At 37.0% G+C, this 144,179-nt stretch overlaps 1 protein-coding gene across 1 annotated transcript; it reads right to left on the reverse strand.

Moving 5' to 3' along the window:
• Positions 1-50,232: 50,232 nt before the first annotated feature.
• Positions 50,233-52,853, reverse strand: Tram1l1 (translocation associated membrane protein 1 like 1). The gene has a single exon (XM_041652025.1). It carries the CDS (start codon positions 52,439-52,441, stop codon positions 51,329-51,331), a length of 1,113 nt encoding a protein of 370 aa, XP_041507959.1. The 5' UTR covers positions 52,442-52,853; the 3' UTR covers positions 50,233-51,328.
• Positions 52,854-144,179: the final 91,326 nt, after the last annotated feature.

Raw genomic sequence — 144,179 nt, forward strand, 5'->3', positions numbered from 1 at the left:
TCTCTTCTATCAGGTTCAGTGTGTTCGGACTGATATTGAGGTCTTTAATCCATTTGGACTTGAGTTTTGTACATGGTGATAGATATGGATCTATTTTCATTCTTCTACAGATTGACATCCAGTTTTGCCAGCACAATTTATTGAAGATGCTCTCTTTTTTCCATTGTATACTTTTAGCTCCTTTATCGAAAATCAGGTGTTCATAGGTTTGTGGGTTAAAGTCAGGGTCTTCTATTCGATTCCATTGGTCGACTTCTCTGTTTTTATGCCAATACCAAGCTGTTTTCAATACTGTAGCTCTGTAATAGAGTTTGAAGTCAGGGATGCTAATGCCTCCAGAAGATCCTTTATTGTATAGGATTGTTTTGGTTATCCTGGGTTTTTTGTTTTTCCATATAAAGTTGATTATTGTCTTCTCAGATCTGTGAAGAATTTTGATGGGATTTTAATGGGGATTGCATTAAATCGATAGATTGCTTTTGGTAGAATTGCCATTTTTACTATGTTGATACTCCCAATCCAAGAGCAAGGGAGGTCCTTCCATTTTCTGGTGTCCTCTTCAATTTCTTTCTTCAAAGACTTAAAGTTCTTGTCAAATAGATCTTTCACTTCCTTGGTCGGAGTTACCCCAAGATATTTTATGCTATTTGTGGCTATCGTGAAAGGTGATGCTTCTCTGATTTCCCTCTCTGCTTCCTTATCCTTAGTGTATAGGAAGGCAACTGATTTTTTGGAGTTGATCTTGTATCCTGCCACATTACTAAAGGTGTTTATCAGCTGTAGGAGTTCTTTGGTAGAGTTTTTGGGGTCGCTTATGTATACTATCATATCATCTGCAAATAACGAAAGCGTAACTTCTTCCTTTCCAATACGAGTCCCCTTGATCCCATTATGTTGTCTTATTGCTATTGCTAGAACTTCAAGCACTATATTGAAGAGGTATGGAGAGAGTGGACATCCTTGTCGTGTTCCTGATTTTCGTGGGATGGCTTTGAGTTTTTCTCCATTTAATTTAATGTTAGCTGTTGGCTTGCTGTAAATAGCTTTTATTATATTTAGGTAGGACCCTTGTATCCCTAATCTCTCCAAGACCTTTATCATAAAGGGGTGTTGAATTTTGTTGAATGCTTTTTCAGCATCTAATGAAATGATCATATGTTTTTTTCTTTCAGTTTATTTATATGGTTGATTGCATAGATAGATTTGCGTATGTTGAACCAGCCCTGCATCTCTGGGATGAAGCCTACTTGATTATAATGGATAATTTTTCTAATGTGTTCTTGGATTCGGTTTGCCAGTATTTTATTGAGAATTGTTGCGTCGATATTCATGAGTGAGATAAGCCTGTAATTCTCTTTCTTGGTTGAGTCTTTGTGTGGTTTTGGTATCAGGTTAACTGTAGCTTCATAAAAGGAGTTTGGCAATGACTCTTCTGTTTCTATATTGTGAAATACATTAAGGAGTATAGGTATTAGTTCATGGAGCTCCAGTGGCGCAATCGGTTAGCGCGTGGTACTTATATACATATTACAAAATGAATGAAATAAGCTTTAGGAGATTTCCTTATTTGTGACTTACATAATAGTTCAATCCTTTCTAACTGAAAACTTTTGCAGAATAAGAACTCTTACCCTTTCATGAAAATTCAGTTTAAACTTAGTTTTATACTGGAAATTATCTGTATTTAGAAAGAATAAGTAGGTAGCTCAAATAAACCATTGAACTTTTCACAATTAGTGAGATTTTAATATGCTTCAGGGGTTTTGTTGTGTTGTATTTTCCCTTTACATGTAGTTTGACAAATTTGTTTATTTCTCTTTTTTTCGCATTTTAAATAGCGTGCTTATATCATGGACATTTTTTTTTTCTTTCTGCTTCAACTTTGGCGGGATAGTTAAATGTGTACAGTAGTCTAGGTTAGCATCGATGGTCATTTAGAAGTGGAAGTATATGTGTCCAAACTTCTTTCAAAATTTCCAACGAGAAATCAGCTGTTATTCTAATGGGTTTTCTTTATATATGACTTGACGCTTTTCCTCTGTTGCTTTTGGTACCCTCTCTCTGTTCTGTGGATAAACTATTTTAACTATAATATGCTGTCCATCAGGGCCTCCACTGTCTACACTGCTCTTTTGTCTTCCAAGAGCCTATGAGTTTATATCATCAAGTCCTGCTTAGTGTTCAACTGCTTTCTGAATGCAAAGACCAATGTCTCCTGCCTTCCTCTAAAGCAGCATAGTAAGGTCTGCCCGGCAATAACCCACTTTCTGCTATCAACTTTGTCTTAGTTACTTTTCAGTTGCTGTGCAGGCACCATTGCAGTTAGCACTCTGTGCCTCGTGCTTATGGATCAGAATATAAGCTCTCACCTACTGTTCCAGTGCCATGACTGCTTCATGATTGTACTGCAAGTCCCACCGAATCTTCCTTCCATAGATTATCTTGGACATTGTATCTGGATATCAATAGAAAAATAACTAAGCAACATTCCAATGCCAAATATTTGTCACCTTTTTTTAAAAAAAATGTTGTTTCTTTTTAAACCCAACCAACCACCCAAAAGAAAAAAAAAAAGACAAAGGAATAGACAAGAACACACTGATACACAAAGAGTCAGGCACAAGCACTTTCTTGTCCTTTGATGAGATAAAGCTCTCTGTGTATGCTCTGAAGCTTGTGGACTCCTATCAGAACCCTGATCCGGAGAGAATGAATGGACTTTGAATCATTCATCAAGCAATCTTAGAAGAACTTAAACAGTAAATTAGAATCAGTGCTATGTAAACATCGTGATAAGAAAGGAGCAAACCTAAACCTTTTCAACCAGCATTTACAGATAGTCAGTTTGAACTGTGATGGTGAATTTCCACATCTTCCCTATCATTGTGCTTGCATGCTTCATTCCTTCTTGTCTCTTGGAGCATGAAGATCCAGGTAGATAGACTGTACAAGAATGATGGAAAGTTTTCGTTTTCAACAGTTTTCTCCTGAGTTGGCTTTTATTTGTAACACAACTTTTCATGGGTCTCTGAGCTAGCCCAATCATTGTCAAAATGATTGATGGGGAAGATTGTTATTTGTGTTTGTGAGCTTGAGTTCTGGGGTAATGGACAAAGGTCAATGAAAAATTTTGAAAAAATTAAGTTGCCAACATTGCTATATTCACATGATCGACATTCCTTGGTAAGACTTCTGATATTTCTCTTAATTTAAACAAAATAGATAATTTTCTTTTGCTCTACAAACAGGGTTTGCTAAGATGTATTTATTTTTTTTTAATAATTTTTTTTTATTAAGAAAAGAAGAAAAAAAACATAAACAAAAAACAAGTTTCCACCTCCTCCCAGCCTCCCATTTCCCTCCCCCTCCTCCCACCCTTCTCCCCCTCCTCCCACCCTTCTACCCCTCCCCCCACTCCTCTCCCCCTCCCTCTCCAGTCCACAGAGCAGTCCAGGTGGTCTGCCCTGTGGTAAGTCCTAGGTATTTATAAAGAAGTAAAAAAAACTTCACTTTCTCTTAGAAATAATGTACCAGATAGGACTTTAGTGAAGAATAACAAATTCTTAACAAGAATATAGATATGATTAACAACATAACTTGAAACTAAATGATAAGATTTATAACTTGAGATAATAAAATCATAATCCATACCGTAAAATATTATGCAGGAAAAAAATAGACAATCCTCATTCAGATTGCATTTTTATTGCTATTGGATGACTTGAAATTATTTTTACATTAAAATAGCTTTAATAGCTAACAACTCATTTAAACATATGCTTTGGAAAATTACTAAAAATTTATATACAAGTCTGTATAGTTTCCTTTTCCTTTTTTCTTATTTATTCTTCTATCATACAATGCATCATGACAGCAGGCTCCCCTCTCTCCACAGCTTCCAGTTCCCATTGAAACTTCCTTCTCCTCCAGATTGTCAGTTTCCCGTTAGAAAAGAGCAGGCCTTCAGGGATATCAACCAAGCACCACATTACAAGATGAAATAAGATTAAGCACAAATCCTCATGTCAAACCTTGATGAGGCAATCTAATAGGAAGAAAAGAGTCCCAGGAGTAAGCAAATGAGTCAAGTCTGCTCCAGTTCCACATTTAGGAGTACCACAAAAAAAAAAAAAAAAAAAAAAAACTGAACAACCACAGGCACAAAGAAGATCTAGCACAGTCCCATGTAGGCTCCAGGATTGCTACTTCAGTTTCTGTGTGCTTCTATGAGCCCTGCTTAGTTGATTCTGTGGCGTGTGTTCTCCTGATTTCCTCAAGCCCTCTGGTCACTGCAATCTTTCTTTCCCTTCTTCTACATTGATCATATGCTAATATTACGGCCTTAATTTTCCCTATGACATAGTTTTTATTTATTTAATTTATATTATATTTGTGAAACTGAGAGTTCCGGATATTAAGTAGACTCAGCATGATAATATAGTTTTTCTAATTTTATACTTCCCCAAACACATAGAGCCAATGTGATTTTTGTTATGTAAGCTCACAAATAAAGATAATAAATTATATAAGGCATGCTTTATTGTATCTCAGTGATATAAATTGGTTTTTCAGGGGCAAAATACTTATTACAGTTGCCAGAAGAAATAGGTTTCATTGAACTATATTAAGTATGACTGTTCCTCATGTATATACGTGCCTTCTTAAGTCATGGATGTCTCTGCAAACATAGATATACCTGTAGCATGATTCAATGTGTGCTTATATATTTGTGTGTATATGTATATATGAGAGACTGTATATGTTGGTGTGTGTTTACATTGATGTCTCTCTCTCTGTGTGAGTATCTGTGTGTCTTCCCTGTGTTTTTATGTGACCGTTTTTTATGTGTCTTTGTCTATATTTGTATGTGTATCTGTTCGTGTGTGTGTGTGTGTGTGTGTGTGTGTGTGTGTGTGTGAAGGTACAGGCACACTTACAAAAGTGTTTGAATTCTAAATTTGTAATTTTTTTAAAAAAAATATGGTCTTCTAAAAGTACCAAATGATAGTTAATTTTTTAAACTTTTAATAAATGTTATTTTGTGCAGAAAAGGCTATTTAATTAATGCTAAGTAAATATTGGAACAATTAAAATACATTGGAGGGCAATAAACTCCAAATAAAGACCAAACTCTATCTGGGAGAAAAAATAATTGAGTTGTATGCACACTTACACATCAGCAAGACCAGAATTTTTTTCACAATTAAAGCTAAACATGTTAATTTTGATGTGACTTAGCAACCATGATTGATTTTCCAAAGTGTCTGTTGGCTATAAATCAAGAAACTATTAAGCAGTTAGTTTTTCAACAAAGTTTATAATCCATGTTTAATGCATTTTTGTTTCTTTGGGCAATGCATAGTGAGGAAATGATTAAAATGTGCCTTGTCTCTTAGAATCGATAAATCCTCTTTCTAAAATGAGTTAAGTTTCAGGCCCCTCAGCAGGCCTGGCAGTGCTGTGCCTGTAGAATTCCAAATGAGTCCTTTATCATTTTTCTCTACACAGTGCTCCTTGGGCGTTTCATCTTCCTCTTATTAGCCTCAAAGTCAGCAAACAAATAGAAAGTCACCTTATTACCTCATGCAGTTAGACCAAAACATAAAATAAGCTTAACAGAAACACAATTTCATAGCAAAATTAGCAGAAGATTAGAAGGCTCAAGCAGATGGAAGATGATAATTCAATGTTCTAAATTGGTAAAATTTTATAAGTTTGTTGGAATAATAACTAAGATTAGTAAATTGTAAATCCCTTTAAATTGTGCTAATAATTATGTTAATTATTTATTATGAAAAACTATGTGTCAAATACATCAAACAATATTTTATATTTTTACAAAATAAAACCATGTTATGACTAGAAGTCAAAATGTAATTGCCTTTAGAATATATACCTTATTTACACTGACTATTCTGAAAAACTAATTCATGTAGAATATTAAAATATTTTATGTTTTCAGAGTTGAAAAATGTGATGACTGCAGATCTCTTTCAGTGATATCCTGCCTAGCTACTGGCCATTTTCCTCTTTATTAAACCAATGAGAACAACACATCTTCATAGTGTACAAAAAGATTATCCCACAACTTGCACTGCTATGAAAGCTAGCCATTAGGGACATACCTTCCAGGTCTTATCTTACTGGGTAAATTATCACCAAATTTGAGGACATACAACATCTGTGTGGTAGCGGCAGGAATAGGGTCTTAGCATCATATTCTTGGGGGCAAGTAAAAGAAAGTACACTGCTCCAAATGCTTGAGGTTCTGTAGGAACTTACTAATCATAACTCCAAAAGAGATAATCCATTCCAGCCATTGTTTTTCTTTTGTTTGTTTTTTTTTTGTTTGTATATTTTTAAATCTGACAATCTGTGGTTTCTTAGATAGTTGTTGTTGAACTGGTACATCTTAATTCATTTAAAATCTTTCAATGGATTTATATAAATATATTTAGGACATTGCTATAGTAGAAGGTTTTCATTTTCAAACAATTTTATCAAAAGATATCTAGTGCTAGTATTCTGTCTCCGCTTTCTATCTTCTAAACCTACACTCCTATCAATAGCACCATTTAACCTTATGATAAATCTTTTGCCTCTTCGTATCACTTTGTATTTCCTCTCCTTTAATAATACCCCATAGGAATTAAAAATTTCCTGACTTTTACAGGTAGTCCAAAGGAGATGCTGATATCTAAAGAATCAAAACTAGAAAAAAAACACTGTGGAAAAAAAGATATTGGGTATTTATTTCTATGTCCAGATTGACCCAATTTCAAGCCTTGAGTACAGTGACCCATATTTAACTGTGGGTTTTGTAGTTTCTTTTTGTATTACCAGATAAATATTAGTTCATTGTGTATCTGTGCTACATTGTCATTGCCATTCATCTGCTCATAGGCATCTGGGCTCTTTCCACTTTCTGATTTTTGTAAATAAGCAGCAATAAAAATATATGAGAATGCATGACAATAGTAGGGCACGTCGTTCTTGGTGTGCATGCATGACAAGCCTGGTACAGCTGTGTTGTTTTGCATGTCCCTTTCCAGGCGTTTTAGGAATAGCTACTCATTTCCACAGTGGTAGGGGCAGGTTTCTGTCCCATCAGCTGTGCTCTGTCTGGTACATTTAACTTTTTTTAAAACCAAAGTATTCCTTCAAGTAATTTCTATAGATCTTAATTTACTGAAATAAATAGCTTAATTTAGTTTTCTCATGAATATTTTTCTTTCTCCCTCGATCAGGCCTGGTAGTCTTGCTTGGTATAATAGTATAGCCTAGTATCTGTGTTCTTTTAGAGCTTGTAGAACATCTATCCAGGAATTTCCATCTTTGAAATTCTCAAGATTTATACTCTTGTTCTTTCTGTCTCACTAGTTGCAGTATCCTTTCTTTTCTGTACATTCAGGGTTGCAAACATTGTTTGACACGGGGAATTTCACGTCTAGCCCCATGGGTTGGTTTTGTTTTTCTCTTTGGTAGACATCTTTTCCTAAGATTTGGGTAAATTTTCTCCTATTTTAAAATTATTTTCTGATCTTGTAACTTGAGGCTCTCTTCCTTCTACATTTCTGATTTATAGTGTTCTTTTTCTGAGTTTTTTCTAGACTATGTTGTTTTTGGTGTTGTTTTTTTTTTTATTTTTTTTGAGACACAATTTCTCTATATAGTCCTGGCAATCCTCGACTTTCTCTGTAGACTGGCCTTGAACTCAGAGATCAGCCTGCTTTTGTCTCTAGCTTACTGAGATTAGATTAAAGGTGTGTGCTACCATCCCCTGACTCAGCATATGTTTAATAAGAATTAAAATACATGATACTAAAGAGAAATCACAAAAAAGTAAAAAAAAAAGATTGCATTTAAATAAAGATGAACATAATACATATGAGCAATTTTTTATGAACACATGAGGATAAATACCTCCTTCCTTTGGATCAAATAAATTTAAGCTACTTTTTAAAGTAAATTTTCTATTGTGTAGTACATATAGTACACAGAATCATTCTGTGCTTACACATTATTCCCTAGCCTAGAAATAGAACTTGAGAAACACAAAAGTATACTTATAGAGGTAGGCTACATACAAGAGCATTCTTCAGCAAGATCTACTGATCAATTATACATATGAAATGTTTTGGGTTGCGATATTTTCTGTGAAAAAAAGAAGTTTTTTAGAATTTAATTATATAGAGACATATAAAATAATAATTATATAAGTATGTGTACATGTGGTGTATGTGCATAAAATGTTTCTCAGCTTCATCCCTAGAAAATTACTTGTTCTAGTATACGAGACAGTCCACCATATCATTATCCTAATGTTCTTAGAAAACATTCAGAATATTTGAATTGTAATCATGCTAGACCTTAGAAAACCAAGTAGTTTTGTTTGGTGTGTGTGTGTGTTTTGTATCTCAATAAAAACATCTACAATATGATCACCACACATAAGGCTCAGGGATCACTGTGAAAGAGAGTACAGGAAGACTGTAAGAGCCAGAGGAGCGAGGGGTTTGCTGTGAGTTTGTCTCCTAGGAATGTGAGAGCTACATCCACAAAGTCTCACCAACATGACCTTCTAAACTAGAGCTGAAAAAGGACAACAGCCATAGATACACTAATGTGAATAGGTCAAATCCCCGTGAGACCTCAACCCCACACAAAGAACTACAGACAAGTAAGAAATGCTGAGACGTGGAAAAATAGTCTTATCCACTAGGTTATTTAATACAAAAGTCATCAGGCTTGAAACCATATCTACAAAAGAAACATTATGCAGACAGAGCTGGTTGTTCTTACGTATTTAGAAGTATGTATGTATAAAAACAAAAAAAGTAAGGGGAAATAAATGAGAGAGTTCAGGTGAAGTAAAGAAAGAGGAAAATTATGTAATTGTAATCTTTAAAAAAGGAGATTTGTCAGTCTTGTCAATATTTTCAAAGAACCAGCTATGTTTTATTTATTCCTTTTTGTTGCTGTTTCGCGTTTTTGTTTCATTTCTTTGACTCTTTACATTGATTATTTCCTCCAATCTTTGGCTTTTGTTGTTGTTTATTGTTCTTGTTTTTCTAAAACTTTGGGGTCATCAAATATACTTCTATTGGTGTATATACCCATAGATCAGTGTCTTGCTCAGCTGTCATCAGAGAAGCTTCCTTCTAGAGTAGAGGAACTCAGATAGAGACCCACAGACAGACCTTACACAGAGAGTGGGAGACCTTAAAACACACAATCCAAAATGATATGGTTTCATCACATTCCTTTTCTCAGGGTTTATAGAACACCAGGGAGGATAGGCAGAAAGTTTGTAAGAGCCGGAGGGTAAACAAGGCCTTCCAAACACAGCTGGACTGGCACAATATGCACTCAGAGACATTGTAGCAGCGTGTACAGAACCTGCACAGATCTGTGTCACATGGAGTCCTAGCTTTGAAAGTGGAAGTATATACACATCTCCCAGTCTTAACCCAGAAGCAATCTCCAATTGATAGCCACTAACAAATGAAAAATTACTTCTCTCCACCAGAGTCTCATGGGGTATACAAATGCCTCTTAAGGACAATCTGATGCCCAGTAGTAGATGAATAACCCAAGAGAAACCCAATGGCATCTTCTGAGATTCTTTGTTTCGTAATGTTTAGCCAGTAAAAATAAACATATTTATATGTATATTCAGTATCGTACATGTAGTGTACACACACACACACAAACACACACACAATATTAACCTTCTACTTTGTTTTGCATAGGTTCTGGTTTTGTGTGTGAATTAGATTCCTGTGTTTAGGAATTAAAGACTGTGTCTCTGCACCCTTATGTGTTTCTAGTGCATTTTTGGCACTAATTTTCATGTTTGTCTATTATGATTTGTTTGTTTTATTTTTTTATTTTTTTTACTTTCTTTTTTTATTGCGAAAAGAAGAAAAAAAAAACATAAACAAAAAACAAGTTTCCACCTCCTCCCAGCCTCCCATTTCCCTTCCCCTCCTCCCACCCTTCTCCCCCTCCTCCCACCCTTCTCCCCCTCCTCCCACCCTTCTCCCCCTCCCCCCACTCCTCTCCCCCTCCCTCTCCAGTCCACAGAGCAGTCCGGGTTCCCTGCCCTGTGTTAAGTCCTAGGTCCTCCCCCTCCGTCCATATCTAGGAAGGTGAACATCCAAACTGGCTAGGCTCCCACAAAGCCAGCACATTAAGTAGGATCAAAACCCCCTGCCATTGTCCTTGGTGTCTCATCAGCCCTCATTGTTCGCCATGTTCAGAGAGTCCGGTTTTATCCCATGCTTTTTCGGTCACAGTCCAGCTGGCCTTGGTGAGCTCCCCGTAGATCAGCTCCACTGTCTCAGTGGGTGGATGCATGCCTCGTGGTCCCGAATTCTTTGCTCATGTTCTCCCTCCTTCTGCTCCTCCTTGGGACCTTGGGAGCTCAGTCCAGTGCTCCTGTGTGGGTCTCTGTCTCTATCTCTATCCATCACCAGATGAAGATTCTATGATGATATGCAAGATATTCGTCAGTATTGCTCTAGGATAGGGTCATTTCAGGTTCCCAATCCTCAGCTGCCCAAGGAACTAACTGGGAACCTCATCTTGGGCACTAGGGAGCCCCTCTAGGGTCAAGTCTCTTGCCCACCCTAAAGTGGCTCCCTTAACTAAGAATTGTGGTTCCGTGCTCCCCTATCCACCTTTCCTTTATCCCAATTCTCATGTTTCCCAGGTCCCCCCTCCTTCCCTTCTACCTTTTCTCTCCCCATGTCCCCTTACCGCCATCCCACCCACCCCCCAAGATCCCATTTTCTCCCCGGAAATTTGGTCTACTTCCCTTAGCCAAGAGGACAACTATATGTATTTCCTTGGGTTCACCTTCTTCCTTAGCTTCTTTAGGTTCACCTATTGTAGACTCCGTGGTCCTTATTTATGGCTAGAAACCAATTATGAGTGAGTACATCCCATATTCATCTTTTTGGGTCTGGGACACCTAACACAGGATAGTGTTTTCTATTTCCATCCATTTGCATACAAAATTCGAGAAGTCATTGTTTTTTACCGCAGCATAGTACTCTAGCGTGTATATATTCCATACTTTCTTCATCCATTCTTCCATTGAAGGGCATCTAGGTTGTTTCCAGGTTCTGGCTATTACAAATAATACTGCTATGAACATAGTTGAACAAATGCTTTTGTCATTTGATAGAGCATCTCTTGGGTATATTCCCAAGAGTGGTATTGCTGGGTCCAGGGGTAAGTTGATCCCGAATTTCCTGAGAAACGGAAACACTGACTTCCACAGTGGTTGCACAAGATTGCATTCCCACCAGCAATGGATGAGGGTACCCATTCTTACACAGCCTCTCCAGCAAAGGTTATCCTTGGTATTTTTGAGTTTAGCCATTCTGACAGGTGTAAGATGATATCTCAAAGTTGTTTTGATTTGCATTTCCCTGATTGCTAAGGAAGTTGAGCACGACCTTAAGTGTCTTTTGGCCATTTGAACTTCTTCTGTTGAGAATTCTCTGTTCAGTTCAGTGCCCCATTTTTAATTGGGTTAATTAGCATTTTAAAGTCTAGTTTCTTGAGTTCTCTATATATTTTGGAGATCAGACCTTTGTCTGTTGCGGGGTTGGTGAAGATCTTCTCCCAGTCAGTAGGCTGCCTTTGTGTCTTAGTGACCATGTCCTTTGCTTTACAGAAGCTTCTCAGTTTAAGTAGGTCCCATTTATTCAATGTTGCCCTTAATGTCTGTGCTTCTGGGGTTATACATAGGAAGCGATCTCCTGTGCCCATCTCCTGTAGGGTACTTCCCACTTTCTCTTCTATCAGGTTCAGTGTGTTCGGACTGATATTGAGGTCTTTAATCCATTTGGACTTGAGTTTTGTGCACGGTGAGATATATGGGTCTATTTTCATTCATCTACAGGTTGACATCCAGTTGTGCCAGCACCATTTGTTGAAGATGCTTTCTTTCTTCCATTGTATACTTTTAGCTCCTTTATCAAAAATGAGGTGTTCATAGGTTTGTGGGATAAAATCCGGGTCTTCTATACGATTCCATTGGTCGACTTCTCTGTTTTTATGCCAGTACCACACTGTTTTCATTACTGTAGCTCTGTAATAGAGTTTGAAGTCAGGGATGGTAATGCCTCCAGAAGATCCTTTATTGTATAGGATTGTTTTGGCTATCCTGGGTTTTTTGTTTTTCCATATAAAGTTGATAATTGTCTTCTCCAGATCTGTGAAGAATTTTGATGGGATCTTGATGGGGATTGCATTGAATCTATAAATAGCCTTTGGTAGAATTGCCATTTTTACTATGTTGATCCTCCCAATCCAAGAGCAAGGGAGGTCCATCCATTTTTTGGTATCCTCTTCAATTTCTTTCTTCAATGCCTTAAAGTTCTTGTCAAAAAGATCTTTCACTTCCTTGGTTAGATTTACCCCAAGATATTTTATGCTGTTTGTGGCTATCGTGAATGGTGAAGCTTCTCTGAATTCCCTCTCTGCTTCCATATCCTTTGTGTATAGGAAGGCAACTGATTTTTTGGAGTTGATCTTGTATCCTGCCACATTACTAAAGCTGTTTATCAGCTGTATAAGTTCTTTGGTGGAGTTTTGGGGGTCGCTTATGTACACTATCATATCACCTGCAAATAACGAAAGTTTAACTTCTTCCTTTCCAATTCGAATCCCCTTGATCCCATTATGTTGTCTTATTGCTATTGCTAGAACTTCAAGCACTATATTGAAGAGGTATGGCAAGAGTGGACAGCCTTGTCGTGTTCCTGAGTTAAGTGGGATGGCTTTGAGTTTCTCTCCGTTTAATTTGATGTTAGCTGTCGGCTTGCTGTATATAGCTTTTATTATATTTAGGTATGACCCTTGTATCCCTAATCTCTCCAAGACTTTTAACATAAATGGATGTTGAATTTTGTCAAATGCTTTTTCAGTATCTAATGAAATGATCATATGGTTTTTTTTCTTTCAGTTTATTTATATGCTGGATTACATTGATAGATTTTCGTATGTTGAACCAGCCCTGCATCTCAGGAATGAAGCCTACTTGATCATAATGGATAATTTTTCGGATGTGTTCTTGGATTCGATTTGCCAGTATTTTGTTGAGGATTTTTGCGTCGATATTCATGAGTGAGATTGGCCTGTAGTTCTCTTTCCTGGTTGAGTCTTTGAGTGGTTTTGGTATCAGAGTAATTGTGGCTTCATAAAAGGAATTTGGTAATGACCCTTCTGTTTCTATATTGTGGAATACATTAAGGAGTATAGGTATTAGGTCTTCTTGGAAGTTCTGGTAGAATTCTGCATTGAAACCATCTGGTCCTGGGCTTTTTTTGGTAGGGAGGTTTTTGATAACAGCTTCTAATTCTTCACGACTTACAGGTCTGTTTAGATTGTTCACCTGGTCCTGGTTTAGTTTTGGTAAATGGTATTTATCTAAAAAAGCGTCCATTTCTTTTACATTTTCCAGTTTTGTGGCATACAGGCTTTTGTAGTAAGATCTAATGACTCTCTGAATTTCCTCTGTGTCTGTGGTTATGTCCCCCTTTTCATTTCTGATCTTATTAATTTGCAAATTCTCTCTCTTTCGTTTGATTAGTTTGGATAGGGGTTTATCAATCTTGTTGATTTTCTCCAGGAACCAGCTTTTTGTTTCATTGATTCTTTGGATTGTTTTCTGTGTTTCTATTTTGTTGATTTCAGCCCTCAATTTGATTATTTCCAGTCTTCTACTCCTCCTAGGTGAGTCTGCTTCTTTTTTTTTTTTTTCTAGAGCTTTCAAGTGGGCTGTTAAGTCTCCAATATGTGCTTTCTCTGTTTTCTTTAGGTGGGCACTTAGTGCTATGAACTTTCCTCTCAGGACTGCTTTCATAGTGTCCCATAAGTTCGAGTATGTTGTTTCTTTATTTTCATTGAATTCAAGGAAGACTTTAATTTCTTTCTTTATTTCTTCCTTAATCCAGGTATGGTTCAGTAGTTGACTGTTCAGTTTCCATGAGTTTGTAGGCTTTCTGGGGGTAGCATTGTTGTTGAATTCTAACTTTAATCCATGGTGATCTGATAAGACACAGGTGGTTACTAATATTTTTTTGTAACTGTGTAAGTTCGCTTTGTTACCAAGTATGTGGTCAATTTTCGAGAAGGTTCCATGAGCTGCAGAGAAGAAGGTATATTCTTTCCTCTTTGGGTGGAATAATCTATAGATGTCTGTTAAGTCCATTTGCTTCATTACCTCCATTAATTCTCTAATTTCTCTGTTAGGTTTCTGTCTGATTGACCTGTCCATTGGTGAGAGAGGAGTGTTGAAGTCTCCTACTATTAGTGTGTGCGGTTTGATGGCTGCCTTGAGTTTTAGTAATGTTTCTTTTACGTACGTGGGTGCTTTTATATTAGGGGCATAGATATTCAGGATTGAGACTTCTTCCTGATGAATTGTTCCTGTTATGAGTATAAAATGTCCCTCTCCATCTCTTCTGATTGATTTAAGTTTGAAGTCAACTTTGTTAGAAATTAGTATGGCCACACCTGCTTGTTTCTTAGGTCCATTTGCTTGATAAGCCTTTTCCCAGCCCTTTACTCTGAGTAGGTGCCTGTCTTTGTGGTTGAGGTGTGTTTCTTGTAGACAGCAGAATGTTGGATCCTGTTTTCTTATCCAATCTCTTAGCCTGTGCCTTTTTATAGGTGAGTTGAGCCCATTGATATTAAGTGATATTAATGACCAGTGGTTGTTAACTCCAGTTACTTTTTAAGTAGTAGGGTTTGTGTGTTTTCCTTCTTTGATTTGCACTGGTGAAGAGTCTCTAGATGTCTGAGTTATTGTGGTCATTGTTGAACTCCTTGGTTAGTGATTTTCCTTCTATTATTTTCTGTAAGGCTGGATTTGTGGCTATGTATTGTTTAAATTTGTTTTTATCCTGGAAAATTTTGTTTTCTCCATTTATAGTGAATGAAAGTTTGGCTGGATATAGTAGTCTGGGCTTGCATCTGTGGTCTCTTAGTTTTTGGAGAACATCTATCCAGGACCTTCTGGCTTTCATGGTTTCCATAGAGAAGTCAGGTGTAAGTCTGATAGGTTTACCTTTATAAGTAACTTGGCCTTTTTCCTTTGAGGCTCTTAATATTCTTTCTTTATTCTGTATATTTTGTGTTTTGATTATTATATGGCGAGGGGATGTTTTCTTTTGATCCAGCCTATTTGGTGTTCTGTATGCTTCTTGAACCTTCATAGGTACATCTGTCTTCAGTTTGGGAAAGTTTTCTTCTATAATTTTATTAAGAATATTTTCTGTACCGTTGAGCTGCTCTTCTTCTCCTTCTTCTACTCCAATTATTCTTAGGTTTGGTCTTTTTATTGTGTCCCATATTTCCTGAATGTTTTGTGATGAGAGTTTGTTGGACTTGCTGTTTTCTTTGATCAGAGTGTTTATTTTCTCTATGTTATCCTCAGAATCTGAGATTCTTTCTTCTATCTCTTGTATTCTGCTGGTTATACTTGATTCTGTAGTCTCTATTCGTTTACCTAGATTTTCCATGTCCAGTCGGCCCTCTGTTTGTGTTTTCTTCTTTGCCTCCATTTCAGTTTTCAAGTCATGAACTGTTTCCTTTATCTGCTTGATTGTTTTTCCTTGGTTTCCTAGGGTATCATTCACTGATTTACTCAATTCCTCGAACTTTCTATTATACTTCTCATCCATTTCTATAAGGGCGTTTTTTATATGCTGTTTAGGGGTGTCAATCACTTTCATGAAGTCAGTTTTTTCTACTTCTTCTTGATTAAGGTGTTCATGTCCTCCTGTTGTGGGGTCACTGGCTTCTGGTGGTTTCGTGTTGTTTTTCAGATTGTTGGGAGAATTCCTGCATTGGCATCTGCCCATCTCTTCCTCCCAATACTCCCCTTTGGATCTTCTTTTATAGGATCAGGTCTTCTTGCCCAATGATGTACCTTCCCAGTGATGTCACTCCCCAGAGATGTTTCTCCACAATGAGGTTTCACTAGGTGCCCAGATCGAAACTCCGCGCTGCTTGGTTAGCTCGCGAACAAAGGGCCCACCCCGCTCGCTGCGGGCAGGCTATGGGAACAAAGGAGCTACTGGCCACCCCTTTGTCCTCCCAGTTCGGATTCGGTCCCAGCACCCTAGCAGGCTGGGCAGGGAGGCGCTATGCCCCAAAGGAGGGAGGGAGGGAGGGAGACAGGGGGTGTGGGGATCTGGATGTAAGCTGAATGGGATAGGAAGAGAGAGGCGGTTTGGGCTGTATAGCCCCTGTAGGATGGCCAGGAAGTGTGGGCGGGCTGAGGTATGATCCCAGCTGCCGCAGCACTCACTCACCAGATCGAAACTCTGTGCTGCTTGGTTAGCTCACGAACAAAGGGCCCACCCCGCTCGCTGCAGGCAGGCTATGGGAACAAAGGAGCTACCGGCCACCCCTTTGTCCTCCTGGTTCGGGTTCTGTCCCAGCACCCTAGCAGGCTCGATTTGTTTGTTTTATATTATTTTATAGTTATTGTTTAGATGCCTGTTTTTTGTTGCTGTTATTGTTTGTTTTTTTTTTTTAATGTTTTTCCCCTAAGGAAAGACAGAAACGTGTGTAGATTCCAATGAGAAGAGAGGAGTGGAGAATTTCAGAGGGTTTGTGGGAGGGTAAAACATAACCACAATATATTATATGGAAAAACCTATTGTCAATAAAAAAAATAGAAAATAAAAGTAAATCCAATTGGTCTTTCCCAGGAAAGCTGTGCAGGTGATAATCACATCTCAAGTTGTCTCTAAGTAAGCAACGTTTTTGCAGTTGTGCCTGCCCGATAAAAGAACAGGAGGTAGCAAGCAAAATGAGGGGAAAGGCCTATTAAAATATGATTGATTGAGCACTAGAAAGTTAATGACTCTAATCAGTAAAATAACATGCATGAGGTTGATTTTAAATGTGATTCAATGAAAAGAATGCAAAATCACACATTTCCCATGGAACTGAAAACTTTAGAAAGGAATTTCTGTCATGATTTGAATAGAACTTCGTCTTTATGGAAAAATCAAATTAATACTTGAGTAAATAAAGCTGACACAGTAATTAAAATTCTGGTTAAGGACAAATAAAGGGAACATTATGGTTTAAATGTCACAATCAACCTGCCACAAACAACTGATTGCAAAAAAGGAAAAGCTGGTCCAGTGCTAGTTATATGCAGTTATAAACTCAGCCTTCACAATTCTCTTCTCTGCCACTCCACTTCATTAAATTCTTCTTGGCCTTTGTCTAGCCAGATCCAAGGAATTTTCTACCCATGTAGGGTGACTGTGTTTTATAAATTAAAGTAATTATCACCCAGTGAAAAAATAGGTATGATTGCCACCTTGCTAGAAAACTACAAGTTGTATATGTTTTATGAAATGTTTTAGGCTTCTAATCATTTTGACTGATGAATTTCTTTCGTGAAGATTTTATATCTTTCTTTTTTTCACAATGAAATTTCTTTTGAGCACACCTACTCAGAAACCATCTCTTGAAACCCTCACCTTCTCACAGGAGCGTCAGAAAGCAGATCAGAACCGCCTGATGTGTGTATCTCTAATAAAAGTCAAGTTATCGAGTGCAATCTGCCAGTTTCTGCACAGCCAATGCCAGAGTTACAGATGTGACACCTTCATCTATTTATATTAGCAGAAACAAATAAGAAAATCAGGAAAAGCAGTCCGTTCCTTGTTGTGTAGCCATTAACTCTCAGCACACTCAACACACATGAAGGTGATCTAGAACTCCTCTCTCTGATTCTCTCATTTCAAATGAGCACATACATAACATAGCTCAGGTCTTCTCTGCAGCATTGGCCACTTCATCATGAATCACTGCTCAATTCTGCAGATACATAGTAGCAACCAGTAGACTAAACAACATTCAGTGATTCTTGGAACCCCAGGACCCCAGACTCACTCACAGCACAGCCCTAAAGTGTAGCATCTTTGACAGAGAAGGCTTTCTTGACTATTTTTCTTCAGAAATATCACACTGGATATGCCTTTGTATTTGTAACTGGAGCAGCTGCATCAAGATTTTCATCAGATGCAGGAGTATCAGCAGTTAGTTCCTCATATCTGTCTTGCTAGAGATTTATTCTTTGAGTCATTTCTCCCACCCTAAAATTTAACTCATTTTTTAAGGTTCTATGGATATTTTCCTTGTTGCTGTCTGAGGCAGAGTTTGTAGGCCAAGTTGACCTGAAACTCACTTAAGGCAATTCTCCTGATTCAGCTACCAGTGTTAAAACTACAGAGAAGGACCCAAATTTTCATATATAGACCAGTACAAAAGCATGTAAATTATTTAAGGCAAAATCAATTATTTGTCAATGATTAATCTCAGAGCTGTATAATACAGGACAACAAAAATACAAATAGTTAGAAGCTCAAAGATCCTCATAAGAATTTTATTCAGGCATACAATACTTGAAACTTCACTATATGTGACATGTAGTTTGAACAATTATAGTTGCATTATTTATATTTTATATAGTCATTTACATATTCTTCTATTTCTGAAATATATAACCATAAGCTCTCATTTATGCAGAGAGTGCCAAGAAAACATCTTCAGCATTTATTGTATAGTCCTAAAAGGACAATTTATAGAGTCAGATTGTTGTTATTATTTGCAATCCTTATAACATGAAGGTTTTCAAATCTCTTCATGAGCCATGGGACAAAGAGGATAAAGGAGAATTCACACAAAATAACTACTTAATGTTAAGTTATGAGACTAAATTTAAGTATACAGCAAAGAATTACCATTAAAGAGTTAATACATATGTAGCACTGATATTATGTTCAAAACTTGCTTTTATAACAATGGTCACCACTGCTCATGCAGGCAGGGAAAAGCACTGAGCAATCAGGAAATCTAAAGGCTATGGTTTACTTCCTTTCAGTACCAATCCAACTTAAAATCTATATGTAGTTTATTTTTTGTCTCCATTTTAACTGCTCAACTGTCATATAGATTAACAGGGAGAGAAACACAAGTCCTTGAACTTTGGAAGTACATCTTCAGGTAACACTAATGCTTTATAATAATTGTGCATTGCCATTCAAGGAAAGTAAGGAGTTTGAGTAATAAACTACAACTAATTCAGAAACTAGCACAATAGGCAGACTTGTAAATAACACAGGAATCACATTCTGTCAGAGGAGCCAAGATCTTCAACATGGGCTTGTACATTCGAGACTAGGAATTCAGATCATGGTGTGATATTTGTGTGAGAATAATTTTATTTGTAAAACCACATTTATTCAGCTAAATGTTACATTTAGCTATGAATTAATAATTTAATGTTCAGAGCCTGATAATAGAATTGTCTTGTTTTATTAATAGATCCTTAGTGTAGTCTCTTGGTGTGGGAGAATGGTCTGTATTCTGTCAATTATATTATAAATAAATGCTGATTGTCCAGTAGCCAGGCAGGAAGTATAATCAGGAGAACCAGATAGGAAGTAGAGGTGGGTCAATGAGAATAGGAGAATTCTGGGAAGGAGGAAGCCCATTCCTCTGCAGTATTGACCCTACCACAGAAGAAGCAAGATGTGACTGCCCCGCTGAATAAAGTACTGAGCCAAATGGCTAACACAGATAAGAATAATGGGCTAATAATGAGCTATATAAGTTATAAGAGTTAATAAGAAGCCTCAGCTAATGGGCCAATTGGTTTATAACTAATGTAGACCTCTGTTTGATTTTGTTGGGCCTTAACGATTGTGGGACTGGGCAGGACAGAAATCTTAGTCAACAGTCTCTGAAACTAATTTGAATCATGACACAAATGTTACCCTGCTGAGGTTAAATAAATTAATTTAATGAGAATTAAACTATCTTGTTTCATTGTCAGGTTTAAGAGAAAGCATTTTAATTTTACAGCAAACAACTATAACTTTAGGTATAAAGGAAACATTTTTGATGTGGGATTCTTCTCTGTATGCTGTGAATACCATTGTTTAATAAAAGACTGCTTTGAGCACATAGTATAGCAGGGCAAAAAGAGCTAGGCAGGAAAAACTAAAGTGAATGCTGGGAAAAAGAAGGGTGCAATCAGAAAGAAGACATGTAGCCCGGCCGGAGCCAAACAGAACTTTAGCTTGTAAGACACAGCCACATGGCCTTACACAGATTAATAGAAATGGGATAAATTAATATATAAGAGTTAGCCAATAAGAAGCTAGAGCTAATGGGCCAAGCAGTGATTTAATTAATACAGCTTCTGTGTGATTATTTCGGGGTTAAATGGCCGGAAACCAACAAGTGACTCTCTTTTCATTTTAACACAGTTTATCTAAAAAAATTTATAGGGAGAGAACAAAACTATCTTATTTTGTTATACCAATATTTCATCATATAAGTATTGCAATTTTAAGTTCAGTTTTGTCCACAGACTATAGAAGTTTCTTTTTTTTCCACAAAGAAAATACAATTTAGACAAAATGCAAAGCATGATTTGTTTGGAATGAGTAATGATATTGATGCTCATTTCATTAGTTTGCTCATGGCCTGCAATTTGATTGTCCATGCACAGGCAAAGATTAGAGTTCTATGAACCAATGTGAGCATTTATTTTCTTTTCCTAGTACACATCCATCAGTATGAAGGACAAGTCGTCCCCAAAGGGAAAACTTCAGAGAAGCCAATTTTCAGTGCACTGTACACCTTCCATGGGAAATGTGCAAAGCATGGATGTGACAGCTGCCACACCAGCCCTCAGACATCTTCCCTATAGAAATGAGACTGCTGCCAGAACAGAGAGACAGAAATGCATGATGGAAAGAGAATTCTCACACTGATGTGTCTTCCACAAAGGAAAGCTTAGTTATCTGCAGTTGTGAGTTAGAGCAGGGAAAATATCACCACAGTACTCATGAAAATAATGTACATTGTCTTCTGAAAATTTCAGTTCTTTGCATATATTATATATTTTCGGTGCTTAAAATATTGCATATTTTCAGTGAATACAACACTTCCAGCTTCCCTGCAGTTTTATCCCTAGGTATGTTCTACCTGTGTAATGTTGTTTTGTTTGTGGCATTTACCTAGAAGTCTCATTTGTGGACCTATATGCATACCCACAAATTCATAGATGATTATCTTCTTGCAATGTCTTTGTTCTTGCCCCAAAAATGCACACAATAAGGACTAACAAAGTAGCTTATTAGAAAAATACTTATTGAACATGTGTGAGAAAAATCCCCTATTCCATTCACACACAAATAGAAATGCTGTAGTCCACTCTTAGTCAATAGGCTGTATGTGGGTGACTTTACCAAGTGTATTCACCAACAGATAAGTGGTAGTACATTGTATAGATAATCAATTATATCTCTCTATGACTTGATGTATTTTAACATTTCTTTCTTCCCTTGAAAATTTCGATACTTAAGTATTAAATTTAATGACTTTGAAATTTCACTTTGAAAATTATTTTTCCCTGGCATTCATTTAAAATGTATAGTTGCACCGAAGAGACTGCTCAGTGCGAAAATCTGGGGACTCAAGTTCAATTCCTGGGCCCCTCAGGCTGGAAGGAGAGAGCTTACACTTTAAGTGGTCCTTGACAACTATGTATATAACAAGTTACACATGCACCCCATCCTCCACATGCGTGCTAATTAAATGAAAATCAAAATGTACAGTTAATTGATGTCGGCTGTGATGACCCTAATGTTCTGTATAAGAACTTACCACCCCTGTGTTTTAGTGTGCTCTGTGTATCCACTCCCTTTCCTCCCCAGTCTGTTGTACTTTCTGATACCATGCCATGCATGACTTCACTTCGACGCCTGAGGAGGTGGATTTTATTTCCTGTGTCTGAATATTCCGCCTAATGTACTTCAGATTCGTTCCTGTCACTATAAACAACAGTTTCATCATTATATTTTCCCATTGCCTACACTCCTAACATTTCAAATTCGTTTTATACTAAGTACATCCTGGTTAATTCATTACTGTGTCTGCTGTGAAGAGTGTTGCAATCGGTGCAGGAAAGCGGGCCTCTTTCAGATTTGTTTACTTAGAGTGTGTACCCAGTAGTGAGACTGGTGGATCACTGTCTCGTTTATAGAGTACATCTATAGTTTTTTCATAATCTCTGTATTTCTTTGTAATTTAAACAAAATATTTTAGTCCCTTCTCTTTCTCTTCACGGACAGTTGATGCATTTTTTTTTCTTTTGTATTTTGGCTAACAGTCTTTCTATCTATGATAAATTGCTACCTTTCTGATATTTATAACAGAAGTAGACACAACCATCAGTTCCTTGTCTGTGCAGGATGAACTCAACTGACACCAAGTTTCCATTACAGATTGGTTTACATGTGAACAGTTTCACTAAAGGTTCTCATTTAAAGTCTTCATCTTAGACAATCCTGAGCTAACTGGATATCTGTGCTGTTCTAACAACTAACCTCTAAGGACTTGTTTATAGCATTTCTGTTCTTGGATGGTTATTTTTTTTTCATCTATTCGGCCCAGTTCTTAGCAAACTTTGAATTATAAACCCTGCCATCAGAATGTTTCTCTATCTCCACAGGTGAAAACAATGGAGCCACCAATGTGGGTTTAAATCTTGGAATCCATGAGCCAAATAAAACCTTGCTGTAAGTTGATTTACTTAGGTCTTTTTCACAGAGATGGTAAGCTGACTAAAACAAAAGACCATCTTTCTTCTGCCTTTGCTTTTGACATGAGAAGAGCTTCAGGCACATAGCCCAGATATTGTGTGTCTGTTTATCCCATGATTCATTACATAGTTTATGTCATCTTTTGAAAACTCATGCTCAGAAAAAAGAGATAATTTTAAAACTACTACTACTCATTGATCACACTCCTAGTCACCCAAGGAAACCAGTGCATGTGTACAGTCAGATTAATATCATTTTCATACCTAGTCACAAGTCATTTATCCTCGCAGCTTGTACACAAGGAGTGATTTTGACTCTCAGGTCTTATTATTTATGGAATACACCTTTTCAAAAAGTCTCTATCATAAACATTCATCTGGTGAATCAGGAGAAGGAAAATTAACACAGATCTACAGTTTAAAAATGGCAGTTATATCAGGAATGTTCCAGATTCACAGGGAGTTCTGGAAATATTACTTTTACCAGAAGGAGTGTAGTTAGTATCAAACTTGATGGCAGATATTAAGGAGTATAGTATTTCAGAGGAGGAAGTCACCAGCTATTTGGTTGAAATATAAAAAGAACTAGAATTAAAATAGAATGTAAAGATATTTGCTGCAAGATTATGAAGGAGCTGGACTATATTATGTGAATGAGGTAACTCATCAACTCTCTCTTACATGAGATAAATCAACCTGTTTTTAAGATATATTTTTAGCCTGTGTTGATATATTCTTTCATTTTTTTCTAGTATTATTTATAGTCTATGTTAATTTATTACATTTGGATCTGAGTATCTTAATATCTCCTAAGTTTTAGAAGTTTGTTTTTATGTCAAAATGGAGAAAATATGCATTCATTATATTAATATTTTTAGAATATTAAAAATTTTAAAATAGATAAAGGAAAGTTGAAGGATTCTTAGATTTTCACAACTTACCCTATGTTGGAGCACAGTAACATGAAATCAGATGTTAATTAATTCTATTTGACCATAAATAATATATTTTGAAGCTTAAAGTTTTTTGAGAGCAGTAAAAGAGCTATACATATTATATAGATTTTGCTTTTGAAAGATATTTTCATCAAATTCACACTATATTAGTTGTCAGTGAAAATGATAAGCCTCCTCCTCACCCATTATAGACTCTGAACTGGAAAAAGTCCAGGTAAGCTGCCTTCCTGTCAAACGCCCTGACTCCCTCACTGTCTGCGATTCCCCCCACTTTTCCCACAGATTCCATGCCCTCCTACTTGTTCTGCCATAGTGTGCAACAGCTGAAGAGACCTCCTACTCGACCAGAGATGAAACAGACTGGGAGAAGTCCAGGTAGGCTTCCATCCCACCAAAAGCCTGCATACTTTCAGCCCCTAAACGTCCTAGTAACACAGACGTTTACAATAATCTCATTGTCAGCTCAGCTACTGCTTCAAGATAGCTCATTTAAGTTCAGCTAACAGAACTGAAGAGGGAGTTTAAGTGACACTTGACTGTTACATACACAGAAGTTTCATAATAACTGGTAGCATTACTCAGACTAGCCGTTCTTCAATATTTAAATATTTTATACAGCTGAAAGGAGCAAATAAACACAGAATTTTAATTTAAAACTATTCATGACAGCATAGGTTTTAGAAGTGTTATCTGTGTTGATATTTTTGCAACTGATAATTTGCAGAAAATATTTTTCCAAGGGACTGATTTAGTTAATTAATTCAATCTGGGACTGCGATGACCTTCAATCAAATTTCAATTCTTTTTCATGGCAGCAAAATAATGAGATTATTCAAATAATTTCCAAAGCAGTGAAAACAGAAAACCAATTAGAAGCTAAGAATGAAATACACCAGTAGAAGTACAAATTACGGAATAGGTAAATCCTAGGTTAGCAAAATTCAGGGGGTTAAACATTCAATTATTATAAATAAAGAAATGTACAAACATGCAGATGTAATGAACGCAAATAGATAAAGCACTTCTGCAAAAATTCATTAGGCAATCATAAACATCCTAATTCCTTTCCTGAGTGATTTCCCTCAAAATCAATTTAGTCTGCTTCTTGCTACATCTGAGGAGTTTTAATTTTGTTTTGCTTGCAGGCAATATGAGTCACATTTAAACCAAATACATACAGCATAATTGTGCTGTGCGCTCCTGCATCCTTTTAGACTGAAAAACACATGTTCAGAATAAATTCATTTCCTAACAGTGTCTTGATTTCTTCCTCTACACGTGTAGTTTTGCTTATTTTCTACAGATATTTTGAAAACTAACTTACTATTATAAGCCTTTAAGACAGCATTTAACAACTCATCACATTATATGGAATAATACTCGTTTTAAATGCGAATATGCTAGGATGATATAATATACCAACATGACATAATATACCAAGCAGCCTGGGCCTGGTAAACATGACTTTCACGAGTTTTGCCCTTCTCTCCCATTCCCTCTGCCTTACTAAAAGCCTTTTATATTACATTCCTAAAAATACCCCAAAGTCTTTTCCCTTGTTTGGCCAATCCCTCTTCCTGAGGCTGCTACCGAGGTCCAACTATCTAAGAATTGAAGTTCAGCAATCAAAAGCTTTCTTTGGCTCACCTAAATAGCATGCCCAATTAAAATTAAACACCTTGACCTAACATGGAGTTTCCCTTGTACCTTTTTAAACTGGCATTTTCTTTCTTTTTTCTTTTTTTTTTTTTTTTTTTTTTTTTTTTTGGTTTTGGTTTTGGTTTTGGTTTTTCGAGACAGGGTTTCTCTGTGCTTTTGGAGCCTGTCCTGGAACTATCTCTTGTAGACCAGGCTGGTCTCGAAGTCACAGAGATCTGAAACTGGCATTTTCTTATGTGTCTTGCCTATCTCCTCTCTATGCAGAGGCATTCTTTTGTCCTGTCATCAGGACAGATAGCCCTCCCTGCTTTTGTCCTCTATCTCCTGTCTTAGTCCCTTATTCCCTGATCTCTGTCCTTTTGGGGCAAATAATGCTCCTTTGTGCTAATAACTTGGTCTTGGGGTGTCCTGAGCCATCGTCAGGATTTCCTTTCACAACCCTGAGTCAGTATTATATAAGAAAAATGAATTCAAAATAATTAGATTAATATTGGAAAAAAATCAGGAGAAATTTCAACAGTTTCACAAATTTTTTTCCTGCTGAAAGATCTCTCTCTATATATATATGTTTATCTACTTACACCTACATATTTTAGGTAAGTAATGCAGATTTTGGTTCTGTAGTTTTGTTTACTTAATCATTTTATTAGTGTTTAGTGTGTAGAAATATACTAAACTTTTGGCAGAAAATGTTGAAATTTGTTTTCATTGGTTACTAGACCTTGGTTCTGTTCATAAACAATAGAACACTGGATTGTTAGGCATAATTCAATGCTGCAATTACAGATTGTTTATACTATAGCTTGTGTTTTATGTTTGTATTAATGAGGATTTATTCCTTATAGATTAAAATAAAACAATTTTAGTTCAGCCACAATTGTCATCATTTTCTCCTCGTTAAAATGTATTGGGGTAAACAGTACACTGCAGACTTATTTGAAATACCCCACAAAACAGATCACTCTACTACACACACTCAAAACATCCCTGGCATCCTGCTCTTGAAGTCAAGCAGGTTTTTCTCCTTCCCTTACTGACAAAACATTTTGAGGGACGGATACGCTTCCAAATATTACATCTCAGGACAATGTGTTACTATCGGGGCCTTGTGTTTGTTTTTATGGAATTATTTGAATATTCCCTAAACTATAATGCATATTGCCAAACCGATACTTTTGCACTTATAAATGATATTGATAAAATGTTAGAAATGATTAACATAAAATAAGTTCCTAGCAAGTTCGTTTAACTATATTGTATGGTTTTTTTTTTGTTTGTTTGTTTGTTTTTCGAGACAGGGTTTCTCTGTGGTTTTGGAGCCTGTCCTGGAACTAGCTCTTGTAGACCAGGCTGGTCTCGAACTCACAGAGATCCGCCTGCCTCTGCCTCCCGAGTGCTGGGATTAAAGGCGTGCGCCACCACCGCCCGGCCTTATATTGTATGTTTTTATTTCAATTGAATAGATACATTATTGAAGTCAAGAAGGGAGACATGAAGCATGTACCACGGCAGATATTTACCGAGGATATCTCATGTTTGACAGTGAATGCGAATATAGAATAAAAATGGGACATTCCAAGATCATGACTAGACCTAGAGAGACAAGCAGTTTGTAGGTTTGCTCTCACATGACAGATAAATCTCATCAAATGCTTAGAAAAACTGAATGACTTGGGATCCACAACAACAGATATGTTTAAGTGTGGTAAAGAGTAAATAAGGACCCTCAGTCTGAAGCTAGCACTTCTAATGCTTGGGTATATTCCTAGCACAAGTTATTTCCTGTTTGAAGCACCAAACAGAGAACACCTCTTTGGGAAAATCTCAGACCCCACCACCACCAGTCACTGGCCATCTCTCATGAGTGTCTGAATAGATAGCAATCTGCCTTCCTCAATCTTGATTATAACTTTTCTCCAGAGTGAAAGCTCAAAATAAGAAGCCAGAAGTAAATAAAAGTCTCTGTCAAGCAAACTATAATGAGGAAAATATGTCTTCAGGAAGCAGTTTTTAAGATTCATAACATAACGCATGGTGAAAAAGGAAATAATACTGTTTGGGTCACTGAAAGGGTAACATTCCAATACTGCCTGAGAATGCCATGCTTGGGAAGGATATTGATATCTGTGGAGGAAGACATAATGGAGGACCTTTATCCAAAGCATTTGAGGCACTGAAGTGAGATCCACAGTACCTTGGGAAATCTGAATCAAATAAATCCCCAGGGTTTCAGATTGGGGGAAATGGATTGAGGAAGCAAATAATATTTGGAAGTTAAAGAAAAGAAAAAGGAGAAACAGCCAGTCGTGAGAACAATTAGAAATCTCCCTCATTCTTCCCAGTTGTATCTCTGCACCAATGTTTACTGTTGCACACACAATGAGGGGCACAGTAGTTTTTCACAAGTGTGGATCTATAACGATAGATGCTTGTCTTCCCCGCAGATGATATGCTCAGTGTCATTGATCAAAGAGGGAAAGACACAGAGGAACTCTTTGGAAAGTCCAATTATTTGCTGGGTCCTAAAGAAAAACTAGCTTCGGGAGAGGAAATGAGCTTGATAGAAAAGTCTGTCATTGTGATGGCACATGTCTTACAGGTAGAGAATATTCTAGAACCATTCATACTCTGCATCAGAGTTCTTTCTTCAAAATACCCAAGGAAATTTACTATGCTCAAATCACTCAGTTGATTCTAGAGCAGTGGACCTAGACAAGGCGAGAGATAGTGAATGCTCTTGAGAGTAAGCAAGCTTAACAACAGAGGCAAAGAGACCACTCAATCCTGCCTGGACACAGAAGCTTGCCAAGGGTAGCTTGATGTCACCTCCAGGAAGCTGGGTCCACAATATGGAGGAAATCAGTGAAGATGAGTGACAAACAAGTTGGTCCCACGCACAAATAACACTTGAAAAGTGCAAGAAGACTTGGGATATTACTGTTTTTTTTTTAATCACTCTATCCTTGAGACTTACAACCATGCCTGATCCTTTAGAGCTTACAAAATATGAGTCAAACTTTACTGTACTATGAGCATGAAACTTGATTGGGGTGTTTCCTAAACTAGTTAGTACTGAATTGTTTTGGGACATTGAGAGAGAAACCTATGCAAAGTAATTTGATTTCTTGGTCTATTTCTTGTTAAAATAGATTCCTCCCATTTTGTGTATTTATTTATAACTCATTAATTCCTTTATTTTGAGGTTTGTCTGTGTTTGAAACCCATTCTAGCCTCTCACCTAAGGCCCTATTTCATCATTCCAATTTCTGAATTTCAGGTTTGTACTACCATGCCTGATTATGCTTGACATATTTCAGTGTGCCCCAGTCTTTGAAAATTGTGGTGCACAGGCTACCAAACATCTGAGGTGGGAGGAATCAAATACAGGGACATAGCTGTCCATCAAATAATTTGTTTTCTCACAATGGAAAGAGATACACTTTTACACAGTTTAGGGAATGGATATAAAATGGTGAAAGCTTCTCACATGGAACATGGGGAGCTCAGATGAGAAAGCTCAGGGCTACTCCATGTGTGCCTGTGAGCATGGGCGTGTATGCAGATTAGACCTTTTTTTAGTGAGAATTCAAAACATGCACAAGAAATGAATGAAAGAGGATGCGTTATTCTCTTGGTCTGTGTGTGTTTGCTAGTTGCTTAAGTCTAGGAAAAGCCCTTTGAATGGAAGAGTAGGTTTATTTTAACTTGACAATTTCCAGAACACTGCTCCTTTTGATGGCAGTTCTTAGTGAGAAAACCCAAGCTTCTGAGTGCCATGAACAACAGAGTTTGAGGTGGGATTCAGGGTTGGTGACATGCTGGGAAGCTCATATGCAAGAAGTACGTGTTGAAATGTCTCAACATAAATGTTTCTCACTACTTTCTCCAGTGTATATCAACCATTGTAAAACCCCCGATTTTTTCTTCTAAGGATTTTCTTAGAAATATCCAAGGAGGTTTACTATGATTGAATCTGTATGAAAAAAAAATGACTTGATATCCCCGAGAAAGGATTTTAAGATCATAAAAAGTTCTGCTATTCAAAGGTAAGATATATTAACCACTTGGAAAACAACAGAAGGGCGTAAGGAATATATTATGAGAGATATATTAGCTTGTATTTCCATGGCTGTTCACTGGAATGACGACTTGTACCAAGAGGTTTCTTTTGTTCACACACATAGAGTCACTTCACGAGCAGGTGCCTTTCCCCATCATGGGTGTAGGCTCCTGCCTGGAAGCCCACCACTTAGGTTGCATCTTTATAATAGCCATTGTTCGCAGACAGCCTCACTACATAGGTAGGTTCAGTGTAGCCTAAAACACAGGTTCAATTGATCCTTGAAGCAAATGTGTGTGTGTATGTGGAGGGAGGTCATTCGCATCAAAATATGATTACCATGGAATACTTATTGATATTTCACATTCTGAATATATGACATAGATTGGTATATAATGTTTCTACTTCATTCAATTTTCTTAGCCCAAACATGTCAGAGAAATTAAGTCAGGTTCAGGTTTGATTTCTAAGATACATTTTTTCTGTATACTACTCCAGAACGTGATTTCTTACATAAAAGAAAAGACTTGCACACCTTTACTAGCCTTTGCTAACCTTGCACTCCCTTTACTAGCCAAGACCTCAGCATCACTTCTTTACCTATAGAAGCAACTTTAATATGTGTAGGGCTATGTTTCATCTGTATGTCATTAGTCCAACTCATTCAAGAATGTCACTAGTGTATTAGACGTGATCACATTAAATTATATATTAAATATTTCTCCACAGTGGATGGAGAGATTCTTTAGTGATGAACAGCTCTGACTGCTCTTCTTGATTACCCTGATTCTAATATTAGCATACTAATATTGCTTTTAGACTGTCTAAATTACAAGCTACAGGGGACATGGTATCCTCCTGTGTGCACCAGGTATATATGGAGTGCATAGACATAGAAACATAGTTCCCGAAATTTTCACAAGATACCATATTCTGATATGATTTGTGGGAAAAGTTTTATGCAGTATTTTACCTATATTCTTGATTTCCTTTGAAGTCTGAGGTGATATGGGATTCCCCTCTGTATGCTGTGAATGTTCATTACCATTATAAAGAAGCTGATTTGGCCTATAACAGGGCAGAATAGAGCTAGGCAGGAAAACTAAGCTGAATTCAGGAAGAAAGAAGGCCAATTCAGAAAAATGCTGTGAAGCTGCTGAAGGAGAACGATGCCAGAACCTTACCTATAGGCCACAGCCTTGTGGTGATACACAGATTAATCAAAATGGGTTAATTTAAGATGTAAGAGCTACTTAGGAATATGCCTAAACTACTGGCCAAACAATGTTGCAATTAATAAAGTTTTTGTGTGATTTTTTTTTGGGACTGGGTGGCCAGGAAACTAAGGTGCAGCCTCCAACTAGACTGGGGATACTCAGAATTGCCACCTTTTCCTTTGTATTTACACATCTTTTGTTAGTTTATAAAACTAACAGACCAACATAAAACCCTCATTTTTGCGTAGTGTTTTACAACAGATGCCCAAACCAAATTTGGGTCTCTTGAGAAACCTCAGCAGTACACTGCACAGGATTGCTCACTGTTCTTATTGTGAACACACAAGTGCTCACCATTCATAGCTTCACATAGCTCCATAGCTTCTCGTGAAGGAGGTATCTTTCTTGTCCGGATTAGAATACAGTTTCTCCAAAAAGGTAATGGGTCTTCTTGTGTTCTGCCTTTGGAAGCAGCCTCTTGAGTGTGATCCAGGAACTGGTGATACCTCCAGCACATCCTGTGGTTTTAAGGACACTCTTGAATTACATTCCTCTGGTGTGGAAGAGGTGTTGACCTAGTTCAGGAAAGGTTGGAAGGGAAATTGTTGAAATCAATTGCAAAGAAGTGAATCATTACTTTCCTGATTGAGTCTGAAATTCTAATTTGCCTGAATCAAAATGATGAAAGAAAGTTGAAGTAAGAGGTGAGTGCTGGGGCTCAACAAACTAATATATCAAACTGTGTCAAAGCATGGAGTCATATTCTAAGGTAGTATTCTTACCTAAGTCTTGGGATGGCAGGAATACTGAGCTTCTGTATTCTTCAGTCACACTTTGTGAACTGAGTGTGTAGTAACCAAGACTCCATATACAATGCATTTGTTTACAGTTTTTGGTTCATTCTACAAAATCTTGACTACCAGTCCTGGGGCTACTCTTCTTTTCATTTCTAAAATGACATAGCTTATAAACCTAATTCACAGTAGAAATATCAGGTCCTTAACCAGAATAACTTCCTGAGAAAAATAAAGTATAACAGGTTTTTCTTAAATTACTTTTTTTTTAAAAAAAAGTAAACAAATTTATTTTGGGAAAGAACCTAGTTATTGGAAGAGTTCTGGGATTGACTTTGATCAAAGCATGCTGTCTGGCTAAATTTCATAAAAGTAACAATTTATTATAAAAATTTAAAACAATAATCTAGTGCTGATGTAAAACAGACTTTTTGTTTTGCCTCAAAATAACTGACAAAAGTTCATTAAGGACTCAAGGTATATTTTAGCGAATAGTTTTCAGGGATAAATTCAAAAGGGAAAGTATTCAGATAAATGTTACCTACAACTGGGGTAGTATAGCACAGGGAAAACTTAGTTACCTAGGATTCTACTATCTTTGAACATCATACATACATACACACACACACACACACACACACACACACACCTCTTCTAAGGATTCAACTATAAGCAACTGGCTCTCATAAATTCCTGCTTGAGTCAAACTTAATGCTCAATCTCATCTGAAAACTGAAATAAGTTTTCTACTTTTAACACCTACGAGTGATTCAACCACTGTTATGTGCCCTTCTATTAAAGGGTATACTTTTATGTTCAAGTGTGGAAACAAAGGTACAAAACTATCCTGAACTATTTCGATGTGAAAGAAGGTAACTACCATCTGTGTGATCTTCCTAAGAATCGTTTATTTCCTATTTTTTTGCAAGGTTTGGCAAACAAAAAATAATGTACATCCTGTCAGGGAACATAAAGGGAGGACAATTTACCTAATTCTAACAGTATTTTCTCCATCATGTTTCCTGGCAGATGTATAGAGAGGTGTAATTTCCCTCTGTCAGCTCTGAGGTTAGCCTTCTCTAGAGCAGTGAAGCAATTCCCTTATGCCTTTTTTCACTGATTCTCTATCATACAGTGGTCAGAAGAAAGTGGTCAAAGGATACTGGAAAAACAGGATTGCCTGCAAAGCAGGATTTGCAAGACACCCTGTTCTATCTAGATTTACATTTGCAATCATTGGTTTGTTCTTCCATGCTTTTAGTTACTTTCTTTACAAAGAATTTTCAAATACCCTATCCTATGTTAAAAATGTCTTTTCCCTTTTCAGAAATTGAGTGAAATCTCTCTGTCTTCATTTCTTGTTAATCACTGGTATAACACGGAGTTCTCTTGTTTATCCTTCCAATATGGCTCAGATGCAATGCAGGATTTGGGACAAAAATTACAACAGCACTTAACATTTAGGATACATGAAGTTTCTATAAGATGTACATAATAACATCTGCAAGGGATTCAATATAGCAGGAATTAATGTACATGTGAGAACTTCAACTGTTTGCATTCAGAAATGACCCCGTGTTGCTTAGTTTGTGTCAACTTGACATAAACTGGAGTAATTTGGGAAGAGGGACACTCATTTGAGAAAATGCCTTCAAAAGACTGTACTGTAGGCAAATCTGTAGTTTATTTTCTTAACTATTAGTTTGCGGAAACCTGCATGGCTGGGGTTCTGGACACCTCACACACAAACACAAATGGAGTAAAGACACGATCCTGTGGGAGGATCTAACCATCCACAACCTGTATTTTTATTTTTGGAATAAAAAGTTGTAAATGAGGCCAGACACTTGCTTCTCATCCTTCCCCTACAGAACCTGAAGACTGATCTCACTTCTGCTATGAGGAGTTTGAGATCCTGACTAACAAACCTAGGATCAGTGTCTTAGGATATATTCTTGTATTATCAATCAATAATTTCATGTAGATAGCTCTCTGGGGTAAACACTAGGCAAGCAAGTGCCAATACCTCAGGTTATAAAGTGGCTCAGAAGTATGTTTCAATCTAGACAAAACTAATTTCAATTCTAAAAGTGTTCTAGGAAGAAGTATTTTCACCTTGATTGTCCACCTGTGCTGGACGATATGGCGTTACTGTTTTCTTCCACAGTCAGTTCATACCTGCATAAGATCGAGCTATGGAATTTCCCAAAACATGAAATTCTTTATGGACCAGCCCATGAGACTGGATTCTCTGGCCTGACTGGGACCTACAAAGTCTGGGACCCCATACTTGCTCATCCACAGGGCAGTCTCTAGGATGACATCTTTTATTTGAAAGGTTATCTTTTGCCTAGAAAGGAAATTAGAAAAGTCAAAAATAGTTCTTAGAAAAATATTTTTACAGTGGAGCCTGCAGCAGAGAGTCTTTCGAGAGACTTGAAGTTAATTTTTCTTTCCTTGGCACTAAACACCAAAGATCATTACAGTGGTTGGCAGACCAACTACCACAATCTCAGGATTCTGAAATAGTCAATTTGGCTAAGCACCTTGATGTCAAGATTCTAAGGCTCATATCATAACTGACAGTGATATTGTGCCTTTTCCTTATTTGTTTGTAGCTTTTGGTTATTCAAGAAATATTTTTGAGATAATTTTATGTTTTGAGAATTAAGAGTGATTCTACTAATATAAATATTTAAAGAATAGAAATATCACTATTGATTCATATCAACAGTCCCTTGTATCCACAAACCATAGTGTGCTGTGATAACTGTATGTGCTGGACTATTTTCTGTTATTCACTGTTTTGAGGACAGAAAGGACAAGAGGAGTTAGTCTCGTCAATTTGTCCTTTGATCAGCATCAACTGGGTTAGGCTGCAACACTTCAAACAGCACCATGGCAGGGACATGACTGAGAAAGCAGGCGATAAGATGGCAAGTCAGACAGAGTAAAGAGGGGTTAAATTATTGACTTTGGACTATCCAAGGCCAGCCGTTCTCTCCGGTTATAGCCGTCATCTTTCTGGCAATTCCTTTGGTCACTAGAGTAGTAAAAACTAAAGAGTGCTTTCTGGGTCTTCTGAATAGATCCCGTCCTCTGCTCTCACTCTTCCCCTCTGCTCTATCTTATGGGACCTGCCAAGAAGCAGGAAAATCAGAGAGGCATTATTGTACCACTTCCCGCACTCAGAATCCAAATCATTCTGTGCACACTGTTCTGGCTCCTTGCTCCTTTCCCAGACATCATTGCCGGTTCTCTCTGCACTCCAGTCCCTAAATATCTGATTTTATAAGGGCCTCCCTTTCCTTCCTACACAAATAAATACCAGTGTTATGAGGAACTGAGTTGTTTAGCCTTGTGGACTCTTTATTCAGACCAAAACACTGATAAGTATAGAGTTTTTGTGTTCAGTACAAACAGAGATTCGAAATTGTTGCCATGAAACCAGTTTATGAATTTATAATTTAGTTCACAGAAATTTTACTTTCAACATAAGGAAATTTTACATTATAACATATGAGTAGCCACTTTTCTATCACTGTACTAAGCAGTCTTTACAGGTAGTAAACCTTTAACTCAAGGGACAACTTTATCAAGGAAAGTTCCATGCGTATGTAATTTCTTTCTGGATGACTTTTCCAGCTGTACTCATTTGTTACTTTAATTTTTGTGTGTCTGCGATAGGTCTATGAATCCAGTTATGTTTTGAAATTTGTATTACTTCTTTTAGAATTTCATGCAATGTATATTGAAAATTGCAAACTCTGAGACTATTTTGAACTTTGTATTCTTGTCATTTTACTTAAACGCCATCATTTTTGTGATTTCACATGGTTCATGTGCATGCATGGATGTTTATGAAAGTGCGGATGTATATTTGTGTGCTGTATGTGTGTGTGTGTGTGTGTGTGTGAGAGAGAGAGAGAGAGAAAGAGAGAGAGAGAAAGAGAGAGAGAGAGAGAGAGAGAGAGAGAGAATACACGTAGAATAGCGGTTAGAGGGAAACCTTGAGTGGTGTTCCTCAGTAGTGGAATTTTAGGAGCGGTCTCTCTCATTGCCTAGTAGCTCAGTGATTAGCCTAGGCTGGCAGGGCAGCGAGTCCTGGGGATCTGTCTTTTACTTCCCAGTGCAGGCAAAGCAAGCACTTATATCCAGGCCAGGCTATTTGTGCTTGGTTTCTAAGGACACAGCTCAGTCCTCCTGCTTATAGAAAAAAACACAGCGACTGAGCCATCTTCCCAATCTTAAACATGTTTTTGTTGTTAGTTTTTCTAAAGTTTCAGTAATACAAGCCTAAAATAGTTTCGGTTCTACAATAAAACTAGAGAGAGTTACAGATATCATACTTAAAACGTTCCTCAAATCTGTCTTTCCAGTATGAAAAAGTGGAAAGAATATAATAGAAATAGTATAAACATTAAGTAGGAGATAAAATAGAAGGGGAAGCCAGTCAGGGGAGAAGCACACCTTTTATCCCAGCACTCGGGAGGCAAAGGCAGTTTGAATCTCTGTGAGTTCAAGGTCAGCCTGGACTATAGGGTGAGTTCAAGAAAGCCAATAGCTGTTACACAGAGAAACCCTGTCTCGAAAAACAAACAAAAAACTAAAAACAATAATAATAAAAAGATCTGGCAACATTTAATAGAAATTTTATTTAAAGAAAATCATTTAGCCGGGCACTTGGGAGGCAGAGGCAGGCGGATCTCTGTGAGTTCGAGACCAGCCTGGTCTACAAGAGCTAGTTCCAGGACAGGCTCCAAAACCACAGGGAAACCCTATCTCGAAAAAGCAAAAAAAAAAAAAAAAAAAAAAAAGGAGTACATACATCTACCTGCATGTGTAGTTATTCCAGTTACAAAGGGACAAATCCTGGACAATTTGAACACATTGATGCCCATTTTTGTACTAAGAATTTCATTAAAGGTGGGACAAAATTTCAAAGACTGAAATTTTCTGAGCAGAATAGTTGACTAAAGGCTCAATAAAAAAATGTCAAACATTAAAATTATATGAATCATTAAAATGCATAAATTCAAACATTTGAACACAATTAGTGACTAAAAATACATTTATCACTTAGCTATAATTCCTCACGTGTCAATAAGTTCATACAAACATCTCAACTGCCAGCAATTAATTCTGTCTGATATTCATACCCGCAGATGTCCAAAAGTAACACAGTCCAGTTCAAATCTTAGAGGTTAAACTTTCCAAATTTTGATGTGTGAATGAATATAAAGAAATACAGAAATAAATCCTTTAATTATATATGATGCCTGTAAGAACAACTCCACAGCCCATGTGACATCAGTCTATAGTCATCCCCTGAATTAGCCCGACATGCACCTTTCACTCTACTTCTAGTTAGAATTAAACTTTCTGATCAATCTGACAGTCCGTTGAAGAGAGCCACTTATCTCAATGACTTCAGAACTAATATGGGTTTAAAATGGCTAAGGACACACCTGACCCTCAGTGACTGCAGTACACAAGAGAGCAGGTTCTGCATCTAGTGTAGTGGGCAGTACATTAGAGCTGACCATGTTTATCAGTGACAGGTGAGCCACCCTTAAGGGCTTTCAATGCAGGTGAGTCAGTTTTGAAGGCTTAAGAACAGCAGAGCTGACTCTGCCCCTCTCCTCTTCTGCCATGTGATGGAATGGGTGGATGAAGGTTGCCTCCCTCCCACCACCCCATGCTATCTGCGGCAGGCAAGAGAGCTGACTGACCTTGGGGTCACTAGAATGAGAGACTAGCTCTGCCTATCCCCAGCTGCAGCACACAGAATAGGCCCTGGGAAGTACACTAGAGTTGTCCCTGCTGTGGATGGAGGTGGTCGGTGAGCCATACTTGAGAGCATGAGAGTAGAAGAGCTGACCCACCCTACCTTTTATCCCACCCCCACAGCAATTAGGAGAGCAGGCCCTGTGCTTCACCTGCCCAAAACTGTGGAGCGATCCCTGCTTGGTAGGAATGTGGGTGAGCCTGATCTGAGGATCCGAGAGCGGGAGAACTAGTCCTGCTCCTTCGTGCAGGTTGCATTGGATGAGCTAGCCAAGGCAATGCTGGAGAGCTTGTCCAGGTAGTGGTAAAGAGGGAAAGCTGGTGGCCCGACCAATGCAGCTACCACCCAGACACAGAAATAGGGCTACTAGTTAACTCACCCCAACATTCAGCTCACCTGTGAAGTGTTGAAACATGTGAAGGGGATGAACCTACAGATCCAAAGTAACAGAATCTCCACAACACAGAACAGAACAGAATATCCTACAGGAGCCCCAGAGAGAACCATATCAGTGGTATAGCAGAGGACTGGTGTCAAACCATGACTTCAGCAGCTTGCACATAAAGATGAAGGGACTAAAGGTAAAGTGTGTGTCTCAGTGGCCACACTACAGTGTCCACGACAAAATTTTTGTTTGCTTTGGTTTGCTTGGTTTGGTTTGGTTTTTGTTTTTTCTTTTAAATTTTATTTTTGTGTGAGGGGGAGGTTGCAATGAAAGAAGGCAGATGTGTTGGGAGAGGGAGATAAAGTGGGATCCGAATGCATGATGTGAATTTCACAAAACATTAACAGAAGTTAAAAGAAATTTTAAAGATGGCTAAGTACCATAAGGTTGATTCACATGTGTTAATTTCACAAACGCCAAATCCTGCTTACTTTTCAGATTAGAATTTCTAAACTGGCCGGGCATTGGTGGCGCAGGCCTTTAATCCCAGCACTCGGGAGGCAGAGACAGGCAGATCTCTGTGAGTTCGAGGCCAGCCTAGTCTACAGGAGCTAGTTCCAGGACCAGGAACCAAAAGCTACGGAGAAACCCTGTCTCGAAAAAATAAAAATAAAAAAAAATTTCTAAACTGTAGCACTATTGATAAGTTTTATAAGCAAATACTTTACTGCAGAAATTATCGTGTTAACTGCACACTCACCTTCCTCACACTGTATACCCCTTACCAACATTTGCCAGTCAAGAAAATCACTAATATCCCCTTCAGTTACCAAATGTTTCATAGGGAAACAGGATGCAATTACTCCTACTTTAACTCATTCTTTGAAGCTCATATGAACTTGCAAAATGGGATGAGATGGTATAGAAAATAATTTATGAGCTAATGATATTTTATAAAAAGCATGAAAAGGGTACAGACTTTAAAACATGTATTTTAAATGACAAATTTTAGCCTATATTTTTTTTTAAAAAACAGTACACAAATTTAGTGGTGATGATGCTACTGAATATTTTTTGGTGATGGAAAAGTTACTACATTGATCAATCATGAGCTACAAGAAAACTACTCTGAACCCAAAGGCTGTAAACAAGAACTTTCTCATAATCACTGACAAATGCAAAACAATCACCTAGAATGAGAGAGATAAGTTAGTTGTCAGAAATACTGTGCGCATTTACCAGCTGGCTTTAAATGATTCTCAGAAGAGGGCTTGCTCCTCCAGTTGGCAGCCTTTGATAAGAAATTTGACTTTATCCCGAAAGGTAGGAAAAAAAATAAAAGAGAATACAATCAATTATTCCCATGGTAGACATTGTGGATCTTTCATGGTCATTTCATTTTCCATCTTGATATATCTTGATGCTTTCAAATAACAAAGAGAATTGAAAATTTTCAGGTTGCTCAGTGAAGATGCAATAGGTTTCTGGGAATGCTGTCAAAGCTAATAGTGTCTTGGATAAAGTGAATGAGCAGGTGGCTGCACTCAGTGTTTTTACAATGTATAAGAAAGGCTGAATTCTATTTTGTGATCAAAGCTGAGACAAGCTAGTGGAAAAGTAGAACAAATTGCTAGGCAAGAGGCTAATAGGGAAGATATGAGCACACTGAGTTATGCCTCGGGTTGATAACAATGGTTTCTTTGTTTTTCTGTGAACTTGCATATATTGAAATTATAGTTCAGCCCTATCACAAAAAGTAGAGAAGATAGACACCTTTAAACTTTATCTTCATTGTCTGTATTTCCAAAACAAGAAGCCCAAGCATGTGAGAAAGATAGTGCAGGATTATATTAAAATGGGGAGAAATTTTGAATGTGTGTGTGTGTGTGTGTGTGTGTGTGTGTGTGTGTGTGTTTGTGAGAGGGTGGAAAAGAGGGAAAGAGAGAAAGAAATATGATTTTAGGTTTTCTTAGATAAATGACTCAAGAAAGGGTCAGAATGGAGCCTATCTACAGTTCAGACAAGAAGAGTGAACATGAAGTTTGATCCAATGGAATTATACAACTATAATTAGTAGTTTCTTTTTCCTTAGAAGTTTCTCACAGAAATACCACATTCTTCAAAGAAGGACTCATAAACAAAGTAAAATACTGTATGCATATTTATCTTTAGAAGTAGTCTCTAGTAAAAAGCTTTGAGGCACAAAAAAAAAAAAAACTACCATTTTGTATTGTAAAAGCCACCCAACAAGAGAAAAGAGTTTTCTTCTAATCTCTAAGGATTCTCAAGATTCTTAAAGTAGGCAAAACGATTGATGTGCCATAACAATTTTCTTTCTTCACATGAAGGAAATAAATTTCTTCTTGCCTCAGAAGATAAAAATTTAATATAAATTTAATAAGATCAAACTAGAAGGAAAATAGTGTTGATAGAGGTTTCTGTCCTTCCCAGTCCCACAGCCGTTCAGTCCCAAAGAAACATACAGAGGTCTACATTAATTATAAACTGGTTGGACTAGTAACTCAGGCTCTTATTACCTCTTACATCTTGAATTAGCCCATAATTTTTATCTGTGTCAGCCACATGGCTTGGTACCTTTTATCAGTGAGGCATTCTCATCTTGCTTCTTCTGTGTCTGGCTTCTTGTGTCTGGATGATGACTGGAGACTGATGGTTTTCTCTTCCCAGAATTTTCTTGTTCTTGTTGCCCTGCCTCTACTTCCTGTCTGGTGATCCCGCCTATACTTCAATCAGCATTTTATTAAAGCAATACAACTGGTAAATCTTTACAGGGTACAAGATCATTGTCCCACAGCATAATAGTATCTGAGTGAATTTCAGCTAGCCACCACTCAAGATGTCACTCACACAAAGGAAATAGAATGGCTTTCAGGAGATTTTGCTTCCTATTTGGATTCCCAAAAAATGACCCAGAGCCAAGATTAAGTGCATGTGAGGCAGTAACAAAGTCATATAATAGTTTGCTTAGGCCTATAGAAGGGACAATAAATTAATTACAATTTTCACAATCTGATCAGTACTATAAAACTAAGATGCTCTTGAATTCCTCAATGGAAACAATAGCACAAGGAGTAGTGGACCTGAAATTATTTGTTTCAGCCAAGACTACAAAACTTTGTGTCTTACATGTGGAACATTTGAACACTTAACAAACAGAGGGAGCTGTTATATTTAGAAAGAAGTTAAAAGAAAATATAAAACTCAAACTGACTTCTAACTTTTCATACATTATAACTTTGCAGTAAACCAATGGAGAAATCAGAAAGATCAGACATACATATGATTGAACATGAGTGATGTTAAATGTTTCTATTTTAACCTAAACTATAGTTTTTTTCAAACAAGTGAAACAAATTTGAGTGATTGTTGATATTTGGGATCTATAGCTTTCTCTAGTATTTATTAAAGGGTATTTATCCAACATAGAATAATCTACCCTTAATTATAATTGAGCAAGGTCTTTTAATGAATGCATTGTACTCACTTAAATAAGAGATATATTAAGAATGATTACAAGGCACAGTGTTGTGGACTGAACTTTGACTACTCATGACCTCCCCAAGTGGTATGATCAAGCATCCTGGTTCTATACACAGGCAACAAAAATGAGTGTTGAAAATTTTGACCATCAGCATCATATGCTGCACAAATGTCAAAATAGAGTAGAAGAGAATCACTTTGGATAAGTAAGGCAGCCAAGACTAGATGCATGGATTTTGGACCAGAACGGGTTCATGGGCCCCACTTTATGAAGAACCCTAGGCCAGCTTTAATGTTCTGTTGTTGCCGTCTAAAAATTTCTAACAATATTGACTCAGAATATCTATTTCCCAAGACCGAGGCAATAAAGTAATCAAGAAAAGGTTTAAATATTTGTGCCAGTCATTGCTTGCAGTTTTGTGTGTGTACTTGCTCTGGAGGCCTACTAAATCCAGAATCTGGTGTGTCCAAAATCCACATATGTTCAGGAGGTTTCAAAATCATTACAAAGTGAGTCTGTGTGTGAGAGACCTGTGACAAAAATCTGAGCAAGAAGCAAAAGACCATAGGAGCACTGAACACATGAAGAAATTACACTGTTTTTGTAGATTTTCTATGAAAAATTCCTCCAAACTCAATTATATCATCATAAAGTTAGTGTCTGTGAACACAATAAGAATTTTTGCAATAAATATGAATTTGCAATTTATTGTTATTTTAATAGCTGTGAGCAGTCAGTCTTAAAAGTGAATCTATAGACAGCCCACAACTTCATATAGGCTATTCACCAGTCATATGCGCCAGTTAGTGAGAAAGTACTTCAGTGTAATTAAAATTTGATGTTATATTTTATGTAACATTTTCACCCTTGTTGATACTTTTAGTTAAATGTATAAGATCATTAATATATAGCAGAACTATATAGATAAAAGATGTTTGGTCTTGTCAAAAGCAAAAAATAATTTTGCAATATCTAAACTAATTGTAGTGTGTGTGTGTGTATGTGTGTGTTTCATTGAAAATATTTTTTGTATTTTTAAACAGTGTTTTCATCGTGTTCTCCTGTAAATGCTCGCACTTGTCAGGCCAAGGTTACCTGTATGACTGGGGGGAGTGAAGCCAGTCTTGGGTTGCAGGGATCACAGCAAGACTGCAGCTGTGACAATTTAATTGAAAGCAGTCAGATTTTTATATCCTTATCAGAAAGAGAATATAGTGCTGATTGCCAAGATCAATACATTTGTCTTTTCCCGGATACAATGATGTTTGCAAGCTATACAGAGCATACAAGATTAAGTCTAAGGCTAATTATCCTGTCAAGCCTTCATGCTTCTTTAGCTTCTAAGGGAACAGACAGAGAAACACAAAATGGCCTGAATGCTTCACCGCCTGAGAGAGTGCCTTTGTTTTTTAGGAGCTCAGATGTACACCGTGCCCTAGAATCCAGGACTCTATCCTGTAAAACCTACCAAGCACAGCTCTCAAGGCAGCTAGTCCAGTCTAACTCCATGGTCCCATGAACTCTACTGTGGAAAAGAATGACTGTATACCAAGAGAAGTAGCTTATCTTTCAGCACACACAAGTAATTGAATTTCCCATATGTTTTTCGGTTTGGGGAGCATTAGTTTCCAGCAAATGGTGAGTAAGAAAACCAAAATTGCACCCGTTCCAATCTGAACCTACTGTTCCAATAGATAGAACTGTCTTGATCTATCTGTTCTCCAGTATAGCCAGGTAGACCAACCTTTCCAAGAGTTCAAGGACATGGGTGGATCCTGGGTGGTTACATTATTTTTTATATTATCAAGGTGTATTAATTTAAGATGCTCTGTGTGTGGAAAAAAATCACTTCAATGAATAAAATTTGAGTATTTTAAGAACAACAATTATTAATCATTAATTGAAGCACTATTTAAATGTTCTATTGCAAATTTACATTTCAAGATGCCTAAAACATACGTTGCTTCTCTCTATTTGTGTGATGTCTGATATATATATATATATATATATATGTCATCTTTGCTGCATTCAGAATTTCTTTGCAATTTAATTCTCATGGGCCTAAGCAAAAAGACTCCTGAGAATCTCATTCGGACTTAGAATCACTTAAATGAACTTCTCACATCAGGCTACCTGGTTTCCTTTCCTACTAAAATCCATCAGTTTTCCATTCCTTGTCAGTTCATCTAACTGAACTTGCTGCTCTGCCTTTTTTTCTTAGCCCTATACGTGCTTTCCAAACTGCTTGTATCTAATCACAGACATTTTCCATCTTCTGGACTGTTGGGTTTTGCTGGAGAAAATTACATAATTCCGACAAGTATGACAGATTTATAGTTTCCAATTTCAGCTGGACCCTTCAAATTGCTTGTCATTCATTGCACTCAGTCTTTGGGTTGGCTAGCCCTGGTATATACAAAGCTAAAAGCAGAGCCATCCATTTCGCAGAATATAAGTTTCTCTGGGTGTCTAGAGAAGCTTTTTGCACAAACAAATTTCTGAAATTATCAGCAGGCTCCCTACATCGTGTTACCCTGGCTTTTCTCTCTTCCCCCCTTGATCTCCCTCAAAGTGATCTATGGAGGTTGCTCCATGATCAATTGCCATTTTCAAATGCACACATCATTGGGGAAGAGGCTGTAAAATTTGGTTGTAAGGTACTTCCTTTTTGCATAGTGTCAGAATAAGGAACTATCTTGAAAGAAATGAAATATAAAGCTTGAGTTTGATTATGTAGTTTTCTACTCTTCTATGTAAGATTACAATCACTAACATTTCTAAAATACATAAAATCACTTTGAACATTAGAAATATATAATAACCTTTAACTTTCTCTAAAAGCAGACTGTTCTTTTATTCCCACCCACCAAGAGTAGTGGTAAAAAAAAAATCTTAACTGAATTTATGAAATCCTTGCATTATTTTTTAAATTAATATGCTAAAGTCTCAAAATATTAAATATGTTTAATATTATTCAAAATGGTCACATGCTACATTACTGTGATTTACAGGGGCTTCCATATATCCTAACATTTCTATGAGGATTTAAGAATTGTAGGTAATGAGTTTTGATGTATTTTGCTTAATTGACTAGATTTTGTTCTTACTTTTGCTACCTTGTGAATGACGACATATTGTTCTTAGGATATATACCCTCCCCTGGTAAAGATGCATTCTTTCATTTGTCAACAGACATCCTTTCTATCCTGCCCAGATATGTGGCTTTTTAATAATAAAACCTAAGAATCCCACTGGAAATCTTTGGTCTAATGTGTTCCTTATAAAAATGGATCCATTTTTTATTTTGCAGAAGTATAAAATAGTGGGTGAAGGGGGAAAGAATGAACTAATACCTCTGCTTAATTTTAACAGTAATAAAGTATAAAACAAAAAATAAAGGTCTAGATATATACATATTTCCAAAATCTGTTTTGTATAGATTTTCTAAAAGCTATGGGCAGATGTCTAAACTCAAGATTTATTCCAAATAATTTTAAAATGTTCTTTTCAGACCTGGCAAGATCAGCCAGTAAACTGCTTCCTTCATAAACATGAAGGCCTGAGCAAAGATCCCCAGCAATCAAGTAAAAAGCCAGGTGTGTCAGGATAGTTCAATAATGCTAATCCTAAAGAGGCAGAGACAGAATGACCATGGGACCTATGAGTCAGATCATCTTGACCAATAAGTAAGTTTCCAGTTCAGTGGAAGTCCATGTCTCAATGCATCATACATACATACATACGTGTGTGTGTTAATACACACAAAAACACACACATGAAAATATATGATGGAAAGAAATAGACACAAATTCATGCATCTACCACAAGAACATACATAAACATACATGCATATTTTCATCAATCATATACACACAATGTTTTTATTGCCAACATTGCATGCTACTTATGAAATATTTCACTGGATTAATGCAATGTTGCCTTTTGCTATTGACATCCTATCCTCATTACAATGTCATTTCAATACATAACTGTACAAATACCATCTACTCTCTTCTACTCTAAAATAATTACAACAAGGAAAACAGTTTGGCTACACATTCTCCTTGTATTACGCCAGGAAAAGGGAATACATATTCTTTTTCTTTTTGACCATTTCTCTTCTCTACTTTATAGGGATTTTAGCTGAGCACATACTTGTACCATCATAGCCCATATCCTAACCTAGTCTCTGCTCAATCTTGCTAACAGGCCTGTCATCCCCATTATTCCAGTGATGCAGACATCACACTACAACCTATAAACATGTCGACCATTCTAAAGCAGCCCATTCTAATGGGCTCTCAATATAATTGGGAAGCAGTTTGCCGGTTTTAAAGCTGTGAAGAGATATTATAACCACAGCAACTCTTTTAAAGGAAATCATTTAACTGGAGCTGGCTTACAGTTCAGATGTTTAGTCCATTGTCATCATGGCAGGGAGCATGCCAGCAAACGTGGTGCTGAAGTGAGCTACTTCTGGAGCCACTAGGCCTAGCTTGAGTTCTGAAACCTCAAAGCCTGCCCCCAGTGACAGACTTCCTCCGAGAAGGTCACATCTACTCCAACAGGGTCACATATCCAAAAGACAACTCCCTGTGAAGCTCTGGGGAGGGGCATTTTTATTCAAACCACCACATCATTAGTCCTTATGCTCTTAATATAGTTGGCTTTGGCTCTGAGATAGTATGGAGTGTTTTTTCTTGTCAAATGCCAATCTTAATCAAGATCACTGAGGCATACATCTTGTGAATCAAAAAATTTTGATTTGTGTCTTATCCTTTCCACATCCCTTTGTGTTTTAGTCAACTGTTTGGTTTCTATTTGCGAGGAGTCTCCAGAGCTAACAGTTGACTTTATTTCTCATTTCTGCATGTGCTCCTTAGATAACTTGGTCAATACTTGACAGAAACATTGGATTTACATTGAATATATTTTCATTAAATTGTATAATAAAATATATTCCATCTTTAGGATGCTGTTGCTAACAAATTCTCACACATTTTAATTGTAGTATTTCATATATATAAATATATATATATTATCTTTAATGTAGGCTATTAAATATATTCTACAAAATTCACATATTTTAATAAAGAATTAATTATAGTTGAAATGTTATTGCCTTTCACCTGGACAGAAGGAAACATTAGTACACTTTTTAATGCTTAAAAACCTACCCAATAGTCATGAGTTGACCATAGGAAATTTTAAGATATAAAAAAACTAACACTGTATAGCAGATTATTTTACAGTATGTCAAATTTCACAAAAAGTACAAAGCTTCAGGTGACTCTTAACATAAGTTATGGAATTTGCATGAAAAAGGGTCTGTGTAGTTTCATTGATTTTTTAAAAAAGGTATATCTTATTGGTGCCACTTACAATAGTTGAGAAGGCTGTATGTATCTTATCAAGGGAAAGCATTTTTTAACTCTCAAACACTTCAGTTTTTAGTGTGATCATGAAATAGCCTTGAAATAAGGCACAATTAGCAAATCAATGTCAGAAATGCAAAAAAGTCTATGAATGTACACAAATATGTTCATTATCCATATATGTAAATATAATCAGAGGCAACCAACATAGCATAAATTAATGAATTATTGAATGGAACAAGATACATCCATACATATAACAAATACCTGAATATATAAACAAGTTTATGTACAGACATAAAGAATTTGATACTGTGTATGTAGCTATGACCCATCCTCATTGACTTATTGTGAGCTTGCTAACTATTATCACTTTAAAGACTTGTGACCATTGCTTAGGATCTTAAATCTTTTCCACAACTTATACAGATTTGAGGGTGGGGGGTCACAGGAAGGGACAAAGCTTGACTTCACTTATTACCATTTTGTACTGATGTGTTAGTTTCCCCTGCTATAATTTTATCAAGGTAGTTAGACACACTGAAAATACAACTCAAAATTTACAAATTAAATTTCAATCTTTGTATTGATAACCTTAAAAACTTGATGCTTTATTGTTTTGCTTAAGGTTGAAATAAGAAGGATACTGATTTGGGATTAATTTAGCAATAAAAATTACAAGAGTATGCCATTTAAAAAATAAAACAAACTTGTGTTTTCCCAGTGACCTCATTCTGACCACTGATATGATTAACCGATGGTAAAATTGAGAGTGTTTCTGAGGTATGGAAATCAAATATATGTGACATGATATTATAGCATAAGACACATTGCTGTCTGCTGACAGCATACAGGACAGCATAAGGAACAACTGCAAATTGCTAATGGCCAGAGTATTGCATACAGCTGAATGTGAAAGGAGTCAAGAACACAGCAGGGGCTAAAGCCTTAAAAAGTTTTAAATGGCAAAATCTGGACTCTCAATTGACTGATTCAAATTGTTTTATTTTAAAAGCATCTTTCTGAATTCTTAGGAGAGATTCATGACTATCTCTGCACATAGTTACAGGAAATCGTCATGTACAATTCTGTTCTACTGTGAAAGGTAGTGCTTTAGAGATGGTAAATTTGATTGCTAAACTAAACTGAAAAAAAAATATGTCGAAGACCAGAGAAATTCAGGAGCTGAAAGTAGGAAATTGCTTGCCATCTGTTCCAATGGAATGAAACCCACCACCTCCATCTATGCATCAAAAGTTGTCTATTCTACCCTGGCAAGCCATATCGTTTCTTCTCCTATAGTGGCATATTATTTGTGTTTTAATAAATAAAGCTTTCCTGAAGATCAGTGCAAAGCAGCCACACTAGTCAGCCATACAGGCCAGGCAATGGTGGCACACACCTTTAGTCCCAACAGCCACGCTAGTTAACCACAGAGGCCAGGCAGTGGTGATGCCTGCCTTTAATCCCAGCACTAGAGAGAAACGGAAGGCGGGATGAGACAGGAACTCTTTATCTTTCAGTCTGGAGATTTCAAAGAGGTAAGAGCTCTCTAGTGGCTTAGCTGCTTTTGCTTTTCTGATTTTCAAGTTGAACCGCAATATCTGGCCCTGGATTTTTATTATTCATGCTACACTCTCCCTCTCACTTTCCCTCCATACTGCTGACAGATGTCTTATCTCCCAACTAGAAGGAAATCTCCAACATAAAGCGAGGACCCAAACCCCATCTTCATTCAGATGCTTCTCAGGCATCCTTCCCCAAAGAATTTCCTCTGAAACTCCTCTAAGGACTGGAGAGATGTTGCCATGGGTAACATTTACAGCACAAGTTTGAGGGGCCGAGTGCAAATCCTCAAGTTCTAAGTAAATCCAGGTGCAACAGCTCATGTCTACAATCCCAATGCTCTTGAGATGAGAGGTGGAGTTGGGCACATCGCTAGCTCAAAGGTCATCAGCAGCAAACAACACAGACACCCTGTCTCAGAAAAGGTAGAAGGTGAGGACCTACAGTGTCCTCTGACCACCAGGCATACTTGAGCACACACATATGGCGAGCATACACACAAGTGATGCACACACACACACACACACACACACACACACATATGCACACATCCCCACCTATGTACAGTACTGGTAAAATTCTCCTTTTACCCAATGTAAATAATTTTTAGTCCAATTGAACAAGGAGTGAAAATTGTACTGTTCTCCAAATTAAAAGGCTATCAGACTATTCCACGCTTAAAATAGATTTTAATTATTAATGTGATAATTGTAATCTTTTTGCATGGAGTCCAAAGATAGATGGCAGTGTCCGTACAGGCTTCTCATACTAGTAAACAAACATGGGAAGACAATGAAGTGGTGTTTCCAAGATTACTGTTCCCTTATTGAATTAAAATGGAATTATACTGACCACCATAGAGAGATGTCACCTAAAGCTTGTTTGTCCTTTAGAACATAATGACACATTACTATCATTTCTTAAGGAAAATGCAACAAACTTTTAATTAAATGCTAACAGATCCTTATTTTAAATATGACGTGTGTTCGGAATCCATTCCAGGACACCTATCTCTTAGACTGTTATTGAGTAACCAAGTTTGAGAAGCAGGAAGCTAATCCCTCTGAGCAGAACCTTTGGGTTCAATGACCAGACACATCTGGAGACTTCTGCAGCCTCTAAAGATAGATCTGAGCTTTCGCATGGTTAACCAAGGCCAATGCTGTCCTTAATAACGCATTGAATCATGACCTTTTGGAGAATATTTTTAAGAGACTTAACAATTCCTACCAAGCTAATAAAATCTGTAATGTTTCTTTTAACATTTATTGGCAGATATTTATATTTCCTGACATTATTTCCTGAATTCACTAAGAGATATATCTAGAATCTTCCCAAGATTTCTCCAAACTTCTTTATTTCTTACGGACTCATAGTACGTAAGAACGTAGTTTTCCTTTTCCAGCACCGACAGAGATGATGTCAATCACCCCTTCTTTGAGCGTCCTTTCAAATGGGTTGCGGTGCTCTGGGATTTTAGGTTTGCTCTTCCTTCTTGCCATGACAGCAAAGAAATCAAGCCAGGAATAGATAGCTAGAGGTCACCATGTTGGAAATTAACTTGAAGGGTAAAGAGCTAAGAGAATCTCAAGGAAGTCTACCTAGATCCTTATCAAATTTATTGCTAACATCAATTTAACTCTTGGCATTACCAGTCATATAAAACAAATGTTGTCCCTTTGATTGTACAATGATTTCATTTAGATTTTCACTGATTGTTTGCAAACCAAGTGCCTAGTAGATACAAAATCAGTTATCATGAATTAAAATACGCGTAACAGTTTAGGCCCTGAGAGGTAAGGAATACGAGAGACGGTTCTGAGTCGTATGGAAAGTTGAAATTTGGCTTTCCAATTGCCCAGCAGTTGGTTAAATGTGAGTGACTTTAGAGCTCAGGCATGGATTACCAACACTACAAGTTAGGCAGATGAGAAGGAGGGAGTAAAGAAAAATCACCTTCATACCCAGAAAGAAAGAAATGGTTGTTACTTACCTTTGAAAGAAGACAGAGTAAAAAAGATTGTTTTTCTGCCTTCTCTCTCTGTGATCTGCTAGGTAAGGATAAAGTTTCAGGAAGCTCACCTTTTGGAAAAGCTGAATGATTAATGCACCTAAGCGGAGACAGTCACAAGGAGAGATGAGAGATGTGAGAAGAAACTGCAGAAGTCAGGAAATGCAGGAAACACACAGCCCAGCCCAGCATGATATCATATCCTTGAAAAGACAAAACTACCAACACTAAGGAAATGAAATCAACACAGGGATTTAGGCCAGCCATAAATATTTACCTCCTCAGCCCACTGTTCGTATTGGTTTTTGTAAAGATATAAACTATATACGTATATACACATACATAATCAACAAAGATTGCCCTATATAGGTGCTTCCAAAATAAAGACAGAAGCAAGTTACAATAACAACACCGCTTTAAAATCTCTTCATAAATCTATTTGGCTATCTGATCTTCAAATGAAGTTTGATTTGGCAAATATTTCTCAGATATAACTACCTGCACATATAAACACACATACATACCTATATACATATATACTGTATGTGTATATACATTTTAAAAATTGTTCACATAATATTTTTCTGATACATTGCTTTCACCATATTTATGAATCTACAAGTACCTCTTTAAATAAATATTAAAAGAATAAGTGTGACCTCTTTCAGTAATATTTAATTTTGCAAATTTTCATTTATAAGTGTTTAAAATAAACAGGAACAACTTTACCTCTTCAGTAATGCATCATATTTATTAAAGATATTTTGACTCAATAGATTTCAGTATCTCCACACATGTCATTTATTTATATTTTGATTCTTTAATGGGGTGTAACACTAGCAACCACTACTCATAAAATTAAACACATGATGATCTTGGCCGTTTAACAAATATCTTCTCTGTTGTAAATTCAAAACAATTAAAAATCCCAACAATTACATAATACTGGTTTGAGTTATACCTTTACCAGGTTTTCCACTTTATGCTGTAAGAAAACGACTTTGCTACCAGTCTCGTTAATGCCATAGAGAACATCTGAAGCAGGAAACTATTATTTATGCACACAATTTTGCAGTCATAACCACAAATCATTTGCAGAATCACTGAGGTAAGACTCTAAACTAAATATGGTGTTGATCTGTTAACCATTCTAACAGGATTTTGAGGATGAGTGGTTTTGTCTTCATTTTTTCCCACTCATAAGGCTCCAAAACCCCTAAAAACACATTAGACAATACAATAGCAATATTCAAAGCGCACAACCCGTTCTGAAGAAGAGAAAATCTATAGCACAGGGACACCACACAGTAAGGAGAGGATTCCCTTGGAGGTAAGAATCAATTAACTGGCACTCCTTAAGGAACTTTCTCTTTCTTCTTTGGTGGAGAATCTATTCTATTTGGATTCTCCACTCCATTTTCTGTGCATTTTCTCGACCTGGATCGTCTCTTCCTCCCCTGGGCGTGAAGACTCATATCTTCTAGCCATCTCTGAAGCGACACAGTAGTCAAGGTCCATGTGATGTACACCTGGATACTGCAACTCGAAGACAGAACAGCGATTTTCGCTGCCAACACATTGACATTTCCAGTGAGGATATTCGGATTCTGTGACCCGGCCAAGTGAAGCCCTACTGTGATCACGGAGACAATCAATGTCACCAGTCTCCCGGATATAAACACCAAAGGCCAAAAAGACAGCCCTTTCTGGTACCGCTCATCACCGAAGTAGAACAGGCTGCACAGGTTGGAGAGCAGCTCGACGGAGTAGTGTAGCAGCAGCAGCAGCAGGCCCAGGTGGTTCAGGTACAAGAGATAGGCCCCTCCGATGTGGAAGAGATGGAGACCAATGAAGATGAGCTGACCCGGGACATCTTGCTTCCTCACTTTTTGGAAGTAGAGCTCTGGAAAGCTATGACACCAGTAAGCCAGCTGGGAGATGTAGAAAAACTTCATCTGAAATGTCATCATGTTGTGGGGAGGAGACTTCCACAATAGAGTGGGGTCTGAAAAGCAGTTCTCAGAGGCCAGAATGCTCATGCCCCAGATACCAGACACTATATAGAACACACTTAGCTGCCCCGCCTCGTTCAATTTGTTTTGTTTGCCTTTGGTGAGCTGCAGTCTCTTGCTGAGCTTATCCAGAATATACTCCTGAACGGAGGCATGGGTGATGATGGCCACTAGCATGTAGAAGAACACTGTGGCCAGATCTTTGACCCCATAATGGTAAAGGGTCCTGGACCCTGAAGGCAGCTCTTCCGCGGGGACAACGACTCCGTGCTGCAGCGTGAGGAACACAATCGACATCTCGGCCGTGCTCTCGAACAAAAGCCCCATCACGAAGAACATGCCCAAGCAGGAGACCATGTCCGCGTGGTTCTGCACCATGAATTCGTGGCTCAACACCGGGGGGTTCCTGGCGCTCTTCTTGCGGACCCCCATGCCGAGGTACTCACCGGTACTCATTGGCCGCCGCCGCTGCTCACTGCGCTGCTCCAAGCGCCGGCCTCCCCATCCCCGACAGTCCGCAGCGCAGGGTCGCAGCCGCTCCCAACAGATCAATCAAAGGCTGGGGCCCGCGTAGGCCGAGCATGCGCACAGGGCCTGCGGAGGCAGGGAAGGAAATCGAGCGCCGCGCCCCTGCCCCGCAGGCCCGGGTGCGAGCGCGGATATGCCTTGGCGATCGCAGCTGCCGCCCACCAGCCAGGACCGGAGGTGCTTCCCTGGAACTGGTCCGGACCAGATAGGGAAGTCCGGTGCCACTGTCATCTCCATCACCAGCATCACTTCAGCATCACAGCAGCGAGCTCCCTAGTGCTCTCTACTGATCCCTTATGGATCTCACAGTCACTTAGGAGCTGGATGCTGTGAGAATCCTCTCTCTCTCTCTCTCTCTCTCTCTCTCTCTTTTCTCTCTCTCTCCCTCCTCCCCTCCCCTGTCTCTCATTCCCTCCCTCCTTCCTCACCTCCCCCCCTCCTTTCCCCTCCCATTCTACAGTTCTTTGACACAAAAACTGACTCCAGAGCTCCTCACTATCTTGCGATCCTTATCATCACACATCTGGAAAATGCCAGTACCCAAGATTTAAATCTGGGTGGCTCCAGAGCGTGTGCTGTCTGTCTCCTTGTTAAATCAGTCTTACCTGGAAACACAAGATTCACAACAAAGCAGTTTCGAAAATAATTTTCCGATTGGAATGATTGCTAGTTAATTATTTTCAAAGTTTGCAGGCAGTGGGACACAGAAAACTAGCAGGTCTTGGGTAGGTCCTTCGGCCACTGAACAAGCACCCACCCACGGAGGCAGTGGGGCTGATCTATTGGGAGCTCACCAAGGCCAGCTGGACTGTGACTGAAAAAGCATGGGATAAAACCGGACTCTCTGAATATGGCAGACAATGAGGGCTGCTGAGAAGCCAAGGACAATGGCACTGGGTTTTGATCCTACTTCATGTTCTGGCTTTGTGGGAGCCTAGCCAGTTTGGATGTTCACCTTCCTAGACCAGGATGGAGTGGGGAGGACTTTGGACTTTCCACAGGGCAGGGAACCCAGACTGCTCTTCAGACTGGAGAGGGAGGGGGAGAGGAGTGGGAGGAGGGGGAGGGAAATGGGAGGCTGGAAGGAGGCGGAAATTTTTTTTCAATGAAAAAATAAATAAATAAAAAAGAAAGAAAAAGAATCTAAAAAAAAAAAGACTTCCCTCAAGCATGTGAATCTGCAAGTTTATTTCTCTGAGTATTGTGTTTTTAGTATATATTAAATGCACATAAAAAAGCAAAGCTTGACGCTTTCTCAACTGAAGTTTCGTGTCAATTTTCAAATATCTCTTCCGATGGGTAGTGAATTTCTTGTCCCTTAACTGCCGTATGAGTACAAAATCTTTACTGATATGAATGACAGTTGGAATATGAAATAGGCATTTCAGAAGAAAAATGCGACGGGATATTTTTACAATAAAGCAATCATTGTCGCTAGCACACTAAACTTTACCACTCTTCTTTTCTCTGTATGTCATAACTGAATGTAAATGGAAGATTTTGGACTAAACATTCAGATCAATGGACTGCATCTTGCATTTCAAAGGAGTCAAAGGATAAGGCACGCTGTTTATTATGGGAATTGTTTCTGTATTAAGGAAACTATGCATGTGTGTATGTTCTTCATAGCAAGAATTCTCCATTTTTCAAACGATTCTTCGCTGAATAACTCGCACTTTACAAAGCATCATTTTGACTTTTGTTTGTTTATCGAAGCTCAATTATTGAGTATGACAATTCCACACTGAGAGCAAATTAAAGTTAAATCACCAAGAAAACAGAAATACACATATAAAAGCTAGGGTGCAAAGGAATGAGAAGAAGAAGAAGAAGAAGAAGAAGAAGAAGAAGAAGAAGAGGAGGAGGAGGAGGAGGAGGAGGAGGAGGAGGAGGAGGAGGAGGAAGAAGAAGAAGAAGAAGAAGAAGAAGAAGAAGAAGAAGAAGAAGAAGAAGAGGAGGAGGAGGAAAAATGGTCTGGCTGGAATGCTCCAAGATAAAAGCAGTGCTTGCCAGGAATCAGGAAAGAAAGGATCCATGCCCCTGTGTCAGATTCATGATAATTGTAAGTATAGAATCATTTGCTTATAATGACATAGGTAACAAAACTGAAAGCTGTAGCATGAATAATAAATGTAAAAACATTTGTGTAACTCTCAACTGTACTCTTTTAATATTTTTGGAATTATTTGTGAAAAGCTTTCTACCCCTAAGTGTGTCAGCATGATCTATTTTGACCTCAAAATAAAATAAACGCAGCCCACATCAAAATGAATAGGACATCAACATGACACAGGGGCTTAGATCTTCAAGTGAACAAGGCAGAAACCAGAAATGCCATGATACTTTATAATCTAGCACTAAAAGTCACTTCTACCATTTGAATTGTAAAATGAAACACACTGCTATTCACTGAAAGCAAGATTGGGCAGAGGAAAAGATAGGCATCCTTCACAGGCAGTACCCTTGAATGAGAGATGCACTAGTTTAAAAATCACTGAAAACAAACTTCTTGTAAAATAATGTCATTCTCTCAGGAGGAAAGGAACAGTTCCATACAAATAAATATAGCACCAGACAGAGGCATACTGCCCAAACACGTTAGTGTAAATCAAGCGCAGGTGCAAATGGGGATCCTCACATCCGTTTCTGTGTCACACTAACTTCAATTTTAGTTTTTAACCTCACAAATAAAAGAAATACAGCTTTTGGTTTTCAAACATCTCATGTAAGGATAAAAGGCACTAAACACCTCCATTTAAGGTAAGCAACTGGGATACACACAGCAGCAAGTGATCAGTGAAAATAATAAGGTCAGTCTACAGTAATATCTCTAGACCTTGGACTTAAGCCTCATATTCATCCCTGGAAAATGCCGTTTTATTACCCAAAAAGATATCAAACATTATAAATTGATATCAAACATTACAAATTTATTTGGTGTTTTGAAAATTAATAGCCACCAGAAATTAAAATATATTAATGTGTCAACTCAACATCACTGATGCCTGTATAACAGAGACAAAGCATTTACTAGTTATGATATATTCACCACACAGTGAGTAGCCTTTCAAGGAAATAATATTTAGAATCGACAGCAGAGACACAGAGGAGACAGCTATTAACTATACTGTACAGACATTTGCCACAAGTGCAGAAAGCTTCTTTTAAAACAGTGGTTGTCAACCTTTGGGTTGCTGACCCTTTGGGGGTCACAAATCAGATATCCTGCATATCAGATGTTTATATTATGATTCCCAACGGTAGCAAAATTACAATTATGAAGTTGCAATGAAATAATTTTATGGTAGGCATGGGTCACCGCAACATGAGAAACTGTATTTAAACGTATTTAAACGTCACAACATTAGGAATGTTGAGTACCACCGTTCTAATATGTGTTGTTGATTTCATTATAAGGAGCATTAGATGTTCAGAAACTCTACTGAAAGTCTCTTTGTAAATAGAGAACTGTATTTCATAGCACTGCTAATAGCTTACTCTTTCCATTAGCTATACTACTGGCTCGATTTTGGAAGTTTGTGCATAGCAAACCAATATTTGTATTTAAGCAGCTTCATTACAGTATCATTTCAAAGGTTTTACATACTTCTTAAATAATCTAAAATAGGCAAAATAATATTGCATCTCATAGTAGGTAAATGGCAAAAGCAATATGAACTTTTAATGTGCAAATTACTTCATCTTTATTGTATATCTCAGAGTAAATGTAAATTGTACATCACTACGATATCAACTATTTAGGAATTTAAATTAACAAGAAATGAATTCAACATAAATTCTAATATATTGTGTCATTTGAAGGAAGCAAGATATACTGTAAAAGAGGTAATAGGAAATAACTAACCCACACCACATCAAATCAATGTTTATAATTAGAAATACGAGCCTACATTTAACAAAGGCAACACAGTTTAGTTTGTGCAAGAAACAAAGTCTCTGGGGCTTTGCAGATTTTCAAGTGATTAAAAATTAAACGGAAAAGATAGTTATTAAGGCCAAGGTACTTTTATAACTGACTCGATAATATTAAACATGAACATCTGAAAAATAAAATATGACTGAATATTTAATAGAATAAGAAAATGTAACAGTCACAGATTCTATTATGGCTGTGTATTTATTAGTAACTTAGATGATTAAAATTATGAAACACTGTCTATAGATAAACTCATAGAAGAGCCTAATATAATCTCTTTATCACTAAAATATAGGAACTAATAAAATCATATAAACATTTAGCAATTTATGCTTTCAAGTGTGTATTATTTAAAATTATGTGCTGCATATTCTCAGTTTCAGTAGAGAATTAAAGGGTAGAAACAAAGTGCTTGCTAATGACTATTGAAATATGTGTTGTATAAGTCACTAAGGGTGAAACATGAATGAGGATGAATATTTCAGATGAGGTGAGCAGGGAAACCTCTAAAAGTAGATGCTGTTCAACAAAATTCTATGGGAAATTAGAGGCAAAGCTGGGGGAGTGTAGGTTGGGGGTGACTGATTTCCTTGGTCTTCTTCCTTAATTTGCCTTTCATCAGTCCATTCCATCAAGCAACAGCAAAGTAACCAATAAAATGGCCAAAGTATCTAGATAGTATCTAGTGTTGTCTCTCTCTCTCTCTCTCTCTCTCTCTCTCTCTCTCTCTCTCTCTGGATAAGGATTCTTTGTGGAGTCCTGGCTGCCCTGAAACTCACTCTGTAGAACAGACTGGCTGTGCCCCTGCATCCAAGTGCTGGGATTAAAGGCAAGGGCTACCAGTGTCTGACTTCTAGGGTTTCCTTTCAGCTTCTAGCTAGGCATCATAGAGAAATGACCTAGCCTATCATGATTGATGAAGCTCTCTCGTCCTCTAAGGCCTACATATTTACCGCCTTTCTATTCTTAAACACCTCCTTACATTTACATAATTCCAATTTCTTTTTTAAAAACTTACTCACAGATTTTTAATATGCTTGTTGTTTTTCTTCTCTAAGAGCAAGGAATGTTATACTATTAGTGGCTGCAGGTGTAATGACCCTGGCTGCTCTTTCCCATACCCTGCCACACAAGTCATAGTAAATAAGCTTACATTTATAAAAGCCAAAAAACAAAAAATAGACCATTTTGTTAATTCAGCTCTATGTAAACATCACACAGTTTTTATTTTTTTAAACTTTCATTCTTCTCTCAAGTATTACATCCCAGCCATAGTTCCCCTCTCTTCATTCTGCCCAGTCATTCCATGGCCCACCTCCCCTCTTCACCAGGTCCAGTCCTTTCCTTTTTCCTTCAGTAAAGAGTGGGCCTCCCAGAGATATCAAAGGAACATGAACTAGCAAGACACAATAAGACTGGACAAAAACCATCATTTTACTGAGATTATAATGTAAATACATTTTATAATGTAAATACATTTTAGAAAGACTAAGATTATTAGTTTAACAAATTTTATAATGCATCTCTAGTGATCTTGTGACAATATCGTGAATGTCATAAAATATAATCAAAGATGCTGTTCTACAGTTGACAAGCCACTGTACTTTGCAGAATCACTTAGAAAAGAAAAAATATTTTTCATAGAACCTTTAATAATGAGCTTTGATTGATATTTTAAAAATCTAATGTGTATTATTAATTGATGTATAAACATATCATAAAATTCTTTTTAAAGTGGTAAATTCCATTTGTACATGTATTCAAGATAAGCAGCCACCACCATTACATCATTTGAAATATATTCATTGATTCTCCTAAAACCCACAAATTCAACAGTGGTCACTCCCCACTTCCCTCTCATTAGACTGAAGTAACTCTCGTCCAGGCTTAGAATGCCTACATTTGTCTCTTCTAGGCTTTTTGTCTAAATGGAATCATTCTATTTGTTTTCTATTTCGCCTGTATTTTTTCACTGAGAAAAAAATGCAATATGTTTCTAAAATATTTTAAACCAGAACATACACACATAGATTAAATATGTATGTGTATGCATTTCAGGTGTAACAAGGGAACAGAAAATTATTTTTGATATAAATGTATCATTGATATTAAATAGCCTCTTGTATTTGGTCATTGTTGCTTTCATGCTGTAATGTCACATTACAATATGTTTAATTAACAGAACATGATGAGCTAATGGTGAGGTGGATTCACTCTCAAACATACACCACACACATACACACACAATATATATACATATATGTATATAGAGACTATATAAATGTATACACATACAGACACACACACACACACACACACACACACACACACACACATATATATATATATATATATATATATATATATATATATATATATTTAGGGAGGTACACAATGTTACATGCTTTGAAACATTTAGGGACACCAGCAGTGTGTTATATCCTTCTTTAATGTTAGGTAAATGTATTATTTAGCAATTGTTTTTACTGCTTACTATGTTTTTAGACAACATTTGAGATAGAAGTTAGAAGAATTATAAAGGATTTGCACATATGTATGTATGTATGTATGTATGTGTGCATCTATATATATACATATGCATCTACATAGGTGAGTACTGCTATTGTAGTTACCAAACTCATCTAGTATTGCAAAATTATTTTGATTCGTTCATTCATCCAAACATATTTATCGAATGTTTATCTACATATATCTCATGTGTTCTAAGATAGGTTCTCTCTTTAATTGAGTTGCTAATTGTTGCCATGAAATATCATCACTCTCTTCATAATGGGAACAATTGAATAAAGATGAAGAGAATAAAGAAAATGTTCTAAGAGCTGTCTGGGAGAAGAGACTTCCTAACAGAAATAATATTGTGCATGGGAGCTAACTGTAGAATGGATTTTACTTATTATATTTGTTTATGACCTTAGAAGATTGGCAAACAGGAAAGAATTAACTCACAGTTATGAAGGTCAGAAGACAAAGTTGGCTTCAAAGTGCTTTTAAGATATTAACAGTATTCATTCTAGAGTCCCGTTGAGAAAACCTGTTCATTGGCCTTTCCTTTGCTTATTGGAGTTACTTGATTTCCTGGACTTATGTCTTTTGCTTTTATAAGAAAATTAATGATCACAGCTTTCAGACATCTTTTCTAATTGTGCCTTTTACAAGTCCTTTGCTTCCCTTTCTGGTGGTTTGTGGGAACCAGTAGAATATTATGAGGTCATATTTTCACATGTAGGCCCTCACTCTCATTTACCTACAGCATTTGAGAGGATGGCGTTATTAGAGTATTAGAATGCAAGTGACTTTGGGATCAAAACTCTATTTACCATGAGAAGCTGTATTTCTGTTATACGAAACAACACGTTCATGTGGATCAGGCAGAAAGAAAATAGCATCTGTAAGAAAAGCAATGCAAATCACAAATAGTAAGTTTTTAAGAATACAATTGATATTTGCATGTAAATTACAAGTGTCTCATATACTATGAAACTAGATTTCAAAATAGTTTGCAGAAATTAAGAGGTTTTAATTTTAATTTTATTTTATGCATATGAGTGTTTTGCTTGAAAGGCAAGTATGTCTGTGTACCATGTATGTGCCTGCTACTTTCTGAGGCTAGAAGACACTGGAGCCTATGGAGCTGGAGCTGTTTTTATAAGCAGTTGTGATGTACCATGTGGGTGCTAGGAATGAAAATTAGGACCTCTGGAAGAGCAGCAAGTGTTCTTACCTGCTGTGCCTCCTCTCCTCCCCCAAGAGCATTCCAAAAATGGGTTATTATAGAGGGGAGAAGTCTGCAATCATCTACAACTTAATGATAAATCAAATCTTTTTTCAAATTCGGGAAGTTTTTAGTTTGACATATTGCTAGGTATATATACTGAACAATTCAAACATCCCGATGCAATTTTAAGGCAAAATGGGTGATGCATAATATGCATTATTGTTCTCATAGCTAGAAAAGCTTTCAAACTGCCATTTACCCATATGAGGTAAGAACCATGCAGACATCTGAAAGACACACAAATGAGATTTAAATAAAATGCTCATCTGAAACTAGAAACTTGTGAAAAGAATATTTTCTCCTATATGCACTATAATCTCCTCTAAATGTCATATCTATTGTATTCTTGGGCCAATTAAGAACATAGATTGTCTGGGGAGCTTGCTTACCGGGGTTTAAATTATTTGGTCCACAAACAGCAGGACCCAGGTTAGATGCCCAGTGCACACATGAAAGCCCAGCATGGCACCATGTGCCTGTAACCCCTACACTGGGAGGTGGAGACAGGCAGATTCTGGACACTCACAGCTGAAAATTTAGCCAAAGCAGTTAGGGCTAGTGTTTAGTGAGAGAATGTTTCAAAATATAATGTAGGGACACAGATATTGAATGCCAACCTATGGCCTTCATATGTGTCTGCACATACAAAGAACATATAAATACACCACATTATTCAATTTATGTTGTTTCAGTTCTAAAACTTTAATTTTGTTTTCATTAAAATTCTCCGTTTAAAATTATCATATAATTTTAAAGTTTACAATACAACTAATGTTAACAGTTCCCAGAACTTCTAAAAATACAATACAAAGAAAACAGGTGAATATCCTGAGAACAAAAGGGGATGAATATATTTCAAAGTAAGGAATTAGCCAAAGCATAGCAATTATGTGTAGTGAAAATGCTACTTTCTTACCAATGAAAGAATTGCTTAGAAAACTTGAGTTCATTTATATAACAAAAGTTCCTAAACATGAGACTTTGTTGATTGTTATTAATTCAATTATTGAACATTCGTGAGGATGTCATTACTTTGTTCTTATGAATTTTTTTTTACCCTGGCAATATTCATGGCGCTGTGTAGCATGAATGTCTCTGGCTAAAATAGAGAGTACACTATACAAGTTTTAGAATAAAAATAGAGGCCAGGTTGGAATCCTGTTTCAAAGAAGGTTCTGACCTTAATTAATATTTTCATTGTAACTAATTCAGTTTACTTGTCCCTGTAGGTTCAAGCTGTAGATGGTAATTACTTTTCTATGTTTTAAAGCAGTCCTCATACAATGGAGAATAAGACACAATGATGTTTAAAAAGTAAAGTCTGCAATATATTGGCAAGGGCATAGACAACTGCTTTGTTCACTCCAACCACGCCCTCCAAAAAATGGTTTCAATGTCCTCAAACATGACACTTTTCTGCAGGACTCGTCAACTAGCAAATGTCACTCTGTGGCCATTATGTTTCGAATTTTTGTTGTTGTATTTTCTATTTCACAAATCCAGACACAGATTCAATGATCAACCACACCTGCCCATGAACAAAAGTCCATTTCTTATATCCATTAACTTGGTTGACAGCACTTTGATGTCACTGTCTGAAATGTGCCACGACTTATTAACAAAGTTACGGAATGGACAGTAGAATTCGGTAATTTTCACAGGTGTGCTGAACAAATGAGAAAAAAAGAATCCGAGAAAACATGGCAAAAATAAAAATCATAAGGCTAAGAAGAATGTGTACTTCAAAACTTCGTTAAAAAAACAAAGCCATGAGTTTGAAAATAAAGCAAAGGAAGATGTTTTAACCTCATAGTATATGCCCATGGTGGCTCTTGTTCTAAATTAACTCATACTTTTCTAAAGTAATAAATAAATTAATAGACACTTTGCATTTTCTGCAAACCTAATTCTTCTACTAATGCATTGTTACTGACTTGTTTAATTTTCCTGAAATTATGGATGTAACAATAGGCCACTAAAGATTTTGTTTAGTAAATGAAGACCTTCTGACCCTCTGGTCCCACAGCCGTTCAGCCCTAAAGAAACACACAGAGGTCTACATTAATTATAAGCTGGATGGCCTATTAGCTCAAGCTCCTTATTAACTAATTCTCACATCTCAAATTAACCAAAAATTCTTATCTGTGTTAGTCACATGCCTTGGTACCTATTATCAATGAGGCATTCTCATCTTGCTTCTCTGCATCTGGGTGACAACAGCGGATTGAATCTTTTCTCTTCCCAGAATTCTCCTGTTCTTATAGCCCCACCTATACTTCCTTCCTGGCTACTGTTTGTTATTAAACTAATACAAGTAACAAATCTTGACAAGGTAAAAAAACCATTGCCCCACAGTATGAAACAGTGTCCAACAATAAAGCAGAATTTTATTTTGAAAAAAGAATCTTGACGTATATTTTTAATAAAATAACTGCTTCTCAATGGCAGCATAGTACATGATGTCATTTATTTTGCAATGGAGGAAGTACAATTAAAGAAAAAAAGAGAGTAAAGGTCACAGGTGCTTCTTGAATACAAGCATACATAGATGAAGCACAGGGGATTTTAATAAAGCTGTAGGTATGGTCTTTGATACAATAGTGGTAACAAAACCACACATTGCAGGACCTGTGGGTGGGAACTCTTGGAGAAAGACCCTGTCTGCAAAGTATGGTGGATTGACTCATTATTCTTCAGAGACTAGTGAAGTTGGAATGTTGCAAGTCAGAGACTAAACACAATTTATCCTGGGCTGTTGTAAGTTAGCCCACTATTTAGTTTTGTTTTGTCCCATCCTCTGCCCCTATCCCTGCCCTGTGTCCAACTTAAAATCCTTACAACAACAAAAAAAATAAAACAAAGTAAAATAAACTTAAGAACATCCTGCTTTCAAAGGGGTGAGAGTGTTCTCGGGTTGCATAAGGCCTATTGCAGAGTTTCTCCCAACTTGCCTTAATGTTCCTGCCAGAAGAACCCACCAACGTATCTGAAAAGGACCTTGATTTACGACTTTCATTGTTCTGTTACCATAGAAACAAAAAATTGTTTCCCCTTTGTAACATGGTATTCCAAGTAACCTAAATCTGGGTTTCCAGATCAGGGTTACTCACATGTGGTTACAGAAACACACACACAAACACACACACACACACACACACACACACACACAAATGAAACTTTTTCACTTTGGGGTAGGAGCTGTACACACACACACACACACACACACACACACACACACACTGGAAAAACCTCAAAAGAAGAATCTGTTTGTTTCATGTAAGCTTTTTTTTTTAAAAAAAATGTGAATTGTGTGTCCTTTGTATTATGTTAAAACAGTCTTTGATCTTCTCTCCACATTTTGTATTGAGGTATAGAAGTGTATGAAAAATTAAACACAGGGAGAACTCAGAACTCAGTTTGAAGGAGACTGAGTGGCCCTCCTGATACTATCCTATGTCTCTGTGATTCTTTCTTAGTCTGTCCCTCCTATCTAACTTCTTGAATCCTCACACCCTTTTCCTGGAATGTGCAAAAGTACTGCAGCTAGGAACCCAGCAGAAGTCACCCCAAAAGTTGGCAGCCCAATATGGTGATTTATGACAGTATACTCTGGCTATAAGTCTCTTAAACAAGTACTTCAAAATAGCCCAGAGGTCATTTGATCCCAGCATTTGAGAGGCAGAGGCAGGGAGATCTCTGAGCTCTAGGCCAGCCTGGTCTATAGAGAAAGTTCTAGGATAGCCAGAGCTACACAGAGAAACCTTGTTTTGAAATAAAAACTCCAAAAAAACCTCTAATATTATAATTTTGACAGGGCTTCCTTGAATGATTTCTAATAGAGGTTGTTAACTTTTAGCTCGTATCTGCTACATATACTCATTAAAAGTTAAAAGCAATAATTTGGATAGATGACTCCATATGCTATATAAAGTGTGTCTCATGCTTTATATTAGGGTTATCATGAATTCTGGGAAGCTCATAGTTTAAGCATATTCACAGGTAATGTTGCTTTATTACATTATCTTAAATGTGCGATTTGAAATCTGCTTTTTTTTTTAATTAAGCTTGTTTGACACAGCATTGTATTCTATGCCAAACACCTCACATCTTCATTAGGTTGGCTATCACTGAGTATAAAAGTTCCTGATAGTTGAACCTGTTGAGTGTAGGCAGTCATTCAAAGAAAGAGGAAGGGAGAAGAGTTACTAGAGCATCATCCAAGAGTAAAAGTGACTGCCAACATTTAATTTGTAAGATTCTAGGCTTTCTGATAGAGAATGTGTTCACTTTATCATGGAGCTGAGCCTACCCTGCTTAAAATACAACCATGTGATTTGCAGTCATCTTGCATACTGGCACGATAAAGAGAGTAGACACCATGTGACTCCTTCATGGAACTGCATGGTGTAAACCAAAATGTTAGTATCCATAAATTTTCCAGTCCCATTGAGCCCTCCGAGACTCACCATATTCCTTTTCATATTAGACTAAGGCAGTAACACCAAATCTCGTCTTATTTTCTTTTTTTTTAGAGTTTTGTCTTGTCTTAGTTTTGATAGTTTCCTTATGATATATTTACTGATTTCTTTATTTAAATGCGTTTATTGGCTAATTTCTCCCTCTCTCTTTTTTAAAACTTTATTTTACGTGTGTTGGCAGGAGGGTATCAGAGTCCCCTGAAACTGGAATTACAAACAACTGTGAGTTGCCATGCAGGTGCTGGGAATTGAACCCATTTCCTCTGGAATAACAGCCAGTGCTCTCAACTGCTGAGCCATCTCTCCAGCCCCTATGCAGTGATTTCTACAGCAGATTTAAGAGTTTTCCTTGGCAGTGTATCCAGAGATACATTGCCTACTAATTAAAGGAGCTACCACTTTGAGCATTGTAACATCTTAGGAACAAATATAGGTAAAGCCCAAATCCCAACGGAGCCTTAAAGGATATATCACCAAGCTGTATGTAAGCAGCTGCCAGTGAGCTGTTGTAGCAGTCGGCTCGCAAAGGAGGCTGGAGGTGTATGCTCTGCTGGATTTTAATGTTATTTCTATATACTATTTCCAGGTCCTTTTCTTCTAAGTGAAATACCATATTCTTCCCTGTCCCCCTCTTAAGATTCCTTTGCTCTACACTGATCTGTTTTTGTTCTCCCCCATGGCACTGTAAGAACTTTAGATTTTGCTTTCATCTTTCAATTACAGCCACACAGACAAGTTAAGATTACATCACCGTCCAAGTTATTTTAGATCCCTGTCTTTCATTGATTTTGTAGGTTTAGTATTCTCTAGATTAGAGAGACATAAATTCAATTTACATGGGGTAAATTACAAATAGGTTACTTCTATACCAAACAAATTGGTTCAAGACTGGACCCAAAGACTTTGGAGCAGGTTCTCAAATGTTAACCATGAGCCACCTGCTCTATCAGCTCCTGATTCTTCCTCTCCAGCATCCTCCCCTTATTAACTCTCTGTCTTAGGGTTATCATTGCTGTGATGAAACACCACGACCAAAAAACCAATTGGGAGGAAAGGGTTTATTTGGCTTAATCTTCCTTATCATAGTCCATCACTAGAGGAAGTCAGGACGGGGGCTCAAACAGAGCTAGAACCTGGAATCTGGAAGCAAGAGCTGATTGATGCAGAAGATATGGAAAGATACTTATTACTGGCTTGTTTCCATGGCTTGCTCATTCTTCTGTCTTATAGAACCCAGGACCACCAGCATAGAGATGATACCACCACAGTGGACTGGACCCAGCCTATCAATCACTAATTAAGGAATGTTCTACAGGCTTGCCTGCAGCCCGATCTTTTGGGGACAATTTCTAAATTGAGTGTCCATCTCTCAGATGCCTTTAGCTTAGGGCAAGTTGACATAAAAACTACCCACCACTCCATTCCTCCCTATTTCTCATATATGAATTTTCAGTCTGTCTTTTCAACATTTTACAGAAGTTTCTCCTGGGCAGCATCAGTCCACCACACAAGATGAAGTAAAAACCATCTCTCCAAGCGCCATTCCAGACCCTGTAACTTCCTAACACTGAGCCCTCTGTCATTAGGAAGGAGTCAGACAGTGAAAGATACCTAACTACCCTTTATATTAAAGGACCTGAAATAAAGTATGCATTATACCCCACACTTTTCCCTAAACACGAAGTCAAGACTATAAAACAGACCTGAAGTATAGTCAGACTTTCTTTTTGGGCTACCAGCTCACAAATAATGACACAGTGACTTATTATTAATTATGAAAGCTTGGTCTTAGCTTATGTTTTTTTCCAACTATCTCTTATAACAAATTAACATTAATCTACATTTTGCCATATGCTTGGTTACCTGTCTTCTATACTATATGTTTGACTTCTTCAGTGTCTCACTGGTGTCTCTGATGTGCCTAGATTCATCCCGAGTTCCTCTTTCTGCCCCAAAGTCCTGCCTTTTCTCTCCTGTCTAGCTATTGGCCATTCACCTCCTTATTAAACCAATCACAGGGACACATCTTCACACAGAGTAAAGAAACATTCCGTAATACCAAAGTTTCATGAAACCTTCTGTTCCTAGATATTTATAAAACATCTTACACCCTGGAGCCCAGAGATCACGAAACAGCACTCTGACTATTTCTCACATTGGAGTTTTGAGAGCACTTTATCCAGAAAAGCAGTTTCCAGGGCAGGAGAAGTCAAGCTCTCAGTCTCCCTTCTATCAACTACAAACATTGTTTTCAGAGCCTACCAGGCGTATTCTCTTGAACTCTTAAATATAAAAGAGCTGGATTTTGGATACCAACGTCTCCAACCAATAAAGGCTGGCTCTCACTGTTTTGAGGTCACAATGAATCAATTCTTTCATTTTTTATCCTCTCATCTAGATGGTGCAGAGAAGTTCAAACCAAAGAAAATAGGATGTTATCTAGGTGCTGACTGACACTTGTAACAGTGCTTTTTGGGGATTTAATGTATGAGGTTTTAAAGTGACTGCATACAATCACTGAGGTGAGAATTAACAGATCAGCATATACAAGGCTAGAAGAAGTATTGTGGTGATTTGCTGCTATCCCTTTCATCAGCTCTTCCTTTCATGAATCAAACAATTTTAAAATAAATTTAGAAGGTAAAGGGTCATTTTGTTCATCTGAACCAGAAACAATAGAGCAGGAAAGCTGCATACCTCTTTAGAGCTGCTATGGGGAAAGAGAAAAAGAGAAAGTAAAGAGAGCAAGTCTTGTTTGAGTTGGGATCTAACAAGCAATCAGACTCAATAATAAAGGTAAGCATACATCTGCTTGGTGGAAAGTGGGGGTTTGGAAGAAAATGTAAGAATGCTTGGAGTGCTCAGAATCTCAGAGAAAGGCAATTAAGAAACGGTGCACACTCCACTCCCAAGAATATATGAGAGCACACAAGTATTTGTCCAGGAGGTGCATGAATGTTATACAACTATCTCCCAGCATTGGCAAGATGGCTCAGCAGTTGAGAGTACTGGCTGCTTTTCCAGAGGTCCTGAGTTCAATTCCCAGCAACCACATGTTGGCTTAAACAAGCTGATGTGGGAGTGATTTCTTATTAATAAAGAAACTGCCTAGACCCATTTGATAGGCCAACCCTTAGGTAGGCGGAGAAAACAGAACAGAATGCTGGGAGAAAGAAGCTAAATAAGGAGTTGCCATGATTCTCCCACTCCAGGCAAACTCAGGTTAAGATCATTCCTGGTAAGCCAGCTCGTGGACTACACAGATTATTAGAAATGGGTTAGGTCAATATGTAAGAGCTAGCTAATAAGAAACTGAAACTAATGGATCAGTCAGTGTTTAAAAGAATAGATTCCGTGTAATTATTTCTGGTAAAGCTAGCCATGCAGGCGGCCGGGTGCCAGGAACGTAGCCCGCCGCCCTTATTTACTACAACAAGCCTCCTTGGTTTGTATAACATGAGCACACTCTGCTAATTTTGCACAGGTTTTGCCCCTTAGAGCAGAGGTTCTCAATCTTAAAGACTGTGATATATGAGCCCAACCAAGGAGGGAAAGACAAAGACATAGCTACCGCCTGTGTTAGAATAAAGTCCAAATGTACTTCCTGAATCCTTGTGGAGCTTTGAAACTTTTTCTGCAGAAAGAATTGCCTGGCTGAAGGACTTTTGCATTGATTGTATGTTCTTTTGTGCAATAAGCTGATATTATTCATTATATGTTTGTAACAGCTACTACAGGGAACTAGTGCCTTTAAAACTGTGCATAAGAATATACAATTTTACCATTGCTTTGGAGAGTTTTATGTCACCTTGATGTGAGCTGAAGTAATTTCTGAAGGAAGGGAACTTTATTTAACAAAATGCCTCCACAAGATCTGACTTTAAGCAAGCCTGAAGGGCATTTTCTTAAATAGTGATTTATGGGAGAGGGCCCAGGCCCTTGGATTCTATAGGAAAGTAGGCTGAGAAATCCAGGGTAGACAAACCAATAAATAAGCTGCACTCTCTATTCCCTATGCTCCTGTCTTCAGGTTCCTGCCCTGTTTTAGTTCCTGCTCTCATTTCCTTCAGTGGTGAAAGGCAATATGGGAGAGTTTGCCAAATAAACCATTTCCTCCCCAAGTTACTTTGGCTATGGTGTTTCATCACAACAATGATTAACCAAACTAGGTGTAGTGGTTTTAATAGGTATGCCCCCCATAAACTCATGTGTTTGGGTGCTTGACACATAGGAAGTGGCACTATTAGGGGGTATAATGCCTTGATATAGTTGTGGCCTTGTTGGAGGAAGTAGCCGTGGCCTTGTTGGCCTTGTGTAGGCAAGCTTTGAGGTCTCGTATATGCTCAAGCAAGGTCCAGTGTGGTGCACAGTCTCCTTCTGCTGCCTGTGGATTAAGAAGTAGCGCTATCAATTCCTTCTCTAGCACCAAGTATTCCTGCATGGAGCCATGTCCCATCATGATGATAATGAACTAAACCTCTGATACTATAGCCAGCCCCAATAAAATGCTTTCTATAGCTCAAATCTAATTGGTTTTAATAACAAAAACCCAGAGTCAAATATAGAGGTTAATGCTGAAAGAACAGAGAAGTAGAGCATCAGCTGCTCCTTCTTCCTCTACTACATCATCAGATCAAAGTGGTGATCCTGACTAAATGCCCTGAGCACCTGTCGCCTCCCATCTTATATTTCTTTCTCTGCCCACCAATACCACTTCCCATCTCCACCTTCCTAGTGCTAGGTAGAATTAATGGTGTGAGCCACCACCGCTTGGCTCTGTTTCTCGTTTAGACTGATTCAATCTCATGTAGCCCAGGGTGGCCTTTAACTCACAAATAACCATCTGCCACTGTCTCCTGAGTGCTGGCATTAAAAGTGTGTGCCACCGCTGCTTGGCCCCTGTGGCTAACTAGTGTGACTAGCTCCACAATCAGATCTTCAGGGAAGCTTTATTTGTTAAAATACAAACAAAATGTCGTCACAGTTTTCCTTTATAAGGGTTCCCATTGTCATGGTGTCTCTTTACAGCAATAGAAACCATAAGACACTGGAAAAACCATCAATCATAACAGTTTATTTGTGCATATGATATTTTCTCCATACAATAGCTGTGAGGTTATTAATTGTCTAAATATTAATTTTGGTAGTTCTCCAAAACTAATGAAAACATTTATAAAACTTACTATTAAAATTCTTTTTTGTTTATTTATTTACATCTAGAAAACCTAATTTAAAAGACTTGAGATAGCTAACAGCTTTTGTTTTTCAGCACAGTACCTACAGACATTTTTTTTATTATATAACCCTTACAAAACCATAATAATTTAACTGCATAAAATAAGTTTGATATATTTTTGCTGTGCTATTTTACATTATTGTATTATCAAGTCTTGTACAAAATGTCCTAGAGCATTGGACTTGCCGATAAGAGACACCAGCTTTCTTAATTCATTTACTAGTAAAGAGACACGTGTGAATATTAAAGAGAATAGAAAGATGATATGGCAACTATACAATTTTGCTTGTTGTTTCTTAGTCCTGTTTTTCTGTCTACCTTGATTTCATTAAAATATTAACAATGCAAATCAGACCAGCGATGCCCCTTTTACTTTTCTTTCATTCTGCTTTGTTTCAAATAGAAGTTAAGGATAGCTGACTTGAGAGATATTTGATTTAGTCAATGTCTATGAATGAAGTAAGAAATATTCATACTAGCTCTCGAATAATGCTGGTAAACAGAGTCACACAGAATTACTGAAGAGAGACACTCAGTGAATTTACCCTTCTTCCCCACGATCCTTTGTTCTCTGGGCCATGAAGGCAAAGATGACAGAAACAGCAGGTGGGGCTTTTCTGGCCTGTGAGTATGCTAGAAATAGCCTTCAAGGATACAGTTTCAATGAGGCAACTCAACTTTATTCCAGAGTACAGGGCATATAGATGATTGTGGACAGTAGCTGGGGAAAAAACTAATTTGCATTAAGTGGCACATTATTGTCATACAGCTAGATTAATAGCAGCATAGCCCCATCTAATTAGCTAGGGCATGTCACCTAATTACCATATAGGCACCAGGGGCAAGTGTTTACAGGGAAATTTGTCAAGGGTCCAACAAAAAAATGAGTCAGCCTAGAAACATTCTCCAAATAAAGTCATGTAGAGAACAAGAAGCCCTTCAACTGGTAGAAGGAGTCCTCCATGCTTCCAAGCTAGGAGAGAGCTACGAGGCCATGGTAGACCACAACCTCTGACCAGAAGGGCCTCCCAACAACTCCAGGATACCACGAAGCCTTGAAGGTGCAGGGGCATCAGCCCAAAAAAAAAAAACTGAACATAAAGCAACTTTTCAGAAGCATATTTACTGACTGTTACACAAACGGTATTTTAAGAGAACGTCAAGTTCCACATAGTAGAGCCCCTGATCTAATCCAAGTGTTTCTCAAAGGACCACATCCCCTCTGCAGTCTCATCTTTACTGGGCACTGTTTGCAGGACTCACTAGTATAAGACTTCCTGGATGGCCAAGAGTGTCTTGTGACTAAAGCTATGCAAAGCTGCCATGTTCCTTCAGAAAAACAACTCTATGAATCACAGACAACAATCATTATTTATTACAATGGTTTATTCAAGGTCTGAGTACCTCCAAAAGAACATCTACTTCATTCTGAACTTTACACCAGATACAAAGACTGTACTAATTTTCCCACAACAGGATAAGTAGTCATTATGATGATGACAGTTGCTGTATTGATAAGCCTAGATCACTCCTAAAGTAATATGAAAATATATTATTTTCAACTTTGTCTCAACTTTACAAGTTTAAAAATATAACTATGGATGAAATTATAATTATTTTGTAAATGTTATAAAGTTCTTAAAAGTTATCTCAAATATATATATATATTTGTGCAGTTTACTAGAATGTTTAAAATTTAGTCTCACTTTAATATATCTTTACTTTGTATATTGTATATATACATAAACATTTTATACACAACACACATATATACATATGCACACAAATGCATACATATATATATATATATATATATATATATATATATATATATATCCAAAGATAGTGGCATCTCAGTTAACTAATATATTCTAAGTGGCCTTACCATTTTAATACTATTTTTTATTTTTTGAAATTAAAATATACTTATATAATTTATATTTTTTGTAATTCTTCTATTCTCTCTTCTTGGTCTGACCCTTTTTATATACTTCTCTCTCGCTTACCATGCTGCTGTCTCTCAAGGTCAATGCCTGTTTTTTCGTTGTCATTATATGTGTATGTATATATACACACATATGTATATATGTAGTAAAAAGGGCTGGCAGTGTCCCACTGCCTGGCTAGCTTAACCCCTGAAATAACCACACAGAAATTGTATTAATTAAATTACTGCCTGGCCCATTATACTAGCCTCTTCTTGGCCAACTCTCACATCTTGATCTAACCCATTTTTATTAATCTGTGTTTACCACGAGGTTGTGGCTTACCAGGAAAGATTTTAACCAGCATCTGTCTCAGGCAGGAGAATCATGGCATCTGCCACACTGCCCTTATTCCCAGCATTCTGTTCTGTCTACTCTGCCTATCTAAGTCTGCCCTATCAAAAGGCCAAGGCAATTTCTTTATTCAACCAATGAAAGCAACACAGTCAGAAGGACCTCCTACACCATAAATACACGTGTGTGTATACATACATGTGTATATATATATGCATATGGAAATACAAATACACACACATATAATTTGTATATATACAGACAGCAATGCACACACACATTTCTAAATATATGGGCATAACCTACTCTGTCTGTATTTGTCTGTATATGGTTTGTATGTTTATGTATGTATTTGGCCATATGCATTTGTATGTATAGGATTCCTGATGTGGGATTCCCCTCTGTATACTGTGAATGAGTTTTATTACCATTTATTAATTGATGTGGGAGTGTCATATATCATTCTGTTGATTTCATTGGTTAAGCAATAAAGAAACTGCTAGGCCCATTTGATAGGCCCACCCTTTGGTGGGTGGAGTAAACAGAACAGAAGGCTGGGAGAAAGAAGCTGAGTCAGTGAGTTGCCATGATTCTCACACTCCAGACAGACACAGGTTAAGATCATTCCTGGTAAGCCAGCTCGTGGGCTACAGCAGATTATTAGAAATGGGCTAGTCCAGGTGCGAGAGCTAGCCTAGAAGAGGCTAGATAGAAATGGGCCAAGCGGTGTTTAAAAGAATACAGTTTCCGTGTAATTATTTCGGGTAAAGCTAGCCATGCGGGCGGCCGGGTGCAGGGACGCAGCCCTGCCGCTCGTAATACAACAATTAATAAAGAAGCTGCTTCAGCCTATGGCTGGACAGATTATAGGCAGGTTGAAATAGATATAGAGACAGAATAGGCAGAGCCAGGGAGATGCCATGTAGAGCCAAAGGAGGCAGACCATGCTGGGTAGCTGCCCAAGAAGTAAGAGGCAACAAACCATGAGTCTCATGGTAAAATACAAAATAATAGAAATGGATTAATTTAATATGTAAGAGTTAGAAAGAAACATGTCTAAGCTATTGGCCAAAGAGTGCTGTAATTAATACAGTTTCTTAGTGATTATTCAGGTCTGGGCAGCCAGGTAACAAACAAGCAGTCTCTGCTTATAGATTACAGAACTGAATATTTGATATTTAATAGCTAAGTAGTATCCTGTTTTCTGGGGAAGACTAATTTTCACCTCTCATTAGTCCTTAGTCACTTGTGGTTCTTTGTCTAGGATTGGAGGCTCATGAGATTTCTTCCTTCCATATTATGGTGTGTATTGATGTTATCCTTGTTTATGTCATGTTTAGGTAGCCAGGTTGATGAGAGTTGATGAACCTTCTCTGACATATCTAAAAGACACTCTCACAGCAAACTTCCTGCTCTCAGCCACTTACAATCATTTAGACCATCTTCCACACTGATCCCTGAGCCTTAGGTGTGGAAATTGTGATGCAGGCGTTGTTCAGTTGAACTGGAAAATATATAGTTACGTGCTCTCTGTATTTTCAGCAGTTGCAGTTTGCTGTAATTTTCTTGATCAATTGCAAGAAGTTTATTTGAAAAGGGATGAGAACTAAATGTTTCAGGGCGTAAAAGGATAAATATGTAAAATATAATTAGGGATTGTGATGGTCTAGAAATGTGGCAGTTGTATAGTCTCCTGCAAGACCTGTGCCTTCACTCTACCATGGAAGTTAGCTAGATTTCCAAGCCTTAAGTCAAATTAGAGAGTTGTGGATACAACCATAATATGTGTGCCATTGTTGCATACAGTTCGTAGACATCAAAGCTGCTTAGGACAATTGATGGTTTCCCTCTCATTAAAGCTTTCATGGAAACTTCTGGTACCAGGAAAGCTAATCCTCAAAGAGGAGTCTGTCATGTCAGATCCAACTCCAGTTTTCTAGGTCCCATGACTGAAGGGGATTTTCCACTCTGCCATCCCAAAGCTCTTGTAGTCACTTGAGCCTACCTCTTTTCTTCTTCATACCAAGTGTGTTCTATCTCCCTCCCCTGGAGACAGTCCTAATTACATGAGTGGCCCTTTTCTAGTTGACTGTACTCTAAAACTCCTCCAGTTTAAGCACTTAAATCTAAAGATAGAAAAAGAGAATCTAGATATGATAAAGAACATACATTATCTTTGGGAATGTGGTTTACCTTACCGGCTCAATCAATATACTGCAATTTTATTATTTTATTTTTTCTTTACAAATCAACAAAATTCTATTATGCACGGGTATCACATAGGGTTATGAACGAGATGCTTATTACAGTTAGGGTCTGAAGCACAAGAACAAAAAGAAAACCCAGGAAATGTGGAAAGTAATGGAGAAGGAAACATGTCTGTCCATTATGCTAAGGAGACATTTATGAAGAGAACACCCATGAGTTTACTCTCTTTGTATTTTTCACATCAAAAAGAAATTCAAGCACAGACTTGAATATTAGAAAGTCTATGATAAGACAGAACAGTTAATTAGGAAGTTACCCACACCTTTCCCTTTAAATACTGCTCATCTCAGCTACAGTTTGGATATGTGCCAAAAGATAATATTGTGGTATTAAGAGAGGTGTGTCTTAGGATTTGAAATACATTATAGTAACTGGCTCAAGATGAATTTTTCTTCTTTAGGATAAATATGTATTCACTCCAGGAAAGATTCTTATCTTTCAGATAAGTGTCTGCAGTACAATTTTCAGACGCATTTCTTTATGAAATTAAAACAATTAAATTTAGTTTAGATGTTAAGCCTAGTCACATAATTTGTCTTCCCTGTATTTTATGTTTTAATATTGTGGAACTGGTAGTGTAGCTCAAATAAAACTGTGTATACACATTTATCACTTACAAATTATATTTTGGAAGAAAACATAAATCTTGTTTCATGAGAAACAAGATTGACCGCACAGTGAGCGTACTTGTTGCAGTTTTATATAGAAAAGAAATATGCCAACACAATTTTCTATGTCTTATTTCTTTCATTTGGTATGGGAGCTTTTTGGTGTGTAGTGTCTGAATCTATCCATTACTGCTCCACCTTGTGAGCACAACCTAACTCCTGGGAATCTGGAACATTGATAAACAACCAGGTCATTAATAATTGGGAATTTTACAAAAGATCCTCTTTGATGTCTACCTTTTGGTGAATACTTCTGTCATTATATAACTGATTATAGTAGACACAGAAATTTGTATTGACTTTAGTAGACATGTCCAATTTTTGAGGCTAGCACCCTGAGAGTCTCTTCTACTCCAACATGTGATATTCCCTCTGTGTTTATTTTCCCTAATGGGAGCTCGCTCTGATTATTTTCATGTTCTATAGAGGACTTCTTATGAACCGCATTTTCTATTCAAAAATTTTACTTATATAATCCCAGTCTAATTCAAACTAAGCCACATATGAGCCTTTTAGCTCAAGTTAATTTATCCTTTGCTGTATTATTGTTCTCAGAATTCATTTAGTTCTATGACATGATGTTTTAATTTTAGTTTATTGGATTTTTGTTAAATATTATGAAGAATACTAGGCTTAGTTCCAGCCCTCTGATATGTGTTCCACTTCTGGCAAGTGATTTTACCACTTGTGCTTTTGTGATTTTTAGTAGAAGAAAGATTATGATGATACCTTCATCCTAGAGGTGTTAGAATTTATATCAGTATTCATCTGTCTTTAGCACAAGGGGAGCACTACAAATAGGTTTGCTACTAAAGTGCTGTCTATCCTCTCTGTGTTGGTCATCATCACTTTCTATCCAATTGTAAAGGTTTTGTGTCACTGTGCTGGGTAGGAAAGTAACTCAGCGCTGGAGTGAAGGCCTTGCACACAGAATATTAAAGCACACACGCTGAATGGCAACCAAGAAAAGAGGGGATTCTTCCAATAGTGTTCATATGCCTAATACCAAAGTTGTGCAACCAATAGCGCTCTCCCCTTTCTTGGTTTTTACAAACTTTATGGTTTTTGCTCTTATTATCTTAGGCATCTATTCAATTGTCACTGGGTATATTTTTATTTGTTAAACAGTTTGTAAATTATTCTTTTCTCAATGTGAATTAGTTATTGTTTAACGCACCTAGTCCCTCATCCTATTGTTCATCTTACATGATATTTGATTGACTGACCATGCTTGTCTAATGATAAAATCACCAGCTACATACTTCTCAAGGATTCAGTCTTTGAGATGATAAAGACATATCATCTTAAAGTATTTAAAATTTCCCTAATAATAGGAGGAAATGCAATGAAAGAACTTAATGTCATTAGCAAAAATATAATTTGGCAACACTCTTCGTTTGATAAAAATTCATAATCATTGTTTCATAAAACTCATTTTAATTGTGTGAATTCATTTTTGAAGATTGTCCTGGTTTGCTTTCTGCTACTGTGATCAAGCAGCGACCAAAGCAAACTTTGGGAGGAAAACATTTATTTCATACTTCATTTACAGCCCATCATGATGCTTGAGATTAGGGTGTGGGCCAATCCAAGCAACAGACTCCTGCTTCAAGAAAGAAAGAGAGGCAAGCGAGAAAAAAAATACAAAAAAAATGAAAGAAGGAAAAATTATAAGTTGAAGGCGTGTTTTTAGCTTATAGATGGGACTGGAAAGATGGTCCACTGCTAAAAGCAGTAGCATCTCTTCCAGGCCAGAGTTCGGTTTCCAAAACTCACTGCACTTCAGTTCACAAATTCTTGTAACTACAAGTACAGGAGGAACTTCCAGAGGAATTCACTGCGGCTGGTCTCCTCTGGCACCTGCATTCATGTGCACATACCTAAACATACATATAGGCATGTGTGCACACACATATGCATCTATATACTCACATCCACACACTCAAAAGCATTAAAAATAGTGTTTTAAATGCTTCTGAATGTGTCATTGGATTCCTTTTAGTAATAAATCTATTTGAAGGAATAATGATTAAGATACTTCCAAATTAGAAACTATAAATAAACAGCAATGAAGCAAATTTAAGTGTGAGAATTAGTCAAAGAAGATTGTGTCTCATAAGACATAATAATAAAATTTCTCAAAAATCTTGGCGCAGAATGAGAATAGATATAAAGAGCCAGCAGCTGAATTACTTTTCAAAGTAGTGAAACGAATGAAAGTTGGCTGGAATGAAGAATTTAGAAGAAAACATTTTCTATCTAGAATTCTGTACTCAACCAATATGCCTTCCAGCACAAAGCCAAAAGGCACATTTTTGAAACCTAGAAAAGAGAATTTATTTTCAACAGTTTGACATCATCAGTAATAGTGAAGGAAATCCACTGGGCTGAAATAAATAATGCAGTACAAAAATATGGATCATAATTTTTAAAAAGAAAAAAATTAAATTTTATTGGTATACACATAGAAATATGACCAACCCAAACCTAACAAATTCTATATTGAAAGAAAGTAAATTCTCACTGAAATAAAGGGGAAGATTGATTACACACTCAGGAGTATTTGCAATGAGTGTATGTAGCTTTTGATCAGCGCTCTGTACCTAGAAAGACATAAGCAGTCCCAGAATTCAAGAAAACACTTTTAAACCCAGAACAGTAAAACCGAAGAGGCAATAGAAGCAGTAAAGTTCTACCCACGAAAAAGGAGGCCTTTCCATAAGGTCATCTCGCAAAACTTCCTTAATTCAAGAAAAAGGCAGGGTTATTGTGACTCACCTTTCCTGTATATGGAAGCGGTTCTTTCTAAATGCCAGCTTCCTGACCCTTATCAAAGAGAAGGTAGACTAGTGGGTGATGTGATCCAAAATCAGAAAGACAAAAATGCGTGTTCACTCCCTTATGTATATCCCAGTCTTTAATGGCTACGTGTGTATGTAAACAGGTGTGATGGCGCTTAAAGTAAAAAAAAAAAAAAAAAAAAAAAAAAAAAAAAAAATCCAGAAAGGAGCTCATGAGAGGGCAGAACTGTCTGCTGAGGAAAGATTTAGAACAAGCACAGGGGTGGAGAGGGGGCGCTACACGGAGGGAACAGGCTATCAGTGAGGGGGACAAAGAAAACACACTGCCTGAAATGTCCTAAGGGTATAGAACACATTTTAGTAAATACAAATATATATTTAAAAACAGTGATCTGGCTCTTTATCTATGCCATTTTCCTGTTTGGACACATGGTGGCAATGTAGCTCCAGGAAGTGCATTTGGAGTTAAGACTGCAGAACCCAGAAAGGCCTGAGCTCTCTTTAAATCAGAAAGGAATGCTTCCACAAGAACGTTCATGCTATGCCCACTTAGAACACAGAAGGGAGCTTCAAATCAAAGTTCAGCTTTCTAGAAGCCAGTGTGGAGTTAGATGAAGGGAGGTGACAACGATTTGTTTAATTAATCTTCATAAAAGCCATTACATAAAAAATTAACCCGGCAGCAATCCAAATATGTAAAGCCACAGGGACATTCAATAATTCAGAAGAAATAAACAGTCCATTAAAATAGCACTTCATAATATAATAAGAACATTCAGAAATGGAAATAAATTGTAAAATATGCTAATGATTTCATACTAAGGCAGAAAGGATAATAAAATAAAATCTAAAATAAATTGTGACAAATAAAGAAAAATAGTCCTTAAAATAAAATGAAATAAAATGCACATTTATGATCAGTCTCCATTAAAAAGAATTCTATCAAACACATTTTTAAATATGTGAGAAGTTGATAAGTTAAACTATTTCATATCATGAATTAAACAATGTCCACCCATAATCTTAAAACAGGTCTTTGGGGTCTTACGAAATTTTATGAGTATTAGAAACAAACAAAATAACCTAATGACATAAAGCAGTGCATTACAATTTTGAAACTACGAGAGCTATGTGACAAAGGCAACTTCGGAAAGAAAGGGTCTATTTGGGTGCTGATCTGAGGGTACAGCGCAGCCGCAGAACAAGGCAACTGCTGCATTGCACCTGCAGTCAAAACACAGTGACACAGTGAATACCGATGTTCAGCTCTTTCTCCTCTATACTCCCAGGAGGATTCCAGCCCTGACATGGTGATACCCACATCTAGAGAGGGTCTTTCTATCCCAGTTAATCCAATCTACAAACTCCCTTATACACATACACAGAGTTGTATGTCCTAGTGCCTCTCAATCCTGTCACTTTGGTAATCAGATAAGAATTATAAGCACCAAAGAGAAGAGGAAAAAAAAAAACCTCCACTGCTGATTTGGAGACAGGAAGATGGATTAGTGGATAAAATCATTTGCTGGGCAAATCTGACAACCTGAGTTCAGATGCCCAGGATGTATGTAACAATCTAAATACTGAAGTGTGAGCCTGTTCTTCCAGCTCTCCCAAATTGAGATAAGAGGTGGAAACAGGATATTCACCTGGAAGCTCAAGTCCTCCTAGTCGGTATTACCTACCTCAGCTTCAGGAACAAGAGAGACATCTTCTCTAACAAGGAGGAAAGGGAAAACTGACTCCCCTAATTTGTAGTCTGCTATGCATATCCACACTGAAGTATACATATCATACACACATACCTGTGTAGACACATATGCAAATATATATGGATGTAACAAACATTGAGTTTAAAAGAAACCATGAATTTGGGAGACAGCAAGGAGAGATAGATGAATAGGAAGGATGAGTGGGAAGAGAGCAATGGTATAATTATACAGTAAAATAAATAATAATAATAATAAATATCACAGATATTCTTCACTATTTTGTGTATAGCCTTGCTTTGATTGTCCCAGTACTCTCTATGACCCACTAATGCCATGTACTTCTACTTTTCAGTATTTATACACAAACAGGGAAGAATATCAGGAGGGAGAATTCTTTACTGCTCCTATAGACTCTACAGAAAATGAAAACCATGTTCAAAGGGAATTCAAAGGCAACCTATAAAGGTCGTGCTGTCAGAGAGCTAAGCAAGCCAGGTTTTGAAAGCTCTGAAATGGAAATAACTAACTCATTTAACAAGAAAAAGAGAAGAAACTGTGAGGTTCTAAATTAATACACAAGGGGAGTAATTGATTCAGTGTTTAGTGAAAGTTTTAAAAGAAACTTGATATACCGTCACATAGTATTGTATAAACACACAAATAACAGGCTTAAAAATATGAACTAAAAATGACCCAGGATTCACCTAAATAGATTTCCACCTACATATAGAAGTAGAGTTTTGAAAGGCTTCTCTATTTGAAAACATGTCTTCTATAATTTCCTGTTAAGTTCATTAAAAACTATCAAACTTGTTGCTCCAATGCTATGTAAAGCATGCTGTATTATAGTGAAAAGAAGAATAAAAATAAACAAATAAACAAAACTCCTTTAAATTCATTTGACTCTTCCATCAGAATAATGACCACAGAATTGGAATTCAATTTTACTGTCAAAAGAATGGTATACCAACAACCTTAATTATGATTGAGAACTATTGCTAATTGCTCAATATTAATATCTACAATAAAGCTTACATAATAAGTCTGTCCTTTATGCAACATATTAGGATCCCAGCAATCAGAATACTGAGAGAGAGGAGTTTTGACTACCATGCCAGCCAAGGCTGTACAGAAAACCTTGTCTCAAAAAAGGGCATTGTAATAAAATAAAAATATATCCATGTATATATCTAGTCTAAACCAGTCTTAGATAATACCAGCATAGATAAAATGATGTAATACATTTTCAGTGTATGTACAAATGCAGTTTCTATCATTTTGACATCCACCCAATTTAGAACATTTCTTATCATATCCATCCTTTTATCATAGTCAAAGTCAAATTCATAATTGTTCCAACAGGGTTCTGTTTTATTATTATTTTTTTCCTTCTCCTTCTCCTTCTTCTACTTCCTCTTCTTCTTCTTCCTCTTCCCCTCCTTCTCCTCCTCCTCTTCCTCCTCCTTCTTCTTCGTCTTTTTCTCTGCTCTGGAGCATATTGTCAACATAGGACGGTCATATTCCACTCAAACATGATGGCTTTGCATACTACTCAGCAAACTACTGAGATTCTGTAATGTAACTCAGACATCTGGAAATGACCTGATTGTCTACTTCTCTGACTGTATCACAGGAACTCCCCGTCACACTCTCAACCAAGGCTTTTCCTGACTCAGCTAACCTCAGCACTTGGTTTTGCCCTCGTGTCTTGCTTTCAGTTCTTTCCCTGTTTTTTCTTTGCCATATTCTCATAACCATTTTCTTCAAAATGACTCATTTAATTGCTAAACAAGGAACTACTAATCCCTACATTCGTTCTCTGTGGTGTTCACTGATGGTCTTTAGCACCTGACAGAGTAAATGAAGTACAGTGATATTCAAGCAGTACTTTCCATGAATATATTAATAAATAAGACAAATAGGATTATTTGGTTTATTCTTTTGAGATATCACCCTCACTTCATTGATAAATGAAAAATATCTTATAAAAACAGTGTAAGTGAAATTGCATAAATAGACATAAATATGCTGTTGTGTAAAAGAAGCAAGGGTGTGGAAGTAAAAGAAAGAGAGTGAGAGGGAAAGAGATGGGATCTTTGAAGGAGGGAGGGAGGAAAACAGGATGGACGGTCATCTATAATATTTAATGTATATTCATGTATTGGTTATAATACCCTTAATTATCTTTTGATTTTCAAAATTACAAGTTAGCACTTTAATTTTAATAGAATGAAAATATAAGGGAAGGTGTTAAGAACCACCACCCTCTGAACATCCGCATTCTGCCCAGGATACACGTGGAGATCCTCATCTGTTGTGTAGTTGAATTTTAGAAGAGTCTTTGCGCCTGTCATTTACTCTGGCCACTTAGATCTTGAAATATTCTCAAACAAAAAATCAGTGATAGTTACTGAGATTTGTGGGGTTACTCTTTCTTGGGAATTTCAAGAACCTTAGGATTACCTCAGTCATATGGCATTTCTGGCAAAGCTGGAATTCTTAAAGCCATATTTGCTTAGGTAAGGTTCCTTTCAGCATCTCCTGCACTAGATGAGAGATTTTTGGTATTCAGGGACTGACTTGCTAAAAGGCCTTTTGTGTAACAATCAATAAAAGTATTTCTGCAAAGCTGCAAGGCATTCAGGCAATCAGAGGCTATTCCATGCTCCTGCTAGAAGCATTAGTACATCGTGCAGTGTCCCTCTTTGTCCTATCATCCTGTGTAACTCAGAACACCAATGTAATTGAATTAAGACGTGGCATCTTTTGGAAGATTATTAAATCATGAGAGTTGAACCTTTCAGTAGATTTGTGTGTTTAAAAACGAGGGTCAGAAAGATTCCCAAGAACTAACTCCAGTTCCAAAAGAGATCCAGCATCCTTTTTTGGCTTTCTCAGGCACCGTGCACCCATGTGGGACACAGACACATACGCAGGCAGCTCATCCATACACATTTTAAAAAGATTCCTTGCTCTTCCACCATGTAAACACACAAGAAGTCTGTTTCTAAGAACTTGATCTTAGATTTTTCAGCCTCCTGAGCTGTGAGATAAATGTTTCTGCTGCAAACTTCCTATTCTGTGGAATTTTGTTATCAACTTAGTAAAAAATATAAGAGGCAGCACTTAAAGTTAAATTTAACATAAAGTGCAATGTTATTTCTTAACTAAACATATCAAATTAACTGATATTATATTTTACTATGAATAATCCTTAAAAATATACCCATTGACTTTTATGAAAATGTTGTTTTCCATAGGGTTACTTATCATTCTCACTACTCATTCTCTATCTCATGTGTTTATGCAATGTGCTAGGCCCTCAGCACAAAGACTTGGGAGCGACATTAGTGGTAAATGAACAGTTGTAATTGATTCCCCTTTGTGCTGAACCCACTTGTTTTTTATCTCATTGCTTCAGAAGAAACAAGTTTGTGATTATTTAAGCTATACCAAATACTATCTTTCAGGAAAGAATAAAATTGCATTTTGATTTTGTGGTGTGATGTGTGATATGTGTGTGTGTGTGTGTGTGTGTGTGTGTGTCTGAATGTGCACGTGTGACTGCCATAGCAACAGTGTGTGGGCACAGGACAACTGGCAGGAGTGGATTTTCTCTTTCCATCGTGTGGTTTCTGGGGCTGGAACTGAGGTCATCAGCTTGGTATCAGATGTTTTCATCAGCTGAGCCATCTCTTAGCACAAACACCACGTTTTCGTTCACATTGAAATCCCAGCCCCTAGTCTTTATGTGTGAGTAGAGATCGTGAAATTAGAAAGACAACCATGAAGGAGGATTATGAGACACTAAGAAGGAGGAATAGCAGAAGGACAAAAAAATGAGAGAAAAGGGAATGGTACCATGAGATTCAAATGGGGACTTGGGAGGCCAGAAGCCCCTTGGAATGAGAAGATTAAGGGGAGAAGAGAGCAGAAGGGATACATAAGAACAAAGTGTATTTAACGATGCCATAATTGAATCCATTACTTTTTATAACACATAGAACTTATAAGGTAAGTCATAAAACCAAGGCAATAAATGTTGAACTTGAAAAGTCTGACATTCCCTTGTCATGGATTGGCTAGAATGAGAGGAGCTGGTATGTATGAAACTGTGGTACTGTTTTCCATAAAGTCTAGATGACAAAATGAGTAAAAACACAATCCAAATACCCCGTAGCTACCATTGTTGCATAAGTAAATGATTAGTCAAATTTAAATCAAAATGGCAACATTAAAAAGTGTCATAATTTACATTATGATTTTTATTTTTTACCAGGATATACATTTTCCTTCCAGCCAATGCTTAGCTTATATGAATTTTTTGTCAATCAATTTTCAAATGTGTAGTTCATACTGATATATATATAGGCATATTTTATATTATGTATTTTTAATATACAAATATATAACTATATTATATCTATATAGATATACATACTTGTATTTTATTTTATCTATATCTATCTCTACACACATTATACATTTGTAATATGTTATATAAAATACTTCTCTACATATTTATAAAATATATATTTATGAGTTAATGGCTAGTGTCAACTTTGTTACATGATAGTACTTAGAACATTGAAAAAAATTCCTGTTTATTTGGTGTGTTCTTTATACTGAGTGTGAGATGCGGCAAACTGACCATTTCAACTACTTTATCCATGAATACCAGTTACTGCGGCAAGCAACATTTGTGCTGATTTGATTCAGTCAGTAAAATATCAGGAGCCTGGCCATTCATTTGTATTCTTTTATTCTATTCTACCAATACAGTTTGAAAAAGCAAAGATTCTGAGATTGTTTTCCTGACAAGTCCCCTAGGATTCCTAGGAAAGTTGATGTCAGACTATTAACAAAGTGTTTCCATGTTCAAGGCTTAAGGAAAATCCTGTTAAATATAATTGCAAATTTCATTTTATTTTGAAAATAAGCCAACTGAGTCAGTAACTCATGCTATACTCAAAATGCTGACAGTGTTATAACAGGATTGCACATAATAATTTCTCTGATTATAGTTTTTCTTATCCTTCTGAAGAAAACCTATACCACCCTTGGCTTTTTTTTTTTTTTGTTACTTCACCAATAATTTAAAATAGCAATCCCTGAATCATTCATTAGCTTCATAAGACATAATGCAGAAACAGTTATCTGTGTCCTGCAGGCAATGAGGACTGCAGAAAAATCAAGCAGGTAGGAGGCATGTGATCCTGCCTAATTTTACCACTAATCCCTTTTCATAACCTCCTGAATAATTTCCCTTCATTTTTGGCTTTAATTGCTTCCAGTCGTAATTCCTCTCAGCCTCAGAAGACATGCGTGGCGGATTTGAGAGCACGAAACTACAATTTCTCGTTTCCTCTTATGTACATTGAAATCTTATTCTCTATCATACTGCAACAAGGGATAGAAGGTAAAGGATTAGATTATACAATCAACAACACATTCCCATAAAATAAATTACTACTTTAAAAAACAAAACATATAAGCCCAGTTATAAGCATCTTGCCTTTGTTAGTGAGATGGTAATGACCTTGAAAACAGATCTCTGAGGAAAAACCAAACTTGGGACTAGGAAATGAGGTGCACAGGCTGCTGTGTTGTAATGCATACATTTGAAAAGGAAATCGAGGTTACAAAATTGAAAGCTTGCAGTTGACAGCCTTCCTCTCCATATGAATATATAAACTAGCTGCATTTAAACGTATCTCAGGGCTGACACAAGGGAGCAAAAATGTCACCTTGGAGTGAATAGATGCACCTCATTTTAAACTTCTATAATGAAAACTTGTCGTAAAACCATTTCACTAATGGCATTGAGTCATTTGTCCACAAGCAATGTATTTTTAGACAATGAAAATGGCCTCCTTGTGAATTGTTGTACTCTGGCATCTTCATTTTGAGTGGGTTTTAATTCATGTCATCTGGATTAAAATTCCAGATGGCTACACGCCACCTCTTACATTCTTCTCCGCATCCCACCTCATTGTTTTCACTGTGGTGCTGTTCTCTACACCAAAACCCCAGGTGGCCATCAGATGTAAGTTGAAGAGTTGTTACACACATCGACTTGGCTTTTTCTTGTGAAAATTATATTATCTTAATATCTTTTTGTTAACTTGAAAACTGTGCTGTCCTTGAGGAGACAAAGGGTGAGCAGCCCCTCACTGTATGTAGATGGCTCTTCCTACATCATACATGTATTCTTCATCTGCTCACCAAACATATAGACCAGCACATGTTCGGACAGTATTTGCTCAAATGTAGATTTGAATAACGTAGGACATGCTTCATCAGCTGAAGGATTACTGTCAATCCATTCTTTTAAAATAATGCCTATTTTCTTAAACAATTCAAGTACAAATTTATCTTTAATATTTTAACTATAAATATCTAGTTTTAACAATAATTGATATGTGTATGTGTATTTGGCTAAAAATATAGGACAAAATTATATGAGATTCAGGTAGACTGATATTAGCTATATAAGTAAACAATGAGCATCTAGACCTGGAGTTCTCTCAGTACACAGTGGTTATAAGCATTTACTTTTGTAGAGAAGCCAGATTTGGTTCTCAGCACCCACATGGTAGCTCCAGGCTCACATGCGGTATAAAATCATAGATGCAGGCTAGTATATTTTTAGAGACTCACAAATGTAAAACAAAATGAATAAGCATGTAATAATTAAAAATCGAAATAACATTTTAACTGTGAACTATTTCTTTGTAATAACATCATCACAAGTATTATGAATATTTGGTCATAACATGCTTAAGTTTATCTATATTGAATACACAGGTAAACAAATCATGTTTAAGCATTTTAAATAAAATTTAGATAAACTCTGTATTTTAAATTAATATAATGTCTCTTATATTTCACTAGTCCAAAAATAGTAAATACTTACTTTTTCAATAAAAATGTATTTGAAATGAAGTGGGAAAGTACAGACATTAGTGTACATTTAAAGGGCATGAGGATAATGTTTGTGAATTTATTTTTTTGATGCTTTTATTGTGGAGAAATGTACATATCCACTTTCCTCATATTTTAAAAATCATTTCTTTCATTTTTTGAAATTATAAATACACCATTCCCCTCTCTCTTTCCTTCTTTCTAACACCTCCATCTACCCCACCTTTCTCTTTCTAATTCATGGCCTTTATTGTTGTGGAAAATTATTCTAAGGTGTTACATTTGTCTATGTTGTAGAACATTTGCTTTAATGATGTAAAGATGTGTTGGTTTTGTTTATGCTGCCTTTGTTTGACTCTGTGAAACTGTGATTCTCTGCCTGTTTAAACACTTGATGGTCTAATAAAGAGCTAAACAGCCAATAGCGAGGCAGGAGAAAGGATAGGCGGGGCTTGCAGGCAGAGAGGATAAGTGGAAGGAGAAACTCTGGGAGAAGAGAGGATAGAACAAGGAAAGAGGGAGCAAGGGAGAGTGAGAGGAGGAAGACACCAGGGACAAGGAACCCAGTCACGCTGCCAGCCACGGGAAAGAGTGAAAGTAAGCTATACAGAAGGAAGAAAAGGAAAAAGTCCAGAGGCAAAAGGCAGTCGGGAAATTTAATTTAAAAAAAAAAAAGCTGGCAAAAAGCAAGCCAAGCCTAGACTAGGAGTTTATAAGTAAAAATAAGCCTCAGTGTGTGATTTATTTGGGTTATATGTGGTGAGCTCCCAAAGAGTAAAAACAAAAAAAGAGTAAAAAAATTACATTTTTTGGTGTTCCAATGTGGGGCTAGAGTAAAAGAAAACCCAACAACACTCTATGTTCACTATTTGCTTACATACATATATTTATATGCACGTGTGTGTGTGTGTTGCCACATATGTAAATACATCCTATTTGTAAATATACCCTACTTAGTCTGTATAATGTTACTTGTATGTATGTTTTTGGGCTTCCCATCTTAATTATTATAATAAATTAATAGGAATAATCATAGAGTGTAAGATGTATTTACATAATTATGCCTATGTTAATCTTATTCAATATCCTACACTAAAATCTATTGCCTGGTATTAGGTATTTTAGAAAAGGAAAATCTCTCTAGGAAAGTAAAAAAATTTTTCAATTTAAATAACGCTTGGCTCCTGGGAAAGTATGCATTTTTATAATGTAGACTTAATATAATTTAGCTAAAGCTAAAAAGAGACTTATCTCCATTTTCAAGCATAAAAAGGTTCTTCTAAAATAAGATTGTCAATGTCTGTGAACTCCACAGGGCCTTTTCTTTTGGATGTGGTGATTTGATTTTTCTCTTTTAAACCAAATATTTCCGATTTAGATGTGACATTTCCGTCATTGCCTCTTAGACAGTTGATTGAATTTCGTTGAATTTATAGTCAATATGCATTAACTTACACCAGATTCTCTACAATAGATACATAAAAGTCCCCCTCTCCAGCATTTCTCTAACAAGCTTCTCAGTGTGCTTATGCTGGAAATGAGAGAAACAATGACTGTTATATTATCTCAGAGGAAGATTTGAGCAAAATGCCCAAGTTTATTGATATTTTACATATGATAACATGGATGTTCTTTTTATTTCTTAATTATTGGACTATCAGTTATACCAATCCTCTCAATCACCCTACAGCAAAATTAATGCCAATCACAACCTTCTTCCAAGGCACTAGGGTAGATTTCTGCACAAATTATTAATGAGAAGCCTCTCAAAGAGTATGGATCTGTGTTTCCAGAAGTAGATACAGTAAACATGTTAGAATAAAACCCAATAAAATAGGATAAAATCAATAGCTTCTAATTAGAAAATAAGCAACTAGAATGAGGGCTAGAACAAAAGTGAAGCCGTAATTTAAAAATTCTGTGGAGTAATAGTTGTACCAATTTGTGGCCATATGAAAGAATATTTGCCTAAACTTCAGAGGATGTCCAAAGCATAGCAAAAACATGCTTTCATCACCAAATTGAGGTCCCTTCTATTCTAATTCTTACTAATCCATATTTAATTACTCAATTTCAAAAAAAATTCAGTTAAACAGGGTACTCAATGTGCTTTGAGTGTTTGAGTTTCACTTCACGTCTAATCTCTAAGATAGCTAGGCCAAAAGAAGTAAATTATCCCTTCATGTAGTAATGTAAATACAGTGTCAAAAACACCTAACATTCTGACCCTACCACTTAGTCAGTTAGAGTGTGTTTAGAAATGGCTAGATGTTAGGCGGTTTACAAAAGCAGAAAAGACAAGAACACTTAATGTTCTGTAGAAATCAAGCATGCGCTCTCTAATCTAAAATGACAGTCCTCGTAATCAAATACCAGGCAGGCACAGTTGCAGTAAATGCTCCTGAACTGACAGGTCTGACCTGAAGCTTGTAGCTGGCCACAGACATTGGGGTGGGAGTGGGGGATGAAGATTGTTATGGTAGCTGCAATGACTTCGGACATTAACTATCAGGGCACTTCATAAATTATTAATCTGTCCCCGACAAGACTGTCCCCCAGTTCAGGAACTGACTATAAACTCAGGAGTTCCCAGCACACCTGTACCTGTTGAGCCCACCACTCACCACTCAGGTATGATGATCTGTTAGAGTGATTCTCGGGACTTGGGAAAGTGCTGTGCATGTAACTACAGTCCTGTTCCATAGAAATATAATATAAAACCAAGCAGTAAAGGCAAAAGAAGTAGTTGAGTGAGGCCAGAAGGGGAGCAGATTCTGCTTGTGCTCTCTCTCCCTGTGGAGACCAGTCCCATCACTTCCCTGGCACACTGACACTCACCAGTGCCATGGAGTCTGCTTAAGCAGAGATGATCACACAATCTTTACCTTTTACAGCATTTTTAGTCTACCTGAAGGTGAAATGTTTATCATACGGTTTAAATCCCAAACTTGTAATTACCCGCTCATGGCTAGCCCCAAAGTCATCCTGTTTGTATAAATTCTCCAGGTTCCTGTCATTAATTACCTCTTAGTATACGTTTAAGGTGAGTCTGAGAAGTGTACTTTGAACAGTGGACACAATTAATTATGTCAGTCCTAGAAGATCCAGCCTTTTTAAATAATAGAAATTAATAATAAATGGGTCTATGTATTCCTGTCTAATTAATACATATACAAACACATTCACACATGCATGTGTGTTATGTGTGTATGAGAGGAGGGGTATTTTTTGCTTTTCTGAGCATGATATATTTTTTAATTCCTTTCAGGAGTCAGTTTTTACTTCAATGTTTTGTTTTTATTCTGAAAGAAAAGACTCATCTAGTTTTCCACTAAAAATAAAGTTTGAGAATTCCACACAGGCTTATGATGTGTTCTGTTAAACATATCCCCATTTTTCTCCCCAATTCTTTCCTTACCCTCTTCCACAACTTCATGTAATTTTTGTTTTGTTTTAAGTTCAAGGAATTTACTCTGTGCTTTCTGCCTGTTTATGAGCATGGGACTATCTAGTGGAACATTTTTATTTCAGTTAAATCTCCAAAGAATTGTGCTACAACAATTGATAAGCTTGCAAGACTAGATATTGTGTGTTTTCACGAATTATTTATAATGACTAATTCATATCAGCTAATGAATTTAAAAAAAAAAACAACTTCAGAAGAGAGAGCCAAAGTTTGTTGATGTCACCTTAAAGAATGGTGCCATTTTGGGAAACTATGAAGGTGAAGCCTGGATTGCCTTGGAGATTCCAAGATGTTGCATATGCCAGAACCATGGAATACCTGCCAAGGAAAGCTGCTAACAGGGAGTGGAAACCACTCCAGAGAGAGAAGTGTGTTGCATCAACAAAACTGAGAAAAGTTGAAGTTCTGAGAGCACTCTGACATTAGTAATGGAGAAGCAGAGTTTGGAGTTTTCCCACCGGGTTTTCAACCTTGCTTTGGTCTAGTATTTCCTTGTCATAACGTCTTCCCTCACTTTTGGAACGGTAATATATACTCTGTGCTATTATATGTTGTAAATGTGCGACTTGCTTTTTGATCTTGACTTGACATGGAGTTACAGTTAAGAGATTGCCACGAGTCTCAGAAGAAACTTTGAACTTCGACTTTTAAACAGTGTTAAGGTTAATTTAGATTATGGGGAATTTGAAGTTGGATTAAATGCATTTTTGAGAAGCAGGGGTATAAGAATCTCAGTGAGTTCGAAGCCAACCTGGTCTACAAAGCTAATTCCAGGACAGCCAGGGATACACAGAGAAACCCTGCTTCAAGAAAACAAAAACACACAAAAAGGGAAACTTCTTAGATCTCACTCCTAGACAAAGAATTACAAGCAATTAATGAATGGTGACAAAGAGGATATTAATTTTTCTTATAGATGGTCCAGTTTATTGGTTGGGCAATGCAGAGGATTGGCCTTGAAACCACATGCACCATATGTACACAAATGGCAGAAATGGGCCCAGCAGTTTCTATATATATTCACACACACACACACACACACACACACACACACAATACACTCAAGGAAAAACTTGACAGTGGAGAGCATGGAATGAATTTGAGAGAGTGAGTATCTGGGATCATCTAGGGAGAGATTGTGATATAATTCTATTTCTATTAAAAATAAACAAACAGCAACAACAAAAACTACAGTGACCAAGACTGAGCAGTGGAGATAGATGGCGTTAACAAGTTGAGTGTCCAATGACAATATTATAAAACTAATGAGGAATATTAGAGGTAGAAAAATAAGCATTTGTAGAAAAGAAACTTATTTTGAGGAAATGGGAAAAAATGCAAACCAAGAAAATAGAAATTGCAAAGAATAATATGCCATGCTCTATAAATCATGCTAACTCATTCTTGTTCTATTTTTAAAAGGGAAAATTTAACTGAAAATAAAATGCATGTATAATATGCTAGTGTTCAATTAAGATATGGAATTTGACATTTGCAAATGATTTTCAGAGATTTTATCTGAAAACACATTTTCAATTGCATAAGTAGCAGTTGTGGGGGTTATTCTTAAAATAAGATTTTACTCATTGTGATATGTTGAGGATTGTTAAGAATATAGCTGTCTTAATGCTCTTAGAAGAGATAGAAATAGCTGTGTATGTGTGTGTATGTGTGTGTGTGTGCAACTGTCTTAAAGAAAAAAAACCTCTCTGAGTATATGTCTATTGGCTAAACTCATCATTTTTCAGTCAGTTCCATAGTACTAATTCAACATCAGTTTATGAAGAAATAAATGTATAAATGCTTTTTAGAATAAGTAATAGATGTACGTAATAGGTACACATTAAATAATTATGCACACTATCAATTGTTTCTAGAAACCTCAATTCATGAATGTTTCCTTCATAGAAAACAATTCTTGAAAGAAAATTACATTTTCTTTGTAATTAAAAAATTTCTACAGCAATATATCACATTATAATCATATTAGTTCATAGTAGTAAAATTGATTGTATGACCTACTAGTTAATAAATAAAAATATATTCTCAGCCATGTGGTGGTGATGCACGCCTTTAATCCCAGCACTCAGGAGGCAGAGATAAGTATCTGTGATTTTGAGGCCAGCCTGATCTTCAAGAGCTAGTTCCAGGACAGGTTCCAAAGCTACACAGAGAAACCTTGTCTCGAAAAAGGGGGGAAAAAATGTAATCTCATTGGTATCATAACACTTTTTGTTCTTTGTCTTTTGAAAATGCATTGTAATTGTATATATCTTACAGAAGTATTTTAAGCATCAAGGAAATTAATACTTTTAATATTGTTAAAATAATGCATGGAGTATCCAATAAATGCAACCCACAGTTGTATCCACTACATTTTACCTTATCAACAGCATCATGATTGAATAATTTAACTTCCATTTAGGCTCCAAAGACAGCATATGACAAAGGTTAAAGTAAGAATAGCTTACAACTTCTCTGACTGGGAAGCAAATGCTCATCTATCATTTTGATAATATTCATGCTGGAAAGTGTACAGAAAATAGAAGATTTTCTTATAAGGCACCAATTGGAATCTAATAACTACGCATTTCGGGAAACTTAAAACAATGGCTCGCAGTCAAATACCAGCATTTAGACCCAACACTTTTCATTTAACATAAGATAAATGGGATGATATTTTCATTTTAAGAAACTTGAAATAATTATTCTAAATGATTTGAGAGCAAATTGGATGTGTTGTGTTCTCTACCAAACACATTACAGGGATGGTGGTGATAAATATTTTTGTTAAATGTATAATGAAGAAGCATTTTTTTTAAATCTAGTAAGTTATACTGCTGGAGTTGAAACCAGAACAGCAAAAAAAGAAATGTGAAAGCAATACAAATGAATGTGGACAGAAAAATAATAAATAATTGCTTGTTATGCTTTATTTTCTTTCAATTTCAATATAATTTCATCCTACTTGGCTAAAGCATTAATTAACGCTATGTATATATAAATCAGTACAAATTCAAATTCATTTTAGTTTTCTCATGACTAAGTGCATGTTTACTTAAATATATGTAGTGAATGAAAAGCACAAATGTAAAAATATCCTTGAAGTATTTTCACTTTGTTTACACTTGCAGAGCACAGTCCTTCCAAAAGCAGAATTAAAAAATAATATATACTCTTCCTCAACAATTTTGTGTTTCTTCTATTCATTTTCTTTTTTGAGGGTGTCATACATACATTGAATTCATTCTGGTTACTCTCAGTCCTGCCAAGTCCTACCACCTCTTATCTCCCTCCCATCCCTATCAATCCCTGACCTCTTCTTTTTGCAAGCCCCCTTTTCAAATAGTGTTTAGACATGCAACCCACCACATTCAGCCGTGACAATAAATCTAACCATGAGCTCAAACCTCACCAACCTAACTGGAAGGGCTTATCTGTGTGGATGAAAAATGAAAGCAATAACCACCTCTCCCCTTCAATCCACCTCCATCTAATGATTCAGCAGGACGCTGTGATGTCATGGGAGGTCCCCTGCCTCAGTGTTTGCTTATGCTGCATCGATAAGATGCCCGGTCTTGTTGTTCCCTGGAGCTGGTAATGATAATTTCTTTGAGACCAGGACTGCAGTGCCCTGCCCAGAAAATGACTTCACCACTCTTTTTACTATTTTCCTTTTCTTCTTTCCACTCACCATTTTGTGATGCTCCCCAAGCCTTGGAAGGTGTCACCACAATTTCATTTTGCATATTAAAATGTGTGCTATATAGATCTGGTTTTTATTCATGTTTAATAAAATAGAAATTGTTTCCCATCCTTTACCAGTTATTATGTAAAATACTGACCTCCTTTATGTTTCTTCTAAAACTTTTTAATCTTTGATTTACTTAATAGAATAGTACACAGAATCTTCCATATGCTTATAAAAAAAAAAGGAAGAGAGGTTCTGAAGACAGAGGTGTATTCAAAAACGTACTACGAGGAACCTACCTGCCAGTGAAAGAAGCATCCTTGAAAGTTAGGGGCATGAAGAGTGCACAGCACAAAGGAGCTACCAGCTCTATGTGGGCTTTGCATTTGATATACAAAGAAGAAAAGCACAAAAAAAAAATGAATCATCGCAGATTGGTAAGAGACTGAGTATCTCATACATCAACTTGTTCAAATTTTGCAACCCTATAAGAAGCACTTTTAAGGAAACCAATTAATTTTTTCTTCATTAACTTTAATTATGCTTAGAAGCCCAGAGATCTTGAGGCAGTTTCTAAACTACAAGCCTGCTTACTAAGTGGCTTTTCCAAGGTTCCTCACAAATCACAGTGACAATAAAAGCATTCAGCATAGCCCTCATTAAGAAGATAAATAAAGAAACCATATAAATGCAGATGAGGTGTGTGTGTGTGTGTGTGTGTGTGTGTGTGTGTGTATTAAAAGTTTCAATTAACTATAGAAGCAGTGAATCACAATAGGGATAATCTGGAGTTCACAGTTTCCCACTATTCTTAACATATGTTGTTGCATAATAAGGTCTGCTTAAGTATATTAATTTCCTCAAAATTTCATCTTTTAAAGGGAATATTTAAGTGGTGGTCAACCAGGGTTCACAGGAAAAAGCTCACTAATAGCAACAGCTTCTCATTGAGAAAGGCATCCTATGCATCTCTTCAGGCCTAGTGAAGATCACCAGCACAAATGAATCTTAGTACCAGGGAGATCTTGACAATTTATTGTATTCAAAATTATTCACCTAGCTGCATTATTTTTCTTTCCTAGGATCTTTTGTTTTTCACTGAATATGAGCGGAAAATGCTAAGAGTTATACTAATAGTCTGCTCCTACTTAACATTGTTTCCTCTAGCAATTAAGTTACATGTCAGCGTGTATCTAACATTTTATGACATTTGAGTAATTTGGAAATTAAGGCATTTACTTTAGGGGTATCAAAATACATTTCAATTTCTATAAAATGTTTGAGGGTTTTAACATTTAGCTAGGTACATGTGAAGTGATTAGAATGTTCTAAAATACATAGACATGTACATGAACATATGGTGTATTCTCACACTTTCATATAAACATGCATGTATGTGTGAGCACATATATATACATATGTAAATATATACTGTAAAGTGATAATTTTATGATGTTTCATTTACATCCTCATGAGAAAGTAAAATAAAATAGATTTATGATGTATATTAAACTGTATAATACAGAAAAGAGGTTTAAAATAATACATTATTAAAGTTCATCATTTCAGTATCATTGTTTCTTTTCTTTAAAAAATTGGCTTTATACTAACTTGACTAATGTTTTTATGATTTTTAGTAAATGAATTTGATGTTTGAGCCTGGACTAGTGCACAAAATTCTGCTGCCTAACATTATTTGCTAATATGTTTATCAAGTTCTGTCATTAACATTGTACTTGTCACTGAGCAGGTTTGATGTGAATTTGTCAAGGTACAGCTGTTGATCTCTGCTTTATAAGAAACAGGCAGTGATAAATTGGAGAATGCTGTAATTACCAAGAAGCAGCAGACACTCATGATGGCTAAGACATCTGAAGTTGAGTGTCTGATGTTTTCATAGTGCTTTTGATTACAGCTGATTTTGCCATGCTGCAAACCGTGATGTTCTGTAAAACCTCTTTACTTCCTGCTGGAGAACATCTGTCCTGGGTTTTAACAGCACATCAGTTCCTAATGTCAGGTCATTCTTTCTTCTCTCTTAAATGAAGGATTTAATTGCGAGCAAGAGAAATACACAGAAATTTAGCTAAGTAGAAAAGTATGTAAATGAATGGGATTACTCAGTAGGTCTACACAGATTCCTCTATCAATGCACATTTCAGTGATTTCGGCATGTATACAAAATAATCCTAGCATCTTAAATAGTTTGCAGAATTAATGAAATTTGCTTACTCTTTAAACTATGTTAATAATACCAGAAAAAACATAGTTTCCCTTTTAGGTTTCTTGGTATTATTAATAAAAGAATTTAGGCACAGACTAAAAGAAACTCCAGGAAGATTTTTATTAGCATTTAAGAGAAAACAACAAGGTAATTAGGCTATAAATCTAGGCAGCTTCCAGGAAAGGGAAAATGGAGAACTGAGATGTTATGTTATTTAAATAATGGTCATGTTATTTACAGTGGAGGTCAGCAAGCAGTCTTATGGCAAAATGACAGAGGGCTTCAGAGAAAGAACACAAGAGTTCAGAGACTCAGGGAAAGCATTCTCAAACTCTGTCCAGTGTCCACAAGAAACAGAAATAGATTATGTATTTTTCATAGAAATGTTTTAACATTTTTCTGAGTAACTGGAAGAAAGTGAACAAACCGCAAGGCAGAAATTCTGCCAGCAGCTTTAAGTGGTCTACTCTTTGTAGAAAGATTTTTTTTTTAATTTTCAGAATGATTGTTACACTTTTAAAGTCAAAGAAATTTTAATATAATAATTAAATACATCAAATTTGACTTTAAATGTGTAACAACTATTCTGAAAATTAAAAAATCTTTCTAGCTGGGCAGTGGTGGCGCACGCCTTTAATCCCAGCACTCAGGAGGCAGAGGCAGGCGGATCTCTGTGAGTTCGAGGCCAGCCTAGCCTACAAGAGCTAGTTCCAGGACAGGAACCAAAAAGCTACGGAGAAACCCTGTCTCGAAAATCAAAAAAAAAAAAAAAAAAAAACTTTCTACACAGAGTAAGTAGGAAAACTTTATATTGGAAACCTTGCAGTATATTTTTTGCAAAAAACTAGATATAGATAAAATTACTAATATAGATCCAGATATCGATGAATGCATAAAAACCCAAGGCACAGTGAAATAATTTTTTTACTTATATTTTCCTTATCCTTAGCTCATTTCAACATGACTGTGCTTATAACAGGATTAATTCCAAGGAAATTTAAACATGCATTTAGATGAAGTTATACATATGTGATCGAAGTACAAAGATACGCAAATCTCATTGAAAGTGTTATGAGAATCAAGTATCAAGGACATCTATGAATCAAGCTGGTTGTCTCAGGATTTCTACTGCTGTGAAGAGACACCATGACCTCGATAATTCTTATAAAGGAAAACGATTAACTGTGGTAGCAGTTTAGAGTTCAGAGGTTCAGTCCATTATCATATGGTGAGACATGGTGGTATGTAGGTAGACATGGTGCTGAATGTGGATGTCATATATCTTGATAGGCACGCCACAGAAAATGTTCTGTCTTATTGGACATGGCTTGAGCATGTATGACCTCAAAGCCTGCCTCCACGTGACACACTCTCCAACAAGACCACACTTACTCCAACAAGGCTCTCGTTATTGCCACTCCCCTTGGGAGCCAGTTTTTTCAAACCACCACATTCTGCTCCCTGGTCCCCAGAAGCTAGTAGTCATATTATAATGCAAAAACTGCGCTCACTCCAACTTCAAAAGTCCCCATAATCTATACAGTCTCAAACTTATTTAAAGTTTAAGGTTCAAAGAATCTCTTCTGAAATTCATTCAATCTTTTAACTGTAATCCTCTACAAAATTAAAATCAAAAAGCAGATCACACACATCCAACATATAATAGCACAAGATATGCATCATCATTCCAAAACGTAGGGAAGAGATAATAATGCGGAAATACTGGACAAAAGCAAGCTATAAAACCAATTTGTCAAACTCAAAACTCCCCAATCTCCATGTCTGATGTAAAAGCCCACTACAGCTCTCCAATACCTTTCAGTTTTGTTGACTGCAAAACACCTCTCTCTTTCATGGGTGGTTCCACTCCTGCTCGCAGCTTTCCTTAGCAGATATCTCATGACTCTGGCATCTCCAGCATCTCGGGTTCTCTATGGCAATCCAGGCTTCACAATCACAACTTCACACAATGGCCTCTCTGGGTCTTCATTGAGTGACACCCCTGACACATGCCTGACATCAGCTGCTTTCCTTAGTCATGGCGGAAAATTCCATAGCTCCTTTCTTCTATCCTTGGCTCTAACGCCAGAACCACATGGCAGAAGCTGCCAAATTTTACTGCTTTCTGGGGCTGGAACATGGCCCCCTCATTCATTTACATCTTCACCAACTTTCTGTTCTCCATTGTTTCTTTCACTGACTAAACTTGACTGTCCATGACCTTGTTCTTAAACCAGGCTGGCCTCAAAGTCCTGACACCTGTGCTTTCGGAGTGCAAAGATTAAAGGAATACCCCACTACACCTGACCCCAAGCTTTTCTTTAATTCCTTTTCACAAGTTGGAAATTTAGCTGGGTGGGATTACCAATTCCATTAGTCTATTTCTGAATCTGTTTATCTCCTTGAATACAGAATTTAACTCCACGCCACTTCCTATTGCTCCTTTGTTTTCAAATATTTTTCCTTGCTCAGCTGGCTCCTTTTAATTGTTTCTCTTCAATAGAGCTAACACCAGTAATCACACAACAGCACCTATACTAGGCCATTTTGTGATTTCTTCTGCCAAGGGAATTAATCCACTTCTCTTTAGTTTAGCCTCATGCAATCTTTTTGGACAAGGGCAGAAATCAGCCATTTTTCACCAAAATATCACAAGAACAATTTCTAGGCAACATATTAAAATTCTATTCTCCGAATCATCTTGATCTGGGAACCCATAGTTCATGAGATAACCCTTATTTTACATACTAAATCACCTAAATTTCCTTAGCTGCCACTACTATAGCCCATTCAGCAGCACATAAAGTATTGAAGTTCAACTGCTTTTCTAATCCATAGTCCCAAGGTCTATATTCCTTCAAACAAATGCATATTGAAACCTATCACAGCAATATCCCATTCTTTGATTACAACTTCTGCCTTAGTTTAGGTTTCTATTGCTCTAAAGACACACACACACATAAATGTTTATGTGTATGTATATAATTTATATGTATCTGTGTATGTATATGTGTGTGTTTATGTATATATACTTTTTATTTTTAATATAAATTTATTTATTTATTTCACATCTCAGCTGCCGTTCCCCCCCTCTTCTTTTCCTCCTCCTTCTTCCTTTCCTCCCCACTTTCTCCAAACTTCCTTCTGTCCCTCCCCAATCCACTCCTCCTCCATTTCTGTTTAGGAAAGGAAAGGCTTCTCATGAGTATCAACAAAACAAGCATTTTGAGTTGAAGTAATCTAAACACCTTCCCATTTATTAAGGCTGGGCAATGTGACCCAGTATGGGGAATAGATTCCTAAAAGCCAGTAAAAGAGTTGGAGACAGCCCCTATTCCCACTGTTAAGAGTCCCACAAAAGAGCCGGGCGGTGGTGGCGCACGCCTTTAATCCCAGCACTCGGGAGGCAGAGGCAGGCAGATCTCTGTGAGTTCGAGACCAGCCTCGTCTACAAGAGCTAGTTCCAGGACAGGTTCCAAAACCACAGAGAAACCCTGTCTCGAAAAACAAAAAACAAACAAACAAAAAAGTCCCACAAAAGGACCAATCTACACAACAGCAAAGTGCCTACCTAGGTCAGACCCATGCAGGCTCTCTGGTTGTTGGTTCAGTCTTTGTGAGCCCCTATGAGCCCAGGGTAGTTGATTATGTGAGTTTTCTTGTGATGTCCTTGACCCCTCTGGCTCCTACAACTCTTTCTCCTTTTGCAGGATTCCCAAGACTTCACCTAATTCTTGTTCGTCTGCATTTGCTTCCATCAGTTGCTCGATGAAGTCATTCTGATGACAATTGGCACCAACCTGACCACAAGAGATGGCCAATTCAGGCTACGTATCTGCTATTGCTAGGACTCTCAGCTTGGGTCATCCTTGTAGATTCTTAGGAGATTCACTTGCCCAGGTTTTTTTTTTTTTTACCTAATCCTGAAGTGCCCTCACTTCTTCTAGTATCGTTCAGTACTCTCCTCCTCTCTATTCCCCACAACCTGATCCCTCATGTCCCCATCCCCACCTGCCTTCAGTCCACTCAGGAAAATCTCTTCCATTTCCTCTTCCTAGGGAGATTCAGGCATCCTGAGATTTCTTTTTACACCTGTCAGAATGGCTAACATAAAAAACACAAGTGACAGCTCATGCTGGACGGGGTATGGAGCAAGGGAAACACTCCATCGTTGTTGGTGAGAGTACAAACTTGAACAACCACCATAGGAATCAAGTGGCGGTTTCCCAGATAACTGGGAATCAGTCAGTAGACCCAGCTATACCGTTCTTGGTCATATGCCCAAAGGGTATTAAATCATACCACAGGGCACTTGCTCAATTTTTTTCATAGCAGCTTTATCAGTAAGAGCCAGAAACAGGAAACCACATAGATAACCCTCAACCAATGAATGGGAAAAAAAATTATGGTACACCTTTTCAATGGACTGCTAAAAACAAAGACACTGGGAAATTTGAAGACGGATGGACCTAGAAAAGAATCATACTGAGTGAGGTAGCCCAGACTGAGAAACAAACATGATATGTACTCACCTGTAAGTGAATGTTAGCTGTAAAACAAAGGGTAACTAGGTTACAGTCTACAGACCCAGAGAGACTAGGTAACATGGTAACTCTTTAAAAAAGTATGTAATTGTTGTGGCTCAGTTACAGTGCAGAGGTTCAGCTCAATATCAGCATGACAGACGGCAGCAGAGCAGGCAGACGTGGTTCTGGAGAGGTAGCCGCTACATGTTGGCATGCAAGCAACAGAAGGTAAGCATGTGTCAAACATTTATAAGACCTCGAAGCCTGCCTGCACGGTGACACACTTCCTCCTACAGAACCGCACCTACTGTAATAAGGCCATATTTCCCATTAGTTTGGCTTCTATTGGGGCCATTTTCTTTCAAACCGCCACACTAATTGTGGTTTTACGCTGGTGTTAGCTGCAGACAGCACACCCTAACAGGATATAATTTGCAGCTATTCCCTCCAGCACAGATTCGCTGAACGTGCTACACAAATGCTATGTAGGTGGGGTGCTATTTTTCACAGTCCCAAGCAGAATACTTAGATTTCCTTTAGAATTATAATGGGTAGAAATCTTGAAAGAAATTCTGCTTGGAATAATCTATAAAGCATTTCCTTGGTGTTGTGCATAGTTATTTTTGACAATTATGTGAAATTCCTTCCCACTGTGAAGGAAAAATAGGAGTGAGATTATATTAACATTTGTTGCAGCATCATCCTTGAAGCCGCTCTGCCTCAGGAAAACAGAGCTCACTGCTGTTGCTTCCCTATCCCCCTTCTGGGTCAATGAAACCTGAGCTTTATTCTTCACATGAGCAGCTGAAAGGCCGTCTTTTCAGATCCTTATCGGATGAACGGTAGTGGGTGTGAAAATAGTTCTTTACAGGCACAGTATCTTTGATTATTAATAGGATTTGATATGAATTGTGACACAAATGTTCCCAATGCAGTCTAAGGGCGTCTTCCTGTTTCTTCAAAATATCTGTATTCTTAGAATAAGGAGTTGAACTAGGAAGTTTCCATTTGTTGTGCATTGCTACTCCTGTATATATGATGCTGGCATGGTGGTGGCCTCACTGGAATCACAAGCAAGAAAAAATTAAGATGGTGATATTTGCAACGGCATCCTTAGGGGAAATTTTCACACTCTTGAAATGATTGAACAAACACCGTGTTATCTTGGGATTGCTTCTGTATGGGATGATATGGAGCTGCTTTAAGATGCTTTAAATTGTCTCTTTTCTAGCTAGATCAGGCTGTAACCCAACTTATGCATTTTACATTATAGAATTTTCTTTTTCCCCTAAAATATTGTTTTAAAGACATTATTAATGTGTTTTGCCAATGGAATGGGAGATTCCTGGTCCCTTTAAAAAAAAATCTTTATTGACAGATTATGTCCTTTGATTTGGAGACCAGGTTTGGCACCCTCTTTCTTTGTGCTCCCTGAGTAAGCTTGTGGATTTCTGTTTTTTGCTTTCGTTTTCTTCAATCATTTTCAATTCTTTGTCTAACTTATGAGTATTTTTGAAAACCAAACATATTTCAGACATCCATTTATTATAGCTATTATCTGGTGATGGTGCATTCAGTATCAAGTATCTCCACCAAATAATGTTTATACACCACTATTTTATTATACCACTTTGACACAAATGGTAACCTTATAAAAGACACATTTTCTTTTCAACAAAAATTGAAAAAAAGAAAACATTCCATCATATCAGCAGGAAAGTTTAGTTTTGAGCAGTTTGTTTTTAATGGGGCATTGAAATCATACAATGTTTAATGAGTTTATTCTTTGAATATAAATCTCATATTTTAATAGAGATATTGGTGTTATATTATAAAATTAAGGCATTAAAAATTTTGTTTGGAAATAGAGAAAGATTTACAAAGATCAACAATATAATTGGTTTCTGTAGATCAGTTGTTCTCAACCCTCCCATGACACTTTAATATGGTTTCTCATGTTATGATGACCATTCAACCATAAAATTATGTCATTCTACTACATAGTTGTAATTTTACTATTTTTATGAATCTTTATGTAAATATCTTATAAGCAGGATATCTGATATGTGACCCTCAAAGGGCTCATGACTGACCCACAAGCTGAGAACCTCCAATTCAGACTATTATAAAATAATTTTATCGAGCCAGGCGGTGGTGGCACACACCTTTAATCCCAGCACTCGGGAGGCAGAGGCAGGCAGATCTCTATGAGTTCGAGGCCAGCCTGGTCTACAAGAGCTAGATCCAAGACAGGAACCAAAAAGCTATGGAGAAACCCTGTCTTGAAAAATCAAAAAAAAAATAATAATAATTTTGTCCATCTATTTATTTTGCATGACAGTTGCCGTCTCCCCCTGACCCAACCCTCCCATTCTTTCTTCCCATTTCCCACTCCATCTCCCAAATCTCCTCCTCTTCTCTCTCCATCCAGGAAAGAGCAGATCTCCTATGAGTATCAATAAAACATGACATATCAAGTTGCAGTAAAACTAAGCATCTCCCCATTTATTAAGGCTGGGCAAGGTGACCCAGTAGGAGAAGTAGGGTCCCAAAAGCCAGTAAAAGAGTTAGAGAAAACTACTGTTCCCATTGTTAGGAGTACCATAAGAGGATCAAGCAATACAGATGTAACTTATATGCAGAGTACAGGAGTCTATAAAGTAAATTTTAATGAGTAAATATGAATACAGAGTCAAAAATTGAATCTATGGGCCCAGTTTTTATGAAATATGTTTTGAATTGTGTACAGTTATATATCTTAAGCACAAAAAATATATGTTTGAGATTATAGTTCCATGAGGTGCTGGGAAGATGGCTCAGCAAGTATCTTCCTGTATGTATGTGAAGACCTGAGTTTGAATCCATAGAAAATACATTAAAAAGTCATGTGCACATGTAATCCCAGTGCTGGAAAGAGGGAAGACACAGAAAGTTTCTGGCTGTCTTTCTAATTCCAGGGTCAGTGAGAGACTCAAGGCATTAAGGTAGGGTGTGAGAGTCAAAATTCCCACAGTTAAGTTCCATAAAACCTCTGACTGATTATCCAATACCAATTTGTTAACCCTAAACAGACATTCACACACACACACACAAACACACACACAAACACACACACATAACTATGAACAACATTACATGTACTTATCAGATTATATATATATATATATATATATATATATATACACCTGCAGCAATAATTACTAATAATAGTAATAAAAAATTAAAAGACCACAAGTTTGAGATACAGCTTAGAGGACACAGGAAGTGTTAAGGGTAGAAAATGAATATGGAAAATGATATTAATGCAATACTCATACATGAAATAATTTAAAATAGATAAACACATACTACATTGTTCTCACTTTTTTTGCTTCAATTTTTTTTCTTTAACCAAGTTTTATTTTTGTATCTAAACATGCCTGCACCTTGTTTGGGCACAGATTACACTGAAGGGAAAATCATATCAGATTAGCATATTTCCATACACAGTGATATTGTAGTCTTGTTGTTGAACTGTCAGGGGAATGAAACTGAGAAATGCTGAAACAATGGAGATGAGGGAATCAATGACCTTATTTTTGTTCCTCAGCTCCAATTAAATACATTTCTTTCTTATTTTTTCTATTATAATATTTGGATGTTTTGAAATTATATTTATATCATCCTTTCTCCTCCCCACAACTACTCCCATTTACATTAGCCATTGCCCTTTTAAATTCATGATATTTCTATTTAGTTCTTATTGTTGCATAGTCCTAAAAATATAAATCCAACCAGCCCAGTCTGTAGAATGTTATTTGTATGTATGTTTCCAAGACTGAGTATGTATGTCCTAAGTACAATTTGACATTAGATGGCCACTAATTGTAGTCTTTCTTCCCTGATGAAGATTATTTCTCCTCTGAAACACTCTTTATTTGTCTATAGTTATCCATGTATAGTTGAGCTACTATTCTGAGCATTTCCTATTTGTCTGTAGTTTTTCATAGATGGTGGAGATCTCTTGAGCATCCCCCTTCTTCATCAGCATGTCTATGATATGTTCTGTTTAGGCAGCCATATTGGTAAGACTTCATGGGTGAAACTTCTTTGACATTTCAAGCACACTCAATCACACAATAAATTTTCTGTTCCTTAAACTTTTAAAAACCATTACACCCACTCTTCTGCAATTATCTCTGAACATTAGTCATAGAATTTTCACTATAGACGCATTAGTTGGGGCTTATCTCTACAACCCTGCATTTTGATTAGTTGTGGTTTTCTGAAATCATTTCTGTTGGAGAAGGGCCACTTGTTGGTTCCCAGCTTAGATCCAAAATAATTAATCACACAGAAACTGTATTAATTAAATCACTGCTTGGCTTGTTCTAGCTTCTTATTGGCTAACTCATGTATTCATTTAACCCATTTCTATTCATCTGTGTATTGCTACATGACAGTGGCTTACTGGCAAATTTCAGCATGTCTGACTCTGACTGTGGCTCCAAGGCATCCCTCTGACTCTGCCCTTTTTTCTCCCAGCATTCAGCTTAGTTTTCACTGTCTAGTTAAGTTCTGCTTTGCTATAGGTACAAAGCAGTTTCTTTATTCACTAATGGTAATCACAGCACACAGAGGGGACTCCCACATCACGTCTCCCGCTTAGAACTATGCTTAACTGTGGGTATAATGACAAATATTTCGAATGTAGTTAGGGTTCATGCTGATTTAGGAAAGTGCTTCTTGTAGATCCAAGATCTATAACTTCACCCAGATCTGGTAGCTGGTTAGGTTTCCACTACCAGTCTTGATTTCCCTTTTTTTTAATTGAGCCATAAGTCCAATCAAAGCCCTGTTGGTTATAATCAAAATACCATTAGTGACCCTTTGTAATGCCATTCTTGTCACTGTTGTGGTTTATAAACATCATAAACATATTGATTGCTTCCCTCCTTTGGAAGCTTGCATGATGTCTTCTGGTACAAGTAATCTGAAGAGGGAAATGGGAAATAGTAGAAGGTTTAAATACCAAAGAAGGAGGGTAAAATGACAGTAAGCGTGACTGAAAACATCACAAGGAATCATATTATTAGCTAGCTATCTAAAAATACCCACAACACAGGCAAACCTCTGTATAAATGCACATATACAGTGTAAATGAAATTTTCCCATCTGGGTTGACAATGCATCCCCAAAGATCCATAGACTATATGACAGAAACTGCAATACATATATTAGAACCATTATTTTTTGATTTGTTGCTCAGGGTTTTGTAATAAATTCATAGACTTTATAAGCTACTGTGATTTTCTCTGGTTGTCCTCAAGAGTTGTAAGGTGAGTCCTTATTGCTGAAGACCCCATGCACTTCAGACAAGACCCAGAGTCTCAGAGCTGGATCTAACCTAAAAGCCTCCTCTTTGTATATTAAATGTATTTTATCTAGTGTTAAATACAAAATGCTTATGAAATAATGGGATATCATACGAGATTTCAATATATATGTGTGTGTATACATATATGTTAATGTGACTTAGTTTTAACATCTCTATCTATTCAAATCTTTTTTTTCAATTTTTTTTCATTCAAAAATTTATACTTCTTCCCCTCCTCCCATTCCCCTCCCACTTCTGCACTCCCCCTCCTCCCTCCTTAAGAGAGGGCAGGGAACCCTGCCCTATGGGAAGTCCAAGGCCCTCCCCCCTACATCCAGACCTAGGAAGCTTTGCATCCAAATAGAGTAGGGTCCCAAAGAGCCAGTAAGTGCGGTAGAAACAAGTCTCAGTGCCTTTATCAATGGCTTTTCAGTCAGCCCCCATTGTCAGCCACATTCAGAGGGTCCAGTTTGATTGCATGCTCATTCAGTCCCGGTCCAGCTGGATTTGATGAGCATATTAACTGTGTAAAGATATCGACTCCTGTCTTTAACTTGTTAAAGTTTACAAGACATAGCTATTATTTACAGTTACTTTACTTTCTCCTTAAATGTGCTTAGATGTGGTGACCAATTCCCCCCATCTTTCTACTTGTGAAGTCTCCCTTAACCTTGAGATATACCTTCTACATTCCATTGAATGACCATTTATATGTACATATAACCGAAGACAGGTAAGATCATGATTATGCTAGATCATTGTTTTTATCATGTTATTAGCAAAATATCATTGCCAACGACTTAACAATTTTTCACAAAATTATGGTTGCTGCTTAGACAGGAGTATGCTCCCACCAATAGGACATAAGCAGTGTCAATAAACCAATATATCAAATCTAATTTTTAAAATGTTTATATATTATTGTTTATCAATATGTTTAATGCTACACACACTGGTATTTTGGAGACTATCACTATGATTTGACTTTATCAAGGCCACAGGTCTCTCAACAAAGCATTCAATGTTGTGATAGATCTGAGTCTTAGTTAGAAGTTGCTAAGCACTTTGCTCTTGGACCAGAAGGAGTCTATGTGACCACACAGAGAATGTGAGACACTGACATTTCAAGTGCTCACAGTGAGCCAGATGCTACTACCAGGTGCAAGAGCCGAGCAGATGTGAGATGAGCCACAAAAGACAGAGGAGCAATGTCCAGAGAAGCATAAGAACAAAGCAGTCACTGCGTGTGTGTGTGTGTGTGTGTGTGTGTGTGATGTCATATTTCATTTTTCTTTCTAGTTAATCTATTTTCTTAAAAGGAAAAATAGCAGACGCTTTTGAATTTGTTAGGGTGAATAACAGATGTTTTGGGACACTATGAAATCAAAAGTAAGAGAACAAAAATAACTTCAATTTAAAGACTACAGCATATTTGGCATTTTCTAATTCAATAATTTAGAGTTAGTATTTTAATTCATCTGCTAAGGCATGAATAATATTTTACCAAAAATTCCTAGATGGTAGTTAAAATAGCCACATATGGGTTTGTAGGTGAAACAGCTATGTCAGATTTATGCTAGTAATTTATTGGAATTGTAATGGTATTTGTTATCACTGTACATTGTATAGTATTTTAAATGCATGTTTCCACTTACAAAGAGGGTGCTGCTGAGAAAGCAGCATGTGTAAAGCCAGCACATCAGCAACTGTGCCTGAAAAATCAGGGGATAGCAGTGCCAGAAATTACAGTATTATGTTTTACCCCATGTTCTATGGATCAGTGTGGAATACTGCTGCAAGACCAGGAGCATGTATGTATGTCTTCAGTGATGCCTGTGTTATTGCTGATGGTGCCAGGAAGTCTGATAATTGCAAATGTTAAAAAAAATTGAACATTAAGACACCAGAAACAGAAAAATGAGCATCTATTGGTTGATTTAACCTTTAAATCCATATGTCTTTCTCAAGCACTGTTGTTTTTTCTTTCAATTTTGTTTCCCCAGTAAATAAGTGGAGCATACTTTTCTCTGACCCCAGTGAAATGCAGCAGGTAAGGTTTATTTAGAGCAACCATCCTGGTTTATTTATCATGCTCAGAGGTTTTGCCCCTGTAAGACTCTCTGGGTGTATGTTGTCTGCTGGTGGTAGAAGATTGATGTTTTCCATTTCTGTCAGGTACCTGAGAAGGGAACTTGTGAAAAACTTAAATAGGTGTTCAAATAAGGTACTGTGACTCTATAATAATAATAATATAATAATAATAATTTAATAAATCTGAGATCCTTCAGTCACTCTTGTGGGGAATGAACCTGGGCTTTCCAGCAATTCTACACGTGTTCCCCCCAAATTATTATCCCCTCCCCCCATAAATAGCTACCCATGGCATCTTTTATTCTCCTACACCTCTATTGTTCTGAACTGTGTGTGGTATTCATGCTTGTTACCACAGCACCGGGAAATCTGGGACAGTAGGTTGGCCACATATTAGACACTGGCCGTGTCTCGAAAAGCCTTGTTTTCGTTAAAGTCACCCCCCACTCCATAGAAAAGAAAAGTCCTGCTTAGAGAAAGAATGAGGCCTGTAGCCACTTAAAATATCCCCTGCTGCGTGTGTCCCTTCTGTCGTTCATTCTGATGCAGTGAAGCCCACAGGAGATGAGTGGAAGGACAGCAAACTAAAAATCTCCTCCTTTTAAAGAGAATGTTCTGATGACCACTCCATTTTTCCTGATTCAAGTAGAAAAGTGGCTCCCAAGGGCTATAGTTAGAACCAGCCTCATGTAGCTGTTAGTGAACAGGTTCGTCAGAAATACGTCCTTGGATTCCGCTTTTTTCAGGGATTTTAGCTACTTGAGATGTTAACCTCTTTGTCTATAAGGTTAAACGCACCTGCCCTAAGTCTTCAGGGATAATTTATGGAAATCAATTGTTTTGACTTGTCCAAAACGTTGGTAAACATGTGGATAGGTGATATTTTTTAAAGAAATATGTTACCCATAGGGCATAATCACTAAAACTTAGATAAATAGACAGAGATATTACCAATAGCTTTATACTACTAACATTGATTTAATTTGGTCATTGTAAAGGGATCAATATCATTTAGCCAAACTCGTATTTATAATATATCTGGAATCAGTGATTTTAGCCAACGTCTCTTGTGATATAGGTGACTCCAAGGTTCTATCTATTTACAGAAACTTTAGTCCAGCTGACAATGTATTTAGAACTCAGAAAAAAAATCAATATTTATGCCTACCAATGCTGTCTGAAGTGAGAAACGGGGCCCTTAAATATGACTCTAGGGCCCCTATTGTACTACAGCTCCCCACTTTTAGGCTATACAGTGTAGTAAGCAGAGATCTTTTTGTTCTAGTGGGGAGGGCCTGGCCCCTGGTTCTGCAGTGAGGAAAGCGGGCTCTCATTTTAAGCTACACTTCTGGTACTCTTCATTCTTCCCTGGCCTCTGTACACAGAGACCAGAGGAAGAGGTTTGCCACACTTGCGTCTAGTTGGCAATTAGGATTTACAAGTGAAGGCTGCTGGAGACTCACAACTGTCAGGGGCTGGTGTGGAAGCAGAAAACATTAAGCTGAAAGCTGACGAGTGTTTATTTGGGAAATTAGTGCATTTATAAGCATCCTGGAACAGTGCTTGCCCAAGCCAGGACAAATGCTCATAAATGACTGAACAACATTTATCTCTGGCCAAAACGGCATAGGAAAGGGTGGAAGGAGAGACCGAGGAGACAAATAAAACAAATTAGAAAATTCATTTAACAAAACATACACTGTCCGCAGTAAAGAGGAAAATCATAGCATGAGACTGGTTCTGGTCTGTTTGTAATCTTTCTGTTGTGTGAGTCCACATCTTTTCTCTATGCTCTCTGAAGGCCTTCTTGTGCGATCTGTCCCACCTGTCCCTAACAAAAGGTTTTTCTCTCTCTTATCCTGAACAGTACAGATAGGATCGTAGGTGAAGGAAGGAGTGATAGTTTACAGAAATCTTTATCAGAACTCTACAGGCAGAAACTTTTTTGACTCCACCTGACCCACAAACACTAGCAAAGCAAATCAAAAATTATTTGATTCACTTATCAAATAATATCTGCATGCTGTTTGCAGCATTTATGAGGAATGTTTATTGTTTACTCTGATCTAATCCATTTTTGTTTTCAGCATTTCTTACCATACCATACACATGGAGGTGTTACTTTTAGGTCAGGGGTCCTGGAAGAGTACATAATTAAAGACTTAACTATGCATTATCTTAGGCCATAAAAGTTGATTACATGGGAAATTCAAAGCAGGTAAGGTAATTGTAGACAGGCTGAAGAGGCTGAGTAAGCAACGAATGGCAGGCTGAAGTTCCAAGTGACCACAAGGTCTGCTATTAGCTCGGCTCTGGGATACAGGAAAGGTTTCAGACTCCTAGAATGTAAGAGATATTTTTATGATTATGTATACATGAATGTTGGACTAACTAGACAAAAAGTTTGGCTAGTCATGTTAAATATTCTTAAACTGTTGAAGAAATAGGACCGAATGTAGCTTAGTGTTAGATCCTCCAAGTGCAAACCATAAACAGTCTAAAAAATACTTTCAAAATGTTGAAGGTAGCCATGAATAAAAACTGAATGACCAAATGAGCAAGTAATTCCATTTTTCTCAAAAGGAGATGGGGAAAATCTTGGCCATGTTGGGGGAGGATAAGGCATGTGATAAAATATATGCAAAATATTTTATTAGAAATTTAAAAAAGACAAAACATTGAAGGGAGAAGGGTGAATATAATTAAAATACATTGTATGAAATTCTAAAAAGTAATAAAAGTATTCTAATGAATAAAAATATTCCTTGGAGTGTCCCAGCAAAATATCTTATGTTAAACCACCAATTTGCAATACCCCAATTCACACTTTTGAAAATGTGTGATGCTAGAGCATATAGGCAATGAAAAATTAACTGAAAAAGGACTCCATGACATAGCTTTCATCATTTATATTTGGGTGACAAACTGGGGTGATGCAACTTTGGGGTAGTCCAAGGTCTGGTAAGGAACCTCCTACCCATGGTTAGTTCACTCAACGGTTCAACAAACTGAACTTCGGTTGAAGTGTGCTTGTCTGTCATTGGTACCCTATATGTGAATTGTTTGCAGCTTCCCATGAATAGGTAGAGCAAGAACAGGTCCACAAGTTCATGTACTTCTGTGATCAGTAGACACAAGAAACAACATTTATGTCCAGAAATACACAAATTACATGTGATGTATGCACAGAATGAGAGAGTACTTATTTATTCACAAAAAGAAATAAACTGAGTGATACCAATTAGATATAAGTGAATCTAAAAAATGTGATATACGAAACAATTTTAATACAAAATATCAACTATTATATACAGTTTATTTGTGGGAAATTTCACAAACAAGCAAGCATATTTCTATGAAGAATGCTCCAGTTATTAATGGCTCTGAAAGGAATAATTGGAGTAACCCTTAATGGTAGAGGGGTTACTTTAGGTACAAATAAACTGTTTCCATTTTAACTGGTACTACTACTGTAGTTCATAAAATGTTTATTTTAAAATGATTAACTTGAGGCAGGACAGGGGAGGACCCTGGTCCTACCTCAAGTGACTTTGTTGCCTTCCCTGGGGGGCCTCACGATGGGAGATGGAGTGGAAGAAGGTGCAGGGAGTGGGAGTATTGAAGGGAGGGGGAGCTGTGATTGGTATGCAAAATAAGATTGTTCTAAAAATAAATTAAAAAATAAACAGGAAAAATAAATCTGGCAAAAAATTAGCATCCTTCTATATTATCAAAATTTCTGGGTTTTGATCCTACTGCACGTACTGGCTTTGTGGGAGCCTAGTCTGTTTGGATGTTCACCTTACTAGACCTGGAAGGAGGTGGGAGGTTCTTGGACTCCCCACAGGGCAGGAAATCCGGTCTGCTCTCAGGGCTGATAAGAGAGGGGGATTTGATTGTGGGAGGGGGAGGGATATGGGAGGCGGTGGCGAAGAAGAGACAGAAATCTTTAATAAATAATAATAATAATAAATAAAATAAAAAAATTCTGGGGATCTGGTTGTGTATGATGTTAATTTTTTGATGTTATAGATTAGTGGTTGTATCTACTACTTCTTATAAATAAAAATAATTATAGAAAAAAATGATTAACTTCCTTGTATGAATTTCTCCCCAGTAAAAATGTAGTTCCTAAAGTTTCAGTATAGTCAGCTGGAGCCCTTTCTGACTCCACATCTTTAAAAAAAAAAAAAGGTCCTGGGGTATATTTACTTTTTTTATTTTTATTGGTAGTGGCAATTTTTGAGACAGGATCTCACTGTGTAGCTCTAGCCATCCAGGAACTCTCTTTGTAGATCAGGATAGCCTCAAACTCACAGAAATATACCTGCCTTCCAAGTACTGAGATTGAAGGCATTTGCCATTGCCACTACACTTGACTTGGAAGTATATTTCAAGGCAAAGTAACTAAGGGACAAATTATTTCATTATCAGAGTTAGTTTTCATTTCACTGAAGAAACAAAAATTTTAAAAATCAGCATCTGCTGTCTTTGATTTTGTAAAAAACTTGAGGTAAAAAAGATGAGAACTGTATTATATAAAAGAAAAATATAGTTAATAATCAATTTCTAAAAACCACCATAACAGCTTCTCAGTATTTAATGACCATCCATTTGAGGTAAAATCTTATACTCATTTTTCTTTCCAGCAATCTCATTATGGTATAACTAATTTATGTTTGCCCATGTATTATCTTCAAAAGGGATAAATATAAGACTCAAGTCATGAGTTAAAATAGTATTTTTGTCATCCATATTTTTAAGAAATTAAAATATATGATTTCATAAAACAAATGATATTTGCAATAAAAACAAACTTGCAGTAGTAAAGACATGGCATATTCAGAGAAGTGTTGTTGTTGCTGTCTTCTGCCCCTTTCTTAAGCAAAAGACTCATCCTGTGTGTATCTAAGCTGTGATGTTGTCACCTACGCATAAACCTGTGATCCTTTTATGTTGTGCCTCATAGCAGTAAGTCCTGCAGTGTGATAATCCCATGTTTTATTTGTGATCAGTCCACTGTGGCTTATAGTTCTAAAGATATTTAACACAATAACCAATGTCTAAATGCACTCAAATATGCATTCAATTATATAATTTATGTAGATAATTCAATTGATATAATTTAATAGACAAAGAAACTCAATAATTTGTTCTAAAATATCTACTTGATTTAACACAGCATTATTTTGGTTAAAATAATATTTTAGTATTAAGTCAGGAGTTACATCCTTAGAATTAAAATATTTTATTTTCGTATTCCTTACTCAGAATAAAAGATGTATGTATCTCTTCCATAATGCTTAACAAGTGATAGAAGCAGTACCTACTAAAATGTTTTCACTTCTACTTTTGCCAATAAAGTAGTCATGGTTTTTAGGACCATGTGTTCTGTATATAGAATTACCATTTTCAGACCTTTTTGTCTAAGAAAATTCCCTACTCACATATTTTTAACCATAAATGACTTAATTTTGTTAGTCTATTTAGTTTACCATAACAACATTATAGACAAACAGACTTGAATGACAGAAATAGATTTATCAGACTTGCATTAATAGATCAAAGTGGCTTTCAACATTGAGATGCAGACATAGCAGGGTTTATTCTGAGGTTCTTCTCTGGGGTCATGGATAACATACAAGACTATGCGTACCTCTTTATGTGTGTATGGAAGAAATTAAGGATGGTGAGGTTATCACTATTCCTTATTAAGACACTAATCTCAGTGTATCAGGCCCCCATCCTTATGACATTCTGATAAGTCCTGTTTTCTGCTATCTCTACATATTAGAACATACAGTTTTAATATATGAACTGAGTCAGGTTAAATGGAAGTATAATTCAGCCCATTCAAAATAACTATTTCTTTCAAGTAAAATGATCCTTCCACTTTGTTTTCAATGGTATTTTATTTTCAGTGAGAACAGAGTGATATATGTACTACACAGTTTCAGCATGGTGGCATTTTATTTTAGACTTATACAGTTTAGAACTACATTAGATCTACATATAAAATCAGTCCTTTAAAATATTACTAAAATAAATATGTATCAAATAAACTGCTTTAAGAAAGGGTAATAATGGATAGGTAAAACTGCTGATGAACAAGATGGCTCTTATTAACAGACTACTAACAATTCTGTCCTATGCTTTTCAATAAAACACGCGGGGTAGAAGTGATTGCATTTGAAGTTATTGGTACATTTGAATGCAAACTACCCAACCATGAAAAATGAGGCTTCCATTTGCTATAAAAATAAATTAGGAGGCAATGCTTTGCTGGCAAAGCCATTTGTGCACCTCAGTTCATAACTATTCATGGGACCATTAACAGATGTCTTTGCTCACATAGCGAGCTGCCTGATGGTACAGGTATGTTCAGTATTGCTTTATACCTAAAGTGAATGTAGGCAACTTGTTTTAGGATATAATAAAAACCTATGTTGATACAGAGATCCTGTGGGAAATTACACAATAATGTTACCTACATAACTAATTTTCTTTTTATGAAATCATGTTTCCCTCTACACATTTAGAACTATCAAAAGTATTGTTTAACATCACCATTTCCATGTTAATATATCAGTAAATCATAAAAATGTAATATTTGTGCAGAAAGTGCACTGTTTCCTTGGGGGACAAAAGCTTTCACTTCTAAATTAGAAGTTGTGTGAAGCGAATACCAAGCATACTATGTGCTGTTTAATGGTTCTAAGACTATCATATTTTTATTTCTAAGAAGTTTCCTCCTTGTTAGATGGCATTCATATTTCATTAAGTTGCTATGTAGGCTGACGGGGAAAGGAATTCATCACAGACTTACCAAACTGTGGACACTGTGAACTATAATAATGACCATAGTGTATAAGATCCCCATGGGTATAACAATGACATAAATCATATCTAGATACTATCTGGTTTGTGATTGGTTTGAAGGACTGTTCCACAGGAGGAACTACTATGGGTCTGGTCAAGAACACATTCTCTGGAGCTTATAGAGCCCAGGAATGAACCTACTGTTATTGTTCTTTTAAAAGGAAGTGGTGTTTAAACTGACCTCTAAAACCACATTTCTATACGTATTGACCAGTGCCTCTTTCAGAACTCAGAACTCAAGAACTCTGAGAAGTTTCTTTGTCCGGTGGATGGTGGTTAGCACAGAAACTCGCAAGTGGTGAAAGTCAGAGTGTCAGGAGTGCTCAATGGCTAATGGTAGATTGTATCACATCCTCCTCATCCACTCCTGAGTCTCAAGGACCATCTCTGAGAGGAAGCAGAGTTGGACAAGCCAGAGGTAAGGGAGTACCAGAGAAAAACGAGTGTCTCTGGAAATGACAGGGCTGCTGCATTTGGGAACTACTGGGAGCTGTGGGGATCTGCACAAGATTGACCTTGTTCAAGTGAATGGCTCCATAATCATGAGTACGGATGGGCAGCACAGATTAGACTTGATGGGTTTTAAACAACAACTAAAACTAAAACCAAGACGACACAAAGTAGGGTGTGTGAGTAGTAAGTTAGGGTGAATCTGAGAGGAGTTAGAGGACAAAATTAGAGGTAAATACAATCAAAACATATTGTGTGGTGTAGACAGAAATTTATGTCCTGCCCAGTCCTGCAACCGTTCAGTCCCAAAGAAAAAAAAAGAGGCTTATATTAACTATAACTATTCAGCCTATTAGCAAGGCTTATTATTAACTAGTTCTTACAACTTAAATTAACCCATAATTGTTGTCTATGTTTAGCCATGTGGCTTGGTACCTTTTCTCCGTAAGGCATTCTCATCTTGCTTTTTCTTCGTTTGGCTAGTGACTGCTTATCTGCCTTTCCTCTTCCCAGAATTCTCCTAGTCTGGTCACCTCACCTATACTTCCTGCCTGATTACTGGCCAATCAGTGTTTTATTAAACCAATACGTGTGACAAACCTTTACAATGTACAAGAGCATTATCCCACAGCAGTGTGAAATTCTCAGAGAATTCATAAAAATATTGAATAAGAGTAACTTTATGAAAATTTACTATCAAGGGAAAGCATGCTGCTTGTTAATGGTCACTATAAGTAAAATAATTAATTTAGAAATGTAATATATGACAGTAGTTTGACAATTATTTGTTGTCATAAAGTGTATGGAATGGTTTAGAAGCCTCTAAGTACAGGGCACTGTAGTCACATCAGATATTATCAATGGATAACCTCCCAACACAGAGACATACAGGAAGACATAAGAGCAGATGATTGGCTATAACAGAAATCGGCAATAATAACAATGCCTTTTAAAAACTTCTTTCACATGTTTCAGTGAATTCAACAATTTTTCCGCTACTTTTGTCTGAAACAGTTGGACACTTATCTCCCAATAGTTCAAGCTATCTACTCAGTTTGCATGACGCCACGTAAGTGCAGTGCTGAAAAACACCCAGAAGCACCCTGCAGTCTCTCCATTAGTAAAATCTCTTGGAAGCTGATACATTCAATAGGTGACATGTCAGTATTCAATTACACCCTTCTTTTTTAGTGGAATAGTTCAGGAATATTCATTCTCATCTGACAATTTTTGGGTCATGGATGGATAGATTTTCTGTTTCAATTCATTAGAATTGTTTACTATCAAATTTGCAAAGGTATTATTCATTAAGAGATCATTCACACTGGATGTATTTGCCATCTTGTGCCAAACAAGTTCAGATATAAATTAAGCAAATATTTAAATTACATAAATATGTGATTCAGTGGGAGCATTCATGCTTTTAGGTATAGTAACAGTAATTGATGATACTTAAACCCCATGTCCTTATTTGATGTTAATACTATCATTGTTGATTTAACATATTGAAATTAATAACATTGTCCTTTATGTCTATTTCGGATCAGCTTTAATGAAAATGCTCATTTATTTGTATAGTAAAATTGTCACTTTATATAAAAAGAAAGCCTAGTCTGTTTGGATGCTTATCTTCCTGGACCTGGGGGGAACAGGGAGGACCTTGGACTTCCCATAGGGTAGGGAACCCTGACTGCTCCTTGGACTGGAGAGGAAGGAGGAGGGGGAGGAAGGGAGGAAAGTAGGAGGAGGGGAGGTGGAAATTTTCAATAAAACATAAATTAATTAATTAAAAAAAGAAATTGACTGTTACCATTAATCATCTATACATTTGTAACCAACCTTTTTAAAATAAAAATAAACATTTATAAACAAAAAAAGAAAAGCATGAGGAGAGCAAAGACATCCTTTTTTATTGATTTTATTGAGCTATACTAATGTGGGAGTGTTATATATCAATCTGTTGATTTCATTGGTTAAGCAACAAAGAAACTGCTTGCCCTCATAGGTTAAAACATAGGTGGGAGGAGTAAACAGGACAGAATGCTGGGAGGAAGAGGAAGTGAGCTCAGACTCCACAGCTCTCCTCTCGGGAGCAGACGCCTCAGACTTGACAGCTCTGCTCGCTGGAGCAGAGACGCCATGCCCCACTCCCGGGCAGACACACGCCATGAAGCTCCGACCCAGGATGGACTAGGCTAGAATCTTCCCGGTAAGACTGGTTTTCACAGATTATTAGAGATGGGTTGATCAGGATATCAGAATTAGCCAGTAAGGGCTAGAGCTAAAGGGCCAAGCAGTGTTTAAATGAATACAGTTTGTGTGTTGTTATTTCGGGGCATAAGCAAGCCAGGCGGCTGGGGTGCCAGGGACGCAGCCCCGCCGCCTCCTATTACTACACTATACATTTTCCCCTGCCTGTCACCTCCCCTTCAGTCCTCTTCCATCATCCCTTGCTCCCAATTTACTCAGGAGATCTTTTCTTTTTCTACTTTCTACTTCCCATGTAGATTAGATCTGTATGTCCGTTTTAGGATCCTCATTGTTGTCTATGTTCTCTTGATTGTGATTTGTAGGCTGGTTTTATTTGCCTTATGTTTAAAAACTACTTATGCATGAGTACATATGATAATTGTCTTTCTGGGTCTGGGTTACCTCATTCAAAATGATGTTTTCTAGCTCCATCCATTTGCCTGCAAATTTCAAGATGTCATTTTTTTTTTCTACTTTGTAGTACTCCATTGTTTAATTGTACCACATTTTCCTTATCCATTCTTTGGTAGAGGGGCATTTAGGTTGTTTTCAGGTTCTGACTATGACAAACAAAGCTGCTATAAGCATAGTTGAGCACATGTCCTTGTGGTATGCTTGAACATCCATTGGATATATACCCAAAAGTGATATTGCTGGGTCTTGAGGAAGGTTTTTTCCAAATTTTCCTTAAAATTTCCACACTGATACCCAAAGGGGCTGTACCAGCTTGCACTCCCTCCAGCAATACAGAAGTGTTCCCTTTACCCCACAACCGCTCCAGCATAATTTGTCACCCGTGTTTTTGATTTTGGCCATTCTTACAGGTTGTTTTGATTTGCATTTCTCTGGTGACTAAGGATGGTGACCATTTCCTTACATGTCTTTCAGCCATATTAGATTCCTCTGTTGAGAGTTCTCTATTTAGATCTGCACTCCATATTTTTTAGTGGATTATGTGTTCTTTTGATGACCAATTTCTTGAGTTCTTTGTATATTTTGGAGATCAGACCTCTGTCTGATGTGGGGTTAGTAAAGATCTTCTCCCATTCTGTAGGCCGACTTGTTCATGGTGAATGATGGTTCCGATATGTTCTTGGATTCGATTTGCCAGTATTTTATTTAGTATTTTTGCATCAATGTTCATGAATGAGATTGGTCTATAATTCCCTTTCTTAGTAATGTCTTTATGTGGTTTGGGTATCAGGGTAATTGTAGCCTTATAAAATGAGTTTGGCAATTTTCCTTCTGTTTCTACTGTGTGGAGCAATCTGAGGAGTATTGGTATTAGGTTTTCAGCAGACATCGTTTTATATGTCATGTCTTTGTCGGCTCCTTTTCTGCAGTACTTCATAAATGTCATACTCAAGAGCAAGTCGAACACTGTGTGTAAATCTACCCATTCCTTTGATAATTCTCTCCTTGTATTCCCGTCAAGTCATCAATGTCAATTTTCTCAATGAAATCAACAGTTACAGTAATAAATCACCTGCTAGAATTTACTCAAAACTTTGGCTGATCCTTATTTTCATGGCAAAATTCCACACCAAAGCAAGTTTTCAAAGGTAGGGCTTATTTGGGTTCATGCTTTCATAGTTCATAGAAAGGAATGCATGACAGTGAATGTTGGCGCATCTGGTCCCACTGCAGTCCCAGACAATGCCAAGAAACCTATATATGTTGCTTCTAAACTTAATTTTTCCACATTTTTAGGGCAAGACTCCAGTCTATGGAGTATTACCACCACATTTAAAATAGATCTTCCCATCTCTCTTAATGTAATCTAATACTTTATCACTAACCTTCCTGAGAGTTATTTTCATGATTCTAAATCCATCAAGTTGACAATCAAGACTAACTAACCCTCACCAGTTATTTTTTTACAGTCTGATAATAAATGCATTTTGTGAGGTCAGATAATTTATGATCTATGGTACCTCTTAATAGTTCTTAGTCACAATTTCTTTTTTCAGAGTCAACATCTCTTTATTTTTAGTGATAAATTAGCACACTAAGTATAAATAAACTTGATTGACCTTCCCCAGAAAGAATTTCTAGGAAATAATACCATATTCATCATAGTTAAATGCACTGTTTCATATTTTTTCTGTGAAAAAAACAAGTCTTTCATTCATTGTTCCTTGTGCTATCAACCAAAAATTTGTTTTGACAAAATTTAGAATCAATCATAAAGTGCCAATTAAGTCTGGCACCAAAAGAGTCACATCCATTAATTTTATAGAGCCAATTTTGTGTAAAATGCCAAGGAAAAGAATATTATCAAAATTGGTATTTATAATGCAAATATCAATTCTTGAAGTAGGTTATTTTTATCCAAGAATCTGATTAATTGCGTCTTAATAAAGTTTTAGTAATTGAATAATTTATCACAGTAATAATTAAAATTCTAGATATAAGAAATATATTTATAATAGACTTTTATGCTTTGTGAATATTTCAGAAATGAGCAGAACATGTGATTTTCTGCTAGTTGATTTAATGGCATTTAAAAAATTTAATGTTGAAATAACTGAGTGGTCTGATGGAAACTTCAGAATAATCATGGCTTAAGCTCAATAGTTTATCTCTCCCTTAATAACAATTCCACATGAAGCAACCTAACACCTTTTTCTGCCTTCCCTAGAGTGTGACATGCATGAGCTGAAAGACATAGCCATTTAGAATTATTATGATTATGAATGAAAAGTGAAAGCCTTAATAGGGAACCAACAGTCACCCTTCCCACAGGCTATTATTCTGTTATTTGTCCACACACTTCTAACAGTGAATCTAGTCAAGGTACCTGCAATACCACTGTGAAAATAATGAAAAGGTTTCTCCTTAGTTCAGGTAGCATGGCAGTGATAAGAAGATTCTGTCTCTAGTGATATGCCCCTGGAAAACCTCTATCAACTATTAGAGGCATTTCTGATTTCATGATAGGCAAGTATGCAGAACCTGTGTAAAAACTGTTCATGATTTCCACAGCAATGCACACATTGGCAAATGGCATGTCTGATTATTACCTCACAGTTACTCTTTTAACTAGGCATCATGGTCCTGAGTCTTTACTACTTGGGAAGTAGAATGGGCTGTGAAATGAGCTGATGAGTTGAACTTTTTCCCTGTTGTATAGGTATAGGAATTCTAGGTTCTGCATGGACACCCTGCTGTGTCTGAAACACAGACCATTTCTGCCCTGCTTCTCCAGTAGAACTTGTCCTCACTACAGGAAAGACTCATTATCACTGCATAATTCGATGGAAATCAGCACCTGTCCTCTTAACTCATGGGGAAAAGTTTTGTCTGGGATTCTTTTCATCACATTGTCCAGAATTAATTCATTTGGCTATAATCACTAGATCAAACCTCTTAAAAATGCATAATAGATAAAATTATTGAACAACTTAGACCTCCTCCTAAAAATGTATTTTGCTATGACAGAAGGAAAAGTTAAATTTGAGAGGTTAGAAATTTTTTAAAAATTATCTTAAAAATTTGCAACAAGTACAGGTTTTCTGTAGACCCCAAAATGTCAAAAATTGTAATTTGTTATTAAAGATTATATATATTTACATATGACATGTGATTTTAACTTTTAACTACATGGTACAGAATATAAACATATATATGTATATATATATACACATAACTTTCTACAGAACAATTTATTTAGCTGTTTTTATTTAATTTTTATATATTATTCTCAGTTATTTGTATAAATGTGAACATAAATGATAAAAGCATGTGGCCTTGGGAAAATTATATATTTAATTTTTGTATATACTGATGAAGAAAAATTGCCTAATCAAAAATGTATGCAAATATTTTTCATCAAATACTAATAACTTGTGAGTTAGGAAAAAAATAAAAAAAAACTTATTTTAACCACCAGTTCTCTTGACATTTTGATGATAAATGTATCAACAAACTGAAATTATTCTATGATTTTAACAACAAAGTTTCTCTTTACCACTTTAAAATTAAATAATACTTCATCTCAATTTAAATATACATTAAATGCCTAATTCAATTATTATAGAAGCTCAAACCATTTTTCATTTATTTTGTTTCAATTGCTTTGAACTCATAAAAATATTTCAACAAAAATTATAATACCTCCTGTTTCTAAAACCAACAGGCTACTAAATGATACAGGAGTCACTTCTAAATTTATTTTTGCAATATCCAGATTGTGTATGAAGACTCAGCTTTTCTACCAATCTTAACATTTAAATTTTAAAACTGGCATTCGAAGATTAGGCTTCTTGTTAAGTTGGAAAAAAAAAGAGGAGAAAGAAAAAGAGGAGAAGAAAACAAATCCAAAAGATAAGCACAGACTGAGATGACATTTCTAGTAGTAATACTACTAGCTTATTTAAATTCAGTCACAAAATTATCTCCAGGAGCACTTGAGAATCCAACACAGTCATCATTCAGGAAACTGACCTAGAGAATGCTGTTCAGGGTCAAAAACAGCCTAAGCTATGCCTTACACGATGAGGCTAGTCATCTTTTGGTGGGTTGCAAACTCTATAAGCTAAATGCAAGTAAGAAACATGATTTTTCAGATTGCAAAAATATCTCTAATAAGCTATAGACTAATTTAACACACCATTGGTATTCAAATTGGCATATGGTTGTAAGTAGAACGACATTCAAAGGGATGGTGGATGTAATCATGTTGATGGCTCAAGCAACAACAGAACTAAGGAGAGCATAATGCCAGGATAGTTTACTATCTCACAGGTAATCATTTAAATATTTGCCATATGTGCAAGCTATTATTCCTATCGTTTCACAGCAAAGACCAGGTATAAAATAAAAAAAAATATTAGTAAGATTATAGGTACAGTCCAGGTATACCTAACACCATTGTTTGCTATGCTTGGACTTACTAAACAAAACATCCTAAATCTTCCACCTAAAGGGCAAATAAACTGTATATACTCTCAAATAAAACACATGAAAAATAACATTTAGATTGCTAAAAGGTCTTGTGTTGGTTCTGCTAAATCAGTGGAATCCATTTGTACATCAATGGCTTAAGAAAATAACATTCCTTTCTTAATTCACACATGGTCAAGAACTCTGTACTGAGTATTCACCAATTTCTTGTGTATTTAGAGTCAATTCTGTAAAGAGATGGTACACTTTCCAGACCCATGTGTTAAACATTCAGCCTCTTCATTTCTTCCAAGCACATTCTATTTCTGAACTACCCATCATTAAATCATTTTCCAATTTAAATACTGGGATGACTCCTGCTTCTTTATCTGATTAATGTGGCTGACTTTCAAGGCTTAAAGTAATTTCATTATCATGTTAAAAATACACATATCATATGTCTTTAATTCTGAAAGGTTGAATTCCTCTGCCAAGACATGTGAGAAATGCATATATTTATCCACTTGTTACCAGGTACCCTTTGCTGGCATTTGTTCTTGCTTCCTAGCATCTTCAGTCTGCCTTTCCAGCTAAGTCAAGTTTTTGTGCAGACATCAAATAACTGTTATCCTTTAATCAAACCAGTCTGTCTTAATCTTTCTATTGGAAAGTTAAAACAATTCCCATTCAGAATTACTCGAACTTCTGTCAATTTTACTCACCAGCTGGCAGTGTTTATTGAATTCTTTTTGTATATTCTGTGTCATTATTTCTCCCTATTGGATGGTTTATAATATCAGTATTATTTTTGCTTCTCATTGATGCATCTCCTTTTCTAGAGTGATTTCTTCCCCACGCCATCAGGACTCTTGCCATCTTTCTTTTTTTTTTCTAGTTATAGTATTCCCTATGAATCTTGCATAACATGGCTTTGCTCATAAATTGCTTCATTTCAACACTGTCAAGGGTCTATATTACATCTTTTTTACTTCAGGATACTATTTCTATATAGAGAAATATTAGTTAGCAGTTATTTTCATCTAGGATTTGAGATTCAGTATTCTATGTCCTCTCATCTTTTAGAAATTTACTGAAGATTATTGTATTAATTTTCAAGTATGACTTGTAATTCTCTTATAACTTTTAATATTCTGTCTTTGTACTTCTGTAATTTAATTATAGTACATGTGGATAGGTACTTTTTGGATCAAATTATTGGGTTTATAAATGTTTTCTGTACTTGGATGTCTGTATCTTTTTGAAGACTCACTAGAGAAGCTATTTTTTCCCTGTCTTGAGGTCAGTTATGCGGGTATTTGATATCTTAATGGTGTCCTCAGAACTATGCATGTTCTCTGCAGCTTCCTGGCCCTTCATATTGACCTTGTCATATTCTGAAAGAGCTGTCCACAGTTCAGACTTAGCATTTTCTGCGCTACATAGTGTTGTGATGAGGATTTCAGGGGAGCTTGTATCTGATTTGTTGAGTTAGTAAGCAAAATCATCCACCTAGGCCTGAGGAAGGGGAGGCCATGGCTGAAGAAAGGTCATTTCTTCTCTGTAGTCCAGCAGCAGACACCAATCCCATTTGCCCATATACATGAGGCTAACCCTGGCACCACGATACTTTAGTAAAAGATTTAAAATAAGGTTAAAAGAAAGAAAAATATCACAAACAGCTACAGAGAATAAACAAATAGTGAAAAGGACATGAGAGAGAAAAACATGAAAAGGAAAATAGAAAGTACTTTAGTATATTTTAATTAAGATAAATTAAGATAACAGGAGAAAAGTATGAAAGATGTGAAGGTAGGTGGAGGAGAAAAGGGAAAAATAAGTGGAAAAACCAGGAAAAGAAAACCTAAATAATAAAAGAGAGGAGTGATGGAAGAAGAGAAAGCAAACAAACAAACAAAAAGTGCCTTAAAAAATAAATACGTCATCCTTGCTGATGGTCTTGAATGAAGCACAGCTGTCAGTGCCCTGATTCCTGCAGTCAGAGCTTCTCCGCGTATCTCAAGGCAGTTGCCTCTTGGACTAATCAAGGGCCAGTAGAATTTGCTCTTTTCTTCCCTTGTGTTTCTTCTCTGGTCCCCAGAAGCAGTGATTTGTAGCAGAAGCTTGTTGGAATTCCTCTCAGTTGTTTTGATCTGTGGATCAGGCTAGTGTTGAAATCAGTTTCTGAGATAACGATTTTCTGCAGAGATTTTGAACTGTGCACGGTGGATAAATGCCAGCAAAACCACAAGTCAATCATGAAGGACAGAATGTGGAATGCCTCAATGGGTGCCCCATCTGATCCAATAGAATGTCCTTCTCCTCTGTCACAGATGTAGGGAGATACAGGTGCCTTTGAGTCTCAGAGCAATAATCTATAACAATTTTTCTTTCTCAAGATGATTTCTAGTTACAGCACCCAAATAATATGCTGGGGAAGACAGAGAGCTCTTCCAGAACCAGTCTGCGGTGCAGGCTCCAGGCCTCTTATCTACCCAGATTGTTTGCCGAACAATGTTCTGTGTCTACTGGAACTCTCCCTGTCCCCCTATTGCCTAAGGAGTATGGTCCCTCTCTCTGCTATACAGAGGCAATCAGCGCTAGGTCATATGTACCCATTAACCAATATATCAAAATGTAAGGTTTCCCTAAGCTTCTATATCTGTGCTATTGCCCTCCCGTGCAAATCTTATACTGCAGCAAGTAATTCCCTTCTTGCCATTTCATTTCCAACAAAAAGAGTAGCAGGTTAGCTCTAAAGACCTGAAATTCTGCATCTTTAATGATCTCATTTGTTTATGGAAGTATATAATGTGTGTGTTTTTTAAGATAACAAACTTACTATGATATATTAATTCCTCTCATTGTCCCAGATTATATATTAGAAACATTATCACTGATCAAACTTTGAGCTCCTGAGTTTATCATTTTTGTTTTAGTTCTACTGTATGTAGATCAAATAAATTTGTGGTTTGTTTGGTCAATGGTTTGATCAAGTTTCTAGAGAGTTGGAGGAAAGATACTACTATGTACCATTAAGACATGATTCAAATCTGTCACAGTTATATTTTCCTAAGAGGTTTTTTAAGTTCTTATTGTATATGCTACTTCTGCTGTCTATTTTCATAAAAAAAGCATTCTGACTCTCTAATTGGTAGTTAGGCCTCCCTAAGCCTCTTTGACAGCCTTGAGCAAAGGACAATCACATGTTGAACATCATTCTACTGGTGCCTTCGGAAAGCTACACAACAGTCACAGCTGACTTGTTCCTGGGATGCAGCCACAGACAAGTCTGTTTCAAGTCGTTTGGTACAGAACTTCTGCTAGGACAGTCCCAGTGAGTTCTAGATGACTTTGCAACCATTTCCACTAAGGCCAACGGAAGTGGACTCTCCCTGGTGGCTAAGATGAGGCTCTACTCTAACTCGTGTTTAAAAGACAATCCTATGATTCCTGAAAATGAAAACCTCCATATATAATGTATGCAGCGGCGGTGCAAACACAAGCCTTCATTTGCATGTGATGTATACTGTGATCTAAGTGCCCCTGCTCTAGCTCTGTAAGAATGCAGGTATCCGGGTTCATTTCACAACTTGACTAGGAGACACTTTCCTGTGCTCTTTCCTTGATGTTACATTAGACCCAATAAAAAACATTTTTCAAATGGCCATCCCTTGCCTACTTTTAGTTTTGTGAGCTCTATTAGGAACACACACACATACAAGGAAAGAGCAGAGTGGCACAGTGGCAGTGGGTAGGTTGCTCTTTAAAAGTGGCAAGGTCAGGTCAGCTTTTAACTGCTGGAATAAAAAAAGGGAAAAAAAAAAAAAGAGGCATTCAGAGAGTTCAAGATAGAACAGCCAGTGCAGCACCAAAGGGGATGGCAGTGAGAGGTCAGAGACAAGAAGGTAACGGATAGAAGGTTGTAAGGGCCAGAGAAGAGAAGCTGCAGGCCTTGGCTATGAAAAGACCTCCACAGTCTTTCGAGCTGAGAGTACTGGGAACTCCAGGCTCAGGAGCAATGAAGCTGGCTGCGGTGAAAGGCTGCTGAATCCCCTGGTTAGGACCTGCATGACACCTACTGACAAAGTCTAAAGAATGCTGACTTCTCAGGACTGTACCAGACCTGTAACACTGGTAAATCTAAGAGCCTGGATCTGATGTCTCGGCGAGGACCGTAGCACAAGAGGCTGACACCAGCCTGCCGCCTGAAGCCCTCAGACACCAAGGGATTCAGAAGCTGCAGTTGGCACCTCTCTTTGCCCTTCCACAGTTTCTGTAAAGGCATAACAAAATTACCTAGGCAGCTGATTGAAAATACTTTGGTTCATTTTTCTTTCAAAAGTTTTGCTTTCAGATGGCTGTTTTCATTATGAGCAGGTCTTTAGGAATAAGTTATACTTTATGTTTTTATAGGAAGGGAAAATCAATAAGATAAAAATGAAATTGTTTCCGATTGAATATCTGTAACTGCACTTGATGAATCATGACTTTAAACTAGACTGTTTTATGTATCACCTTATTTCTTCACTATGGATGAGCAAGTAAGACTATTTCAACTCTCCTACTGTCTTCTGTCTGGATTCCTCGGGATTGTTTGGGATAAACAATGTGCAAATCAGCTTTTCACAGAGGACAGAGGGGAGATAAAAAACAAAGGCCACTCCTCAATGCTTGCTTGGGAATTGCAGGGATATTTCCAGGAGAAGAGGAGAAGAACAAATGAGAGATTATAGCAATTTGGAAACATAGCTCCATTTGTATCTAATCTTTTCGGGACAGAAAATCACTCAGAATTGTTAAATGAAATGGATTTTTATGTGATTACCACTTCTCAATTAAATGAGTATTAAAGAGTTCACAGTTTGAACCTGAATGCTACATCACAGTTTAGAGTATGGTTGAGTCTTCCTTAGACAGGAGACTGTCCTATAACATAAGTGATGTGCTCCAACATCACTTGATGCAGAAGTGGAAAGGGTTTATGTGACAGGAAGAACAACACAATAATCCTGACATTTTAAAGAAGAAGCACTAAAATCAGTAACTTTAGAAAAGAGGTTTCCATGACTGCCATTCTTGTAGTAAGAAAATAAAATTGTTTACATAAGGGAAAATCTGCTTAAGAAATGAGACAAAACCTTTCTTAAAACTCAGCTCTGCTTTGTGTCATTATTTGAGAAACTTCATAGTAAATATTGTTAGCACCATATAGTAGGTTACATAACCAGTCACAAATTAAAATGTATCTAAGTTAAAGTCTAAATTCATATATTTATATTTTATGATATTTTGTGTGGAAACCCCCTCTATTTAAACCTTAAACATGATATTTATTCCTGATACTGTTATGAAAATACTGTGTTATCATGTAACAGTGTAGAAAGTATATCAGTAAAAAGTATATATGAAAAATATAGAACAAACACAGTCTTTATCTTTTAAAGGACATAATAATTTTTACACATACACTAATCTTAGTTAACAGTCTAGAATGCTCATGATTTAATGATTATTTCCAGTACAAAAATACCTATAACTACTCGGTGGGTTTCTAGAACCTCTAGGTCTACATTCCCATGTGGTAACAAGAAATTTTAATAAGTTCTTACAGCTGACCTTAGTTAACCAAAATATATATCTGAATTATTATTCTTATCTCTGAGATAACTATTATTCAAAATTTACCATGACAGAAGTTGACTTAAGGCTTGAGGAGAAAATATTTACTCATGAAGATCGTCTAGGTTAGGGCCAGTCTTAGAAAGTAAAATTTTTAGTTGGGGCTGGTGTAGAGGTTTAGCCCATCGTCGTCATGATTGAAGCGTGGTGGCACACAGGGATACACAGTGCTGGAGAGGTAGCTGAGAGTTCTACGTCTGCATCTGAAGGCAGCAGGAAGAGACTAAGACATACTTCCTCCAACAAGACCACACCTACTCCAACAATGCCACACCTCCTAATAATGCCACTTCCTATGGGCCTTTGGGGACCATTTTCTTTCAAATGACCACAAAGATGTTATATAAACTCATTTTATTGTAATAGTGTGGGAAGATTGAAGCTTTCTTCTTTGCAATTTTTATTCTCCTTTTAGATTTACTTTATTCCATGGGCAATGAGTGTTTTCCTGGCATGTATGTCTGTGCACCGCAGATGTCCAGTGCCCGCAGAGGACAGAAGAGGGCATATGATCCCCTGGAACTAGAGTTACAGATGATTGTGAATCACCATGTGGAGGCTTAGGAAGGAATGACCACTGAGTCATATATACAGCCCCTGATATTTAATTTTTTTAAATTATATTTTGTCTTGTTCAGTATTATTAGTAGGAATTATTAGTAATTGTTCTTAGTATCCAATTTTATCACAAGCAAATAAGCTATAAACTTTCTTCAGAAAAGAATTAAATTTTTGACAGATTCTTAACGATAACTAAGGTATTTTCTGCACATTTGTAAATGCACTTGAAGCTATTTTAGTTTCAACTTTATCAAAATGGTGCTAACAGACGTATTCTCTTTAGCACAGTGGTTCCCAACCTTCGTAATGCTGCAACCATCTAAAACAGTTCCTCATGTCATGGTAACCCCAACTGTTGTGGAATGTTAGTTTAAGATGTGTTACATTTGCTTATGCTGTGGAATATTTCTTAATGATATAAAGATGTGTTGCATTTCGTTTATGTTGTATTTGTTTAACTCTGTAACGCTGTATTACTTTGCTTGCCTTAAACACCCGATTAGTCTAATAAAGAGTTGAGTGGCCAGTAGCTAGCCAGAATAGAGAAATAGACAGGGCTGGCATACAGAGAAAATAAATAGGATGAGAAGAATGAGGAGCTAGAAAAGGAGAAGAGGAGGACGCCAGGAGTCAGCCTCACAGTCAGCTACAAAGTAAGAAGTGAAGAAAGACATAGAGAATAAAGAGAAATAAGAAGTCCAGAGGCAAAGCAGAGTTGAAGAGAAATGGGATGATTTCAGTTGGAAAAACTGGCTAGAAAGAAGCCAAGCTAAGGCTGGGTATTCATAATTGAGAATGAGTATCCCTGTACTAATTGGAGAGGTAGGTAGCAGACTGCCAAAGAGTTTTAAAAACCTAACTACACAATTACACCAAACTATAGAATTATTTCTGTTGCTGCTTCCTAACTGTAGCTTTGCTGCTGTTAGGAATCGTAATGTAAATATCTGATATGCAGGATATCTGACATGAAACCCCTGTGAATACGTATTGTTTAAATTTGTTCTTATCCTGGAATGTCTTGTTTTCTCCATTGATAGTGAACGATAGCTTGGCTGGGTATAGTAGTTTGGGTTTGCATCCATGATCTCTTAGTTTCTAAAGTACCTCTATCCAGGACCTTCTGGCTTTCATAGTTTCCATAGAGAAGTCAGGTGTAAGTCTGATTGGTTTACCTTTATAAGTTACTTGCCCTTTTTCCTTTGCAGCTCTTAATATTCTTTCTTTAACCTGTATATTTTGTGTTTTGATTATTATATGGCGAGGGGATGTTTTTCTTTGATCCAGTCTGATTGGTGTTCTGTATGCTTCTTGAATATTCAAAGGAATATCTTTCTTTATGTTGGGAAAGTTTTCTTCCATAATTTTGTTAAAAATATTTTCTGGGCCTTTGAGCTGTGACTCTTCTCCTTCTTCTATCCCTATTATTCTTAGGTTTGGTCTTTTTATTGTGTCCCATATTTCCTGAATGTTTTGTGATGAGAATTTGTTGACTTTGCTAATTTCTTTGATCAGTGTGTTTATTTTCTCTATGGTGTCTTCAGCATCTGAGATTCTTTCTTCTATCTCTTCTATTCTATTGATTATGCTTGTTTCTGTAGTCTCTGCTCGTTGACCAAGATTTTCCATATCCAGCTGTTCCTCAGTTTGTGTTTTCTTCCTTGCTTCCATTTCAGTTTTCAATTCTTGAACTGTTTCCATTACCTGTTTGATCGTTTTTTCTTGGTTTCCTAGGGTATCATTTACGCATTTACTCATTTCTTCAAACTTTTTGTTATACTTCTCATCCATTTCTATAAGGGCATTTTTTACATGTTGTTTAAGGGACTCTATTGCTTTCATAAAGTCAATTTTTTCCACTTCTTCTGTGTTAGGGTGTTCAAGTCCTTCTGTTGTAAGATCATTGGTTTCTGGTGTTTTCATGTTGTTTTTCAGATTGTTGGGTGAACTCTTGCCTTGGTGCCTGCCCATCTCCTCCTATCGATGTTATCTAATGGGTCTTTTAAAACAGGAACAGGTTTTCCTGCTGGCCAGGGGTCCCGCTTACAAAATGCCTTCTCTCCGTTTCCTGGGTCCCGCCTCTGGCCAAGATCTCTTTCACCACTCAGAAGGGTCTTCAGGACCAGGACCAGGCTCTCCGTTCACCAGGGACCTCACCAACAAAAGGCCTACCCCTCTGCAGGCCAGCCACTAAAACAGAGGAACTCCCACTGCCCTCTGCCCCAAGCTCCCTATCCAGCACCCAAACAGGGGAGGAGGCAGAAATCTTTAATAAATAAATAAATTTTAAAAAAAAATGAAAAAAAAAAGAAACCCCTGTGAAAGCATCATGAGCCACAGGTTAGGAATTTCTGCCTTAGCAGCCATTGTACAGCACTCTGAACATTTCAGCAGATTTAAAGTGAAGCAAGCTGATTGATTAACGTCATTTATTATAGAAGCAGACATTCTTGGCCTTCCCTAAAGCATTATTCTTATTAAAGAATAATGAGTCTACTGTCATGAATCACACTGCTTACACCGTTTTCCTCAGTGGTATAATTAAGAAATAATAGGTAGCATGTTTATTATGAAAACATGGAAACAACCGAGTGAAGATAAAAAACTTTCTATGCAGATACTAAAAATGTTGGGGATGTTTTAATCATTTCTTCTACTGCCTGGTGAATTTCTTGAAATGGGTCAACGTGGCATGTTTTAAAATATTAGAAAGAAATAAAACATTTGCCCACATTTATCATAAAACACCACATATTTTGTTCTTTGATTAAATCTTTTGTAACTTTCCTGTTACACAACAAAATTATATAAAGTTCTCAGAAATATGAGGTATCTTATAGCATAAGTTCACAGATTAATTTAATCAATGTCACAGAAGACGTTTTGAGTAAATCTTAGTATGTCATTATATATTAATCAGACCATATGACATGAGGAGCTTAAGCAAAGCACTTTAATACGTTATTCACGCTGGAATTAATGAGGTAGTTCTTCAAATCCATGTCCATATACAGTCACTAATGCACCACTCTTACCTTGACTTCCACCAAGGGAGAAGGCCCCTGTCATTGCCCACTGATGTCACTGGTTAACGCCAATGCCACATCACAGAGAGGCTTTAGTACACACTGGTCTTGATGCTTTTTAGCATAATGGATCAGATGCCCTGATTACTCATGTGTGGACATACAGAAAGATTTATTTTCATTAAGTAGTCTCAAAGAGGGCCATTAAGCTCAAAAGGCCTTATTTTAAATCATAAAAATACCTAATCATTTTTTTGGCCCCAGGCAGTATCAATGAGGTGACATCAGCGAAGTTAATGACCTATTTCTTAGAGTAATAAGAGCAACACATATATACATTTAGGTGGCTATAATGACATATCTGAGACAATTTTAATGGCCTTAAGTCTTTCCAGATTGAGGAGTTTATCATGTTGTTTCTTTTCCCAAATAAATTCTATCTCATGGAATTTAATTTGTTCTTATGCAATTTTAACTCCTTTAGTTTAAACTATTTTTGCTTGCCATTTTGGAGACAAACATGATAGTTTCAGTCTTAGAACTCACAACATCATTTAAAAATAATAACACCCAAATATTAAAGAAACATAGAATTACAGAGGTTATAGATATCATCTCAGTATTTTGCTAAAGTATAAAAGAATTTCTGTCTTAATTTGCTTTCTGTTGCTGTGATAGAACATTGACCAAAAGCAACTCAGGCCAAGAAATTATATATTTGGCTTATGACATATAGCCCATCACCAGAGGGAGATGGTAGGAGCAAAAGACAAGAAACTAGAGGCAGCAACTGAAACAGAAATCATGGGTGAGCACTGTTTACTAGCTTGCCATCCATGGCTTGCTCAGCTTGTTTTCTTACACAACCCAGAAGTCATACAGTTGACAGTGATCTGGCCTCCTAAAGGATTACGCAGTTCACTTCTCTGGCTCTGCTATCTGCAGCACACACATCTTGTACAGTAGCCTCAGTTTGGTTCACCACATACCTGATGCTGTTCTTGGTGCTCAGCCCACAGTCATAGCATCTCCAATATGTTGGAGTTTCCATTGAATCTGTAGCTGCACATATACTTAAGGGCTCCTAGCCTTTCTCAGGTATCCCAACCCTGCCACACAATGCCAAGCCTCAGCTTCTCTCAATGGATCCATCAACAGTCAGGTATCTGCCACCACTAAGGCTAGCCTTTCACCATTGTGTTGCCATACTGCTAAGCCTTAGCTTCTCTCAGTTAACCTTTCAATCCTAATTGATAGAGGTCTCTAATACAAATGAGACTGTACTTTTATCAATGGTTTCTCCTGGCCTCTCACAATGTCCAGCTACACCAGCTTTCTTTGACCCCTTCATTTCTTCAAAATTGTTACCACGTGGGAGACTCTCGAACTTTACCAGATTCAGCTACATATAACTTCCAAGCTGATTACTTGCTATTGACAAGTGAATAAATTCCCTGGCATACTGGACTTCTGCAGATCCCAGATAGCAAGGCCAACCACCATGAACTAAAAGAATTCCTCCTGAGAATCTGATTTATCTAAGATGCCCGTAACAATGATGGAGAACTAATGTGTGCACTGTTGAAAACTGATTTAGCAGTAATGGATTAAGTAATGTGTTTTCTAAGACTGCCTGTTAATTCTTCAGAAATGTTTTCTTATCAATTTTAGAATTAAATGAAATATCAGATACTTCACTCCACTTGGAAAAACCTCCATTCAGCAACTGTCTTATTTTATTATTCTGTCACTTGGCTCCAGATAATTATTTTGCAAAGTTTACTCGTTTGTGATATTGAGAGGCATCATAAGTTTCTACTCCTTGATGCTTAAGCAGTAGGGTACATGTACCAAGTTGTTTTATCTGAGCACTAGCAATTTATTCAGTTCTCATTGATTTATTAAAATTTTAAGCTACTCATCATCAAGCATTGGCAATTTAGAAACATATTATTGTACTTATAATCTAGTACTCACATAAGAAGCTTTTTCCCAAACACAGGACAGGAGTTGAGGTAACATATCTGTTAGATTCCACACCTAAGTTTGGCATTAGGTGATCAGAAGTCTGTCTCTGCATTTGACCAAATCATGTAACCATGTTCCTTCATGGGAGAAACTTTCAGAACAAAAACAAAAATATGATCCAATTTAAATATTCTCAGCTTTTCTTAACTCTATTGTAAAGTTAAGAAAAAACTTGACTTACAGTCTAATCTTTTCACCTCAGTGCTCCTCCACAAACCTTTTCATTTGAAGAGCCTACAGATACATTAATGTATATAATTATCATATATTAGAACCCTTTACTCATAATCATCAGGTCTTCATGAATTTCTATGAAATTCTAACTATGTTGTTCACGTGCTATGGTTTGAATATAAAATATCACCTGAAATACCATGTTTGACTTTCCATCAACTTTTTTGTCTTTCAGGTTCCCACTAGAATGGTACACCAAGCACTACTTCCATTAGTCAAGGGTTTCTCTAGCCCAAAGTCCCAAACTATTCCACAGCCCTCCTGTAAAACAATCAGTTCTAAAGAACTTTGTGTCTTTTCGTCCGTTTCCCACAGCAACAGCTCCACTTTGGGGAAGCAATTTTCTGCGTAGTTATTTCCCTCTCCACAGCAGCGACATTCTGAGCAAATCAGCCTAAGGAAGGAGCGGTTTATTTTATGTCCCGGAATGACGATAGGGTCCATGTTGGGGGCATCAAGGCAGCAGGGTTTTTTTTTAGACAGTTGGTCACATTGAATTTAAAATCAGGAAGCATCGGGAGATGAATGCTCATGCTTTTCTTACTTGCTCCTGTTCATTTATTCCAGAATGTCATCCGAGAAAACAATGCCACCCACTTCCTGATTCAATTAACCTAATCTGGATTAATGCCCACCTGGCATATCCAGAGGGTCTTCTCCTAGGAGGTTCTGACAATATTAACCACCACAGTGGACATCACGGGTATTTATTCTAAGAAATAAGAAGACTATGCATATTTACTCGTTATTCTATCTTGTATATTTTACACAAGTATTAGTTTACATAACATTAGGTAAATATATGGTTTTAATATTATAAGTGTGTGACATACATAGAGCATTTGAATTTCTGAGTTTGGAAAATGGGATAGCTATTTTTAAGAAATTCAATATTTTGTCACCAGACCTACCTGGAAATCCTGGAAAAATTATCCTGAATACACATCTTTATCACAGAAAGCCTTTAAACATTAGTCACAAATACGTACTTATGGTAGCCACTCTCCATATCATTGTCAGTCAAAATATTTATTCCATTTTACTGTCTAAAATTTTGTCTAGCGTATTGTGGCTATGTGGATGTACTATATTTACAAGAGGAAGGAAAAGAGACATAGGAGGATACAAGTAGTGAAAAATGACAAAAGCATGGCAAAATATCTCTTCCCTTTATTTTTGCTGTAAGTTTAATAAAGTCAGTTCCCATATGTACATTGATATGGATTCTTGTTTTCTCTCTTCTCCAAAACACATCTCTGCCATTATGTGAATATTTTGATATTTATTCACTGTAGCTCAAGCAAGTTAATTAATTTATACTTGCTCTTAATTAACAATTTGAAATATCACTATAAATTTCAGCGAAAAAGCTGAGGACTCATAAATGATTTAGTAGAAATAGATGCATATTAGAAAATACTTTTATTTCATATGAATGTTTTTTACATTGACTGTTTCTTATATGCTCATGACCTTAGTGAGTTTTCTCTTAGGAGCTACATGCAGGGACATTGATTCTACCACAGGGTGCCTGGCCTCCCAGATCTTTCTTCACAAGCTGGACATAAGCTTCAATTACCCTAGAGCTCTTGTATTCAATGTAATTGCAAAGCTGGCATCATGGGAGAAATTCTGAAGTCTGCTGCGGGCTCAAGTCATAACTGGTCCTTTATGCTCTAGCAATATTTGACTCTGAACACTTAAATGTTTGAGCATGGGGAAGTTAATCATGTTCAAACAAGTCCTGTGGGCAGCTCGGTGTGTGATAGGTACACTATGACTCCTGTCAAAGCAAATCGTTATAGGCTTTATTTTATTTTTTATTTTTTATTTTTTTTTGGACATGGTCTCACTATGTAGCCTGGAACTCTCTGTATAGATCATAGTGGTCTATAACTCACACAGATCAGCCTATCTCTGTCATGTGCTTTCAAGAAATTATGTCTCAGGTATAGGGCTGCCCAAGCCCTTTAGAGCTCAAGTCATAATACTATGGACAGTGGATTCTGGAAATGAAGTTCTAGGACTTCATGTCTGAGCCATTGAGTTTTTGTCTTGCATTGGTCAGATTTTAATCTGAGCAAATACTCTTTGCCCTCTTTTTTTGGTTAGGAATATTTAATACATATTGTAACCTGGGAATGTGTAACATGCTTCTTAATGTCAGAAGCTCAAAGATAAGAGGTCACCTTGAATCTCGGAAGCAACTGGGAACTTGGACCTTTAAACAATGCTACAACTCTTGAGACTTTGGCAGATTCTTAAAAATGACCAAATACAGGTGTACTGTTACAACTTAAAAATAAAATGTCTTCCTTGGGCTCTTAAATTATATAGTCATCTGTTTTATTTTGAATTAATTGTATCCTGAGGCCAATGTTGGCAAGACCAGAGGGATAAAGGTTCCAAAATGTGAAGCTAACATCATGACATCATATATCTAAGATAATAGACTTGAAACTCTGGGAATTCATGCTTGCTCTGTTAGAATTCTATCTTGCTCTGGTCCAAGTCTTCGGATTCTCAGAGCCTTCTCTGTTAGATAATATTTCTTTTATCCTATTGGGTATAGATAGTTATGACTTTTTTATATTTTGTTTATTTTGGGGGATCTTATCTCAAAAAATAAGATCATACAATAGTTGTCATGGAATATGTTACATAGATCAGGCAAACTTTAAAGTTCTTTACTTTATAGCTAACACAGCTCCAGAGTTGCTCTGACTCCGAGTAGAGACTCTGATGCAGTATTTTGAAGCAGGTTTGACAAAATTAAGACTCCAAGGCACTTAGTTATAGACCAAATTCATTTTACCATACCACATGATATAAATTTGGTGGGCCTGAAATGGTATGATTTAAAATAATGTGTTTGGGTATCTACTTAATTAGGGATGGACTCCAATGCTTCATCATCAATTGTCAACTTGATTGGATTGAGAACTTAGGGGGTGCTAGTAAGACACACCCCTAGAAAAATTATGGTATCATTTGCAGCGACATTAATGTATGTGTCCTCTGACATTATTTATGGTTTTGTTCTTTGGTTGACTCAGACTTTGATTATCTTACCAGGACTGAAAGTTAGAAAATGGAGTTCCAGCTCAAGGAACGGGGTCCCCAGGGTCATGTTCTAAGGGACTGTATCCTAACTTGGCCTTAGCCTTTATTCTGCATTTCTCAGGCTTGGTGGTATGTATTTTCAATCCTTATGCTTTGAGGTCTGCCTGGGCTTTATGGAGAAACTGTCTCAAGGAACAAAAATGTCATCATAAACTTGGCTGTAATTATCCTTACTCTTTCCAGACCTGTTTCCCAACACTGCCCTCATCATTCTTTAACTGAGCATTTAATAATTATTGTGGCTTGATTTCTTTGCATAATTCACAAATATTACTTGAATACAGAATCTATGACTTTAATTTCATATTACTGGAACTGCTGAAGTAGTTAACAAGTCATTAAGATGTCAGACAATGAGCTGTATCTTTATAGCAAAAACACTTTCAAATTAATAATTTATATTCATTAAATTATTTATGTTACTATATTAACATAGCAGCTTGAAGAGTCCTTGCTTTACTTATTCATAGAAAGTAACATATTAACAAAAGATACAGAAAATCATTTTAGTCTACCAATGTTAGTCCTTGGTTAATCTTTGCAGTGCTAAGAGTCAATGCCCTGGAGAATTCTAAATGTGAGTTACTTAGCTGAGAGTCTTTATTAGTCCCTGTGGAGATTTGAGTAAGAACAGCCCCCATAGGCTTAAATATATGAATACTTAGTCTCCAGGAAGTGGTACTACTTAGAAAGGTTAGGAGGTATGGTCTTTTTGGTGCAGGTGTGGCCTCTTTGGAAGAATTTTGTCACTGGAAACAGGCTTTGAGATTTAGGAAGTCCAAGCAAGGCCCATTGGCTCTTTCTTCCTGCTGCCTGCAGATCCAGATGTAGAACTCGCAGCTACTTCTCCAACACCATGTCTGCTGGCATGCCTACATGCACCCCATCATGATGACATTGGACTTAAGCCTCTGAAACTGCAAGTCAGCCCCAATTAAATGCTTTCCTTTATATGTGGTATTTCTTCACAACAATAGAACACTGAGTATTTTAATGCATTTTGATTTATCGTGGTTTCTTTATGTTTTCTTTAAGTTCTGTGAAAAACTGTAAGGAATCTATCTCTTTTGTTCCTTGTTTCTTTACTTTATGGAGTCAAAAGAAGGCAGTTAACATTCTGGCACTGGTGTCTCTGTGGCTGTGTCCAATGTGCTACTGGGAATATTCTCTGCTGTACCAAACAGTTGAGGGGACAATTTAAGGAATATTTTTTCTGTGCCAGCCATTCAAGTCCTTGTTTGACTTCATCTAATTATTTGTACTGAATCTGAGGCCACATTTTTTTTCAGCAGAAGGATTTGGTAAGGGAAGCTGCTCAGCTCATGATGGCAGGAAATTTGGACCAAGATGCAGGAGATAGCTGGGCTAACACACCACCTAGAAAGACCACCATCCTCCAGGCACTTTCCATTACCTAAGTTTTTAGTATATGAACCTATGAGAAGCATTTCATAGATATAACCATAACATCTACAGAACCATTTGATTTCTTTTCAATATTTTGTGTTACTACAGTTAATTTTCATTTGAGTAAATGACTTGGACCATCTTTCTCCCAGCTTCTCATAGCTTTCTGCAATTGGTTTTAAACTTTGACTGTTAGTTTGAAGATATTTTAATCTATGCATTGCTTGTCCACAATGTCAGGGCTACATAGCTCATATATTTGCTAAAGCAATAAACCAAACATGATTTCAGTTTAATATTGCTATCATACCTTATGGAGCCAAGGGACTGCTGCTCCACCAAAAAAAAAAAAATCTCTTTTTTGGCTACTTCTGAAGCCTCTCATATAAAACAAGATAACAAATGGGACTAGTATCTGGTACTAAAAGCTTGCTGGCTCTGTGCTTGTCTTTTTTGATTCTTTCTCTGTAGTCTCTCATTCCATAGCTATTCTCCATGTCATATCTTCTCTCTCCAAAGAGAAGTATGAGTTCCGGACAAGGTAGATCAAATTACAACAGTGGCCTTACAGTAAATATTGATAAAGGAAAGAGAGGGAGGTAGTGAGAAAGAGAGAACAGAGACAGAGAGAAGAGTGAGACAGAGACAAAGAAGAAAGAGAGACATTGGCAAATTGCCTCTCACATCCCATTGCATTATTGAAACAAAATGGAATCTATTAGGATCAGTGGTGGGTGTGATAGTCTGTCTTGATTGTCAACTTGATAGGACTTAGAAACACCTAGTAATATCACCATTGCCTCTGAGAGCATTTGAAGGAAAGATTAGCTGAGACAGGAAAGCCCAGTCTCTAATTGGGAAAGATGTAAGTGAAGTGAAGGTTAAACAGTCCTATAAATCTGTTGTCAGAGACAAAAGATAATAATGACAGGCAAACTAGATCTAGGTATATTAGCAGTTAAGAGAAATATTGGCAGCAAATTCAGTGTTCAAATTGTTATATAAAGCAGTTAATGAGTGACAGGAGACTATTCAATGCAACTGTTTGCTTGTTTGCTTGCTTGTTTGTTTTTTTTTTAAATTTATTTATTTATTAAGGATTTCTGCCTCGTCCCCACAACCGCTTCCCATTTCCCTCCCCCTCCCCCGATCAAGTCCCCCCCCCTCATCTGCTCGAAGAGCAATCAGGGTTCCCTGACCTGTGGGAAGCCCAAGGACTGCCCACCTCTATCCAGGTCTCGTAAGGTGAGCATTCAAACTGCCTAGGCTCCCACAAAGTCAGTACGTGCAGTAGGATCAAAAACCCACTGCAATTGTTCTTGAATTCTCAGTATTCCTCATTGTCCGCTATGTTCAGCTAGTCCTGATTTATCCCATGCTTTTTCAGACCCAGGCCAGCTGGCCTTGGTGAGATCCCAATAGAACATCCCCATTGTCTTAGTGTGTGGGTGCACCCCTCGTGGTCCTGAGTTCCTTGCTCGTGCTCCGTCTCCTTCTGCTCCTGATTTGGACCTTGAGATTTCTGTCCGGTGCTCCCGTGTGGGTCTCTGTCTCTGTCTCCTTTCATCGCCTGATGAAGGTTAATATTCCTGAGGATGCCTATGTGTTTGTCTTTGGATTCACCTTATTTAGCTTCTCTAGGAACATGAATTATAGGCTCAATGTCCTTTATTTATGGCTAGAAACCAAATATGAGTGAGTACATCCCATGTTCCTCTTTTTGGGTCTGGCTTACCTCACTCAGGATAGTGTTTTCTATTTCCATCCATTTGTATGCAAAATTCAAGAAGTCCTTGTTTTTTACTGCTGAGTAATACTCTAATATGTATATATTCCATACTTTCTTCATCCATTCTTCCGTTGAAGGGCATCTAGGTTGTTTCCAGGTTCTGGCTATTACAAACAATGCTGCCATGAACATAGTTGAGCATATACTTTTGTTGTATGATAGGGCCTCTCTTGGGTATATTCCCAAGAGTGGTATTGCTGGATCCAGGGGTAGGTTGATCCCGAATTTCCTGAGAAACCGAAACACTGCTTTCCAGAGTGGTTGCACAAGTTTGCATTCCCACCAGCAATGGGTGAGTGTACCCCTTTCTCCACAACCTCTCCAGCAAAGGCTATCATTGGTGTTTTTTATTTTAGCCATTCTGACAGGTGTAAGGTGGTATCTTAAAGTTGTCTTGATTTGCATTTCCCTGATCGCTAAGGAAGTTGAGCATGACCTTAAGTGTCTTTTGGCCATTTGAAGTTCTTCTGTTGAGAATTCTCTGTTCAGATCAGTGCCCCATTTTATAATTGGGTTGATTAGCCTTTTACGGTCAAGTTTCTTGAGTTCCTTATATATTTTGGAGATCAAACCTTTGTCAGTTGCAGGGTTGGTGAAGATCTTCTCCCAGTCAGTGGGTTGTCTTTTTGTCTTAGTGACAGTGTCCTTTGCTTTACAGAAGTTTCTCAGCCTCAGGAAGTCCCATTTATTCAATGATGCCCTTAGTGTCTGTGCTGCTGGGGTTATACATAGGAAGTGGTCTCCTGTGCCCATGTGCTGTAGAGTACTTCCCACTTTCTCTTCTATCAGGTTCAGTGTGTTCGGACTGATATTGAGGTCTTTAATCCATTTGGATTTGAGTTTTGTGCATGGTGATAGATATGGATCTATTTTCATTCTTCTACAGATTGACATCCAGTTTTGCCAGCACCATTTGTTGAAGATGCTCTCTTTTTTCCATTGTATACTTTTAGCTCCTTTATCGAAGATCAGGTGTTCATAGGTTTGTGGGTTAATGTCAGGGTCTTCTATTCGATTCCATTGGTCGACTTCTCTGTTTTTATGCCAATACCAAGCTGTTTTCAATACTGTAGCTCTGTAATAGAGTTTGAAGTCAGGGATGGTAATGCCTCCAGACAAACCTTTATTGTATAAGATTGTTTTGGCTATCCTGGGTTTTTTGTTTTTCCATATAAAGTTGATTATTGTCTTCTCCAGATCTGTGAAGAATTTTGATGGGATTTTGATGGGGATTGCATTGAATCTATAGATTGCTTTTGGTAGAATTGCCATTTTTACTATGTTGGTCCTCCCAATCCAAGAGCAAGGGAGGTCTTTCCATTTTCTGGTGTCTTCTTCAATTTCTTTCTTCAAAGACTTATAGTTCTTGTCAAGTAGATCTTTCACTTCCTTGGTCAGGGTTACCCCAAGGTATTTTATGCTATTTGTGGCTATCGTGAAAGGTGATGCTTCTCTGATTTCTCTCTCTGCTTCCTTATCCTTGGTGTATAGGAAGGCAACTGATTTTTTGGAGTTGATCTTGTATCCTGCCACGTTACTAAAGCTGTTTATCAGCTGTAGGAGTTCTTTGGTAGAATTTTTGGGGTCGCTTATGTACACTATCATATCATCTGCAAATAACGAAAGCTTAACTTCTTCCTTTCCAATACGAATCCCCTTGATCTCCTTATGTTGTCTTATTGCTATTGCTAGAATTTCAAGCACTATATTGAAGAGGTATGGCGAGAGTGGACATCCTTGTCGTGTTCCTGATTTTAGTGGGATGGCTTTGAGTTTTTCTCCGTTTAATTTAATGTTAGCTGTTGGCTTGCTGTAAATAGCTTTTATTATATTTAGGTAGGACCCTTGTATCCCTATTTTCTCCAAGACCTTTGTCATAAAGGGGTGTTGAATTTTGTCGAATGCTTTTTCCGCATCTAGTGAAATGATCATATGGTTTTTTTCTTTCAGTTTATTTATATGGTGGATTACATTGATAGATTTGCGTATGTTGAACCAGCCCTGCATCTCTGGGATGAAGCCTACTTGATCATAATGGATAATTTTTCTTATGTGTTCTTGGATTCGGTTTGCCAGTATTTTATTGAAAATTTTTGCGTCGATGTTCATGAGTGAGATCGGTCTGTAATTCTCTTTCTTGGTTGGGTCTTTTTGTGGTTTTGGTATCAGGGTAACTGTAGCTTCATAAAAGGAATTTGGCAATGACTCTTCTGATTCTATATTGTGAAATACCTTAAGGAGTATAGGTATTAGTTCTTCTTGGAAGTTCTGGTAGAATTCTGCATTGAAACCATCTGGTCCTGGGCTTTTTTTCGAAGGGAGATTTTTGATAACCATTTCTAATTCTTCGCGAGAAACCGGTCTATTTAGATCATTCACCTGGTCTTGGTTTAGCTTTGGTATATGATACTTATTTAAAAAAATGTCCATTTCTTTTGTATTTTCCAGTTTTGTGGCATACAGGCTTTTGTAGTAAGATCTAATGATTCTCTGAATTTCCTCTGTGTCTGTGGTTATGTCCCCCTTTTCATTTCTGATCTTATTTATTTGCGTGTTCTCTCTCTGTCGTTTAATTAGTTTGGATAGGGGTTTGTCGATCTTGTCGATTTTCTCCAAGAACCAGCTTTTTGTTTCATTGATTCTTTGGACTGTTTTCTGGGTTTCTATTTTGTTGATTTCAGCCCTCAGTTTTATTATTTCCAGTCTTCTACTTCTCCTGGGCGCGTCTGCTTCTTTTTTTTCTAGAGCTTTCAGGTGTGTTTTTAAGTCCCCAATGTATGCATTCTCCGTTTTCTTTAAGTGGGCACTTAGTGCTATGAACTTTCCTCTTAGCACTGCTTTCATTGTGTCCCATAGGTTTGAGTATGTTGTCCCTTTATTTTCATTAAATTCAAGGAAGACTTTAATTTCTTTCTTGATTTCTTCCTTGACCCAGGTGTGGTTCAGTAGTTGACTGTTCAGTTTCCATGAGTTTGTCGGTTTTTTGGGGGCAGCGTGGTTGTTGCCTTCTAACTTTAATCCGTGATGATCTGATAAGACACAGGTGGACACTGATATTTTTTTGTATCTGTGGAGGTTTCCTTTGTTTCCGAGTATGTGGTCAATTTTTGAGAAGGTTCCATGAGCTGCAGAGAAGAAGGCATATTCTTTCCTATTTGGGTGGAATGTTCTATAGATGTCTGTTAAGTCCATTTGCTTCATTACCTCCAATAATTCTCTTAATTCTCTATTAGGTTTCTGTCTGATTGACCTGTCCCTTGGAGAGAGAGGTGTGTTGAAGTCTCCTACTACTAGTGTGTGTGGTTTGATGTCTGCCTTGAGTTCTAGTAATATTTCTTTTACATAAGTAGGTGCTTTTATATTGGGGGCGTATATATTCAGGATTGAGACGTCCTCCTGATGAATTGTTCCTGTTAAGAGTATAAAGTGACCGTCTCGGTCTCTTCTGATTGATTTTAGTTTGAAGTCAGTTTTGTTAGAAATTAGTATGGCCACACCTGCTTTTTTCTTAGGACCATTTGCTTGAAACACCTTTTCCCAACCCTTTACTCTGAGTAGGTGCCTGTCTTTGTGGTTGAGATGTGTTTCTTGCAAACAGCAGAATGTTGGATCCTGTTTTCGTATCCAATCTTTTAGCCTGTGCCTTTTTATAGGTGAATTGAGACCATTAATATTAAGTGATATTAATGACCAGTGGTTGTTTACTCCGGTTATTCTTATTGCTTTTGGTAGTAGAGATTGTGTGTCTCCTTTCTTTGAGATGTGCTCGTGAAGGGTCATTAGATGCCTGGGTTATTGTAGGCAGTGTTGGCAGTGTTGGATTCCTTGGGTTGCGATTTTCCTTCTATTACTTTCTGTAGGGCTGGATTTGTGGCTACGTATTGTTTAAATTTGTTCTTATCC

Source organism: Microtus oregoni, unplaced genomic scaffold, assembly GCF_018167655.1.
Source record: "Microtus oregoni isolate MIOR12 unplaced genomic scaffold, Mior012 000000F_ref0000247, whole genome shotgun sequence".
NCBI classification, from domain to species: Eukaryota; Metazoa; Chordata; class Mammalia; order Rodentia; family Cricetidae; genus Microtus; species Microtus oregoni.

Excerpts from the sequence above, each read along its gene's own strand:
- Tram1l1 (XM_041652025.1), bottom strand. The coding sequence starts at position 52,441 with ATGAGTACCGGTGAGTACCTCGGCATGGGGGTCCGCAAGAAGAGCGCC.